The sequence below is a fragment of the Pelobates fuscus genome, chromosome 9 (assembly GCF_036172605.1).
Source record: "Pelobates fuscus isolate aPelFus1 chromosome 9, aPelFus1.pri, whole genome shotgun sequence".
NCBI lineage: Eukaryota > Metazoa > Chordata > Amphibia > Anura > Pelobatidae > Pelobates > Pelobates fuscus.
This window is the reverse complement of record NC_086325.1, coordinates 18,026,416-18,170,594: the sequence shown is the minus strand read 5'-3', so window position 1 is coordinate 18,170,594 and position 144,179 is coordinate 18,026,416. Positions and strand designations below refer to the sequence as shown.

Below are 144,179 nucleotides of genomic sequence, written 5' to 3'. Positions count from 1 at the left end.
GCAATAAATATTATTTAACATGGCATTGAAAAACAATAAAAAAAATATATATATACAGAACCGACATTTAAGTCTTACATGCTGTTTTGTCAGATTGATTTTGTTTTAATATCACTATATTGTTCCTTTATTAATCATGACTTCATATAATTTTTTTTTTAATTATTTAAAGATACTCCTCTGTAATGTCCATATAAACAAAATACATCTTAAATTTACACTGATCACAGTCCCAGACTTGAGTTCGTTGTTTCACTCTCTGGATATTAGTCTTTGAAACAATATATTAACAAGTCTTTAGTGTCCATTTGACGTAAAACGAAATCTGCAAGTTCTTAATCAACCTCTTCAATGGTGGGACCTGAGCTGCTGCCCTGTCTGGCCTGAGCTCCACAGCTGGATCCTGGCATTCCGCTTGGCATGCCACCCTGGTACAGTTTGGCTATAATGGGCTGACACACCTTCTCCAGCTCCTTCTGCTGATGGGTATATTCCTCTTTCTCTGCAAGCTGGTTGCTCTCCAGCCAGGAGATGATCTGCTGACACTTCTCAGAGATGGTCTTCTTGTCGTCCTCACTAAGTTTGCCCTTCATGTTCTCATCCTCCACCATACTCTTAATGTTGTAGACGTAGGACTCCAGGGAGTTCTTGGCAGAGATCTTCTCCCTTTGGGCATCATCATCAGCCTTGTACTTCTCAGCATCCTGAACCATCTTCTCAATATCTTCTTTGCTGAGGCGGCCTTTGTCATTGGTGATAGTGATTTTATTCTGTTTGCCAGAGCTCTTGTCCACGGCCGACACATTGAGAATTCCGTTGGCATCGATATCAAAGGTGACCTCAATTTGTGGCACTCCACGAGGAGCGGGTGGGATGCCACCTAACTCAAACTTGCCCAAGAGATTATTGTCTTTGGTCATAGCCCTCTCTCCTTCATACACTTGAATGAGCACTCCAGGCTGGTTGTCAGAATATGTGGTGAAGGTCTGAGTCTGCTTGGTAGGGATGGTTGTATTGCGTTTGATGAGGACAGTCATGACCCCTCCAGCTGTCTCCAAGCCCAGGGAGAGAGGGGCCACGTCAAGTAGAAGCAAGTCCTGCACGTTTTCTGACTTGTCTCCCATCAGGATGGCAGCCTGGACAGCAGCTCCATAGGCTACGGCTTCATCTGGATTAATGCTTTTGTTCAGATCCCGTCCATTAAAGAAGTCTTGCAGCAGTTTTTGAACTTTTGGGATACGAGTGGAGCCTCCCACTAGGACAATTTCATGGATCTGAGATTTGTCAAGCTTGGCGTCTCTCAGGGCCTTTTCTACAGGCTCTAGGGTTCCCCTGAACAGGTCTGAGCAAAGTTCCTCAAAGCGGGCCCTAGTGACGGAGGTGTAGAAGTCAGTGCCCTCATACAGAGAATCTATTTCAATGCTTGCCTGGGTGCTGGAGGACAGCGTACGCTTGGCTCGCTCACACGCCGTTCTCAGTCTCCTCAATGCTCTTTTGTTCTGGGTGATGTCCTTCTTGTGCTTGCGTTTGAATTCCTCCACAAAGTGGTTAACCATGCGATTGTCAAAGTCCTCTCCACCCAGATGAGTGTCACCAGCTGTGGCTTTTACTTCAAATATACCATCGTCAATGGTGAGGATGGAAACATCAAAGGTGCCACCACCCAAATCAAAGATCAGGACATTTCTTTCACCACGGGCTCCCTTGTCCAGGCCATAGGCGATAGCAGCAGCTGTAGGCTCATTGATGATTCTCAGTAAATTCAGTCCAGCAATAACACCAGCATCTTTGGTAGCCTGGCGCTGGGAGTCATTGAAGTAGGCTGGCACAGTGATGACAGCATTGGTAACTGGATGTCCCAGATAGGCTTCAGCTGTCTCCTTCATCTTCAGCAGCACCATGGAGGAGATCTCCTCAGGGAAGAAGGTTTTCTCCTCGCCTTTGTGCTCCACCTTCACCTTGGGCTTTCCCCCATCGCTCACCACCTGGAAGGGCCAGTGCTTCATGTCTGATTGTACGACGGGTTCATTGAACTTTCTGCCAATCAGTCTCTTGGCATCAAAGACCGTATTCTGGGGGTTCAGCGCCACCTGGTTCTTGGCAGCATCTCCCATCAGTCTCTCGGTGTCAGTAAAAGCCACATAGCTGGGGGTGGTGCGGTTTCCCTGGTCGTTAGCGATGATTTCCACCTTGCCATGCTGGAAAACACCCACACAGGAGTAGGTGGTACCCAGGTCAATGCCAATAGCAACTCCTTTAGCAGCCATGTTCTCTCCCCGCTGTATATTGAGTGTGAGCTCTGGAGGTTCTCTCACTGGGTCAGATAGTTGTACAGTGCTGGCTGTCTCTCAGGAATGCTCAGTATCTGCTCTCTCTCTCTCTCTCTCTCAGTGCTGGCTGTCTATCTCAGTGCTGGCTGTCTCTCTCAGTGCTGGCTGTCTCTCTCAGTGCTGGCTGTCTCTCTCAGTGCTGGCTGTCTCTCGCAGTGCTGCTCAGTCTCTGCTCTCACTTGCTCTCAGGTAACTGCTCTGCTTGCTGAAAGCATCCTCTATATATACTGCTCAGGGCTGGAGCCAGAGAACTTGTCAGCCAATCACAGCGCGGTCCTCACCAAGCTACCAGGGATTGCCTAGCAACCTTCCCGAACTTTCCCGAGTCTTCACTGCTGTTTCAGCCAATGAGCATCCAGCTCAGTCCAGGAACATTCGCGAGAGTTCCATCCTCCCTCTCCGCCATCCAATCAGCGACTCCGGAGTGACCGTGACGTCGGCGGCCAGGAGAAACTGCTGGAACCATCTCGGTGAAGGATTGAACCAGCCGAGAGGCCAGCCAATGAGCGCAGAGCTGGGCGGGAGTGGGCGGGGCTATTAACAACCCTGGCCCAGAGCGTGCTGGAAGTTTCTCCGGAGTGGAATCTGGCGGCCGCGGCTCACAGAGGGTTTACCCGGCACACAGAGGGTTAATTTATACTATAGCGAGGGAGAGATTAATGAGCTCACTGACACACATAGGGTTAATTTATACTATAATGAGGGAGAGATTAATGAGCTCCCTGGCACACAGAGGGTTTATTTTATACTATAATGAGGGAGAGATTAATGAGCTCACTGGCACACAGAGGGTTAATTTATACTATAAGGAGGGAGAAATTAATAAGATCCCTGGCACACAGAGGGTTAATTTATACTATAATGAGGGAGAGATTAATGAGCTCACTGGCACACAGAGGGTTAATTTATACTATAATGAGGGAGAGATTAATGAGCTCACTGGCACACAGAGGGTTAATTTATTCTATAATGAGGGAGAGATTAATGATCTCACTGGCACACAGAGGGTTATTTTATACTATAATGAGGGAGAGATTAATGAGCTCACTGGCACACAGAGGGTTAATTTATACTAGAATGAGAGAGAGATTAATGAGCTCACTGGCACACAGAGGGTTAATTTATTCTATAATGAGGGAGAGATTAATGAGCTCACTGGCACACAGGATTAATTTATACTAGAATGAGGGAGAGATTAATGAGCTCACTGGCACACAGAGGGTTAATTTATACTAGAATGAGGGAGAGATTAATGAGCTCACTGGCACACAGAGGGTTAATTTATTCTATAATGAGGGAGAGATTAATGAGCTCACTGACACACCGAGGGTTAATTTATTCTATAATGAGGGAGAGATTAATGAGCTCACTGGCACACAGAGGGTTAATTTATACTAGAATGAGGGAGAGATTAATGAGCTCACTGGCACACAGGGTTAATTCATACTAGAATGAGGGAGAGATTAATGAGCTCACTGGCACACAGAGGGTTAATTTATACTATAATGAGGGAGAGATTAATGAGCTCACTGGCACACGGAGGGTTAATTTATACTATAATGAGGGAGAGATTAATGAGCTCACTGGCACACAGAGGGTTAATTTATACTATAATGAGGGAGAGATTAATGAGCTCACTGGCACACAGAGGGTTAATTTATACTATAATGAGGGAGAGATTAATGAGCTCACTGGCACACAGAGGGTTAATTTATACTAGAATGAGGGAGAGATTAATGAGCTCACTGGCACACAGAGGGTTAATTTATACTAGAATGAGGGAGAGATTAATGAGCTCACTGGCACACAGGATTAATTTATACTATAATGAGGGAGAGATTAATGAGCTCACTGGCACACAGAGGGTTAATTTATACTAGAATGAGGGAGAGATTAATGAGCTCACTGGCACACAGAGGGTTAATTTATTCTATAATGAGGGAGAGATTAATGAGCTCACTGGCACACAGAGGGTTAATTTATACTAGAATGAGGGAGAGATTAATGAGCTCACTGGCACACAGGATTAATTTATACTATAATGAGGGAGAGATTAATGAGCTCACTGGCACACAGAGGGTTAATTTATACTAGAATGAGGGAGAGATTAATGAGCTCACTGGCACACAGAGGGTTAATTTATTCTATAATGAGGGAGAGATTAATGAGCTCACTGGCACACAGAGGGTTAATTTATTCTATAATGAGGGAGAGATTAATGAGCTCACTGGCACACAGAGGGTTAATTTATACTAGAATGAGGGAGAGATTAATGAGCTCACTGGCACACAGAGGGTTAATTTATACTAGAATGAGAGAGAGATTAATGAGCTCACTGGCACACAGAGGGTTAATTTATTCTATAATGAGGGAGAGATTAATGAGCTCACTGGCACACAGGATTAATTTATACTAGAATGAGGGAGAGATTAATGAGCTCACTGGCACACAGAGGGTTAATTTATACTAGAATGAGGGAGAGATTAATGAGCTCACTGGCACACAGAGGGTTAATTTATTCTATAATGAGGGAGAGATTAATGAGCTCACTGACACACCGAGGGTTAATTTATTCTATAATGAGGGAGAGATTAATGAGCTCACTGGCACACAGAGGGTTAATTCATACTAGAATGAGGGAGAGATTAATGAGCTCACTGGCACACAGAGGGTTAATTTATACTAGAATGAGGGAGAGATTAATGAGCTCACTGGCACACAGGGTTAATTTATACTAGAATGAGGGAGAGATTAATGAGCTCACTGGCACACAGAGGGTTAATTTATACTATAATGAGGGAGAGATTAATGAGCTCACTGGCACACGGAGGGTTAATTTATACTATAATGAGGGAGAGATTAATGAGCTCACTGGCACACAGAGGGTTAATTTATACTATAATGAGGGAGAGATTAATGAGCTCACTGGCACACAGAGGGTTAATTTATACTATAATGAGGGAGAGATTAATGAGCTCACTGGCACACAGAGGGTTAATTTATACTATAATGAGGGAGAGATTAATGAGCTCACTGGCACACAGAGGGTTAATTTATACTAGAATGAGGGAGAGATTAATGAGCTCACTGGCACACAGAGGGTTAATTTATTCTATAATGAGGGAGAGATTAATGAGCTCACTGGCACACAGAGGGTTAATTTATACTAGAATGAGGGAGAGATTAATGAGCTCACTGGCACACAGGATTAATTTATACTATAATGAGGGAGAGATTAATGAGCTCACTGGCACACAGAGGGTTAATTTATACTAGAATGAGGGAGAGATTAATGAGCTCACTGGCACACAGAGGGTTAATTTATTCTATAATGAGGGAGAGATTAATGAGCTCACTGGCACACAGAGGGTTAATTTATTCTATAATGAGGGAGAGATTAATGAGCTCACTGGCACACAGAGGGTTAATTTATACTAGAATGAGGGAGAGATTAATGAGCTCACTGGCACACAGAGGGTTAATTTATACTAGAATGAGAGAGAGATTAATGAGCTCACTGGCACACAGAGGGTTAATTTATTCTATAATGAGGGAGAGATTAATGAGCTCACTGGCACACAGGATTAATTTATACTAGAATGAGGGAGAGATTAATGAGCTCACTGGCACACAGAGGGTTAATTTATACTAGAATGAGGGAGAGATTAATGAGCTCACTGGCACACAGAGGGTTAATTTATTCTATAATGAGGGAGAGATTAATGAGCTCACTGACACACCGAGGGTTAATTTATTCTATAATGAGGGAGAGATTAATGAGCTCACTGGCACACAGAGGGTTAATTCATACTAGAATGAGGGAGAGATTAATGAGCTCACTGGCACACAGAGGGTTAATTTATACTAGAATGAGGGAGAGATTAATGAGCTCACTGGCACACAGGGTTAATTTATACTAGAATGAGGGAGAGATTAATGAGCTCACTGGCACACAGAGGGTTAATTTATACTATAATGAGGGAGAGATTAATGAGCTCACTGGCACACGGAGGGTTAATTTATACTATAATGAGGGAGAGATTAATGAGCTCACTGGCACACAGAGGGTTAATTTATACTATAATGAGGGAGAGATTAATGAGCTCACTGGCACACAGAGGGTTAATTTATACTATAATGAGGGAGAGATTAATGAGCTCACTGGCACACAGAGGGTTAATTTATACTATAATGAGGGAGAGATTAATGAGCTCACTGGCACACAGAGGGTTAATTTATACTAGAATGAGGGAGAGATTAATGAGCTCACTGGCACACAGGATTAATTTATACTAGAATGAGGGAGAGATTAATGAGCTCACTGGCACACAGGGTTAATTTATACTAGAATGAGGGAGAGATTAATGAGCTCACTGGCACACAGAGGGTTAATTTATACTATAATGAGGGAGAGATTAATGAGCTCACTGGCACACGGAGGGTTAATTTATACTATAATGAGGGAGAGATTAATGAGCTCACTGGCACACAGAGGGTTAATTTATACTATAATGAGGGAGAGATTAATGAGCTCACTGGCACACAGAGGGTTAATTTATTCTATAATGAGGGAGAGATTAATGAGCTCACTGACACACCGAGGGTTAATTTATTCTATAATGAGGGAGAGATTAATGAGCTCACTGGCACACAGAGGTTTAATTCATACTAGAATGAGGGAGAGATTAATTATCTCACTGCCACACAGAGGGTTCATTTATACTAGAATGAGGGAGAGATTAATGATCTCACTGGCACACAGAGGGTTAATTTATATTATAATGAGTGAGAGATTAATGAGCTCACTGGCACACGGAGGGTTAATTTATACTTTAATGAGGGAGAGATTAATGAGCTCACTGGCACACGGAGGGTTAATTTATACTATAACGAGGGAGAGATTAATGATCTCACTGGCATACAGAGGGTTAATTTATACTATAACGAGGGAGAGATTAATGATCTCAATGGCAAACGGAGGGTTAATTTATACTATAACGAGGGAGAGATTAATGAGCTCACTGGCACACAGAGGGTTAATTTATACTATAATGAGGGAGAGATTAATGATCGGGTTAATTTATACTATAATAAGGGAGAGATTAATGAGCTCACTGGCACGCAGAGGGTTAATTTATACTATAATGAGGGAGAGATTAATGAGCTCCCTGGCACGCAGGGGGTTAATTTATACTATGAGGGAGAGATTAATGAGCTCACTGGCACACAGAGGGTTAATTTATACTATAATGAGGGAGAGATTAATGAGCTCACTGGCACACAGAGAGTTAATTTATACTCTAATGAGGGAGAGATTAATGAGCTCACTGGCACACAGGGGTAATTTATACTATAATGAGGGAGAGATTAATGATCTCACTGGCACACAGAGGGTTTATTTTATACTATAATGAGGGAGAGATTAATGAGCTCACTGGCACACAGAGGGTTAATCTATACTAATCTCTCCCTCGTTATAGTATAAATTAACCCTCTGTGTGCCAGTGAGATCATTAATCTCTCCCTCGTTATAGTATAAATTAACCGTCTGTGTGCCAGTGAGCTCATTAATCTCTCCCTCGTTATAGTATAAATTAACCCTCTGTGTGCCAGTGAGCTCATTAATCTCTCCCTCGTTATAGTATAAATTAACCCTCTGTGTGCCAGTGAGCTCATTAATCTCTCCCTCATTATAGTATAAATTAACCCTCTGTGTGCCAGTGAGATCATTCATCTCTCTCTCATTATAGTATAAATTAACCCTCTGTGTGCCAGTGAGCTCATTCATCTCTCCCTCATTATAGTATAAATTAACCCCCAGCGTGCCAGGGAGCTCATTAATCTCTCCCTCATTATAGTATAAATTAACCCTCTGTGTGCCAGTGAGATCATTAATCTCTCCCTCATTATAGTATAAATAAACCCTCTGTGTGCCAGTGAGATCATTAATCTCTCCCTCATTATAGTATAAATTAACCCTCTGTGTGCCAGGGAGCTCATTAATCTCTCCCTCATTATAGTATAAATTAACCCTCTGTGTGCCAGTGAGCTCATTAATATCTCCCTCATTATCGTATAAATTAACCCTCTGTGTGCCAGTGAGCTCATTAATCTCTCCCTCATTATAGTACAAATTAACCCTCTGTGTGCCAGTGAGCTCATTAATCTCTCCCTCATTATAGTATAAATTAACCCTCTGTGTGCCAGGGAGCTCATTAATCTCTCCCTCATTATAGTATAAATTAACCCTCTGTGTGCCAGTGAGATCATTAATCTCGCCCTCATTATAGTATAAATTAACCCTCTGTGTGCCAGGGAGCTCATTAATCTCTCCCTCATTATAGTATAAATTAACCCTCTGTGTGCCAGTGAGCTCATTAATCTCGCTCATTATAGTATAAATTAACCCTCTGTGTGCCAGGGAGCTCATTAATCTCTCCCTCATTATAGTATAAATTAACCCTCTGTGTGCCAGTGAGATCATTAATCTCTCCCTCATTATAGTATAAATTAACCCTATGTGTGTCAGTGAGCTCATTAATCTCTCCCTCATTATAGTATAAATTAACCCTCTGTGTGCCAGGGAGCTCATTAATCTCTCCCTCATTATAGTATAAATTAACCCTCTGTGTGCCAGTGAGATCATTAATCTCGCCCTCATTATAGTATAAATTAACCCTCTGTGTGCCAGGGAGCTCATTAATCTCTCCCTCATTATAGTATAAATTAACCCTCTGTGTGCCAGTGAGCTCATTAATCTCGCTCATTATAGTATAAATTAACCCTCTGTGTGCCAGGGAGCTCATTAATCTCTCCCTCATTATAGTATAAATTAACCCTCTGTGTGTCAGTGAGATCATTAATCTCTCCCTCGCTATAGTATAAATTAACCCTCTGTGTGCCGGGTAAACCCTCTGTGAGCCGCGGCCGCCAGATTCCACTCCGGAGAAACTTCCAGCACGCTCTGGGCCAGGGTTGTTAATAGCCCCGCCCACTCCGCCCAGCTCTGCGCTCATTGGCTGGCCTCTCGGCTGGTTCAATCCTTCACCGAGATGGTTCCAGCAGTTTCTCCTGGCCGCCGACGTCACGGTCACTCCGGAGTCGCTGATTGGATGGCGGAGAGGGAGGATGGAACTCTCGCGAATGTTCCTGGACTGAGCTGGATGCTCATTGGCTGAAACAGCAGTGAAGACTCGGGAAAGTTCGGGAAGGTTGCTAGGCAATCCCTGGTAGCTTGGTGAGGACCGCGCTGTGATTGGCTGACAAGTTCTCTGGCTCCAGCCCTGAGCAGTATATATAGAGGATGCTTTCAGCAAGCAGAGCAGTTACCTGAGAGCAAGTGAGAGCAGAGACTGAGCAGCACTGAGAGAGACAGCCAGCACTGAGAGAGACAGCCAGCACTGAGATAGACAGCCAGCACTGAAACAGCCAGCACTGAGATAGACAGCCAGCACTGAGAGAGAGAGAGAGAGAGAGAGAGAGAGCAGATACTGAGAGAGACAGCCAGCACTGAGAGAGAGCAGATACTGAGCATCACTGACAGACAGGACTGAGAGAGAGACAGCCAGCACTGAGAGAAAGCCAGCCAGCACCGAGACCAACAGAGCTTGCACTCTATACACAGCAGAGAGAGAGAGAGCATGGCTGCTAAAGGAGTTGCTATTGGCATTGACCTGGGTACCACCTACTCCTGTGTGGGAGTTTTCCAGCATGGCAAGGTGGAAATCATCGCTAACGACCAGGGAAACCGCACCACCCCCAGCTATGTGGCTTTTACTGACACCGAGAGACTGATGGGAGATGCTGCCAAGAACCAGGTGGCGCTGAACCCCCAGAATACGGTCTTTGATGCCAAGAGACTGATTGGCAGAAAGTTCAATGAACCCGTCGTACAATCAGACATGAAGCACTGGCCCTTCCAGGTGGTGAGCGATGGGGGAAAGCCCAAGGTGAAGGTGGAGCACAAAGGCGAGGAGAAAACCTTCTTCCCTGAGGAGATCTCCTCCATGGTGCTGCTGAAGATGAAGGAGACAGCTGAAGCCTATCTGGGACATCCAGTTACCAATGCTGTCATCACTGTGCCAGCCTACTTCAATGACTCCCAGCGCCAGGCTACCAAAGATGCTGGTGTTATTGCTGGACTGAATGTACTGAGAATCATCAATGAGCCTACAGCTGCTGCTATCGCCTATGGCCTGGACAAGGGAGCCCGTGGTGAAAGAAATGTCCTGATCTTTGATTTGGGTGGTGGCACCTTTGATGTTTCCATCCTCACCATTGACGATGGTATATTTGAAGTAAAAGCCACAGCTGGTGACACTCATCTGGGTGGAGAGGACTTTGACAATCGCATGGTTAACCACTTTGTGGAGGAATTCAAACGCAAGCACAAGAAGGACATCACCCAGAACAAAAGAGCATTGAGGAGACTGAGAACGGCGTGTGAGCGAGCCAAGCGTACGCTGTCCTCCAGCACCCAGGCAAGCATTGAAATAGATTCTCTGTATGAGGGCACTGACTTCTACACCTCCGTCACTAGGGCCCGCTTTGAGGAACTTTGCTCAGACCTGTTCAGGGGAACCCTAGAGCCTGTAGAAAAGGCCCTGAGAGACGCCAAGCTTGACAAATCTCAGATCCATGAAATTGTCCTAGTGGGAGGCTCCACTCGTATCCCAAAAGTTCAAAAACTGCTGCAAGACTTCTTTAATGGACGGGATCTGAACAAAAGCATTAATCCAGATGAAGCCGTAGCCTATGGAGCTGCTGTCCAGGCTGCCATCCTGATGGGAGACAAGTCAGAAAACGTGCAGGACTTGCTTCTACTTGACGTGGCCCCTCTCTCCCTGGGCTTGGAGACAGCTGGAGGGGTCATGACTGTCCTCATCAAACGCAATACAACCATCCCTACCAAGCAGACTCAGACCTTCACCACATATTCTGACAACCAGCCTGGAGTGCTCATTCAAGTGTATGAAGGAGAGAGGGCTATGACCAAAGACAATAATCTCTTGGGCAAGTTTGAGTTAGGTGGCATCCCACCCGCTCCTCGTGGAGTGCCACAAATTGAGGTCACCTTTGATATCGATGCCAACGGAATTCTCAATGTGTCGGCCGTGGACAAGAGCTCTGGCAAACAGAATAAAATCACTATCACCAATGACAAAGGCCGCCTCAGCAAAGAAGATATTGAGAAGATGGTTCAGGATGCTGAAAAGTACAAGGCTGACGATGATGCCCAAAGGGAGAAGATCTCTGCCAAGAACTCCCTGGAGTCCTACGTCTACAACATTAAGAGTATGGTGGAGGATGAGAACATGAAGGGCAAACTCAGTGAAGACGACAAGAAGACCATCTCTGATAAGTGTCAGCAGATCATCTCCTGGCTGGAGAGCAACCAGCTTGCAGAGAAAGAGGAATATACCCATCAGCAGAAGGAGCTGGAGAAGGTGTGTCAGCCCATTATAGCCAAACTGTACCAGGGTGGCATGCCAAGCGGAATGCCAGGATCCAGCTGTGGAGCTCAGGCCAGACAGGGCAGCAGCTCAGGTCCCACCATTGAAGAGGTTGATTAAGAACTTGCAGATTTAGTTTTACGTCAAATGGACACTAAAGACTTGTTAATATATTGTTTCAAAGACTGTAATATCCAGAGAGTGAAACAACGAACTCAAGTCTGGGACTGTGATCAGTGTAAATTTAAGATGTATTTTGTTTATATGGACATTACAGAGGAGTATCTTTAAATAATTAAAAAAAAAATTATATGAAGTCATGATTAATAAAGGAACAATATAGTGATATTAAAACAAAATCAATCTGACAAAACAGCATGTAAGACTTAAATGTCGGTTCTGTATATATATATTTTTTTTATTGTTTTTCAATGCCATGTTAAATAATATTTATTGCACTAGAAGTTTATTTTTTAATAATAAAGTTAATTAAACTTTTAAATCCGTGTCTCTTTCATTTAAACATTATTTTTCCTTGTGTTGTACTTTCAGCTTGGGTGATACAGTTTCTCTATTGGTAGCTCACTATTTAAAGATGAATCCGATTAATTTAAATATATAGGATTACTTAGTTAAATGTGAGTATTCTCGAGTTCAATGTTAAGTTCACATTTTAGGTCAAAGTAATCAATCTAAAAAACATTTCATTTGGATAATTTTCCCAGTTTGGCTATTTTGACTTTAAATGTCACATTCTCTTCAAATTCGAGGCAATTCACATTTTATTGAATAACTACACATATGGGATCATCATAATTTTGGAAAAAATGACATTACACAGAGCTGTAATCAGGAGCATAACAAGGTTCCACTGTTCCTGGGTACTACAATATAAAAAGGCCCCTTTTGTCCATTGGCGTGTCCAGGATTCAGATTTAGGAAGGGCACATGGTGGGCCAGAGACAAAAGTAGGGGGCAATTATAAAATGTGTAGATATATAAACACACATATTTAGATATATACATACACACACTTGGAAATCATTTATACATTGTAAATCAAAATCAGATTTCTTTATTTCCAGCAAACTCAGTAAAATCCGTAAATTTCATTCGGAGAAACATTATAAATCCGGGCTTTATATTCTTGGATTACTGAAATGTAGTGACAAAGCAGCCTGAGCAATATGGCCATTCTCTCAGCAAGGGCCTCTTGCTGTCTGAATTTTGCATGCCAGTTAAGATACCCCAAGGGGCATTTCTCCAACCAGCTAACAGCCATAGGGGCAGCATCAGTGGCAGATCCAGAGCCTGATCTCTGGAGGGGCACTTGTAGATTATTTAAAGAAATAATCCATGCACCATAACCACTACAGCTCTGTAGTCAAACTGTTTAAGAACTGCTTGACAAATTACCTGGGGTCTGCTGGGATATGGGCCTGTAGTAGGGCATAGGAGCAGTGATGTGTGTGGGGGGTGCAGTGTGGGTGTGTGGGGCAATTTGTGTATGGGGGGGCAGTGTGTGAATGTGTATGGTGTGTGTGAGGGCTGTGTGTATGGGGGGGCAGTGTGTATGTGGGGGAAGTGTGTGTAGGGGGGACAGTTTGTGAATGTGTGGTGAGGAGGGTAGGAAGGCTTTTTTATAATGTGTGTTTTTTTTTAAATTTAATAAAAATAAATATACATTAAACCCCCCTCCCTTCTTACCTTTACTGAGAGAGGAGGGGGGACATTTTTTTGATCCCTGGTGGTCCGTGGGGAATCCCTGGTGGTCGCAGTGGTGAGAGTGAACTCTAGCCCGTAGCTCCAGGGCTAGAGTTCACTCTCGCGAGATCCGGAGCGTTGTCGTGGTAACCACGGCAACGCTCCGTGTTTGCGAGAGAAGCACCCGGCGGAGCTGCATGCTGAGCTCCTGGGTCATCTCTCACTCACTCCCCCGCCAGCTGCCAGCACGGTGCCTGCGGACTGGGAACGGAGATTTCTGACCTCCCATCCGGTCCGTGAAGGCACATTGCAGGGCTGGCACTTGCATATTGCCAGTCCTGCATTAGCTGGCGGTGGGGGGGGGGGGGGGGGGGGCTACTGGAGTGGTTTTAGTGGCCATTTGAGAATGTTTTGACAACTTACCTGGGGTCTGCTGAAGCCGGTCACCTACTCTGCAGTCCAGAAGCTACAGCACTGAGCTAAGTTTGTGGGTGCAGGACTTACCTCAGTGGCTTCAAGTGCTCGGCTGATACCCGTAGCCAACCTGCAGCTCCTGTATGGAAGGGTTAGCTTAGGGTAGCTGCCAGAAGCCCCTTGCAGGATGTCAGCTTACCAACGGATCCCAGGTAAGTTGGGAATGGTTTGACTACTTACACTGTGAGTGAGCTAGGCCGCTCAAAGGACCATAACCACAAAAGCTCACTGTAGTGTGTATTGTGCCTTAAGGTTTTAAAGTTGTTTTCACTAAATTAGGCAAGCTGTAACTATCACTAAGTTGGGGAATGTCCAAATCGGCTCTTTATTACGTATTTCGGTGTTTGGCTCATTAGACTTTGCTGTTTAGTGAATAAGCCCCTTAATTCTTCTTTCTGCCGTCATCAATGGGTTGGACAACTTGAGGAGTGACTTTTTAGAGCAGTGAGTTTATGGTCAAAATAGCAGCATTTTAAAACCAAAATTTTCACTTCTGCTGTTGTGGAGATTTTTTCCAACTTCTGGAAAACCTTTACTAAACTTTGCAAGTTGGTTTTCCAATGCATCGCACATTTCTTTGTTTATTGTGGCACACAGTAAACGTGTTATACAATGGTACAGTTGTGAAATTTTGAGTAAGAGCGACAATGCAGCAGCACGAAAGTCTGCAAGGAGGTGTAGAGTGCACAGACCTACGGTAGCGTACTGTGTAGACAAAGTCCCTATAAGAATAAACTATCCACTTTTATAAAACAATTAGATAAGGTGAATGCCTGGAGTTACTTACTAGGCTTTATATTGATTTGACCCCGGGAAAGCAATTGCATTGTGCCCCCCTCAACCCCATAATTTTAGTGTTTTAATAAATGGGTGTGTTTGTATGCAATGTTAGTGTTTGCATTCAGGGATGTGTTTGGATGTAGTGTTGTCTTTTAAATGAAGATGTACAGTTCTGTGTAGTATTGTTATTGAGTGAAGAGGTGTGTTTGTATATAATTTGGGAGTTTGAATTCAGTGTCTTTGTATGTAATGTTTGTGTTTGCATGGGTGTGTTTGCATGTTGTGTTTGATTGCTGGGATGTATGCACATTAACACGCAGATACACACATAATCACACTGATGAATGCACACACCTTGACACACAGATACATATACCGACACAAAGACACTGGTATATACACACATACCTAGCACATACACACACTCAGATACACGCGTACAAACTCTAGCACATCCACACACAGAGATACTCACTGACACAGATACGTATACAGGTATACATGCAGGGGTGTATCTGTGTGCAGTGTTGGAATGCTGAGATGTATACATTGCCACATACACACAGATGCGTACTTACCCAAACACTGAGATACACAGAGGAACACAGGTACTCACGCAGTGGTGTATTTGTGTGCAGTGGTGTTGTTGGAATGCAGGGGTATATTTGTGTGCAGTATTGGCATTATAATGTCGTGATGTATGTATTGCCACATGCATAGATACACACTGACACAAATACACACACACACACACACACAAGTACAGGTACAAAGACATACAGGTACACATACATACTGACACACAAGTACACAGACACAGGTATACATTTACACAGATACACATAAACACTGACACACTGGTACACATACAGCCTGACACTGACAAACACAAGGCCAGATACACATAAAGTCATATACACACACTGACAAAAACTCTGCCAGATACACACTGCCACACACACATAAACACACACTACCAGACACACACATTACCAGACACACACACAAGCACACACACACAGTCAGGTACACACACTGAAACACACACACAGTCAGATACACACACTGACACAGACCCAGATACACAACATATATAAGAATCAATCTTCATATTAGAGCCACCCTTCTGTCTCCTTACCTTATGGGTACAGAAGGGTGGCTTCCCTGGGGTCCAGTGGGAGCTGGATGGCCAAGGCTGATGGGAGTCTGAGGAACCAGGCTTTCTCAGTCCCTCTCCTCCACTTCCTCCTTTTCTGTGTGTGCCTCCTACTCCACAGCCACAGCTAGGGGCCCGGTCCGGAGCACTATTAAAGGGCTGGGACCCCTGATTACCTCAGGTGTGGCTGCCCACCGGGACATTTCTCAGGATCCCGGTGGGTTTGTCAGTATCCTGTTTGTGGGCAGGGGGCCCAGTTACTTCTGGGGGGGGCCCAAGGTAGCTGCCCTGTTTGCTCCTCATTAAAGACAGCCCTGTGGCTAAGGATTAGTAGCGAAACTGGGATTAAAACAGGCTAGATATGCAGGATATTAATAACATTGACATCCCCCTCTATCTCAGCGCAATATAAAGCAACGACATAACGAGATACAGAGATAAAATAAAAACAAGAACAATGCGGTCTGTACTGATTATAAGCCAATAAATGTGGAAAACATTAACTATCATGCAGGAGACAGTCAGGCTGGTCATTAGGTGACTTCCAACAGTGGACCCAAGATAATAAGTCCCCCATCAGCCGATGCCCCGACTCAGGGGCAGAAAGAGGTAGGTGAGCAGCACTTTGAGACAGGGGCCAAGTAGAGCACACCCCCAGCCCATTATGAGGGCCTGCATCACTCATCCACGAACTCGGGGGCTCGTTGGTGAGTCCAATTTCTTCCTTGTTGGGAAACGGCAAAAGCTTCTGGTGGACTGTAGCCGCCAGAGGTGCTGGTTCTTCCGCGTTGGTGGTCGAATCGGCGGTAGTGTATCCCATCTGGCCTTCAGCCCAGGTAGGCCCAAGTTGGGAGACTCTGGTGCTTGCAAGGAAGTTGCGCCCAGAGGGGCCCCTCACCTCCCTCACACTCCAAATGCCACTCTTGCTTTTTTATGATTCCATATAAATTTATTGAATACTTTTTGAAATTCCATTAAGATTTTCTTATCTATGGTAAAGGGAATTGATCTGAATATAAAGGATAGGTTTGGTAAGATGTAATATTTAATTATATTTATTCTTCCTATCCATGAAAACGTGATCCTTGCATATTTGTTTTCCTAACGCTATAGTGTTCCTTTAATTAGCTAGTGTAGCTGTTATGGAATTATTAAAAAACCTGTATTAAATTTCTGATTAACTCCATCTAACTACATTATATGACAGATTTCCCTAACAACATTTAGAATATTAGAATGAGAATGTATTTTCTAGAAGGATATGACTAACACCGGAATCATCAAGTTCCTGTAACATGTAACAAAGTATACCATAGTTAGCTCATGAGAAACTGCTCTAATGAAATGTCCATTCTCTAAAAAGCCTTGAACCTGACCTCGAATATAACATCACTAACTACTCAAAATGGCGCCTAAAGCCCCCCTCCCATCGAGTAAAGCCTCGTGCTAAGCAAGATGGCGCCTGAACCATCGTGTCCACACCCGTGTCGCAAGAGGACACTTAGCCAGCCACTTAGTACTTGAGCCAATGAATAATATTGATGGGTGGACATTGACATAACCACTTAACACTTAACCCAATTAATGATGTTTATTTGTTGTTATCTTGATATTCAATGATGATGTAATATTGCTCTTATAAGGGTCTGCGAGCCCGCTTTTTAACCAGATGCCATTACATTTTCTCGAAGTTCTTTTAACCTGAACTCCGTGTGTCAGTGTGAATTTACTTCTGCGTATACGCAATTTAATCATCTCAGATTTGGACAGGAACAGATAGACATTCAAACATATTTGTTTGCTTAAAACAATCTATATCAATTTGGCGCCCATACGTGGGGCATCGGGTTATGGCCTTTGGCCGGTAAGCCGTCCTATGAAGACGCTGGACGGAGGAATCCTGGGGGAAGGAAAGGAGACTGATCACCTCCCAGTACACGGTAGAGACTACTGCAGAGCCTAGCCGGTATGTTCCAGCCCCTTTGATTGACCCGTCCCAGTGTCTGTGACTGCTACCGGGAGGACATCAAAGACAGGTAATATCTTGCCCGGTGCCTTATTGTTACCCACTTGTTTACCTGCATTTTTGCCTATCTGTTGCCTGGGTGTGTTTATTGGTCTGTTTCTAGCTTAAGTGCCCGGGTGGAGTGTTTGTCTGTTGGCCCCTTTTGGGATAAAGGGGGGTGGACCTGTGGGTGTTTGCCTGGGGGTCCTTTGTTGCCTGTTTACCCCTTTTAGGAGCCACGTGGCTGCGGCTGTAGGGAAAAAGGGGGGTGGACCTGTGGAAGTTTTCCTGGGGGTCTTCTTTTGCCTGTTTACCTCTTTTAGGTGCTGGGTAGCTGCAGCAGTAAGGAAAAAGAGGTGGGGGGAGTCTGTGGAAGGGTGTAGACTCATTGCTTCCTGGGGATTCCCCATGGTGTCACTTTGATAGCCTAGCTAGCCTCATTGTGTATATTGCTCTGCTTGCAGAGAGGTGGTATCCTCCAGCCTCGAGCGCTGAGGCTGGTGGCATTCCAATTTTATTTGTGGTGCGTGGATTCGGGCAGGCATTGCTGTCTCCATCACCACGTGGTAGTGAGACTTACGGGTGGGTCCGTAGGGGCGCTACGAGAGTGAGGGAAGTGGTGGTCACGTTTATCGGACTGCTGTAACGGGGGAGGCATACGGATCTCGGGCCGGTGTCAGCTGTTTTCCGTGGCCGCTGGTAGTGAGACTTGAGGAAGTCGTTCTCCGAGGGGGACACTACGAGGTTGAGGGAGGTGGGTCTTGGCCACATGAGTAAAGGAAAGGGATTACTGTTGAATTTATTTAAACTGTGATGCATGCACTGTATTTCAATTGAATTGTTGTCTTAATTGGGAGTCATTCAAACTCCTGTGTCTGTCTCTACTTTCACTTTTTACTTTTACTCTACTTCCTGTGTTATTTACACTTTCCCCTCCTATTTCTCTTGTGAGAGAAGTGATTGGTCACACACTTCTCACCTCGCTCCAATCCGTGGCTACCTCGGGTAGGCGGAATAAGTGACTAGTCTACGTTTTGGGAAGACGCACGTAGGGACCCACCCCTCACGTGGCAGTCGAGCATTGTAGACCCTCTGTTTCTCTATTTTCCTCTATATCTGGGACGCCTTTTATAGGGGGAATGGGTCAGGGGTTAGATAAGCCCAGTAAGGGCTGGTTAGCGTGTGATCTAGTTGAAGACAGAGAGGGTGAAGAGATGGTTAAAGGAGTTGAAAGAATTGCTAAGGTGTGTAGGATTGCTGTACCTTCATGTGGTAGATTACAGCCAGAAAGCTGGCGTAGATTACTGACAGAGAAGAAAGGCAAGCTTACAGATAATGGGTTGCTTCGTACTGCAGAAGCCTGGTACAGAGTAGCAAGGGCTATTCAGCAGGAAGGTTGGGTTGAGGAAGAAATTGATCACAAAGGTTTGAAACTGTATGTATATCACAATAATTATGTTGCTGGGGCATTCCCTCAGCCAGCGCCCCAAAATGGCGCCCAGGGGATGTCCATTCCTAAGGTCCAGTCAGCAATGAGTGACATTCAGCTGACCATGCTCCCCACCCCAACCCTCCCATCACCCATCCCGTCATTACCCCTGTTTGCCCGGTCCTGAATTCTGATGGATCTTTATTTTCCCCCCCATCATCCCTATCATTCCCATCATCCTCATCCATCCCTGCACTATCTTCTCTGTCTAATCCAGCTGTTTCTTCCGTCATTCCTTCCCTACGCTCTCTCTCCGTCAATAATCCTACCCTCCCACCTACATCCACCCAGTCCACTAACCACTCCTCACTCGCTATTACCAATCCTACTACACCCGCTCCGGTCCCTCCTACTTCTCCTGCCTCTGCTAATCTCTCTCCGTCTTCTCTTCTGCCTACTCCTCCCGCAGCCCAAGTTCCCGCCTCCTCACCTTCACTTCCCTACCCCGGATATCCCGCCTCCTTCCTAATCCCTGCCCAACTATCCCACCCTCCCCAGGTTCCGCCTTAACCCCTGCCCAGATGGCCTGGCCATACCCCTTCCCCTACCCCATGGCCCTGCCCTATCCAAACAATCCCTACTTCCTTTCCCTAGCCACACCCCAGGCCCCGTTCACGCCTATCCCGGTACAGTCTACCCCGGATGTGCCCACATCCAACATGGCCGCCACTACCTCCCTTGACCCTAACGCAGCTTCCTTCCACGCCTCCAATATGGCGGCCCCCAGTAACCCAGCACCCCTAATGCCGGTACTTCCCGGTGATTACTCACCCCGGGCTCATGACCCACTGGCCACCCCAGCATCCGGGATTCCCGCATATCCCCCGGTCCTGACACCTCAAGCGGCCCCACTCCCCAGAGGAGTCCAGGTCACATACGAAGATGAGTATGATGAGGCCGGCTCTCATGGTTACCAGGGCTCACCGGATGCCATGGGGCCTCTGCCTCGCTGTTCCCTCGATGATCCTTTCGGACATATGGGCCGGGGGGATCATGCTCCTCCTAAATATGTTTCTTTTAATCCCACTCAGGCTAGTGCTTTGATGAAATCACTCCCTGACCCAGAAAAGCAGCCAATGCCTTTTTACCGAGGGATAGTGCAAATTCAAAAGACTTATTCCGCCGCATGGCGAGATTTACTAAGCATTTGTGCCATTAAAGCCGGAGATGCATACTGGCCCAGCATAGCCCACCACCTCAGCACAGATTTGCTAACAACTGACATTGATTACCCTTCCGGAGTAGCATTCTGCAACCAGTTAAAGGAATGGGCTAAGGATAAACTTGCAGATCAGGCTGCTGGCCTTACTGATATTGTACAAGAAAAAGGATAATCAGTGGAAAGGTTCCATGCAAGACTGTTTCAAGTGTTTACAGATTTGGGTTTTGATCTTACTAATAAGATTCATTCTCAAATGCTGTCTGGTTCATTTGTCCTAGGCATCAAAGACTCCATACGCAAGGGAATCATTGCTGCACGTCCTGAATTCAGAGTTGTTCCTCTGGATACATTACTCCAAGTTGCTAGGGGACTGGAATCTGCTCAGACAAGAAAAACCCAATTCAGCTCCTCTTTTTTTTTTTTTTTTTTTTTTTTTTTGTCAATCTTTCTTTTATTAAGGCATGTGCAATAGGGTACAGAACAAAAAGAGGGGAAATGCAATAGTGATATACAGATAAGGGTTAAGACAGCGTTAATTACATTTCCTGCTGAACAATGCCTAATTTTTTATTTTTTATGTTGGTTAACGAGATCGGGTTCATGTTAGGTTACACAAGTAAGTTTAGCGGGCGAATCATAAGCAAAACACTAGACCTTAAAAATAATCATGCAACATGTTGAGCCAGAGTTAGATCAGGCACAGTGGAAGTAAATGAGCTTTTAGTGCTTTGACAGGCTGCTCATATACGAAAGTGTGAGTAGGGCATTATAGAGCGATACAGTATGCTTGTGAGTGCCCTGCAGGATGAAATTAGATAAATACCAATATCAAATAATCAGTGCCCTGACTACAGGCTGGCAAGGTTTATACTGGAAAAAAGCAGCATTGAGACAATAATGGGGAAAAGCATATCGACAGGGGGAAACAGAACAATAAATGAAAGTGAATGTAAGGAGTATAATCTGAGCTCAGCTGCAGTTATCATAGTCCTCTCTGCTGCAAACCTTCACCCGATGCCACTGACATGCTGGAACGGAAAGTCCATTCTTTGGCCAGGTAGGATAACGCTGGTGCGCGCTGGCGGACTGTCCAGGGCCGCCGCTGTGTGGGTACGGGAAGTGGTGATCCTCCAGCCCCAGGCTGGTGAGTAGGCCGGCATCACTGTGCCACAAACCCGGTGGATTCTAGAGTCCGAGTTTCCTCCTCTTGTGGGAGTGCTGGGGGGTCTGGCGTTTTTATATCGCTGTGACCGCAGCTGCTGTGGGGGATGCTTTCGGGCTGTAGCCCTGGTGGCCTTCAGCCCAGGCGGGCTATTTGGGGTAGGAGTACTTGGCTGTGCTGTTGTTGTGCCCGAGGACATCCTCCCTGCTCCCCGCGGCTTGTGCCCCAACTCACCGGCGTGTGTCTTGGTTTGTGGCTGAGTGCCGGGCGTGCGGGTCAGTAAAACCCTCAGGTAGTGATGTTGGCGTGTGCGGCTTGCAGGTCTCCGCTGATTTTTCCGCTGGAGTACAGTTTGCAGTGTGCTCTGTGTTCGTCGGTGGTAAGCTTTTTGCTTATTCCGAGGGTGTTTGGGTTTCCGTGGCTGGCCCAGTTTGTTCGCCCTCGGGGGGTGTTGGGGGCCCCTCGGCAGGGCGCGCATAATGGTGATGGCGGGCCCAGCCTTGTGTGTGTCGCTTGGTGCTCTTTGCAGTCGATGGGGTTCCCTGCGGTGAGGTCTGTCCCCATAAGGTGCGCTTCCCCGTTGTGCTTGCTTGTGCTGGGCTGCTTTAAGTTCTAGCTTTTGCCAAAATCTCTGGAGCAGGTCGTCCAGACGCTGCTCCAGTGTTTTTTGCTGCTCTGCCTTCACTATCTCACAACCATCCGCCGCCATCTTGAGTTTTGTGGCTTGTCCTTGTGTGCTGCGGCAGTGGGGAGAAATAGGTGAGTCAGGCTGCTTTCTTGAGACCGGGATAACCCCCGCCGGTCGTGGGGGGGGGGGAAGTATTTCGCTGCGGTCCCTGGTACCGTCAATGCCCCAGGGAGCGGCCGTCTCCCTGCGGCTCAGTTCCAAGTAGGCCGCAAGCCTCGTTTCATCAGGTTGGCAATGCAGGGGTTCATGAGGGGCACCAATCGATTCGGTAGCCCCCCCAGAGTAGAGGTATCGCTTTGGCTTGGTCGTGGGTCGTTGTGTTCCGGCGTTATACCCCATTATCCGTCTCCAGACGTGGGAGCTCTGGTCAGACACGTCTGGGCTGCTTGCCTGCTTGGCTCCGCCCCAATTCAGCTCCTCTTATGGTGTCCCGTCCTGGCACTGTCCCCAAAGCAATTAGACCCGAGGATGGATTCTGCTTCAATTGCAAAGCAAAAGGACACTTCAAAAATGAGTGCCCGGAACCCAAGAAGGTGATCAAACCTCCTGCCCCCAAGGCCCCAAAAACAGTTCCAATTATTGAGGAGCCAGATGATTAGGAAATTGGCAAGCCTGTGTCATTAACCCCTGTCATGGCAGTGTCTTCAGGGGATCAAGGGGGGCCACTTGCCACTGTGACCCTACCCATTGAAGGACAACCTACTACGTTTCTTGTTGACACAGGTGCAGCCCGAAGTGTTCTACGAGAACAAGACCTGCCAGACCCTTCATTTCTGTCAAAAATTGATGTTTCCTGTGTAGGAGTGGATGGCCTACCAAGACAAAGTCCATTAACAACTCCATTACGAGTTGGCAACTACCCCAACTTGCTTGCTCGTTTTGTGGTGTCCTCCACATGCCCCATTAACCTGTTAGGCGCTGATGTTCTTTCACGCCTGCAGGCATCTATCATATTCACTCCAGATGGACAAGTAGAATTATTTACCCCTCTATCTGTTTCTGACACCTCAGCCTTGTGCTCCATGCCTCTGATGCTCCATTTGGAAGAACCCCATGGAGATGCAAAGGAACTGAGGTCCAATTTCCCTGATTCACTAAAGACAAAAGTTCCTGCAAACCTGTGGTCCTCAGGCCCAGAGGACATAGGTCACCTAAAAGTTCCACCTGTGGTGGTAAAGCTCATTCCAGGAGCAAAGTTACCAAGGAAATCACAATACCCTTTGAAACCAGCACAAGCTGCGGCTATCTCAATTCAAATCAAAGCACTCTTGGAGAAGGGTGCTCTTGTTAAATGTGAATCAAAATGCAACACCCCATTGTTTCCTGTGAAGAAAAAGACTCCAAAAGGAGAACCAGAGAAGTACAGAATGGTCCAGGATCTTCGTGCAGTGAATGAAGCAACAGTCCTGGACACTCCTATTGTGCCAAACCCACACACTCTACTCTCTGGAGTCCCACCTTCTGCAAAATACTTCACAGTTATTGATCTGGCCAATGCCTTCTTCAGTGTACCCCTGGATCCTATTTGTCAATACCTGTTTGCCTTCACACATGAAAAGCAACAGTATACATGGACTGTTATGCCCCAAGGGGCACAAAATTCTCCAAGTCAATTTGCAAAGGCCATGTGTCCTATTCTTGATCCATCGCAATCTGACCATCCAGAGGTGGTCCTGCTCCAGTATGTGGATGATTTGCTGCTCTGTGGTGATGACATTCCCACGACTGAAGAATGCTCAATTAATCTCCTTTGCTATCTAGCAGAACAAGGATGTAAAGCTTCACTTCTCAAACTTCAGTTCTGTCAACCTACTGTTATCTTCCTTGGCCACTGCCTATCTCAAGGAACAAGACATCTCACCCATGACAGAGTCAAAGCAGTACTGGATATTCCACCCCCAAGGACATCAAAGTCTCTACATGCCTTTTTAGGCCTCATTTCCTACTGCCGAGCATGGATCCCAGAAGCCTCTCTACTCATGCAACCACTCTATGATGCCCTCAAGTCAGACCCTTTCTGCTTGACCATGGAAGCCCATGACAATTTCTGCACTTTAAAACGTGCTATTGCATCTGCTCCTGCTCTTGGCCTACCAGACTATACCAAACCCTTCAAGTTATTTGTCTCTGAAAGACAAGGCCATGCTACAGGTGTTCTTACCCAAGCACATGCATCTAGAGGAAGACAAAGGCCTGTTGGATTTTTCTCCTGCCAACTGGATCTTGTGGCCAGAGGAACCCCCTCTTGCCTTCGGGCCGTTTTTGCAGCCAAATAACTAATTGAAAGAACTGCAGACCTGGTCCTTGGCCACCCTCTAGTTGTTTTGGCCCCCCATGACATTTCTGCCATCATCAACCAAGTACAACTCAAGCATGTCTCTCCTGCCAGACACCTCCATCTTCAATGTCATCTCCTTTTACCTGACAACATCACCATACAAAGATGTCAGGTTCTCAATCCGTCCACCCTTCTTCCACTACCTGAGGGGGGTATCTACTATGGGTTTATCATGGATGAAACCTATGTTTTCCTTCTTGCTGGTACCATCAAGAAGATGCATCCCAAGTTATCATTCTATGACGGACAAACTCCTCTCTGCGATGGAGCTGGATATGCCTTCTGTACCATGTGGTACAAGCCAAACATCACCCCTGAACCTTGCTATGAAGATGAGCTCTATCATCAGGTAGAAGTGAAACTCACTTCACAAGACTTCTACTGTGACTCTGAAGGCAACAGCATGGTCTTGATCCACCTACCTTCAGAACTCAAATACTTGTATCGTCATTGGGACATTGCCATTCCACATGTCCCTGTCACTAAGTTAAAAACAAGATCATGGAATGATCTTGGGCCCATGGCAAAATTATGGGCCACCATGAATGAATCACAGCTACAGGAAATTGGCGTTGTCAAATACCCAGCAACTGACCATCTGGAAGCATGGCCACGTCACAGTAAATGACTATGACCCAGAAACACCTCATGACTGTTTTGAACAGATGAAAATGGAGACAATACATCTACAAACCGTACATGAGGATCCACTAGTAGATCCTGATCTTACTCTGTTTGTGGACGATTCAAGGTATGCTGATGAAGAAGGAAAATATCACACAGGATATGCCGTAACCACAACAGATGAAATTATCAAGTCATCATCTTTGCCACCAACAATGTCTGCACAAGAAGCCGAATTGCAAGCCCTGACTTCAGCGTGCAAGATCTCTGAAGGAAAGCGTGCTAACATCTACACAGATTCAAGATATGCACTGGGTGTGGCACATGACTTCAGATTAATTTGGAAAACAAGAGGATTTCTTACCACTGCCGGTACGCCAGTCAAACACAGTTCTGCAATCAAAGAGCTAATGGATGCCCTCCTACTCCCAGAAGAAGTGGCCATTTTGAAAGTAAAGGCACATGGGAAATTGGATACAGATGAAGCAAAGGGCAACCATTTGGTTGATCAGGCTGCTAAGCAAGCAGCAAGGAAATTGCAGGAAGTGGATGGAGTGTCCGGACACGAGGAAGTTCCTATTTTTACCTTGCAGACTCTTCCTACTGACCTAAGAATCCTACGGGAACAGCAAGCTACAACTGCCCCTGAAGAAATACAGAAATGGAAAAAGAAAGGAGCAGTCCTAAAAGATGGAATATACTACAACAACTTTAGATTCTGCCTCCCTAAGAATTTATATCCAGCAGTTGTCCAATGGGCACATGGACCTGCGCATCTGTCAAAAGACTTAATAGCTGCCCTCATACAGAAGTATTATGAAGCACCTGGAATTACAACACTGATCAACAACTTCTGCAAGGCCTGTGTCATTTGCGCAAAATGCAACCCAGGAAAACCAACCAAAGTGCCCTTGAAACACCTGGCTAAGCCTACGTACCCGTTCCAGCGAATTCAGATTGACCACATACAAATGCCAAAAAGTGGTCCCTATGAGTATGCACTAGTAATAGTGGATATGTTTTCAGGCTGGCCAGAAGCCTATCCAGTAACCAACATCACTGCCAAAACAACAGCAAGACGTCTACTCACAGAAATTGTATGTAGATTTGGACTACCAGAAGTTATTGAAAGTGACCAGGGCCCAGCTTTTACAGCAACAGTGACTAAAGAAATTTGGACTGCTCTGGGAGTGACCCTAGCTTTTCACACCCCTTACCACCCACAAAGTAGTGGCAAAGTGGAACGCATGAATGGCACCCTAAAAGCTAGAATGTTAAAAATGTCACAAGAAACAAAGATGCCCTGGCCAGAAAGCTTGTCAATAGCTCTATTCAGCGTCAGACACACACCTAGAGGGAAGCATTCACTATCCCCAAATGAGATTCTATTTGGGACTGCACCTAGGCTAGGTTGTTATTACCCCCAACTGCTACAGCTTCAAACTGATGTTTTGGTAGATTATGTAACTGAACTTGCAAGTGCTTTGAACAAAATACATGCCCAAGTTTTCTCTTCAATTCCAGATCCCGATTTTGATACGGGTACCCATAACCTGCTTCCTGGAGATTGGGTTCTGGTCAAGAGATTTGTGTGGAAACACACCCTGGAACCAAGATTTGACGGACCATTACAAGTTCTCCTGATCACTACAACCTCCGTCAAGTTGGCCGGCAGGCCACATTGGATCCACGCTTCCCATTGCAAGAAGACTCCTGCCCCAGAGGAAGCAGATACCGCACAACCATGTACCTCTGGTACATTATCTCCTTAATTAGCCTAATTAAGGCCCAACAAGTAGCCATTACTAAAGATGCCAGTGGGTATACCTTCTGGTACAATTCCTCATGTACCCGTGTGGCTACATACACTTTTGACTATTGTGACATTGTAGACTGTCCATTCCCTACGTCACAAATTCAAACCATCTATAGAGATATACCCCATGTAAAAGACCCCTATGTTTGTGTAGTTGACAAACAATGGGGGCATGACTGTAACCATTGGGGGGCTGCAGGGTGGAATGCTGGGCCTGCCTGGGGTTACAAACCCAAAAGTGCCTTATCTAAGGTAGATGACCATGGTAGGTCCCTCCTCCAAAGAATGACTTTAAGGAAGCCTGGAGGAGGTACACCCATGAAATTGATCCTAAACATAGAGCATCCCAGCCCAACGGATGCAGACCAGTATGTAATGGGAATGTATTGGAAGAAAGGTTCCTATAACAAATTGGGGCACTTCTACCTGAAAGATATGTGCCACTCTCCAGAGTGGCAAGGGGCTACCCACATGGTCTCAAATCCATTAAAACCACATATCCAGTCCTTTAAAGACATGATGGCCATTGCTAACCCCACTTTTGAAGATACTATGGCCGCTGAAACAGGTTTTAATGATGTTAATTTATGGTTAGAATGGATGAAATATAATGCCAACAAACATAACAGAACCGCATGCTATGTGTGTGGTGGTGCCCGACCCCATCTCGGCACCGTACCTTTGACTTTGCCATTAGATATAGAAGAATGCATCCTAAGCCTTTTTGCCTACCACTACAACTTTAACAGGTCCCTCTGCAAAGCATGGACAGTAGAATACCCTCTCCTAACCAAGGATGTCAAACCCCCAGATGGTATTACGATTTATAAGGGAAACTACACCTGCTATGCCAATTATGATGGAATTGGTAAGTTCTTGGGTAACTTCTCTAAAGGATATTGTGCCACATACAGAACTGTCCCTATGTACCTGTTACAATTCCATACTAGGTCATTAGGGGATATTTACTGGTTGTGTGTGGATTTACAGCTAAGATCCAGAATGGACAAGGAATGGTGGGGGGAGTGTACTCTGGCTAAAGCCATCATGCCCATACATATTATCTCTGACACACACCCTGACATACATGAGTCCATACACACACCAGCCAAGTTTAAGCGTGAAGCCCCAGTAAGAGGCAGTTTTGACCCCCACATTTACATTGATGCCATTGGGGTGCCTAGGGGGGTGCCTAATGAATTTAAAGCAAGAGATGAGGTTGCTGCGGGGTTTGAATCACTTTTTACCATAGTTACTGCAAACAAGAATTTAAATTGGATCAATTACATTTATTATAATCAACAACGCTTTGTCAACTACACCGGAGATGCCCTCCAGGGCTTGGCCGAACAGTTGCAGGCCACATCCCAGATGACTTTCCAGAACAGAATGGCCTTAGACATGATGCTAGCTGAGAAGGGGGGCGTATGTAAAATATTGCCCGACACCATGACCTGTTGTACATACATCCCAGAAAACACAGGTCCTAATGGTAAGGTCACCATGGCCATAGAGAAATTAAATAAGCTCTCTGAAGAGTTAAAAAGGAACTCTGGGGTGAAAGATCCCTGGGAAAGGTGGTTTGGTTGGATGACAGGGTGGCAAAAAGCTTTAATTCACATTGGTATGGCATTACTAATTTTTCTTTTTATTCTCGCTCTTCTCGTTTGTTGTGTCCTCCCCTGTTTGAGAAAATTCCTACAGAAGACTGCAGACCAAGCGGCACCAACTTTTGCACATCTGACAGTTGATGACCAAGATTTCCAAGATTTCAACTCACCCTGTTTACCGCTGCAAACTATCCCTTTTACTGATAAAGTGCAAGAGTTTTAGGTAGGGAACCAGCTTAGGGACAGCGTCCGTCTCTATGGAATTGACTGCCGTGTGGAGATGTGGGGGACAAGCCACCGCGGGATACCAGCGGAGTGAAGAAAGTTCCTGACCGTATTGACGGATGTGCTGCAGCCTATTAGGGACAGGAAGGGACAGAATTGCACTTTGCAATAACACCTAGCTAGCGGTCACAGGGTTTCTGTGCCTTTGGGCTAACACGTCTTCTGATATTAACAAATAAAGTTTATCTTTTTAGCGTCTAACATTTCATAGGGGGGACTGTTATGGAATTATGAAAAAACCTGTATTAAATTTCTTTTAACTCCATCTAACTACATTATATGACAGATTTCCCTAACAACATTTAGAATATTAGAATGAGAATGTATTTTCTAGAAGGATATGACTAACATCGGAATCATCAAGTTCCTGTAACATGTAACAAAGTATACCATAGTTATCTCATGAGAAACTGCTCTAATGAAATGTCCATTCTCTAAAAAGCCTTGAACCTGACCTCGAATATAACATCACTAACTACTCAAAATGGTGCCTAAAGCCCCCCTCCCATCGAGTAAAGCCTCGTGCTAAGCAAGATGGCGCCTGAACCATCGTGTCCACACCCGTGTCCAAGATGACGCCACCTCTCGGTGGGAGGACACTTAGCCAGCCACTTAGTACTTGAGCCAATTAATAATATTGATGGGTGGACATTGACATAACCACTTAACGCTTAACCCAATTAATGATGTTTATTTGTTGTTATCTTGATATTCAATGATGATGTATGCGAGCCCGCTTTTTAACCAGATGCCATTAAATTTTCTCGAAGTTCTTTTAACCTGAACTCCGTGTGTCAGTGTGAATTTACTTCTGCGTATACGCAATTTAATCATCTCAGATTTGGACAGGAACAGATAGACATTCAAACATATTTGTTTGCTTAAAACAATCTATATCATAGCCACAGGGCAGTATACACGGTACAGACTGGAGCTCACAGTCTGGCCTAACACTCTGACAGCTGCAAACCAATGATCTAGGTAAACTAAACTAATTTGGTACTATACCTATATGAGGGAAGAGTGAAAATACCTATACTGATCACTTGTGCCTTCGAGGGCACCCCAGTCTACACTCCTCCCCTCCTGAAATAAAGTGGCCCTTCCCTCATATATAGCGGCCCTTCCTTCATATAGGTATAGTCAGGGCTGCCATCAGAGATTTTGGGGCCCCTGACACAGCTCAAGGTCTGGGCCCCCCGGTGCCTGCACCCGAGTCCGCCCAAAGTGCTGCCACCCCCCGAGTCCGCCAACAGGGATGCAGTGTCTGTACTGATTTTGGTGTGTGTATAGTGGATGTAGAATGTGTGTTTGTGTAATGTATGAGGTGTATATTAGATGCAGAGTGTGTGTTTGTGTAGTGGATGTAGTGTGTGTTTTTAGTGAAAGCAGAGTGTGTATATGTGTTTGTGTAGTGGATGTAGTGTTTGTGTGTATTAAATGTGATGTGTATAGTGAATGCAGAGTGTGTGTGTGTAGTGAATGCAGAGTGTGTGTAGTGGATGTAGTGTTTAGTGAATACAGTGTGTGAATGCAGAGTGTGTCTTTGTGTAGTCGATGTAGTGTGTGTATAGTGACTACATAGTGTGTGTTTGTGTAAGTATTTAATGTGTGTATAGTGACTGCAGACTGTGTGTTTGTGTAGTGGATGTAGTGTGTGTAGTGACTGCAAAGTGTGTGTGTGTGTTTGTGTAAGTACTGCAGAGTGTGTGTTTGTGTTAGGAAATAGTATGTGTAGTGACTGCAGAGTGTGTGTTTGTGTAAGGATGTAGTGTGTGTAGTGACTGCAGAGTGTGTGTTTGTGTAGTGGATGTAGTGTGTGTAGTGACTGCAGAGTGTGTGTTTGTGTAGTGACTCCTGAGTGTGTGTTTGTGTAAGGATGTTGTGTGTGTAGTAACTGCAGAGTGTATGTTTGTGTAAGGATATAGTGTGTGTAAATTTTAGTGAATAGTGTGTGTAAATTTTAGTGAATAGTGTGTGTATATTTTAGTGTATAGTGTGTGTAAATGTTAGTGAATAGTGTGTGTAAATGTTAGTGTATAGTGTGTGTAAATGTTAGTGAATAGTGTGTGTAAATGTTAGTGTATAGTGTGTGTAAATGTTAGTGCATAGTGTGTGTAAATGTTAGTGTATAGTGTGTGTAAATGTATGGGGCTGCAAAATGTGTGTGGGGGGGGAGCCTACAGGTTTTTTTTCCCATCCATTAATAGTAATGATTTATGCCCCCCTCCCTGTATCTCACCTGTGGCCATGGAGGAGGGAGATCACAGTGACTGGAGCCCTGGAGCCAGAGGTCCTCCTGAGGCATGGTGCAGCCCCCACTACCTGTATTCTGCAGGGGGCCCAGCACACTTGAAATATACTGCCCAGCTACTCTGCTCTGTAGAAGTCTCGCAAGCCGTGCGGAGCGTTGCCATGGCAACGCTCTGACGATCGCGTCGCTCGCGAGACTTCAATAGAGCAGAGTAGCTGGGCAGTATATTTCAAGTGTGCTGGGCCCCCTGCAGAATACAGGTAGTGGGGGACCCGCAGTGCACACATATATAGCGTTAATCGCTATATATGTGTGCACATAGCTAATGTGGGGCCCGGGACACCCTGAGCAGTCCGGGCCCCCCAGGACCGCCGGGCCCATGACAACCGTTATGGTTGTCATGCCCTGATGGCGGCCCTAGGTATAGTACCAAATTAGTTTAGTTTACCTAGATCATTGGTTTGCAGCTGTCAGAGAGTTAGGCCAGACTGTGAGCTCCAGTCTGTACCGTGTATACTGCCCTGTGGCTACTCTAGCTAATTAACCCCATAACGCCGTTATGGCGTTCTATGCCGTCCCCATTATAATGGCATTTAAAGTCGTTGCGGGGGCATAGAACACCATAACGGTTTCTACCCCAGGAGCTCCGCAGTACTTACCTCCACCGCGATCCGCTTTGGGAGGACTGCCTGACACGCACCCCAGGCAGCCCTCCCCTGGCAAATCAGGCCCCCGGGGGCCATGTGATACACTTAGAATAAAGTTACATATATATATTTTGTATATATATATATATATATATATATATATATATATATATAGAAAAAAAAGGAAAAAGCCTTGCACTCCTACTTACAATTTAAATGACCCGGTGCTCGATTGCACTATTCAATATATATACAGGATAATCAGCACTCCCAGGCTTTGTAGAAAAACAAACTTCTATTTATTCCGAAATGTCAACGTTTCAGTTCCTCTAGGGAACTTTCATCAGGACAGCAAGCGTATAATTACAATAATAAATAAATAAAATAAATTTAAATATGTTTTTAAAAATGAAAATAAATTATATATACATATGTAATTTCATTCTAACTGTATTTTGTTATTAATATATATATTGGTAACAAAATACACTTACAATGACATTCTATATATATCTATCTATCTCTATATAAAATACAAATAACTGCAAATATATATATATATATACAGATAAATATATAATTACATAAATTATTGCATATGTTTACATGTAGAATTTAAATACATATATATATATGTATACATATTACAATTCTATATATTTAAGTAATCTTTTATATTCAAGTGTGTACTGCCCACGTCTGTGAATTGTACTACCATAAAGAGGGTATGTGGTAAAATGTTACAATTAAAATACAATTTTAAAAATATGACGGTATGTGAATAAAAATGCAATAATGATCAATTGATCTATTTATTTATTTATTTATTTCTGTCTTAACCTTTCACAACCAAAGTAATGGAAATAATTGCAGTACTGTGATAAATACTGAATGAAAATGTGCATGGTAAATATTACTGGCACAAAATAGTGCGTATAGCGAACACATTGCCGTGTTTTCGGAATGTGAGTTCAGTGTGTATTATATATATATATATTATTATTATTATATTTGTGCAGTTATGAAATTGTCAGCAGCTCTCAATCTGATTTATAAACAACTACTAGGGTTAAATGCAAAAGAAATTAGCACACGTTTTTTAACATTTAGTATAACAAACAAGATAATAATATAATTTATCTTGAGTGTTTTTTTTGTGCTAAGATAAGATTTATTTTTCACGTTATTAGTATGTATGTCTTTCGTAGTGTCTTCCCAGATACCAGTGTGGCAATCAGGGCAGTAGGTTAGAGATATGGAAGGCTGCAGAGATTCTTAAACGTGTTAGTGGTCTTGGCCAATATGATGAAGGTAAAAGTGCCCTTTAATTTAGCAGGTACAACCTGTAGGGTTCTTATTTCTATCCCTTCCTACAGCCATTCCTGCTCTTCCCAAAACTCTCCCTTCCTCAGTATCTCAATCACCTCTGTTTTCCTGTTTGTTATGTCTCCGTCCACCCACCTCATTGCTATCCTGCGTCTGTGTCTTTCTCCCATTGGTCTCTGTACCAGATGAGACAATTCTGTTCACACAGACACCCAGCTACCCCTCCCATGTAACGCTTCATTCATAAAGCTGGCCGTGCGCAGTGCCTGTAACACACAAACGCAACTCAACGAGATTCCGACAGAGAGACATGGGACTGGGAAAGGAGACGGAAAAGGCAGACACAACAACCTGACAGAGCCAGAGGGAGAGGACGTTAGAGAAGGGAAAACAACCTTAATGAAGATACAGAGTGTAACTGACTGAGGGAGATTAGAACACATCGATATATAAATTTACACAGGCAGCCTTATTACCTGTGCAAAGCTCTCCACTCATATTTTAATATTATCATATCTGTGTGTGTCTTGTGTCTACAGAGAGACGTTGCATGCATACAACTGTACAACTACTCTGTTGCACGGCATGCTGTACATTATAGCCAAAATAACTGAATGTGCACACACTGTGAATTGCTTGTGTTAATAATCTGCAACTGTGTGTAGTGGCTTGTGTGTGTCTCTTTGTCAGTGTGCTATTGTTTGCATTGCACTGCTGTATTTGTATGTGCTCTCGTGTGTGCATATGAGTATATGGTTAATGTTTGCTGTGTGTAGATGACATATAGTGTGTATAAAAGTGCGTAATTGTCTCTACTTAGAATTTGTGAAGTTGTGACATGGGTAGTGTATTTGTTTTATAATTTTGTCTGTGAGACCCTATGAGTGTCATTTAGTAATATCTGTGCCTTGCTGTAGTTGTGATATTGTGTTTGTTACACTATAATATAGTTGAGTGGTGTTATGTTGCTGTGGGTTTGGTGTGTTAGACTGTTAATCTATATTCAGAGGCTCTGTGTTGTCTTATACGAATCATGCTAGCCTAGAATGACTTTATGTTGGTAACATTTCATTGCGTGACTGCTTTGTGTTAAGATTTCATTGTGTTTTGTTTTGTCTTTGTATATTATTGTGTGACTTTGCTGTGTTAATATTTTCTTATGTGGCTGTGCAGCACTGAGATGCCATTGTGTGACCGTACATTTTGCTAATGTAGGCTTATGTGGTTGTGTTTGTTAATATACAACTTTTTGTTTGTTTTATAGTTTTACTGTTAGTGAGCATATCTTTGTGTGTTTTGTTGTGCTCGTGTATGGTTTTATTGTGTTAGAATATTGAGGGTTTTTTTGTGCTAAGATATAATTGTGGACTTCTTGTCTTGTTTGGTGGTGCTATTATTACACATTGTGTTCCTTTGGTTGTATTAGCATATTTTTGTGTTGTGCTGTTGTGTTAGTTTTGTGTCTCCGAGTGCAGTGGGGTCAGGATGGGAGCAGTCTTACAGCATCTCCTGATACTTCTAGTAGTGTTGTCAGGTAAGTTTGTGTTTTTTTTACCAGTCTTTATATAGGGATGTGGTGAATCTGCCTTTCCTTTCTCCCAACCTATCAACCATTTCCTGGTACACAGGCACTGATATTGTTTCCATGGATACGCAACATTTAAAAGGAAACGCATTTAATGAAACAAATATATGATATTTTTCTTTTTTAATTGATACGCATGTCATAGAAAATGTGATAATTAGTCATAGGTTTGCCTTATATTTAACCCAATGTGCAAAATGACACATGTTGATTAAATGATATCGTGAGGAATAGACAGTGTAACGTGAGAGGATACGTCTCAGTGCCAGCTATATATAGACATGCTGTAACACTGCGCCGTATAACGCCACGCCTATATATGTATAGCCTATGCCACTGTACATGTATTAGATATGGGTATTTACTTGCCCGGATACCCAGATGTGATTTAGATATCTCAGAGACATGTATGTCCACATAGTAACAGTTACTAAAATTTATGTTGTGCGTATATGTGTCAGATATTGTGTAATGGAGATTGGAATTGTAACACTGACATCAGCGTTAATTTCGTCGACTAACAATATTAGTAAAATTTCAGTCGACTAAAATTTTTGAGATTTAGTTGACTAAAACTAGACTACAACTAAAATGGCTTTTTAGTCAAAAGACTATGACTAAAGCTAAATAGAAATTTGCCGCCAATATTAACACTGCACAGAGGGACTGTGGAAGGGGCAAAAGAGACAGACCAGGGCTCGGGAAAGTGACACCTAGAGGGGCTAGGAGGACACAACGAAACACAGCGGGGCTATGGAAGGGGCAAAAGAGACAGACCAGGGCTCGGGAAAGTGACACCTAGAGGGGCTAGGAGGACACAACGAAACATAGCTGGGCTATGGAAGGGGCAAAAGAGACAGACCAGGGCTCGGGAAAGTGACACCTAGAGGGGCTAGGAGGACACAACGAAACATAGCGGGGCTATGGAAGGGGCAAAAGAGACAGAGAGAGGTTGTGTTGACTAAAATCTACTGGAGATTCAGTCGACTAAAACTAGACTAAACCTAATACAATTTAAATAACTAAAATGCGACTAAAACTAAAATGGCTTTTTAGTCAAAAGACTGTGACTAAACCTAAATTGGAATTTGCCGCCACAATTAACACTGACTGACACCTACATACATGCTATTCAAAGTGCATTCTGTTACAGTAAAGGGGAAATGTCCATCAAGGTTAAACTGCATCCTGAAGAGGAGATTACCCTGTGCATCGTTTGAGAGCAAAACCTGTGGCCCTTGTATGCCCCAATATGTGGAAGATCAATCGGGGAACTGTGAGCTAAAGCAAGGTATATTTTTTGTATATTCAATTATCATATTAGTAGGTAGAATGTACATAATGTACGCACATCACGAGGGTTCATTCTGAATGTAAAATGTTCAGAGAAGGTCTCATGGTGAGTGTAGGGCAAAGAGTGTGCATAGTGTTGTCGATATGTAAAGTGTTTATCAGAAAAAGGTCTTGTGGTCATCACAGAAGGCGAAGGATAGACAGAAGGCGTTGTGGTCATTATGGAGGGCGATGAATAGAGAGAATACCATCTGGTCGTTATCCATTTTATGAATTAATTAACGTAATTTGAGATGATGTTTGCTCTTTTTCCAATTTGTAAAATTCTTAGAACAGTCAAAGTTCGTTGGCCCTGAGGAAATGATTGACTTTTTTAACAAAATGGCGATTTCCGGATCAAAGGTGACCAGAGGTCAGCACGTCAATCAAAACGGCACAGGTACATGGAGATAAATGTGTGTATGCCTGTGATTACATACCCTGACAAAGACAATTAAACACACACTGATTACTACTGGGAGGGAGAATTGTATTATATATTACAGATATATTCATTCTAGACCTGGGCTCGCTGGAATGGCGACCCTGAAAGTGTAATGTAACAATATTGTGATATTTTACCATAACATTTGAGTAGGTGGAAGTTGGTAGACAGGAGTCCAGGAGCTCAGAAAAAGAACACTGTCTAATGGAAGAGTGGCAGAGGGGTTCAATTAATTATAGAGAGCCGTATGTAGGGGACTTTGGGATAACTGCACAATGTATATTATTATTTTCATTTATATAGCGCCAGACTATTCCACAGCGATTTACAATGTTATATATGGGGACATGTAACAATAAGTGAGACAATTACAGAATGTTACAGGAACAATAGGTTGATTAGGACTCTGCTCAAATGAGCTTACAGTCTAGAGGAGTTGGGGTATAAAGACACAATAGGAAGGGCATTGAAAGGGATAGCAACTAAGCAACACGGTGTGAAAGTTGCAGAACTGGAGGTGAGAGTTCCAAAGGAAATGAGCGGCCCATAAGAAGTCTTACAAGCGCGAGTTAGCATTAAGGGTGCAAGCAGCGGACAGGAGGTGGCCAGAGCAGAGAGACCGAGAAGGGCTGTAACTACGAATTAGTGAAGAAGTGCAATACGAGCTTTAGTTATTAAGAGCTTTACAAAATGTAACAGGGGCTAAAATTGTTTAGGATTAGTATTTTTGACTCCTTTAAGATACAGAAAACCAATGTAACAAACGACAGAGGGGCAAGGTGTGAGAGGATCAACAGGAGAGGAAAATCAGCCTAGTGGAAGCATTCATTACAGACTGTAACAAGTACCATCAACTGGCCGGGAGAGTGAAAGAGGAGGATCAGTATTATAACGAGGAAAAAGAAAAAGATCAGTTTTAGAAAGAATACGTTTCTGAAAACGGGAGGACATCCAATCAGAGTTGGAAGAAAAAGGCAAGTGGTGACACGTTCTAAGAGAGTGCGGGAGAAATCACGGGAGGAGACACATAGTTGTGTGTCATCGGCGTACAGACGGTAGCGGAATCCAAAGGAGTTTATAAGTTTGCCAAGAGAGGCAGTGTAAACAGAAAGCAAAAGGGGACCAAGAACAGAGGCATGGGGAACTCCAGCCGAGACAAGACGAGCGGTGGAGGTATAATTAGAAAAGGCGGCACAATGAATGTTGGGAGAGACAGGATGTGAACCATGAGAGGACACTGTCAAAGAGACTGAGGGATTGAAGAGTTTGAAGGAGAGAATTATCAACAGTTTCAAATGCAGCAGAGAGGTCTAAAATAATTTTTATGGAGTCTTTTGATTTAGCCATGATTAGATCATTTGGAACTTTAATCAGAGCAGTCTCAGTAGAATGGAGAGAGCCGGAATTGAAAAAGCTAGCCAGACGGGTAATGACAAGTCATTCCAGAAGCTTTGAGGCGAAAAGGAGCAGGGATATGTGACGATAGTTGGTAAGGGAAGATGGCATTATTGAAGAGGACCATGCACAATACCAGAAGAAAGAGAGCAGTTGAAGATATGCTTTAAGTCGCAATACTGGGCAGAGAGATCTGATAAGGTGAGATGGGGCATGATCAAGCGGACAAGTGGTGGGATGACAGGAAAGTGAAGCACAGCCACCTCCTGTTCAGTAGCCGATGAGAAAACCTGAAGGGTAGGAAAGGCATGGCACAAGTGCAGTTGAGAGAGAGAGAGGTGCAAAGGGCGGTGAATTCCTTCCTTAACTGGTTAATCTTGTCAGTAAAATAGCTTTCAAAGCTATCGGCTGAAATTTTACTATGGGGGTGGTGGCCACAGCAGGGCGAACAAGAGAGTTGAAGGTATCAAAGAGACTCCTGCGATTGTAGGAGTATAAACTAATGAGAGAGGAAAAGTATGATTGCTTAGCAAGGGTAACAGCTGTGCTGTACGAACACAAGATGAATTTATAATGGCGGATGAGTTCATTATTACATGTTATAAACAGGCTTATAGTGGACATAATTGCATAATTATTAAAGCATACAGAAAGGAGAATAGAGACTGGCAGCAAAATGAAGGAACTATAATTCTTGTAATGCTTTTATTCTGCAATCAGCCGCCTACCTCTCTAAGGCTGGATCCTCCTATATCAGTGATGGCTAATCTGATTTACAAAGGTTAGCTATCATTGTCCTATATAACAAGAATCATTTTAAACAAACTATACAGTGCTTAAGGTCAATATTTGATCTGTAATTGGAGAATTAGCTCTGTTGATGATCACAGCAGTCTGCTATAAAATACTACCTGGGCAGTTACTGTTTTATAAACGTATCAGCAGAACACTAATCTAATGCCATGGATACAGACACAAAGAATGAACTGCAGTGACGTTCTATATCATTCAATTACATTTTACTTACAGGCCAGAGGAGGAGCAGAGCTTTATTGCCAATGATATAGCTGAATTGGAAAAAAACCCTTCAAATCCATTAGGAATGTTGTTTGACATCTATCTCAGTGTATAGACTATTAGTGCTTCAGGAAAATATGAATTTCAAATAGTGAGTGTGTGATCGTAGTTATTTTCTCCTCCCTCCTTCTCTCAATAGATAGACACATGCATATAGTACACACAACACATAGATATTTATACCGTAAATAGTGAGCAGTGATGGACTAATAATGAAACTATAAAATTTAGAGCAATTTAGCAAAGTTTAGCTGTGATCTGCTATCTCCTCATGTATTGGAGCTACAAATATATTTATTTTTTTCCTAACGATAATGCGCCTTAGGCTGCTGTCAGGACCATATAATAAATGTTAATGTGTCTAATAGATGCTGCCATAATTTTGCTTTTTTTTTAAGTCTTTTGTTTTTGTATTAGATTCTCCTGCAGGTAGCACCAAAACTGAAACCACATCCCAGTCACCCACTGCTTCTACTCCACACCTTCCTCAGCTTCTCAATGAATCCACCAGGACAGAACCCATGTCACAGTCCTCGTTAACAGCAAATGAGTGGAAAATGAGTTCATTGAGGAAGTCTGACTTTAACCAGACCATCTCCCTAGGTAATTACCCACAACACATCACACCTACCCATAGTTCATTTAATTCCCCAATGCTTTACTCTTTAATTTATTACTAGTTTATGGTTACTTCATACAGTGACATCAATTTCTCAACGGGATTGAATTCATTACAGGTGGGAAAAAAAGTGAAAATCCCTGTTTTACTGTCTAGCATTTTAAAGGATAGGCATTTTAACTCTGCTAATGTCTACATCTTTGTAATTTGCAACATAATGTCATATGTCCGTGGTTTATCTTTAAATATATGTCACAGGGTTGTGGCTTAAATGACCCTTATTGGCCACAGTCACATGTATTCTAGTGATGCAGGTATTTCACAGGCCCAATCAGATGCTTCCTCCATATGAAGGTTTCTCCTCATGGGTGGGGCTAACAGAAATAAACCAAACTGAAGGTTCTCTTCCTGGGTGTGGTTAACAAAAATGGAACAACATAAAGGCTCTCCTCCTCGGTGGGGCTAAAAGAAACGGACCAAATTGGAAAGTGGCCTATGGATGGTTCACTATTAGAATAGTATCATAATACTACATACAAGCCAAATCATGTTGATTGGTGCAGATATGTCCACTCTTCCATCGCACATCTTAAATATATTCATGCAATAATTGGAATAATATATTTAGAATGCCCCTTTCTACTAGAATAACCTATTCCACTTAAAGCACAAAACTTATCATCTATATAAATATCACATCAATGTATGATGTTCTCTCCTTTTTATTTTAAAGCTCTGATAGTGATCTGCAGTCTAACAGCATTTTCGGGTGTCTTGGTGGCGGCTCTATGCTGGTATCGGTGAGTGTCCTGTGGATCTTATTAATGTTCCTCATTTATTATCTAGGTCAGTGTTTGTGAGTCTGTGAATAATCCATACATGGATACTGATCTCAATTAGTAATAATAATAATATTGGTCATGGGTGCTGGACTGATTATGGACATTATGGATCACAGCAGAATATCGTAGTCTTTCTCTGATCTAGTCTTTCCTGGGGGTGGGGGGACAGATAAAGACGCACATGGTCTCTGAGTGATGGAAATATGTGGGAGATGGCAACAGTATCAAAAAGTAGATCGCACACTTAAAGATTAAATTAAATTAAATATTTGGATGTTTTGCCAGTAAATATTGCAGTGGGTATAAGAGAAGACAAGATCATTGTGAATTGCTTGGAGAAAGACTCACTAATTGACTACATTAGTAGCCCATTTGACCAAATAAGGGCATCTACACATCTTTAACTAAATGCAATGAGCATTTAATTTCACTCTAATGGCATTCTGATAGAGTTATTTATTAAAGTGAGAATTCAACGTGAAGAGGAGTCATTATGGTCCTGAGTCAAAGCTGGTTCTTGTACCATGGTTGTCTAGTGTACTATATTTGCAGTGACAATCAACCTGCAGATAGTAAATAGTATTCTAGGTTGACAAATGACTCAAATCCATGGAGTTCAACCTTTGAAACATATTTTTTTTTTTGTGGTAAATTTGTTTTTATTGTTGTTTTAACAGCATCTGTTTGTTACATATTTTCGTATTAGGAACAGTGTGGGACACGCAGGTCCCGTATTAAACATGCATAAAATGTTATTAGGCAATTGTGTGACGTATCTATGTGGGCACGCAGGCCGGGAGCATCTGAGGACTCGCAAGTCCTATCTCTTATACTTGTATTCTCCTGTTGTCTGGATTCTTCACATTATATTTTTGGTTCAACGAGAAATAACATGAATAAACAATTCTAGTAACGTGTTGTTCTAGCTTTCAAGAATGGTTGGAATGAGTGGTGTTAGATCCTAGTTGTCAGGGTACCTGAAGTCTCTACCTCTGAGAGAGGTAGAGACTTAGTCGTTTATCCGTCTAGACGAGCCGTTTCCTCCGTTCCTCGCGGTCCATCCAGTCACTTAAACGCTGGCCGCGAGGGATCCGCTTCCTTTTCTAACATGACGCTCGGTACGTGACGTCATGACGCCAATCCCGAGTGACCTGTCACTCAATTGTCCGATATCAAATCAGGACTCGTCGGAGGCGTGTCTACTCTCCGGAGTCAGGGTATTTAAGCTTGCTTCTCTCATCAGCTCATTGCCCTGTCGTGGTTCTAGCTTGTCTAGTCACTCAGTGCTCTTGTATTCTAGTATTCTCTTTGGTTCTGACCCGGCTTGTTGTACTACTCTGCTTATCTCTGTTATCCCTTTGATCCGGCTTGTCTCTCGCTTACCTGTCTTCTCGTTCCCTCGACCTCGGCTTGTCTCTGACCATTCTCTATTATTTTCTGTACGTTAGTCCGGCCATTCTAAGGTCCGGTATACGTACCTTTCTACTGTTTGTACTCTGCGTGTTGGATCCCTGTCCCGATCCTGACATTACGACAGGGCCAATGGATCCTGCAGGTACAAACAGTCAGCTTGGTTCTTCCGATCCCAGGTTTGACGCCATGGAACACAGGATGGATCAGATGGCACTAGCACTACAGGCGCTATTGTCTCGTGCTAGTAGTCCACCAGAGGAGACACGTACTCCTTCGATTTCTCCTGTAAGTTCAGGTCTAGAGGTAGCCACTGTAGGTGCTTCTTCCCGTATTACCCCACCAGTACGTTATGGCGGTTCCCCTGAGAAGTGTCGTGGCTTTTTGAACCAGATCAGCATCCATTTCGAATTACAACCCCGCTCCTATCCTACAGATAGAGCGAAGGTTGGATTTATTATTACGCTACTCATTGAGAAAGCTCTGAGATGGGCCAATCCTTTATGGGAGAATGATAACCCGTTAGTCTATAATTATAATGCCTTTGTAGCTGCTTTTAGAAGAACTTTTGACCCTCCTGGTAGAAAGGTCAATGCAGCTAGATTACTGTTGCGCCTTAGACAGGAGAATCGAACACTTGTGGATTATGCACTAGAGTTCAGGTCCTTGGCGGCAGAAGTTAAGTGGAACGAACAGGCTTATATAGATGTATTTTTGAATGGGTTATCAGATGTAATCCTTGACGAGGTCGCTACTAGAGAGCTCCCTGAGAATTTGGAGGATTTAATTTCCTTTATCTCTCGCATTGATGAACGCTTAAGAGAGAGGCAGAACACTCGAGATAGGACCCGTAGACCCTCCTTTAAACTAGCTCCTGCATTTCAAAATTCTGAGATCGAAACCTTACGTTTTCCAGAGCCTATGCAGATAGGTAATACTCACCTCACAGAGGAGGAGAGACAGTACAGGAGAAGGGAGGGTTTATGTATGTACTGTGGAGTCAGAGGTCACTTACGCCTAAATTGTCCTAATCGTTCGGGAAACGCTCGCACCTAAGTTTCTCTAGAGGACAGGCCTTGGGTGTATCTATTTTGTCCTCTATTCACAATTATAAAGATCACAGGCTTTTGTTACCCGTTTCTTTGACTTGGGAGAAGGGAGTATTAAAAACCATGGCTTTGATCGATTCTGGAGCTGCTGAGAGCTTTATCGACCAAGTTTTTGTTACCAAGCATGCTATCCCATCCCAGTTAAGGGAGACACCCCTGGCCGTTGAGGCCATAGATGGTAGACCTTTACTTGAGCCTGTTATTTTCCGTGAGACCATACCTGTTAATTTAACTGTTGGTATCTTACATGAGGAAGACCTATCTCTATTGATTATTTCCTCTCCTTCTATTCCCATAGTCCTGGGGTACTCCTGGTTAAAGAGACATAACCCTATCATTGATTGGGAGTTAGGGGAGATAGTCTCATGGGGTCAGAATTGTCAAGAGAAATGTTTGCGGAGGGTCTCGCCTCTTTGCCTAGCTAACACCTCGGCTAATTCCTCCAACCCTACAGAGACACAAATACCGCCTCAGTACCTGGATTTAAAGGCAGTATTTGATAAAAAGAGAGCCGATACCTTACCTCCACACAGGTCCTTTGATTGCAAGATTAACCTACTCCCTGGTACCATGCCTCCCAGGGGTCATGTATATCCGTTATCTACTAAAGAGAACTCAGTTCTAGAGGAGTATATTCACGAGAATTTAGACAAGGGATTCATTAGGAGATCCTCCTCTCCTGCCGGGGCTGGATTTTTTTTTGTTAAAAAGAAGGATGGTACACTAAGACCTTGTATTGATTATCGAGGTTTGAACAAGATAACCATTAGGAATGCTTATCCCATCCCTTTGATTACCGAACTCTTTGATCGTTTAAAGGGTTCTAAAATTTTCACCAAGTTAGATCTCAGAGGGGCATATAACTTGGTGAGAATCCAGCAGGGACACGAGTGGATGACGGCGTTCAATACTCGATATGGTCACTATGAATATACAGTAATGCCTTTTGGGTTATGTAATGCACCGGCTGTATTCCAGGATCTGATAAATGAGGTTCTTAGGGAATTTCAGCATGATTGTGTTATTGTATACCTGGATGACATACTCATACATTCTAGAGAGATTGAGACTCACCACAAACAAGTCAGAAGGGTTTTGCACAAACTTCTTCAACATGGCCTGTACTGCAAGTTGGAGAAATGTAGCTTCGATCAATCCCAAGTAAACTTCCTTGGTTATGTGATCTCTGGGGAGGGATTTAAGATGGACCCGGATAAACTCCAGTCCATTCTAGATTGGCCTTTACCCAAGGGTCTCAAGGCCGTTCAGAGATTTATTGGATTCTCCAATTATTATAGGCGCTTTATTAAGGGATATTCTTCTATTATTGCGCCTATCACCAATATGACCAAACAGGGGGCTGATACTAAGAATTGGTCTACGGAAGCTCTCCTTGCTTTCAAAACTCTCAAGGAGCTTTTTGCTTCCGCTCCAATTTTAGTTCACCCTGATACTACTCTACCTTTCCTACTTGAGGTAGACGCCTCAGAGACTGGTATAGGTGCTATCCTATCTCAAAGGTTAGGTGTGGATAAACCGTTACATCCATGTGGATTTTTTTCTAAAAAATTATCTGGTGCTGAGAGCAGATATGACATTGGTGACAGAGAACTACTAGCTGTTATCAAGGCTTTAAAAGAATGGAGACATTTATTGGAAGGGACATTACATCCTGTTACTATTTTAACGGACCACAAGAACTTGTCCTATATTGGAGAGGCCAAGCGATTGTCTTCCAGGCAAGCTCGTTGGTCGTTATTCCTCACCCATTTCAATTACGTTCTCACTTATAGGCCTGGTTCGAAGAATTCTAAAGCCGATGCCCTATCTCGCCAATATGAACCTTCTGCTTCATCTGAACCGGTTCTGTCCTCTATTGCAGTGCTCCCCAACCTTTTTATCGCCGCGGACCGGTAAACATTTGATAATTTTTCCGTGGCCCGCTTGTTTTGATTTAATAAGACAAAAAAAAAAAACAGTCACATATATTAAAAAAACACGCAGACACATACATAGTCAGAAAATCACAAACACAGTCACATAAAGACATAGACTCAAAATTGTGTGTATGTGTGTGTGAGCGGTGCAGTGTGTATGTGAGGGTGGCAGTGTGTGTGAGTTGCAGTGTGTGTGTGTTTGGGGCGGTGTGTGTATGGGGGCAGTGTTTGCGGGGCAGTGTGTGTAGTGTGTGTATGGGGCAGTGTTTGGGGGCAGTGTGTGTAGTGTGTGTATGGGGCAGTGTTTGTGGGGCAGTGTGTGTAGTGTGTGTATGGGGGCAGTGTTTGCGGGGCAGTGTGTGTAGTGTGTGTATGGGGCAGTGTTTGTGGGGCAGTGTGTGTAGTGTGTGTATGGGGCAGTGTTTGTGGGGCTGGGTGTGTAGTGTGTGTATGGGGGCAGTGTGTGTAGTGTGTGTATGGGGGCAGTGTGTGTAGTGTGTGTATGGGGCAGTGTTTGTGGGGCAGTGTGTGTAGTGTGTGTATGGGGGCAGTGTTTGCGGGGCAGTGTGTGTAGTGTGTGTATGGGGCAGTGTTTGTGGGGCAGTGTGTGTAGTGTGTGTATGGGGCAGCGTTTGTGGGGCTGGGTGTGTAGTGTGTGTATGGGGGCAGTGTGTGTAGTGTGTGTATGGGGGCAGTGTGTGTAGTGTGTGTATGGGGCAGTGTTTGTGGGGCTGTGTGTGTATGGGGCAGTGTTTGTGGGGCAGTGTGTGTAGTGTGTGTATGGGGGCAGTGTTTGCGGGGCAGTGTGTGTAGTGTGTGTATGGGGCAGTGTTTGTGGGGCAGTGTGTGTAGTGTGTGTATGGGGCAGCGTTTGTGGGGCTGGGTGTGTAGTGTGTGTATGGGGGCAGTGTGTGTAGTGTGTGTATGGGGGCAGTGTGTGTAGTGTGTGTATGGGGCAGTGTTTGTGGGGCTGTGTGTGTATGGGGCAGTGTTTGTGGGGCAGTGTGTGTAGTGTGTGTATGGGGCAGTGTTTGTGGGGCTGTGTGTGTAGTGTGTGTATGGGGCAGTGTTTGTGGGGCAGTGTGTGTAGTGTGTGTATGGGGCAGTGTTTGGGGGCAGTGTGTGTAGTGTGTGTATGGGGGCAGTGTGTGTAGTGTGTGTATGGGGCAGTGTTTGTGGGGCTGTCTCTGTAGTGTGTGTATGGGGCAGTGTTTGTGGGGCAGTGTGTGTAGGGCTGTGTGTGTAGTGTGTGTATGGGGTAGTGTGTGTATGGGGCAGTGTTTGTGGGGCAGTGTGTGTAGGGCTGTGTGTGTAGTGTGTGTGTGGGGCAGTGTTTGTGGGGCAGTGTGTGTAGGGCTGTGTGTGTAGTGTGTGTATGGGGCAGTGTGTGTAGTGTGTGTATGGGGCAGTGTTTGTGGGGCAGTGTGTGTAGGGCTGTGTGTGTAGTGTGTGTATGGGGCAGTGTGTGTAGTGTGTGTATGGGGCAGTGTTTGTGGGGCAGTGTGTGTAGGGCTGTGTGTGTAGTGTGTGTATGGGGCAGTGTGTGTATGGGGGCAGTGTGTGTATGGGGAGTAAGGAGGGTAGGGAGGCTTTTTTTTATTTATTTAATTAAAAATAATATATTGATGTCCCCCCTCCCTTCTTACCTTTACTGGGAGGAGGGGGGACATTTCTTAGTCCCTGGTGGTCCAGTGGTGGTGAGATGAACTCTAGCCCAGTTACAGGGCTAGAGTTCACTCTCGCGAGATTTGGAGCGTTGCCGTGGTTACCGCGGCAACGCTCCAAATCTCGCGAGAGGAGGACCCGGAGGAGCTGCAGGTAAGAGCTCCTGGGTCCTCTCTCTCTCCCCTGCCGGCTGCCAGCACCGTGCCTGCGGACCGGGGAGGGAGATCTCTGATCTCCCCTCCGGTCCGCAGGCACATTGCAGGGCTGGCACTTGGGCAATGCCAGCCCTGCATTAGCCGGCAGGCTCGCACACCCCTGGGCGGCCCGGTACCGTTTGATCCACGGACCGGTACCGGTCCGCGGCCCGGGGGTTGGGGAACACTGCTCTATTGTACCTAAATGCAATATAATTGCTAACACAAGTCTCAAAATCCATTCTCCGTTGCTTGCCCAGATCATGAAGTCACAACATCTGGCACCTGGACAGACTCCTGAGGGAAGAAACTTTGTTCCTCCTGAACTCCAACTGGAGCTCTTACAGTGTTTCCACGAAAGTAAGGTGGCTGGTCATCCTGGCATTCGCAAGACATATTTCCTGATCTCCAAGGATTTCTGGTGGCCTTCCTTACGAAAGGATATTAAGGAGTTCATCGGAGCTTGTGAGATTTGTACCAAGACTAAACAGCCTCATACATCTCCATGTGGTCTATTACACCCCTTGGACATTCCAGAGAAACCATGGTCCTGTTTGGCCATGGACTTTATTGTGGATTTACCTGCTTCCAAGAGACAGACTGTTATTCTCACGGTGGTTGATAGATTCACTAAGATGGCTCATTTTGTGCCGTTACCTAAACTCCCGACTTCTCCTGAATTGGCGGAGATTTTCGCGAGAGAGGTTTTTCGCTTACATGGGATACCTTCTGAAATTGTTTCTGATAGAGGTTCTCAATTTGTCTCACGATTCTGGAGATCCTTCTGTTCTCAATTAGGTATCAAATTGAACTTTTCCTCTGCCTATCACCCCCAGTCTAACGGAGCTGCTGAACGTACCAATCAAAAGATTGAACAATATCTGCGCTGCTTTGTTTCCGAACACCAGGACGAAGTGGTCGGTTTGATTCCTTGGGCGGAGTTCGCACACAATAATCTCGTTTGTGATTCTACTCGTTCTAGCCCCTTCTTCATGAACTATGGCTTTCATCCTTCCATTTTTCCTTCGGTCTCTTCTTCCCAAGGAGTACCGTCGGTTGATGATCATGTCGCCAATCTGAAGAAGTTGTGGGATCAGACTCGTCAAATTCTCCTGCATAATTCTATGTTGTTCAAAAAACACGCTGATAAGCACAGAAGGGCGGCTCCAGTTTTTGTCCCTGGGGATAGAGTATGGCTGAGTACTAAGAACAAAGTTCCCTCTATGAAGTTTGCTCCTCGTTACATAGGTCCTTACAGGGTTCTGACTCGTATCAACCCGGTTGCGTATCGCCTAGCTCTGCCATCTGCCTTACGCATCCCCAACTCCTTTCATGTGTCTTTGCTGAAACCGCTAATTTGCAACAGATTTTCCTCTCCGGTTTCCTCACCTCGTTCAGTTCAGGTGGAGGGTCAGGAGGAATACGAGGTCAACTCCATTATCGATTCCCGAGTCTCCCAGGGGAAGCTACAATATCTAGTCAACTGGAAGGGACATGGTCCTGAGGAGAGGAGTTGGGTACCTCAGGAGGATGTTCATGCCCCTCGCCTCCGCAGGGCGTTTCACTCCCGCTTTCCTTCTCGTCCCGGTTCCTTCCGCCCGGTGGGCGTATCTGAGAGGGGGGGTACTGTCAGGGTACCTGAAGTCTCTACCTCTGAGAGAGGTAGAGACTTAGTCGTTTATCCGTCTAGATGAGCCGTTTCCTCCGTTCCTCGCGGTCCATCCAGTCACTTAAACGCTGGCCGCGAGGGATCCGCTTCCTTTTCTAACATGACGCTCGGTACGTGACGTCATGACGCCAATCCCGAGTGACCTGTCACTCAATTGTCCGATATCAAATCAGGACTCGTCGGAGGCGTGTCTACTCTCCGGAGTCAGGGTATTTAAGCTTGCTTCTCTCATCAGCTCATTGCCCTGTCGTGGTTCTAGCTTGTCTAGTCACTCAGTGCTCTTGTATTCTAGTATTCTCTTTGGTTCTGACCCGGCTTGTTGTACTACTCTGCTTATCTCTGTTATCCCTTTGATCCGGCTTGTCTCTCGCTTACCTGTCTTCTCGTTCCCTCGACCTCGGCTTGTCTCTGACCATTCTCTATTATTCTCTGTACGTTAGTCCGGCCATTCTAAGGTCCGGTATACGTACCTTTCTACTGTTTGTACTCTGCGTGTTGGATCCCTGTCCCGATCCTGACACTAGTGTGTGTTGGACTCTTAGGTCCATCCTAGTTGTGTAGGCCTCCCCCCCACCCCTCCTGTATCTTGTGTCATAGCCTCAGGCAAATTATACGACTGAGGTGTCTGTGTGTGCGGTGTGAGTTCCTTTGAAAGGAGAGTGATCCTTGTTACGTATGTGATCGAGGCTCTGGGATCGTGATTTACACACGATGAGTGGTGAGTGGATGTTTGAATCGGCTATGTTAGCCTGGGTTCCTTGTTAGGTCTGTGTGTTGTCGTGTCGTTGTTCGTCGGGTTCGGGAGGTTGGCATGATTCCATTTATTGGCTGTTTTGAGTCTCGTGTGGAGAGTATCCATCTCTTGTTATGTGTTGGAAACATATTTTAATGCAGTTGCTCCAAAAGATAGATCCTTCATATCAATAAATGTTCTTTTCCTCTCGCCTCGTTTAGATTACAGAAGGAGGTACATCTGACACAGAAGATGGCATATTCAGCATACAAGGGCACTAGGCAGCCCCCTTGCCAAAGGGTGAGCGTGAATAAGTACTATTTTCTATACTAACATAACAGTGCTGAAAAATTAATCACTTCGAATACCATCTTTTTCTCTTGTCTATCCCCTTTTTGCCTTGCAATCATCCAGTCTGCTAATGAGAATTCACATTTTATGTGGCAATATCACGATGTGAGGAAGCAGCGCCAAGCACAGAGCGGGTGAGTGAGACTGGCACCTTAAAGACTGCTGTAGTGTTTCAGATAAAGATCTCTGTGGCTGATGAAGTGTGTGATACCTGCAGAATATTATGCTGTAGACTGACTGCTACCTCTGAGATGAGTTTAATATTTTATAGAAAGCTTGTTCCTTTAAACATTCCACTTGTATGGTATGTTTATATGGCTGTAGATACAGCAGAATACTGGCAGATGTCTATTAGAAACACGGCCCTATTGTTAATTATAATAATTATTATTATTACTGTATTACTATTGTAAAGTAATCTTTTGTACTGTGTTTAAAATTTATAGTTGAAAACTGTATCTGTACTTGAATGAAATTTTTTTTAAAAAAAAAGGAAAATAAAGATTTATATATTTAAAAAAAAAAAAAAATAAACATTCCACTTGGTTGATCTTGCAGATGGAATAAAATGCTGTCTGAGATTTGACCCACGTTTCTTTTTTCTAGATCAGGGACGAAACCTCGCCAGCAGCTCTCCACAGACTCTGAGGCAGATATTGAGGAATTCACCATGTACGAGTGTCCAGGCCTAGCTCCGGTATGTCTCTACTGAATGAATTCTAGATCAAGATTTCCGAACAGGGCCCTGTAGAACCCACAACAGTTCTGTTTTTGTATGTTGATATCCCTATTGCTACAGAATAGAGAAATCACAAACTGCTGGATTGATGGGAACTTTTGCTCTAAATCATGTTTTTTTTAAGGATTATTTTTCTAGAGATCCATTGTTTGCTGCATGTGGCTAAATTCTCACCAGACATCAGACTTGGTTTTACACCTGATTCCCAAGGAATGTACGAATCAAACACAACTTAGAAACATGTTTATTAAGGAATTTTTATCTTAGAATCACTGAATGCTTTAGATATGTGATGGGTGAATTGGTTGTTCTCTGCTGCACACCACAAGTTTACTAAAGTTACCCGAGATGTTGTGGAACTTCCCATGAAAGTTGCAGTTTTACCACAATGGGGGCTGCATGTTGACTATCTCTCACTCCCATCATTATAAGGGATTTGACACAGAATTGCAGCAGTCCCAGGCGGGACCTGATGAAGTTTGATACTCTAGATACTGCAGTATTTTCTCCACAATTATCCTTGAGTAACCAGAAATTGTCAGCCTTGCATGACTGTAACTGTAGATCAGTACAGAGCAAACCCTAAAAGAAGGCAGGCTATTGAATTAACATAGGAGTACTAAATGCTCTCTCCCATTTTATCCCGCAGGCAGGAGAGATGGAGGTTCACAATCCCCTCTTTGATCCGTTACCAGCCAAGCAATGATGGGGAGTTTGTCGTGAAATCCTGCAGAATGTTATGATTCTAGACATATATATATATATATTTATCTGTATGTGTTGCTGCTCCGAATTGTGTGCATTAAATTTTGAAATTTAGGCACCTCTTCTCCTTTATATAAAATTTCTACTTAACATTAATTTACTGTGGAGTAAGTTACAGCTCTATCATACCATCAGAATACTAATGCACACACTAGAAATGGCTATAGCTTGGAAAGCACTACATAGTTGTACAAATCTTTTCCCATCTAGATTCCAAAAGTATTTAAATAAATCTGTTTTCGTTTACTAGAGAAGACAAGTTATCCTTATGCTTTAGCAGGTCCTTAAAGCACAGGCTTCTAGTTCTATGACAACCACACTTACCTGCCCCCATTCTTTGGATGAGTATTGGTCAACTCTTGCCATCATTGTATGATAGATAAACACCACGTTTACAGACGTATAGAGATCTGCAGCCTTTCTAAAATTGGATTCATGAACAATGTGTCAGTTTAGAACTTGTCTGGGTAGAAGTACCATTGATACCTGTGTGTAGACTGTCTTAAAATATGACAGTGACAAATTAGTCCTTTATTATGTTGGAAAAACACCAAGGCAGCAGCAGCAGATAATAGCAAATCGGATGGGCAATTTAGGACAAGTTAGGGATGTAAACAATACAGCAGATGCGTTTTTAGCATTACTTTTACATATTCATCATTTTATTTACTGTTTAGTTACCATGCCACAGACAATTTACAGTTACTGATAGATGAGTCAGTTCTCTAGATTCCAAGCACACGGTTAGTGGTTTGTGTATGCTAGAATGACCCATAGCATTGTACAACGCTACGGAATTTGCTGGCGCTATACAAATAATAAAATAATAGCACATTATTTAGTCATCACCACAACCGCACACAAAACCACATTCTTCATACAACGAAATGGTAGGCAATTGAATGTATATAGTTCTTGACATTTATTGCAAATATCATAAAGAAGGATACAAAATTACATAAAGGATATTGTTTTGTTCGAGAATTTACCTCATGTTATTCTCACAAAAACAGGACTTAAAGGGACACTATAGTCACCAGAACAACTACAACTTACAACTTATTGCATTCGTTCTGGTGAGTAGAATCATTACCTTCAGGCTTTTTGCTGTAAACACTGTCTTTTCAGAGAAAATGCAGTGTTTACATTACAGCCTAGTGATAACTTCACTGGCCACTCCTCAGACGGCTGTTAGAGATCCTTCCTGGGTCATGGCTGCCTAAAATCCATCCAAACATTCAGCATCTCCTCCCTCAGCATCTCCTCCCTCTCAACTTTCCTCATTGAGATTCATTGATTCAATTCATCTCTATGAGGAGATGCTGATCGGCCAGGGCTGTGTTTGAATCATGCTGGCTCTGCCCCTGATCTGCCTCCTTGTCAATCTCAGTCATTCCTATGTGGAAGCATTGTGATTGGATCAGGCCACCACGTCTGATGATGTCACTAGACTGCTTGTTTTTTTGAGGTAAACAGCATGCAGATCTACAGCTTCAGGCTTGAATACTGTAAGATTTTGCTATATTTATGGAGGCATGAGGGGCCCGGGGGGGCTAGATGGTGGTTTTAACACTATAGGGTCAGGAATACATGTTTGTGTTCCTGACCCTATAGTGATATTTTAAAGAAAACATATGAAAGAATGCTTAATGACATAATGGTAGGATATCAGAAAAACTTGTTTTTAAGGAATATTTAATTGAAATTCCACTGCAGTAAAATAGATAATATAAAGTAGGGACTACTTAGTTTTATGTATTTTTCCTCCATTTGCCAAAAAGGCAGAGCCTTCTCTGTCACGCTCTGGGGAAAAAGGTTCTGTTTACGGAGGTTCAGCGGATCGTCCATAAGCCCATGTTGTATTCTTGCAAGCGCAAGAGTACAGCACTACTGGGAGCTCTTGGTAGATAAAATTCCAGGAGGTGATGAGGATCCCATGGAAGAAGATAGTACTTGCCTGCAAGAAACAGCTTCTGGTAAGTAAAACCTTAATTCCCCTGTACCCTGCACTGCAAAGTCACTATCGGGAGTTTTTGCTAAATATGTAAAGATATTTTTAAGAGACAATGTGTGATAAACTCCCCTTTTCAAGTGAGTTTGCTATGAGTTCCTGGAGGAGCCTGCTTGCCAGCTTCCTGCCCACAGACTATGGACCCTGTAAAATGTGATGTTAAAGTCTCTGTTCGTGTATTTGGACTATATGGTTCAGGAACTGAACAGCCACACGAACCGGAGACCAGCCTGGAGCTTGTTAAGCCTAATTGCTACTTTGTAGCAATTTCCACCTGTGTTGTAAGCGTTCGTCTGGGTGGCCGCAATTCCTATGGACGACCACAAGGTGGCGGCCATCTTGTTTGCATGAACGCAGGCAGCGGTGTTTGGTCGTTGAGTTCATGGAACTATTTTTGGATACTGAAACTCCGAACACCACTGGACTTCCATGATCACCTGCGTTCAGTTCTACAACCCTTAGAAAGACAGTGTTCGGTGGAAACATTCCCATGAACAAGCTCCAGGGTAAGATTATTGACTATGTTCGGTAGTTTGTTTGTTTGTAAACTACCGAACTAGACCGACCGCAAGCTCTGATCCTCTGGAACGGTTTTGGGCATGGGACCATGCGTGCGGTCAGTTAAATTATGACTTCCAAGTGAAGTTTGGATATGTTGGTCACCTAGATCAGGGCTATCAGGGGATGTAACATTTGTGGAGGGAGTATTTTTAAGGTACTTTCGGGGTGTTAGGGAAATGTGTGTTTTTTGTGCTTGGAGATAATTGAGTTTAATATAGTGCTTGACTCAATGATCTCCCAGGCACAGGGAAGGGATTGTCTTGTTTTGTACGGGAGTGTCCTGGACCTGAGAGCCAATGTAATTGTGTGTATGTTATTACTGTAGTCTACTCTCAGGTCCAGGGGGCAGTGCCCCTTGCATGGGGACCTGCATATAAGGCCAGTTGTGGCTGCCATTAAAGGTATTCCAAGAACTAGGTGTCGTCTGGTTACTGGGAGGGGGAATGGGCTAATCACTGTTCCAGCATGGAGGATTTAGCGGGGAAAGTCCTTGTAAGGACTGGAGCTCCCGGGACTGAGTATCACCCAGTACCTGGGGGTGTCTAGAGCGATTTCCACATTCGGCTCCAGGATGGAGCGGTTTCAGGACCCGAGTCAAGCCACGACTACTGTGGGCAGACGTCCCCTGTTCCAGCTAGGAAGTGTTCCTTGGTGGAGGTACCCAGCAAGGGGTACAGGGAGCTCTGTTCACAATGTGTGTGTTTTTTTGTTTTAAATTGTGTATTATACTTCTAAAAAAGACCAGCACTTAAATTCTTGGAAACATCTCCATTAACACAGGTGGCTGTAGCAGTGGGGCGTATTCACTAAACTACAAACACAGCACTTTGTTAAAAATCAGGATTACAAAATAGGAGTTGGGACAAAAAAAAAATATATACATATATATAAAATACTGATCTCGAAAATGACCTCAACTCTGCCATACAGTTTAGCTATATTTGCTTCAATTTTGTAGTTTGGAATTTATTGAACATGCCACGTCTTGATTAACAACACACATAAAAGGGAGTCAACATGACACATATTTTCACCCACAATTGCTAGAGGTTTTTATGTGCAAGCCTTTAGACAGGGTATGTCTTTTTCGGCAGAGGCAGTAACAAATCTTCTCCAAGCCAAATTAAGCACACAGTTAACTTAACTGACAGGGGACGAAGAGGTTTAAAACTCAGCATCGTGTTGTATTTTGTAAATTATATTTTTCTTTAACCACAATTAGTCTCCATCTTGTTTAGTGCACCTGCACCATTTATTTGTATAGTGTACCTACTAATATGTCATGGACTAATGTTATTTGGGGCAGTTTAGCAGCTTGTGGATATAAAAATTAAAGACACCACACAAAAGAACCAACACCCCAGGGTAATCATTTGCCATTTCAAATCAAATCTTGGCAAGACAAGTGTGTAAGCAAAGTGCTTAAAGCAATAAGTTACAATAAGTAACAGGAGACTGCAAATGCAAAACACAGAGAGGAACATTATTTGGCTTTTAATATTGTGATATGTAGGGCGCGTTCTTAATTTGTTAGAGGAGCACTTCAAGCGCCAGAGCGTGCCAGGAGTGCCATGGCACTCCCTCATTGTAAGGAGTCAAAGTTTTTGAATGGTTTTATTACCTCGTCTTCACTACTAATGCCAGAGAGCCAAAAGGTTTCTAGGCAGAAAACTCAGTGAGCTCTTCTGAGCTGAGCTTTGCAGGGCTTAGCTGGTTGGCTGATGCTCTCTGCCAATCATGTAAATTTGGCAATCAGGGATTAGCAAATTAGAGCTCTCCAGCATTAGTATTTTAGGCAGGGAATGTTTCCCAGCAGACCCATCCAACAGTATGACTCCTTCAAACGGGGAGGATATGGTGCTAAGAGCGGTCCTCTAAATGTAATAAAAATTTGATTTTATTTAGAAAAGTGTAATCCTCCTGTTACAGTTTTCTGTCACATATACTTCGGGTGAGCAGCTAAAAGGTTCTGGGATCACACGTGAGCAAACGCTTCAGGTAAATGAAGGTTCGAATTGAAGAACACATTGAACCAGTAAATTCATTAAAATGCATAGATGATGTAGTTTAAAAGCTATCCATTAGAATGGCCATTTACACACATATAAAGCTGTGCTAGAAACCCAAATACCTTTTAATATGTCACAGGTTCATGTCAGTCAACTATATGAGCAAGTTGAGTAGCATTTTTAAAGCAAGAGAACATGAGGTACAGGTTTAAGTTATAACAGCCACAATGTGGTCTAGCGTATAAACTTTTATTTGATTGCTTTTAATAGAATAGATGGTATGAAATTTAAAAAAAAAAACCTTGTCTCCAACTTGACCCATAAAATAATATTCATAATTTGTTTCCCCCCCACATTTATCCAGCAGCCCAAGGCAGTACTAGACATATAGAATGACGGCGTTATTGTAGTTGTGATGAGGTCTGGACTCCAAGAATAGCTTAACAGATTAAATAATGAAGTAATTAGTGTGCAGAAGCTGATCAATGCCCACAGTGCTTGTCCATGACCTCTATACTTTAAAGCCTAATAAGGCATTAAATGGTGCACAAAACTGTTGGGCCAGGAAGGTGCACTTAGCATTTAGATGAGTTTCTATCTTCTACTGCCGCTGAAATGTTACATGTTCATGGATTATGAGAGAGAGAGAAGGAAGATAGATAAAAAGAGGGAGCATTTAACTTTGGCCTACTCATAATCCTGGGCCAGATGTGGTAGGCCAATGGGTCAAGTTTGTAGAGCCCCAAGTTAGAAGATATAAGAGATGAAAGAAGAATGAAGTGTCTTCTTGTAACGGGTCTGATCAGGGTCACGTACAACCACAGTGGAAGTCTGTATCTTGCAGAGAGGTCAGGCTGCGGCCGATGCAGACGACATGATACCAGGAGTCACATTGGTCACACTGCACCCAGCTAACTGTGTCCTCCTGGGGGAGGCAGCATGAGCGCCAAGCACAAGGCTCTGCACTGGACACAGTCTGAGCCACCACTAGAGGAGGGGCAGGATTCTTCCTGGGTCGACCACGAGGTTTCCTGAAAGAAAGAATCAGAAGGGGATCTGCTACGAATGCAAAGAAAAGTGGAGAAAAAATACAAAAAACACAGAACATGATATTTCAGAGAAGGGGAATTTTTGTTTTTGTGGTTTGGTTAGAGAGACAACAGAGCAGTTTAAACCCATGCAACATGGTTCACTATAAATTTGAAATGTGTCTGTTGTGTTATATGATGGCTTCTTGTAATAACAGAACTGCACACACACACAAAAAAAAAAATAAATTATAGTATGCTCCGTTTATTTGATTAAAAGGACATAGTTAATAGCTATAAAGTTTATTGGAATTACTTTTTGGATTGATCCCTGTGCATTGTAGGTATCAATTTACATATCAATATGCTTAAACGTGTAATTAAATTTTGTATAAGTATTGATTTAATACATCTGCTGACCAATTCATTAGCACAATGTGAAGCCTAAAAATGTATTAATCAGCTGAAGGTGACCTCATTATTTACAGATTAAAAGGTAAATAATGACAGGTTTTCTGTAATTTCAAAGAGGTTAAAAATATATGGTGGGAAATGTTTAATGAAAGTTAGACTGTTTGGTTTCATATACTGCTGTAGAGGAAGCTAGTGGGTCAATCCGACTTCTCATCAACTGGGAGGAAGGTGCAATGAGGTTTCATTAGTTTGGGATGAAATGTAGGTGCAGAGAAGCTGACTGAAGCATTGCAAAAAAACGGTCATGATACCCGTTTGGCACCATCGAACCTTTCATCTTCACAGGGCGCGAGGGCCGAATGCACCGTTCAGCAACGTGGCCTACCTTCCTATAGAGATGTGGAGGCTATGTAAACTTATTTACCCTCTTCACGCCATCGAACTGCTCCTCTTCTCACTTTGCACAGGCCAAATGCACCACTCAACCTAACTTCTCAGAAAAATTTGGACGCTGCACACTTCAACGGCTGGTCACATATACAATTTGCGAAACATTACATCCATTCCTCTCTTGTCCACATCAACTAGAAGACCCAGCGACGTTTTGGAGTTGCAGAGCTGACATGAACTAACCAAAAGTTAAGTAAGCCTTTATAATTCTTGTTTGTTTAGGCCCTTATTCAGTGCCCCATCATGGTTTCTACCTAGGACCCATATAGTTTGTTCTGCAAGTCTCTCTTGTATTTTTTATATTGATCTTGGCTTGTTTATGGAGTTTGTGTACATCTGAAATCCTGACTGCTTGTTTATTATATATATATTTTTTTAAATTTATTTCTATAATACTGACCGTGGCTATTTCTGAATTTGTCTCTTTCTATATACAACGTTAAGTCAGGCCACTCTAAATCCCGGTGATAAGTTATTATTAATCCTCAATCTGTGGGCTCAATTGAGAAATGTCAAAAAGTTGGGCACATTATTGCCGTAAAACAAAATATAAAGAATGTATGAGGGACTACACAGAAAAAAAATAATATGATGGGTACACCAGTGATCGCTAACTTTGATGCTGATGAGGATTATGAATTACATTTCCTATGATGCGCAGACACAGTAAGTAGTTAAATCGCTAACAATGTATTCACAGAACCAGGAGATAGGAGAATCAAGCTACAAATAGCAGAAATATTTTTCCAATTCAGCTATTTTGGCCGAAGTTGGCAACGTGTGATCACACCATCAATAATCTCACCTGCCGGTCTCCCTCTGCTGATTCATCTCTTCCTCCTTTCGCCTCCCTCTTTTCCTTTTCCTCGTCTCAGTCATTTCTTCCTCTGCCTGTCTGGTTGCTTCCTTGTCACCATCCCCCTCTTCCTCCAGTTCACACAATACTTTGTGCTGTGATTTTCTGCGGCTACTTCTCCTTTCTAGACCTGTGCGGGATGGTAGGGGGAGATTTGGGGTGGTAGGTTTTGTAACTTCAACGACTCCCCCTATCAATCCACCACTGTGCATCCTCTCACGCTTCATTTTGCTAATGCTACCAATGGAGTTAAGGATGACCGTAGCTCCTGTTGTATAATGGGGAGTACTTCCTCTCCCTCCGCCAAGTCGTTGAGTGCCCAGTACAGGTGTGAAGCCTGGGAATGTGGTTCGTGCACGTGGGGCAGTGATGGCAGAAAAGTCCAGGGGTCGCACACGGACACGTTGAAAAAGGAAAAAAGTATCTTGGCTGGTTGAGAGCGACGAAGAGGAGGAGGGCTTCTCTTGAAAGTGAAGAAGGTCTCCATCTGACAGTTCCAACCTTTGACCACGTAAAACATGAACATCATTGATATAAATGCCTAATGGAAAGAAACAGATAGTTAACATACTGATAGAGGACGAGTGATGGACAGGAAAGAAAATACAACAAAGAGCTAAATAGTAGACCTGTGCACAATTTAGTTTCAGCGGTGTTGAACAAAAAATAATTTTAATCTACCCCTGAACTAAATCAATCCATTAGCAATTACCTGTAGGATCTTACAAGACACGACAGGTAACTCCCAAATGTATAGATTTGTTTGTCCTTAGATTAACAAGAATTCAAGTTGTGCGATACAGCTAAAACAGATTTGTGCATAAGTTCACTAAAGAGAGAATGTGATGGATGAACTGACCTGTTAATATACTCTAATTGAAATGATAATTTGGTCAATTGACCAAAAAAAAAATAATTAAAAAAAGTGTTAGATCTACTGATGAGTGGAGAAATACACAGAAAGAGGGCATCACAAAAAGAATGAATAACAGAGAGCACACGGGAGGACACATAGATAAAGGATCAATGAGAACCGAAAAAAATAATCACCATAATTAGTGCAACTTTCCAGTTTGACCTTCCAGTCTCCAGTGGGCTCCCTCTCCGCGTGGATTTCTGCATGGATCTGTGGTTTTCCAGGCAGCGGGATGTCACACAGGTCAGGTCGAGCCCCCAGCTTGTAGACGCAGCGGTGTGAGTCTGGGAGGAAGGTGTACAGATCCTGGGAGGGTGTGCCATGTGGACTGGGAGACAAGGGCACTCCGGAATTCGAGCCCATGCGCAGGAGCTGAAAACAGGGCTGGACCTGCGACAGCGCAACCTCTGTCCCTACCATGGCAGCACAAAGCCAACTATAGGGGGCTTACCAACCACAGTGACCTCTGACCTGTCCAACCGCAGTGACCTGGCCCAACCACGGTGACCTCTGACCTGCCCAGCCGCAGTGACCACTAACCTGCCCAACTGCAGTGACCTGGCCCAACCACGGTGACCTCTGACCTGCCCAGCCGCAGTGACCTCTAACCTGCCCAACTGCAGTGACCTGGCCCAACCACGGTGACCTCTGACCTGCCCAGCCGCAGTGACCTCTAACCTGCCCAACTGCAGTGACCTGGCCCAACCACAGTGACCTCTGACCTGTCCAACCGCAGTGACCTGGCCCAACCACGGTGACCTCTGACCTGCCCAGCCGCAGTGACCTCTAACCTGCCCAACCGCGGTGACCTGGCCCAACCACGGTGACCTCTGACCTGCCCAACCGCGGTGACCTCTGACCTGGCCCAACCACGGTGACCTCTGACCTGGCCCAACCACGGTGACCTCTGACTTGACCCCCTCAAACCAGCCCCCCCTCACAATGACAGATACAGAGCCAGACTCAGTGTCCCCCCCCCCCCAGTACAGTAACCCTGCAGTGACCCCTGACCCTGGAGTGACCCCTAGTGTTAACCCTTTCAGCACAGGTGAGCAGTGGGCGTGTCTCCCAGGACTGCTGACGTCACTATCCTTATAACACCCCCCTCCCCCCTCTCGGGCAGTCTGGCCGGCGGCCCTGGTTCTCCCCCTACGCCCTGGCGGTGGTGGGTCCCGCGGAGAGCCCTGCGCTGGGGGTGATCGGGCGGAGGGGGGGCAGGCTGCGGGCTGACACCTGAGAGCGCTCGCGCCGGGCTGGCGGCGGGAAACCAGGAGGAAGGAAGCGCGCCTTTGAAACTTGGCGCGTATTCGACGTCGGGTACCGCCCACAACGCCCACCTCGCGCCGGACACGCCCACCGCCCCGCGCGACAATGGGGATCACCAGCAGCGGTCGGGCGGAGAGCCACGCCCATCGAAAGCTCTGATTGGACGGCCGAGCGTGGCCCCGCCTCTGCCACCCGGCGGCCAGAAAAGCGACGATGTTCTATTTCATTGGTTGAGGCTAACTCTCTAGCCACGCCCCCCGCTGCATCCTATTGGTCGGCCTAGCAATGCCGGTAACTGACAGGAATCAACAAGCTTTATTGAGAACGCGCGGGGCTGACAGTGAGCAGGCGCGGGGAGTCCTCGGTTGCCAAGGGTGATGAGTGGATGCTCAGTGAGTGAGAGAGAGAGGGAGAGACCTGCTGCGGGATCCCAGTGAGTGCCGGACGGTAAGATACTCAGAGATACTCAGATATCGGAAATCCGTATATTCACTAACTGGATGGCTGCACACTGCCTCAAACTCACCCTGAACAAAACTGACCGAACCCGACCGAACCAAAACTGACCGAACCAAAACTGACCGAACCCGACTGAAACTGACCGAACCTGAACAAAACTGACCGAACCGAAACTGACCGAACCTGAACAAAACTGACCGAAACTGACAGAATCTGACCGAACCTGAACAAAACTGACCGAACCTGGCAGAACCCGACCGAACCTGAACAAAACTGACCGAACCCGACCGAACCAAAACTGACCGAACCCGACTGAAACTGACCGAACCTGAACAAAACTGACCGAACCGAAACTGACCGAACCTGAACAAAACTGACCGAACCTGAACAAAACTGACCGAAACTGACCGAAACTGACAGAAACTGACCGAAACTGACCGAAACTGACAGAACCTGACCGAAACTGACAGAACCTGACCGAAACTGACAGAACCTGACCGAAACTGACAGAACCTGACAGAACCTGAACAAAACTGACCGAACCTGGCAGAACCCGACCGAACCTGAACAAAACTGACCGAACCTGGAATTCTTGTCCCACCCCCCGGTGTTGTTAATCCTGTGTCTGTCTCACTCCAAGTCAACGGTGCTACCATCAGCTCCACCACGCAGGCTCGCTGCCTAGGTGTTCTCTTTGACTCCGACCTCTCCTTCAAGCCTCATGTTCAATCTATCGCCAAATCCTGTCATTTCCATCTCAAAAACATTGCGCGCATCCGCCCCTACTTAACGCCAGATGCGACTAAGGTGTTGGTTCATTCCACTGTCCTTTCTCGCCTTGACTACTGTAATCCGCTTCTCAGTGGTCTTACGTGCTCCCAACTTGCGCCGTTACAGTCCATAATGAATGTGGCGGTGAGGCTCTTCCTGTCCGCCCGCACCTCCCATGCCTCACCCTTCTGTCAGTCCCTACATTGGCTTCCTATAAAATATAGAGCTCAGTTTAAAATTCTGGTTCTTGCTTTCAAATCTCTACATAATGCTGCTCCCACCTATCTATCCTCCCTTATACACAAGTATGTCCCGTCTAGGCCCTTACGATCTGCTGAAGACTTATGTCTATCTTCTGTCCGTACTCCCACCTCTGATGCTCGCCTTCAAGATTTCTCGAGGGCTGCACCGTTCCTGTGGAACTCGCTTCCCTCCTCCGTTAGATGCTCACCCAGTCTCCACTCCTTCAAAAAATCGTTAAAAACCCACTTCTTCATAAAAGCGTATCAGTTAAACTGTTAATAGCTCAAGACTGATTACTCTTCTGCAACTGTCACTAGCCTAATACTATCCTTACCTTTTTGTGTCATTTTACCCCACTCCCTCTAGCATTGAGCAGGGCCCTTAGCCCCTCTGTTCCTGTGTGTCTAACTTGTCTAACTACATGTCCGTTCATCCACCCATTGTAAAGCGCTGCGGAATTTGACGGTGCTATATAAATAATAACATAATAATAACACGCCAATAGAGATCAATACAGCAGGAAATCCACATTATATAAATTAATAGAGAGCCAGTCAGAAACTATTATAACATTAATCACAAATTATACCGAAAGGAACAGCAACCAATGGGAGGTGACAGATTCCATATGAGAACACTGAGCGGCCAATGGGAGGTGACTGGGTGACAGATTCCATATTAGAACACTGAGCAGTCAATGGGAGGTGACTGGATGACAGATTCCATATTAGAACACTGAGCAGCCAATGAGAGGTGACTGGGTGACATATTCCATATTAGAACAATGGGAGGTGACTGGATGACATATTCCATATTAGAACACTGAGCGGCCAATGGGAGGTGACTGGGTGACATATTCCATATTAGAACACTGAGCGGCCAATGGGAGTTGACTGGATGACAGATTCCATATTAGAACACTGAGCGGCCAATGAGAGGTGACAGATTCCATATTAGAACACTGAGCGGCCAATGGGAGGTGACTGGATGACAGATTCCATATTAGAACACTGAGCGGTCAATGGGAGGTGACTGGGTGACAGATTCCATATTAGAACACTGAGTGGTCAGTGGGAGGTGACTGGATGACAGATTCCATATTCGAACACTGAGCGGCCAATGGGAGGTGACTGGATAACAGATTCCATATTAGAACACTGAGCGGCCAATGGGAGATGGAACACTTGAGATTCCATATTAGAGCAACAAGCATCTAATTGGAAGATTGCTGCAGAATTTGGAAACTAGACACTGGGGAACCAGTTCTGAAATAGAACTACAAGCAGCCGTGCTGAAGTGCTGTAGGGTTTTGAAGTGTTTCTTTTACAAATACAAATTCTGAGATATCTTACTTTTGCCATGGTACAGCTCTGGCTCCTGACAATAATTAACACTGAAAATGATTTTTTTTTTTTGTCCTAGTAATGTTAATCATTTGTCTTATTTTTCTGAATTTAATAAATGGTAAAATCATAACAAATCTCTAACATAGGTGGTTAACTAGATGCATTCAGAGGGATCTTAGAATAAGAAGTTAAGAAAGTTGAATAAATATTACCAACAATTACATCAGTAAAGGAGGAGACTATATTTAAAAGAAGAAAAACTACCACAACAAGAGGACATAGTCTTAAATTAGAGGGACAAAGGTTTAAAAATAATATCAGGAAGTATTACTTTACTGAGAGGGTAGTGGATGCATGGAATAGCCTTCCAGCTGAAGTGGTAGAGGTTAACACAGTAAAGGAGTTTAAGCATGCGTGGGATAGGCATAAGGCTATCCTAACTATAAGATAAGGCCAGGGACTAATGAAAGTATTTAGAAAACTGGGCAGACTAGATGGGCCAAAAGGTTCTTATCTGCCGTCACATTCTATGTTTCTATAAGGGGGAAAATGTGCAAAAATTCTGAAAGAGGAATAAAACATGGCTAAAACAGATTATTTTGGAATTTTACAGAAAAGATAAAAAAATAAAGTCCTCAAGGTAAAGCAACACTTTTATGTAAGAAAATAATGCGTTTTCACACATCTGTCACAACTGTGAAAGACAGAAGGATTTATTGCATCTTATTCCCTCATGTTGTGTTTGATAACATACCATGATTGCCTGTATTCTTCGTAAAATGCATACATTTTAATTATTTGCAGATTTTTGGCTAGATATGGAGAAGAAAACTTTAGACATTCCACCTGTGTATTCGCCAAGCATGGGAAGAGGTTAGTAAACCTTAAGTTGTCATCGCTTCCTGCCTTATCTTATACTGTGGAGATTTGATAAAGTTTTATAAGCCTGAATACTTTTGCTCTAGTGAATAAAACTTCTTCATCTCACGTGGGGGCACTCTATCTAACCACTACAGCTCTGTGTAGTCGTTCTGTTTCCTAGAGTCTCTGGGTGCCATCCTCCTGATTGTATGCAAACTATTTAGACACTGTGCCTCTCCATTGCATCATGAAATCTGTCCTTCCACTGTTAAAGGACCACTCTAGTGCCAGGAAAGCATACTCGTTTTCCTGGCACTAGAGTGCCCTGAGGGTGCCCCCACCCTCAGGGACCCCCTCCTGCCCGGCTCTGGAAAGGGGAAAAGGGGTAAAACTTACCTTTTTCCAGCGCTGGGCGGGGAGCTCTCCTCCTCCTCTCCGCCTCCGTTCCTCCCCGTCGGCTGAATGCGCACGCGCGGCAAGAGCTGCGCGCGCATTCAGCCGGTCACATAGGAAAGCATTCATAATGCTTTCCTATGGACGCTTGCGTGCTCTCACTGTGATTTTCACAGTGAGAATCACGCAAGCGCCTCTAGCGGCTGTCAGTGAGACAGCCACTAGAGGAAATAGGGGAAGGCTTAACTAATTGATAAACATAGTTTCTCTGAAACTGCTATGTTTATAAAACAATTAGTTAACCCTAGCTGGACCTGGCACCCAGACCACTTCATTAAGCTGAAGTGGTCTGGGTGCCTAGAGTGGTCCTTTAATGATAATACAGAATCTACCCTTTGTCATTATTGTCAGTTTGTCCAATCTAGATGGCAGTGATTAGCTGCTAGTTCTGAGGGAAAGACCCCTTTTTTAAGACAGCCAGATAATTAACCATGGAATTGCACCCAGAGTGGAGAGTCTTATGCAGTACATTGCATGTAGGTTCCATGATTTAACGTGTGCTTCTGTCCCTTGAGAATATGCTTTTCAGAAAAATAACATGTTACATTCTGTCTGGGAGCTCTCACTCACATACTGATTCACAGAGACATTTTTTTTTTAAATCATTATAGATGTTACATATAATGAACATCTGAAGAGCTCTCCCATTCTCATACAGGAATCAGGCATATTTCTTTTCCTGGTGCCCCCCACCCTGGTGCCAGCTTTCAGTGATTTAGCTAAAAAGGTCCATATATGTGTAGTAGTAATGCCTCAGGAATGCATGGCAATTTATTAAGTGCCCCAGATGCTGTTCTTCTTAACACCTTTTACCTCAGAGTAACTGAGAATGGACAGAATATTCTGCCATTTTAGCTAAGCATTATCAGTTAGCAGCACAGTCAAAGCAATATAAATCTGCCTTGCCCCTAACCACCAAGGGCACAAACAAGGGCAGTGATATTTCATTACAAACTGCCCGTTGTTTGCTGACATTTGGTCTACCCTACTGAGGCCTAACTGATTACAAGGGACAGTTAGTAAGAAATCAGCCAATGTATAAAGAGGATGTGCAGGAGCAGGGGTGGAGTAATGGAAGGAGCTCTGATTTCCTGGTGGAATGGCGATTTCTGCTTTGCTCAATGATGAATTCTCTTCCTCTCCTTTTCAGGTCACAGTGGATTAATGCCACCTTCCCACTTCGAGACCCCTCGAAGGTTTCCTGCTCCCCCTCCATCTGTGAGCATTCCTCCACCATCTTGTCATCCTACAGTTTATGAACCCTGGGAAGATCTGGCAGAGCAGTTATCACAGCTTAGGAAAGAGAACGAGGAGTTGAAGAAGAGATGGGTGAGGGGAGAAAGCACAAGAGCCAGGTACCTGTAGCATTTTAACCAGAGTAAACAGTCTTTCTCCTCCAGGACTGATTGCTTATTGATGCAAATCACAAAGAGAATCACCTTGGTCACCACCCCCAGAGAGGCGCCTCAACACTACCTGTGGACACGACAACGTCACCCACAAGTGTAGCGCCAAACTCACTAATGATATGAAATCCTCATATCATATTGTACAAAGTCCAAGTTTCCCCCCAGTTTTCCCTACTCACACCACTCCTGCTTCCACCATCCTAAATTGCGCTACAGTAGAAGGCGCACTCCTATGGTTACACGTTAAAACAAGAGATCACACGTACAGACACCATGGCCCAAACTAAACTCATGTCTCTGAATGTTCGGGGTCTGAACTCCCCCATGAAGCGAACGATGTTAGCACAAGAAATAGATGGGCAGGGAGCTGACTTAGTCTTCCTACAGGAAACCCATTACAGGGGAGAGTTTAAGCCAAAACTCAGATCAAAACGTATTCAATTGTCATTCTATAGCAATTGTGTTAAGCGGAAATCCAGGGGGGTGGCGATTCTGATTACATCCAATGCTGCCCACACCGAGATCAGCGTCAAAACTGACCCAAGGGGTAGGTTTGTGTTTGTTAAGGGGGTGTACAATGGAGTACTTACAACACTGGCGAGTGTATACACCCCAAACTCAGACCAAATACCCTTTATACGCTCTTGCCTAGCCAAGTTGGAAGGTTTTGCCAAGGGAGTTGTAATTGCAGCGGGAGACTGGAACATGGTGTTAGACCACTCAATTGACAGTTCATCAAAGGAGTCAAAAGAAAAAACGATTATAAATAGGATGGCGCAAATGAGAGAAGGATCTTAGTACATGCAGCAACCAACAAAAACAAATCCTGGTAAAACGATTTGAACATAAAATAACTTACAGTGGTGATGGTGAGCACCACCATCACCACTGTAAGTTATTTTAAGTTCATCAAAGGCCACAGACCCCCGACGCCGCCAACGGGCATTATTCTCTAATGTGCTCCACACCCATCAATTAATGGACTGCTGGCGTCTATTACACCCTCAAGAGAGAGATTACTCGTATTACTCCCAAGTAGCGAATAGCTATTCCAGAATAGACATGTTTCTCCTTAGTCATAGACACCTTCCCCTACTAAGTGAAGCATCCATTGGGAACATCACGTGGTCAGACCATGCCCCAGTGTTTTTATCTATCACCCTTCAGAGAGACACCAAATATGCTGAGCGCATCGATCACTATTATTCCCAAGCCCGGCAAAGCCCCCACGCAGTGTGGAAGCTACAGACCCATCTCATTAATAAACCTGGATCTAAAATTAATGGCGAAGATGATCGCCAACCGGCCTAAACCTTTATTACCGGGACTAATCCACCCTGACCAGGCCGGCTTTGTGTCTGGACACGAAGTCAGGGACAATACCACAAAAATTTTAAACGTCATACATGGGGCGACAGTAAAGGGCACACCAACACTGCTCATGGCAATAGACGCGGAAAAGGCCTTCGACAGGGTGGATTGGTCTTATCTATTCACGGTCCTGGAGGTCCTGGGGACCGGTCCGAGACTGAGGAATTGGATACAAACCTTATACAGGGGACCATCCGCCAATGTCAGGGTCAACGGCCATTTATCCACACCCTTTCAGATAAATAACGGTACGCGCCAAGGATGCCCCCTCTCACCCCTCCTATTTGTCCTAGCTATGGAACCCTTCCTAACGGCTATCAGAAATAACACTAGCATACGGGTGTACCGGTACCCTGGGGGAGAGACGGAGGTCGCAGCATTTGCAGACGACGTCCTCTTCACGATCAATGATCCAATCAAAACCCTCCCACAGATACAAACAGAGATGGGACTCTTCGGGGCCCTCTCTAATTTTGAGATAAATGCCGACAAGTGCGAAATCCTGGTGATTTCAGTACGCCCGACCCTACAAGCACTCATACAGCCTACGCACACTTTCCCATGGACTCGGACCGGACTGACCTACCTGGGAGTCAAACTAACCACACCGCCCAAGGGCCTATACAAACTCAACTACCCTCCCCTCCTAAACAGCATCAAACAGGACCTCCACAAGTGGGATCTCCCCCACTTCTCCCTAATTGGTCGGATTAACATCTTGAAAATGATGGTCCTACCGAAAACACTTTACCTGTTCCAGGCTCTGCCAATTCCCCTCCCTAGGGACTTTTTCAGACAAATGCGGACCCTATTCATAAACTACACCTGGGGAAACAAATCGGCCAGAATAGCCTACTCCACACTGACATCCACCATAGACAGAGGAGGCTTGGGTCTTCCCCACATATACAAATATTACGTAGCGGTATTACTCACCCGCATAAAGGAATGGACAAACACAAGTAGGAAAAAATCATGGTATGACTTAGAACAGAGCTTTGTGCAGGCCCCTCTCCATACATTACCATGGAAAACTTGTCAACTCAAGGAACTCTCCCCAACTCACCATCCACTCACACAATGTCCTAACAACATGGAGACGATACAAAAACACATGGGGCCTATCCCCGGGACTCTCAAAATTTTTCCCCCTGGCAGGCAACCCAGACTTCCAACGGGGAAAGGGTAGCCCCATCCTAGTAAGACTTACGGGATCGCCGAACCCAGATATCACTGAGGTACTGGAAGCCGGTAATCCACCCACATTAAAGGCTCTTCCCAGGCGAAATAGACAGGATACACTCCTCGATATTATGGGCAGAACACATTTAAGAACTTTTTAACTAGGTCGGTCATCCCCTTCTGGCGTCCAAGGGATAGCACTCCCTTTGAAAACCTGTGTAGCCCAGAGGATGCTCCAAAACGCCCCCTGTCAAAAATATACAGCTGAAGAAGAGCATACACCACTTTCATTCCAACAGAAATGGATGAGAGACCTCCACATACACATGTCGGACAGGGACTGGACAGACATTATGAAAACAGGGGTCAAAACCCCTGTTAGTGTGGACCGTAAAGAGACTTTCTACAAAAGAGTCACTAGATGGTACAGGACCCCAGCTATACTCCACACATTCTGGCCTTCAGTCAGTGACACATGCTGGAGATGCTCTGAGGGTTTGGGAGACATGGAACACATCTGGTGGAGCTGCCCAGGCATAAAATCATACTGGCAGGTTATACTAGATGATGTAGCGGACATTCTCGCACTGCGACCCCGCCTAATCCCATCTCAGGTTTTACTAGGCTGGCCCCGCTCCTTCAAGGAGCCCCACAAACAGCAACTCCTACACACACTACTTGGGGAAGCCAACGCTCTCGTGCCGACACACTGGCGGCGACCCAGCGTGCCATCTAGGGAACAATGGATACGACGGGTTGAATGTACGAGAGAAATGGAAGAATTACTCTGGTCAATATTAGGGAGACGGAATAAATACCTTAAAACATGGGGGCCCTGGATTGAGTTCTGGAATCGCCCCCCAGGGATGATCTTAACTTCCCCCCCCCCCCTAGCCAAGGGACCGATCACCCCTACGTAGACCAGGACTGTTACAAAATAATACCATAGAAGAACCCACAAGAACTGAATCAAGCGCAACCAGGCAGAACAAATACCCCCTCCCACCATTCCCTTGTTACCTCTCCACCCCCCCAGGTTTACCCCACTACAGGTCATAACCGCCATAGTAATACATCTCCTAACTGGAAAAAGGCTACGCTGTTGGCACCTTCCTCGCTAGCACTATATCCGATACGCCAGAACCTCACAAAACAGGCCGCTCACGCAGCCAGATTAAATGAAAGGAAAAATTTATGGTATTCAACTATGTGCAATTGTGTTACAATACCCTACTATGTTACACCTGAATGTTCCCTCTTCTCTTTTGTATCCCATAACCTTTGTGTTTCTGAAAATAAAGAAAAATTTATATTAAAAAAAAAATCACAAAGAGAATATGCTAGATGGCGATACTTGTGTTCAACATCCCAGGCCATGGAAATTGGGGCTTTGTCCTGTGTACACAGGAATTTGTTATGGATATGTCTTTTATTAAATATGAGGCATCTAAAACCATGTTACTTTAGGGTCTAGCAAAACCTCCTACTAGGATTGAGGCTTCTGTCTTTCAAATGCATGAAAAAATGTGATCCGTGCTTGATGCTGTCTGACAGGAGTGAAGAGACTTCTAAGACTCTAGGATCCTCTGCACTCACAACTGAGAGCACCATCTCCCTTTAAAACCATAAATAATTCCAGCTTCAAGAATGGTTATCTGTTCTAAAGAAGTAAAGGGCACATTAAGCACCCATATTGCATTAGTTCTTTTATTTGACTTGAACACAGATATTTGGAAGTCTCAGATCTGTGTAAGTTCCCTATGGGGTGGGAGATACCATGGTATTGGGAAGCAGTGGATGAAAAGCGATCACCATCTCTAGCTATGTCTATGGACTCTGCACACACATAACTCTGGTCTTTGACTAGGACACAGCCTGCAGACACTCCTTGCCTATCTACTACCAGTTCAAATTGTCTAATGCTTTATTGACAATGTAGGAATTGGCAGACTGTTTACTGGTTATTAAAATTGGGAATAACAGGAGACACAAATCCTGTGTTTTGTATGATTGTTATCTTTAGATAATCAGGGCACCTTCAGTATGGTCAGCATATCCTTTACCAATTGCTATGTAGGAATTACACACATATTGGCATTGGTGTTCTGGCTTTCTATGGCATGCTGTCTGTTCTTATACATTCAGTGATGGGTGACATGTTATCACTAGTTTTTTTGTTTATTGGTAAAGAGGAATAAACCTCTATAATTGCTTATAGGGAGATAAATATATATTATCAGCAACTGAGGCCAGCTATTCTTAAAGGGAACTTTCTAAAACAGGTCACTGGACCGTCACCAACCGCAGGCAGAGTCGCAGGCCTTGGAAATCATTTCCCAACAAATGCAGGAGATCCGTCAGCTAGAGCTGGCAGTGTCAGATATTCACGAGAAAGAAGAGAAACTGGTAAAGCTAACTCAGGAAGTCCAGGAGCTGAAGCAGGCTTTGAGAGAGAGCAAGGAAGCAGAGGAGAGGAGAAGGCTGGCAGAAGACCTAGCTACAAGGAAGCACCAGGAGGAGGTATGTGGTAGAGCTGCCACTTACAAGATGTGTCTGTTATGTACATAAGCCACTGAGTGACTGTCACTTTCTGCACTGTTTTGTGGTTCTGTATGTGGAATAGAGACCAGCACAGCCACTTTCAGAGACTTGGGTCAAAAACCCAGTATATAGTATGATGCTCTTTCACCCGATGGTGGAATTGTATACGTTTCATTGTGTGCATGTTGTGGTGCATTGATTTAAAAGAAAATATCTTAGCCTTGTGAATTAACTAAGAATGCTTGTAGTAAATATATACATTGTATTTTAGTTGGAATGTTTATATTGAACAGCAAGATAGCCCGTGGTGTGCCTCTGTTTTATAATGTCACTGGAAACAGTTGAAAGGCTTTTAAAGGTATATTATTTGATTCTATATTGTGGAAAAAATCACCAGGGATGATCTGGCCACAGAATATTTTATTGTGAATTCAAGTCCAAATATCACTGTATATGTATCACTTCCTTTGGCAGCTCTGATTTTGTACTCTTTCAGCTTTCAGTAATGTCAGAGAACCACAAGATGGAGTCATCAACCCTAAAGCGCCAAGAACAGATGTTGGCGCTGGAACTAAAAGAGTCACACCAGAAGCAGGAACAGGAAGTGACATGCCTGAGACGGGACTTACAAACTGCCACTCAAGAGAGAGAGTGCCTGGCAGAGCAGCTAAGGTATACGATACAAGTGGAATCAGAATAACACTGCCATCCAATACATAGTGGAGATAATGAGCTTGTTTTAACTGGGAATGGGCAGGTGTAATGTTGTGCAAAGGTAAAAATCTAAACATAAAAATGTTGATTAGGTGCTTATGCAATATACCATGCTGATTAGTGGAAGTTGACAAATGTACCTCGTCTGTTATAAAAAAAAAACACAAAGTGTTTGAACTTTGTGGCAACAGTTCTGGCACTTGACACTGATATCACCAATATTCCTGAGATCCAAAACTATTTATTATCTTTTGAAAATAAAGACCTATTCAGGACTATCTGCCATTCCTTGCTCCACAGTCGCTGTCACCTGCAGCTAGAATCCCAGAATGCCTTGGTGCAGCAACTTAGAACGTACATCGGGGAACTGGTTCCAGATAACAGACGGTTGGAGGAACAGAAGAGAGAGAGGGCGGAGCTTCGGAACACTATACAGGTGAGGGAATTCTTCATATATTTTTTCTATATTGTGTTTTAGAAACTGGTGATTGTTGTAGAAGGTGGATGTATGAATTTTTGCTTCCCCCTTCGGTGTCCACTTCTTACCTCACTGCCAGTTAGTCCTTGGAATCTCAGGAGACAGCAGAGAGCTGGGGGTATAAGGAAGGGGCACCAGAGAAATTAGACAGTTTTACAGAAGTTTTTAAAATGTGAATGGAATGCATATAGTTAAAGTGAAATATTGTAATTTAGTATTTTAATGAATTACATTTTAACCTATATTTACATACGATTGTATGTATTTATGTTCCTTTTCAGATTCTGGAGAAGGAGAGAGAGACTTTGCAGACCTCAGTTTCTCTCCTGCACACCCGCTTGTCGTCCCTCACAAACATCCTGTCCCTACAGGAAACAGAGCTATGTAAAAAGGTAAATCCAAGTTATCCCTGGTTACTGAATACATGTTCTTAGACAAAGAGGGTATTGATCACTTATAAAAAATGCTTAACTAATGAGTAAAGTTTGGTTATCAAAATTCTTATTAATACATAATTGTTGTTAATGGTAATATTCTTATTATTTTACATGCATTATTTGATACAGATAAGCTCTGTAACATATAACAGATATGATACAGTGATACAAGCAAAGACATAACTAACCTCTAAACCAGAGCCGTCCAAATGGTAGACCACCAATCCAGTGACATTAAATTATTAGATTTGTACTGCTTGTCCTGACCTGAAATCTAAAATGGTAATTTATTCTTTTAAAGGAAGAGATCATTAAAATACAGTGGGGAATGATGTCTTCTGGATGTTGGATAATTTGGTATAAATATGGTAACATGAATCTCTTTAGGAAATCCATGGAGATAGAGAGAAGACCCAGCTTTTGTTGTCACGGTGGAGGGAGAAGGTTTTCTCTCTGATGGTGCAGATGAAATCGGAGGATATCAACAGGACTAATGACCGAGAAAAGATCAGGGAGAAGGTGAGTCAGGAAGTATGATTGGCAACAGGGGTGGACTGATTAGAGATGATTGGAACAAGAGAAAAGAGGATGTTGGAGGTAGAGGAGAAGAGGGAATGCTGGCGGGTGAGAACGAGATTAGAATTCAATAATATTTGGTGGAAACAGAGCCTGGCTCCTTGCACAATTGCTTATATTTTATGAAGCTGCAAGCCTGCTTCTTTTTTGCTATATGTGTAATTTCTCACACAGTGACCGGCTCTGATATTGTCTTAGCTGTGCCCATACATGTTCGGACAGCTCAGGTGAATAGTGTGCACATCTCTCATTTACAAAACAATAAATGTGGGGCTGGCAAACTGCTAGCAATAATACATTTGGATGCTATCATCTAGTGAATGAAACCGCTGCTGGGGCTCCACAACATTTTCACAAATCTCTGCTGGATCAGTCCCCATAGACCAGAATGAGAGGCTTCTGATGTACAGAGCCACTTCCTGTGATCTGTGCAGAAACCACTGCTGTTGCTGCTTGTCTTGTGGATTAACATGAGCTTCTTTCTTTAATGCTTTTTTTTTTTATATCATACAATAACCTTGAGCACTTCTAGGGAGAAGGAAAAAAAAAAAAAAGAATAGGAAAGGGTCAGGAGAATGAAAAATTAATATGTTGATATCCAAGATTGATAGGGGAACTAGCAGAAAGAGAGAAGAAATGGAATGGGAACCAAAGATAAGGATGCGAACAGTAGAAAGGAAGTAATGAGGAAAGATACAATGGGACAGGATCTAATGAAGAGCAAGTACAGAGGGGATTGTGACAGAATGTAAGGAAAAGGCAAATGGAAAGCAGACAAGAAAAAAGGAAGAGAATGCAAGGCAAGCCCGTGCAAAAACTCATTTTAAGCCATTCGTCCAAATAAAATGCCTAAATGTTATGAATGAACCAAATTTCGTAATCCATTCATTCAACATGAAGCCATTTTATTTGGACAAAGGCCTTTTTACAATGAATTTTTGCACATGTCTAACACAAAGCTGATGAAGTGTGTAGTGAATAGTGCTGTAATTCATGTGGTAAAGGTTGCATTGTTATTTGTGTGTCCCTCTATTTTGTCTTATCTCAGTATTTTCCTCCCTGCGTCAGATCTCCTTGTTGGAAAATTCCTTGGAAGAGAGTAATCAGCAGCAGATCCTTTTATCTCACTCCTTGCAAGACCGAACAGCTGAACTAGAAATGGAGCGTTTTCATAGCAAGGTGACAATCATCAGAACACACAGAACCACAATGCCTCCCACCCCATTAATGTGGAACTCTGTGATGTGTAGGAGTGTATGATCTGTAATATAAAGCTTGACCACTTGAGGTCACTGTAATGTCTTCAACAATAATACACATGGTCCTCATTAAAGAAACATTCTGTGTGTGTGTGTATATATATATATATAATAAACAATACACAATACACAAGATCCAGCGCACTCTCCTATCTACTAAACAGCAACTTCAATGTTGACAGATTTTATTAGTTTTTAAAAGGTTTTTTTTTAAAAACACCTTATCTAGGCAAAAAATAATGGGGATTTAGTTACATTATATGATCATACATTGCATAAGCCTGCCACAACGTCAATGTACCCCATCTTTGGCAGGTTCTACTCTCCCAGTCTAATGTCGGCTCTTATGAGATTAACCCACTTACTTGGGGAAAAAATTCCATCTGAGGCTCTCTGCAGTACAAGACTAAATAGGGACCTGAGATAAGGCACCTGTGACCGGGAGGGGTGCAAAACCAAGGAGTTGGCTAGACTCCGAAATATATATATATGGAACATGGGGGGGGGTTGGACTCCCCTGAACATGCTTAAATGGGGTGCTGCTGGGGGCCATATTATACAATAAACAATACATATATATAAAATAAATGAAAAAAAAGCCCAAAGCATACATTTTAGTTTTTTTAGACTTTTTTTTTCATCTCTTTGGGGTGTATTTGGTCTGTGCTGGACATTGTCTGATCAGAGGCTTCTCAATGAGACTAGCCATACACTTAAAGCTTAGTGACAAGTGTATAAATACCGTGCACCAAAATGGGCTCATCCCTCCTGCTTTAAGTGATACTGAGTGAGTCAGGATATCTAACTGGCCATTTGATTGACAGCCAGAAAGGTGTGACAAAGGTGTTTTATAAAAGCGATGATTTCTCTTGAAATCAACAATTTTAGAAAATAAGCCTGCAGGGGCAATCAATGTACCGGTAATTCTTTAGTGAAATAACCCGAAACCTCTTACTTTCACTAGTTACGTTGTGACTATAAAGCTATCTCAAATTTATTAGAAAGTTTAATTAAAACTGTTTAGCATATAGGTCATTAAAATGACCTAATACAATATTAGAAACCTGTAGAATTCCTTTATCTAATCATTCAGAGGTTTTTTTTTCAATCTATTGAATTAACCAAACGTCTGAAAGGTTTAACGCAGGAAGAAACACAGCCGTAAGAACTGACTGCGTCACTCGCTGCACAGCACTGAGCATGCTGAAAACAGACATTGTCACTAGTCATACTCCAAATCAATGGCTAGCAAGGCAAAAAGAGTCACACAATGACACTGCTTCTCCTTCAAAAACAATTTCTTCTCATTTTATATACAACCCTCTACCTCCCTAATGCTTGGCTTATGCCTTTGTGACAAAATCAGCACTTAAAGGCTGTCTTTTAAAATCAGTCATGGCTTCTATGGCTGGATTAGGCAGGGGGCACCAAACTGAACAAATGAATGAATTGATTAGTTCAGGTTGTCATTTGGATTTTTTCATTTAATGGATGTGCTGTTTCTTCTTCAAGCCATTATTTTTAGGTTGGTTTTTTTTGGGGGGGGGGGGGGGTTTGTAATGTCTTAGACATGCGATTAGGCATTTTAAAGTCAAAAAAATATTTTAGTCTATTTATGACTTTGTGCCGTGTAACATATTGTTTTCGATTGTAAACCGAAGTGAAAATGGAGGCAGAAAAAAATTATCTGACTCCGCAATAGCCACAGCTAGGCTATTTTACCATAAATGGGCTATTTTACCATAAATGGGCTATTTTACCATAAAAGTTCGTTTTCAGCCATGCTGCTCTTCCATTATTATTGTTCTATTAACCCAGAGCTTTTTTTCTCTAGTCTCTGCAGGCTGAACTATCTGCAACACAAGCTAATTCTGACGTTCTGCGAATCAGAGGGGACAAAGCAGATCAGGTAGTTCTGCAGCTGAAAGCAATGATTGACAGGTATGATTACCATTTTGCTTATTAAATGATCGAAACGGTTTGAGAATGGGGAAAATTGGGCTAAACCATGAAAGAAAGGGAGAAACTGTCAATGTGATTTCCGTTCATTGTTATTTCCATCATTAATTTAACTTAGACTTGTTTTTTGATCATTGCTTATTGTATAATATAGAATGTAATACAATCTAAACCTACTTTTAAATCTTCCTGTTATCAGGCTGCTCGTGGCTGTGTGTCTCTGATGGCCTAAAGTCTGTCACTGTCACTATGTCCTCTTGCTGCATTCTGATCCCTAGCTGGCCTGTGCTTAGTGCCTCCGTCAGGCTGGCTCATATCACAATCTAATAGCTCTGCCCACGTGTAGAATGACTCTATAATACTGCTAAATACTTACTTAGAGCAGAGTTGTGTGAAAGACTGTACTGTGACAATTTCCATTTGCTATTCTGGTAGGTTTAATGTGTTAAACATTGTTTTTAAAAATCGAGGTAACTTTCTTTTCTTTTTTTGTTTTTGTTTTTCTTCTGTTAGGTTCGTTGAAGTGATGGCAGCTCAGGAGGGGTTGCTAAAAATGTCTCTTTCAAGACTGGTGACTTTGGGGCAGAGGGTTTCATTTGCTGCTAAGAGAGTGGACGCTACACAGGGTGAGATAATTACATGTGTATATGTGTTTCCCTTATTACACTCCTTTTCTAAAACAAAGATTAAAATTAATTGATAATAGCAAATGATAAGCACACATCTTAATGTAATGACCACGAAGGATAGTGCATTCCAGGGTACAGAAATAAGCCAGGGAGGTGCCTTAAAAACAACACAGAGTTTATTCACTAGACTACGAATTGCAGATAATTTGCAAAGGACTTTCACATTTTTGAAGTGTGGAGTTTTATTTTTCTTCAATTCTACAACTTATTTTTCCAGCTTCCCTGCTTGGTACTAGTCCGTTCTTCACAATTACCAGTATGAATAAATCCCAAATTGAAGCTTATCGTTAGTGCATCTTTAACATAGAACCAAGCCTGTAGTCATTTTTATTTTTCGATTCTTCCCTGAAAGTTTGTAGTCAAACACGTTTCATTAGTATAGTATTATTAATATTTATAAAGCTCCCGCTTGTTTCACAGTGGTGTTCAATGAGTGGATGGACATATAAGCAAACTGTGTGAGATGAGTTTAACTTATTGAAACGTGGTGCTGGGTTGCTGATCAAAGAGTTTACAATTTACATAAATAAAGTATATGATGTGCAATGTGTCTGTTGTTTTCTAGTAGTAAGTATATCAATCTCCATCCCAGGTCTCGTAGCTCAGAAACTCGCCCTGAGGAAGCTGGCACAGGAACGAGATGTAAAAGCCAAAGATGCAGCCACTGAAAGTGACATGTGAGTTGCCTATAATCACATCATGGGGAATCAGTAAGTAGGAGCACACAGTAAACAGAAATTCAACTTGAATTTCAAATTTAAGGCCAAAGTAGCTTACCTGGGGCCACGTAGCTAAATTGGATCATTTTTCTAGTTTGGCTATTTCAACCTTGAATTTAAATTTCTCTTTGTGTTCCCACTTTAGTAAATAACCCGGACAGATATTGTAGTAATACGAGAGAGTGCAACAAAGACACTACGAGCAGTCTCTGAGTAGATGTTTACATTATAAACCAGAAGCAGTCTAGAGAAGGTAACAAAAATACCAAATTGCAGTCTTCCATCCTCAAACTCCATATCATGTCCCTTTTTATCAGAATCTCTCTTTTTATAGTTTTTTTTTCCCCATACTTTATTTAATCTGTTAGTGGTTAAATCACAGTCATTGAGTGAACACAAAGAGGAAGTGGATAATGCTAAATCAGCTGCTGCACTCTGGAAAAAGAATAGCTTTAGATCACAGAGAAGCTAAATGGAGCAATAAATAGATACTCTGCATGGTAACAGTGAGCCAAATACCCAGGATTCCATGGTGTAATACTTACAGGCCATTGGTATGTAGGATATGCATGTAATGAAGCTAACTGAAACTCACAGACTAGAGGTTATTAACTGTGTGCTAACGTATAGCTCCACTAATAGTAATGTCAAAGGACACTACTAGGAGACTGCTAAGGGAACAAATATGGGATTTAGACTAATTAATTATCATGTTATTTTCTGCAGCTCATGTGGGAATTGCAAATTTGGGCTAACAAAGTAGAGCTGGTAAAATCTCTGCTTTGTTGTGTTTTTCCATTTTATGATATTTTGACCTAAGATTTTAAATCCGCTGCTCAAATCTTTTCATTTCCATGCTATTAGAGTATAGGTTCATGCGGCCTTTGGATTTAATCACACTGGGAACTGTGCAGAATTTAAAAGTAAATTGTGAATTCTGTACAAAAGTGCTGAGGAACAATTATGCAATTTCCTTGATAATTCTGCACAATTACCAGGTTAGTGAAAAAATCTGATTATATTTATGTCTTTCTTTGTTAGATGTCGTCCCTCCTATGAGGACCTGCAACTGGAGGTGAAGTTTTTACATGATGAAAGAGACCGTCTGAGTTTAGAACTAAAACGCAGTGCTCTGCTGATCGAGGGGAAAGTGAAAGAGACTAGAGAAAGAGGTAAGGGGCGAGCCAACCCAAAGAATACAGGTTGAAGTCTGTCCCTCTGTCTGCAGGCGGTACACCAACCCAGTAAGTAAAATAGTTCCCTACAGGAAGACAATGTGAGAAAGATGGCAGCTATGTGGTGCCAAGTCCCCTGTATGGTGACACACAGTAAGTGTTGGGATTCTCTGCCAAATGTTGTCAGATAAAAAAGCATCTTCGTTGGTCTGCTACCGTGTTTAGAGTAAATCGTATTGTTGCCCATAAAGAAGCCTCAGTAAGGTGTATCGTTCTGTTTGTCACGCTGGCCATCTTTCTGATGTTTTGGAAGGTCATGTTGGTTTAGCGTTTTTTTTTTTTTTCTTAGTGGCGGCAGAATTAGCAGAATGGCAGCACACTGCATCCAATTTACGTCAGTCTCTCCGTGAGGCAGAGCAGATAGAACACGAGCTGAAAGAGAAAATGAAAGAGACCGAGACGAGACTTCAGGAGACCTGTGAGATTGAGGCCCAGCTCCGGGAACAATTGCATGGACAAAAGACAGCGTATGAGACAGGTACAGGAGCCCTCTATGAACCTGCAGTGGAGGAGGTACTTTTCTAGGCCTGGGATTTATGCAGAGATATTCTAGGGGAGCGACAAATCTGGGTACCAGTGTTGTGAGTAATTTTAAGTGCACTCTTTGACCTTGCTGTGTGAATGGTGATAGCATTGACTGAATGTCTTCCCTCTCAGAAATGCAACGTAAAGTGAGTGAGGCGGAAGAGAAAATGACACAGCAGCTGGCTCAGATGGAGAAGCATCTACACGAGGCGAGAAGAGAGCACACGAAAGCAGGTAAACTCACTAGAAGACATTATAGAAAAGGGTCGCTGAAACAAGTGTAAGACAATTATGTAAATCTATGTTACGCAAAATAATGAACCACATCTCTCTGCACAGGAACCTTTGATTTGGTCTCTGGTTTACATTTCATTTGTTTTGCAGAGTTTCTCACATTAATACAGAAAGTTTTAGAAAGCACTGATTTCTCGTTGTTTTTATTACTTTGCTGCATTTTGTTTGTTTATTTAATAAGCAAACCGTGTCCCCGTAGTGGTTGCTCTCCGTCAGTCAGAACGTCAGATGCAGAGAGAGAAAGCTCGGACCCAGGAGACTTTGCACACAATGGAAGAAGCTGCACGTCTGCGGGAAGAACAGCTGAGTCGGCAGCTACGGGAAGCAGAAAGGGACAAAAACCTAATGATTGTATGCTTGTCATTTCTATATAGAGTGTTTTAGGTCAGAGCAGGCATGGGGGGACCGACGACTGAAAAAATTAACTCCATGTATATACTGTCTCTGACCATCCCTATAGGCCACGTTGAGACAAGAGGGCTTATTAACCACATACCAGAAGAACAGGTCGTCTGCTATTCCGTCTATAAGGAATGAAAAGGAACAATCAGGAACAGATTCTCAGACTCCAGGACCCAGGCCAGGTCCTTCTTCCAGAGGTCGGTATTTTTATTTTGCTAACCTATTAAATATTATTAAATCTACAAATCATGAATGTCTGTGTACGTCAATTGTGATCCATGCTACCAAGGAGACCCATCTGAATGAACATTGTATATAGCATAGGTTTCAATAAAGGCCAGAAGTTAGTCACTGGCATAGATCACCCATGGTGGCAATACATGACCTTTGTGTTTTTTTTATGCCTTTTTTTTTTTTTCTCACTAAATTGAGTGTCCTGAGATGTTGCTCCAAAACGATTTATAATGAATTGTAAAATCCGCCATCTGCCTATCTCTTTAACTAGAATCCATTTCAGCAATGCTGGCCAATCTTCAGAGTCTTGGAGATACACTACTGACTGAGGAAGAGGAGGAAGATGATGAGGAACATGTTAATCCACAGACAAAATAAAGGCCAGTTTTAACATCCACTTAGTGGAGTAGTTGCCACAGTCAGGCAAAAGGAGGCACAAGTCAAGGTCCCCACACAGGACAAAACCTTTGAAGAGTGCCTTAATGCTTGGAGGAGTGTTTAGACAAAGCCTGGCACTTTTCAGTGACTCAGTACGCATATAGCTTGGCATTTCACCTGAAGCTATGCCGGGCTGGCAAAGCATGCCTGTATCAGGACATGCTAAAGATTCATGAATTTCCAGTTTGCATAAACTATCACATTTGAGGATCACAAAACGTGAAAAATAACTTTTGCTTCTTGTGTTGGCATTTGAAAAACATTCTCCTGTGCCTGACTCTTAGCTGGACACCTCCCAGCCATGCCATTGCTGAGTAAGGAATCCCTGTTTGCACATGAATTCAGTACAGAACTTGTAATAGATGTGAGAATCTTGAGCAGATCGGATCCTCCATCTGTTGCTAGACTGAGATTGTAACGGAGGTGTGGTACTAGCATGTATCTGTAAGTACATAAGGTTTCTAAATGTCTTAAGTAATGTCACATGGAATTTACCAGAACTACAAATGTGTTTATTTTATATGCAAAATAAATTATTCACAAACTTCTACGTAAACATTAACCTATATAGTGGAGTGATCGATTGCAGTTAAAACTATTTCTCCCGTCAACATTACAAACCATTTAAAGGGACTCTCCAGTGCCAGGAAAACAAACCGGTTTCCTGGCACTGCAGGTCCCCTCTCCCTCCCACCCCCACCCAATGTTGCTGAAGGGGTTAAAACCTCTTCAGTGACTTATATAAATATAGATTTCAGCGCTAAGTAGATAATCCCCTTAGAATTAAAAAAGGTGCATTTGTATGCAGAAATAGGAAAGTCATAAAAAAAGTGTCCAAAATATATAGTTCTGTAACAAAGTCCTGAAAAAAAGGAAGTCCAAATAACGTTGTGATTTGTAGGGGCTCAGAGAAATGTAGAAATACCTTTGGAAAAAAAGAGACAGAAAAAGATATAGCGTGATTCTGTATCAAAATTTATAATTTTTTTTTATTATTAAATTTTGATACAGAATCACGCTATGTATCTTTTTTTCAAAGGTATTTCTACATTTCTCTGAGCCCCTACAAATCACAACGTTATTTGGACTTCCTTTTTTTCAGGACTTTGTTACAGAACTATATATTTTGGACACTTTTTTAATAGGACTTTCCTATTTCTGCATACAAATGCACCTTTTTTAATTCTAAGGGGATTATCTACTTAGCGCTGAAATCTATATTTATATTTGTCTTTTGGAATTGGGAAAATTATTTTTTGTTTTAGCAGCTATTACTGTCTGAGTACCTGAGGTACCATATTTACTGTATTATCTGTACTATATATCGACTTTTTACGTAGGTCTTTTATTTTCAACTTGCGCTCTCTTTTTAACTTTCTCTTCAGTGACTTAGCTGTGTCCTGCGCCAATGTCCCTCAGCGCAGGTTCAGGGTGGGATACCTAATGCGCCGGCGGCAGTGGGATACCTAATGCGCATGTGCGGCCTTAGACCTCCCATAGGAAAGCATTGAAAAATGCTTTCAATTCTTTCTTATTTTGGATTTCAGTGACGCTGGAGGTCCTCACATAGCACGAGGACGTCCAGCGACGCTATAGCAGACGAAATGTGTGCTATAAACTCGGAAGTGCCCTCTAGTGGCTGTCTGGTAGTAGACAGCCACTAGAGGAGGAGTTTACCCTGCAATGTAATTATTGCAGTTTATGAAAACTGCAATAATTACACTTGCAGGGTTAAGGGTAGGGGAAGTTGGCACCCAGACCACTCCAATGGGCAGAAGTGGTCTGGAGTGTCCCTTTAACTACATATCTGCTAACTTAAAATGTATTTGCCTGATGACTTAAAAAGACAGCTACGAATTATATATTTTAGGTTAAAAAAAAAAAAGTTTGAAGGATTGTGGTTTTACAGAATATTATTTAGAACCAATCACCCAAGATTAAAATGGAAAAATTTCCTGGGATTTCCAGTTTTTTTTAGTGAGCTCTGTTCAGTTAAGGCAGGAGCTTCTCTTTCTGTTTAGTGGATTATGGGAAAGATTATTCTACATTACCTCCCCACAGCTGCTTACTGACCATTCTATTCATAAAACTGGCAAATAATATACAAATACCTGGATGGACAGGATAGTGTAACTCACAACTTATCAGAGGGGCCAAACGTTTTGGCAATGCTCCAGGTTTTGTTCAGCACACCATAACCACTACAGTAAGCTGTAATATACTGTTAAAGTGACCCTTTAATGTAAACACGTGCTGGCATGTTCTTGAGCTCAGGTATAGTTTGAATTTTACAAATTCACAGGTTGTGGATGAAAGGTCCAATATATATTTTCTTGTGCGACAAACATTTGATCTAACCAATATGAGATACAAATGTAGTAATTTTAACACAGATTAAGTATTTTAAGTCCACGTATTAATGACAATATAATAGGAACATTTCTAAGGCTTTCACCATGGAAACTAATATAATGTATCTACCGTGTGCTTCTCCAATCACACTTTGACCCAGATCGGCTCCTGAATTCAGCTAAGCAGCTCTATATGTGGAATGGACAACTGAACAGCTGTAATTGGCCGTATTGTAGCAAGATACTGGTCAGTTCACTGCCACTTCCTGTGTAAACCCTTTGTTTTTTTTATTTTACAGCTCATTGATGTCAGAGTGGGTCAGGGCAGCTTCCTTGCTAATCCTGTATTGTGTGATCTGTGTATAAAAGCATGAGGTGCTTACTGAAGGTCTTGGATACTTGGCTAGCACAACCTAGCATTAATCTGAAAATAACACATTAGTAAAACCATTTCTTCAAGGGTTTATAGAATGTCTAAACCTTCATCTGTCACAGGGTTTTCTCTGTCTGTTTAAACACGTTCTTGGTTGAAACACGCTCACACACTAAATAGAAATGTGTGCAAAATGCAGGCAAAAATAGTTTAAGGTTTTTTCCCCTCCCAAATCTCGTATATTAGTCAACTTTAGCATATATTTTAATTTGCTAAAACTAAAACCCTCACTACAATGTGAATTTAAAATTTCAGGCCAAAACAGTCAAACTGAAAACATTGCTCCCTGCAAGTCGCCTATTTTAGCCTAACATTTAAATTCAGAATTTGAATTCTTGACAATTAACTCAATGCCAAAAAGTCCTAAGGCGTTATTCACGAATGTTCCAGTCAAGATTCTGACAAATGTCGAAAGAAATGAATGACAAACATGACAAAACAAAAATACTGCGTTTATTATATACACAAAAGGGCCCCGGTCTATGTACAGATCTACGGTACGTTGTTTCACACGGAATAATGATTGGTATGATCTCTCAAATCGATAAAGTATCTCCACGGCAAATCACTCTAAGCTGGGTTTTAAAAAGTAATGCACAAGAGAAACAAACAAACAAAAATAGGTTTGGCTTAGTAATTCTTTAAAACGTGCCATTTCTGATCATTTTCTTTCTCTCTTTAATTATCTGGTGTTGTTGCAATGAGATACTACAAAAATAACCCAAAACATTATGGATGAATACAGGCACCAGTGTGAATATCTTGGATTTGATTTGGGATTTAACCATGACTGGCGGCATTCTGAGGCCGTTATTTACTTGATTCATGCCCTGCAGATATCACATCTTAATATATGTCTGCATTAGCTAGTAGGGCTGTTAGTACCAGATCTTGCCTATCAATAGACTGTCACGCTCATTGATGCTACATTTTAATTCTACTTCCTGCATGAAGAGAGCAAGAAATGCCACAAATTTCATTTTAATAGGTTTAAAAACCACAAACTCCCAAATCAGGGAGTCAGCAGATTTCATATTATATATATTTTATTTTTAATGGACACATTGTGTCTCCTACGTTCCATCTTGGCGTTGTCACTGATATATAAATGTAATGTATTTAGAATTGATCTCTGTTAATTTGATACATAGGGCTGGTAGAGCAGTGCCTAAGCTCCGGTTTTCACTTTGATGACATCACTGAGTGTTTGGGGGGGTTTCTTTAATTCATTTTGAGGAACCTACAGATTGGAAAGCTAATCTGTGCAGCTTCAACACCTTGTAAGGACAGGATTATTCAATAAACTACAACATTTTGCAAATGACAAAAAGGCCACCATGAGATTATAGTGTAGAATTTTTCCAGATCAGCTATTTCTGACGCAAGTTTTCCATTTGGATTTAACTGGGAAAAAATATTCTCACACACTAAACCGATAACCCAAACATAATATGTAGAGCTTGAAATTCACAATATGATCTGGCCTGATGTGAGAGACCACTCAGATGCATCACAAAGGCATCAATACTTTTTGGACATCCCTTGATAAAGTGAAATATACGATTTATTAAAACACAACATATTACACGTGCATAATATCTTGTGTTTTTTGCCTATTTGATAAGTTTCCTCGTAACAGCATGTCTCATAAATGCCAAAGTCTTAGTTACATATACATTTTACATTCAGTGACATTAGGTGACGAATAACGGATTTGTTTTTACATTGAGTTACAATATTTCCCTGTCAGCTGTAGGTGCACGCGTGTTTTTGTTATAATATTGCTGCAAACATCAGTTTCTTCTCCAAAATTTTATAGAATGTTGTGATTATTTCATTGGCTTGAAATGGAGGATAAATGGCAGGGGACATTTCAAATAGATGGCAAACACAGCCAAGGTTGGAGAATTTTCTCTTTTTGCTATTCGGACCTGATCTTTGCAATTCCCCACAGCTCCATTTAGTAAATAAGCCCCTATATATATTAGAGAGGTGTGCAGGTCTGTGTTCTGGTTGGGACTGCCAAATTCTATCATTTTTTTAGATAATCTCAAGGAATGTTATCAGCATAAAAATTCTACAGGAACTCATCCTAAATGAATATTAAGATGGCTCCCAGCTGATAACTACTGGATAAATGCAACTGTAGGCATTGCTGTAATAATTCTATTCAAATTACAGCAGCGTTTAACAAAAATGGCAAACACGCAATGCATAAAAAGCAAATTAAGCCCAACTTTTTGTTGTACATTTTGCCTATAATGCCAATGACTAAGTCCTAAAGATTAATACGTGTATAACAAAAAAAAAAAAGTAATGAAAACACTTCAGCGTCTTCGTTTAGCTGGTGTGGGAGCTGCATCCTTGGTGCTGTCATTCAATAAGTAAGCTGCTGGATTGGCTTCCTGCTGAAGAATGCCGCTCAGAATGAACTCTGCAGATGTTATGGGAACAGATGATGGAACCCCCCTCCATCGGGTGGCATCTTCCTGACACGATACAATCACACATTTCTCCTGGAAAGGAGGAAAGAGATATAGTCGGCCTGTGCTGTGCTTTCTGCTAGGAGCAAGGAATTTTTGTTTTTGCTATTTGGCTCTTACCTTGTAGGTTCGGGGCAATTTGGGGAGAAAAGTTGCTCCACTGCAGCGGATAATATCCTTCATGTGTTCTGGATCTGGTTTCACATTAGCTGTGACATGAATCTCATAGCCCTGTAAGGAAATAAATAGTGATTTACACAGTAAGAATGTTCACTTCCCTAAACCCAGCCACCTACAAACTCTTTTTTGTTGTTGTTTTAATCATCTTTATTTAATAATTTTTGTTTTGTACAGTCAGCCAATATATTGGATGATATTCGTTAAACATATCAAAAACATTTGTGGATTTTGGTTTTAGTTTACATCATATTCAAATCACAAATGTATTGTCCTATTATAAAAAAATATCGTAAAAAAAATACATCATAAAGCGTAATTTGACTGACTTACTAAAAAAATAAATACATCTTTCACACATTCATTCATACTTTCAGACAGAGATAGATCCATCCCAGCTAGTTATCATCAGTCAGGAGTAAAAAAGAAAAAAAAACATAGTAATTGTGCATATTGTTACTTCAGTATGGGCCGGGATTTAGTAGGCGGGGAAGCCATATTATTTAGGGTAGACATCATTGAGTCTTGAATTGTTTTCCATTGATATTGATAACTATCTATGATCGTTCCTTTAAGCAAAATAAGTATTATAATCCTATCCGATAAGACATCTTAATGAAGCACAACTAATGATCGTCCAGGACTATATCAATGTTTCTACACATAGAAGGGGTAGATAATAGTAAAACAAACCCGCGGTTCCCATTCATCTTGACATTAGGTCATAAAAATTTAATAGAATTACCCGTATTTTCACCACCTTTAGATCATTACATTACTGTTACAGTTAACAAATAGTAGGGGGCTACCCATTTTCATTCATAGATTGATATCACTTTGTTTAACCACAGTTTGTAAATACCTTTTTTAAGAGTTGAGCTCGATATGTTATTGGTAAGATTATTTTCCATCAAGAGTTGGTATTTAATTTGATTAATAAGATGTGTTTTTTGGAAGGGAATAGATGATTTCCAGTTTCTGGCAATTATAATTTTGGCAGCCACAAAACAATGAGATGCTATGCATGTAATTCTTTGTGTGTCCAAATTCCAATTATAATGTAAAATCGCTACAGCTGGATTTTGTTCCAATCTTTTATGAGACAACTCATACAAAACATCGTAGGTCCATGACCATAATATCTTTACAATCGGACATTCCCACCAAGTATGTATATATGTCCCAACAAACGACCCACATCTCCAACATATATTCTGTAAATGTGGATACATCTTTGATAGTCCAGATGGAGTATAATACCATTTATATATTAATTTAAAATGGCATTCTACCAAATTTATACCGTGTATTTATTTTGTTAAGTGAGAAATAGATGAGCACCATTGTTTTTCTGATATTGATATGTCTAATTCTTTTTCCCAGTAATCTATGATCTTTATAGGTATCTGACCTATTTCTTTTAACAGGACATTCGCCAATGATGTGACTTTTTTCTTAGATCTATTACAAAATATGATTTCCAATTGATTAGAAATTGTAGATATATTATCAATAATAGAGGAGTGTAAGTAATGTTTAATCCTTAAATACGTAAAGATTTCTCTAGATGGTAATTTATAGGTATCTACGATCTGTTGAAATGATATCAATCTATTGTCAATCATAATATCAAATAGTATCTATACCGTGTTCAAACCAAATATTCAAGGATAAATCAGTTACATTCTGCTCAATTACCGCTATAGAACAAGTCTTTGGTATCTTGTTTACATAACCCAACAGTTTTTTGATTTCTTGCCAGATGTTTAAAGATTGGCTAAGTATATATGATTCAATCTGCGTAAAAAAATGAGATTTACCCAGTAGTTCCTTCCACATCAAGAGTTCCAATTTATTGGGCATCACAACCTGTGACTCCAAGGTTCATCTAATAATTGTGGATCTTGAAGATAGAATATATGTCTTATCATATTTGCATAATAAGTAATAAGTAATAATAATATTAGGAAAATTTACCACCTACAAACTCTAACCTCCCCCCCCTTCCAATTCTAACTGTGTACTGTACAAGTCGTGTCAGTGTGATAGAGACAGTTCAGAAACACCATTGAGATAACAATTAAAGTGTATATTAAGCAGGGATTTATAATTATGAGAAAACAGACACAGAAGAGAGGGCATTGTTTACAATATACGCTGCCTAGCCAATAAAAAAGTCGCCACCTGGATTTAACGTTTGGTGAAATCAAATTGTAGAAAAACAACAGTAAAACTCAGGGCTATGTTCAATAGTGAAAGTAAGAGCATTTCTACACGCACAATGCAAAGGGAACTCAAGGGATTGGGACTGAACAGCTGTGTAGCCTTAAGAAAACCACTAATCAGTGAGGCTAATCGGGGGGAAAAAGTCTTCCATTTGCTAGGGAGCATATAGATTGCACTCTGAACAATGGAAGACGGTCATGTGGTCTTATAAGTCCAGATTTACCCTGTTCCAGAGGGATGGACGCATCAGGGTAAGAAGAGCGGGAGATGAAGTGATGCACCCATCATGCCTAGTGCCTACTGTACAAGCCTGTGGGGGCAGTGCTATGATCTGGGGTTGCTGCAGTTTGTCAGGTCTAGGTTTAGCAACATTATGTGCACAAAGAATTAGGGCAGATGACTACCTGAATATACTGAATGACAAAGTTATTCCATCATTGGATTTTTTTTTCCCCCGATGGCACGGGCATATTCTAAGATGACAATGCCAGGATTCATCGGGCTCAAATTGTGAAAGAGTAGTTCAGGGAGCATGAGAGATCATTTTCACACATGGATTGGCCACCACAGAGTCCAGACCTTAACCCCATTGAGAATCTTTGGGATGTGCTGGAGAAGGCTTTGCGCAGTGGTCCGACTCTCCCATCATCAATACAAGATCTTGGTATGCAACACTGGGCGGAAATAAATCTTGTGACATTGCCGGAGCTTATCGAAACAATGTCACAGCGAACGCGTGCCGTAATCAAAGCTGAAGGCGGTCCAATGAAATATTAAAATAATTGAAGTGTGTGACCTTTTTTTTTGGGCCAGACATTTTCCATTAATCTAAATTAATTCTAACCTTGCAGACATCCATTCAATCCTGGCATTACAAACGTACGTCATATCTCTCTGTGTATGACACACAATGAGAAAACTTACCTCGAATAATGCTTTCCGCTTTGCTTTCTGCAGCGATTTAGATAAAACAAAGTTGAAATTTTTCTCCTGCTCTTTATCATTCACCAAAAATCCATCTGGCGAAAGAAAGCACCCACTCTTCTTACACTACAGAGAAGTAAACAGCAGAAATGTATCATATAAAACCAGAAAGTGACCACAGCAATATAACAAAGACAGAAAGCAACCCCTCCTCATACACGGCATGGGGAAAAACAAAGTAAAAAAAAAGACGGTGCAAGAGGTAACGAGTGCATCGTTGAAAAATGAAGCATCAGTAAACAGCAGTGCAGGGAAGTACGTTAATGACGGAGCAGATTGAAAATACTAATTTAGCACTAAGATGCACCTTTTCGATCCAGTCCAAAGTGATGATAGGAATTCCCCTAGCCAGAGCACAGAGGAATTTAACAGTTCGCCTAACGCGGTCCGTTACCAAGTGTGTACAATCAAACACAGAGTCTGCAATGTCTCCGCCCAGACTCCGGATTGTTTCCTCCCCGTCGGAGTCTACAACACCTGTAAACAGGACCTGAGATGGAGATAGTGAAAGCAAAAGATTAAAATATTGAGAGTATGGGGGAAACGATAAAATTGGTGCTACTATCATCGATACTATTGGTGCTACAAGTGTGAATCACTCACCACACAGAATAAAGTGCATAAAAAAGTAAAGTAGTGAGAGCACTCAATACATGCAGTTAAAAACTATATTACCAGTATCGTCCTGGATAAATAGCTAAAACAATAAAAGAGAAAAAAGGACATAGGGTAATATTGTCATAAATTATAAAATGACCATATGTAACTGGTTGCACTCACATGTTTCTGAGTCACTTATGCAAGCTGACTCAGACTAAGGGCTTTGGTTAGAGATTAAACCTTTTATGCTGGACACCTTGTATTGATATGAAGAATGTAGATGAGTTGTCTCTGGATGTAAAATTCCAAATATTCCAGGATACAGGATCAAATTAAAATTATGTATTTGATATAAACTCAAAAACATATAAAACGACACGTTTCGGCAGGAAAGCCTTACTCAAGTGGTATTCCACACTCTTTTATTGTTTTAGCTATTTATCCAGGACGATACTGGTAATAAAGTTTTTAACTGCATGTTTTGAGTGCTCTCACTACTTTACTTTTTTAAAGCAAAAGATTAGTTGACCTCGGGAACCCAATATGCAGCAGACCAAAGCAACCATTGCATGGTGTAACAACCAAATAAGGCAGTAAGTGTAAATTAACAAGAAATACGGGAAAGATGTATATAGTAAAATGGAATTAAATTTTTTTTTAAAAAAAGAGGATACAGGACATCTTAGGAACAGTACACAGGAAACACAGGAAACTGAATACAAATTGGTGAGTTAGAAGTAGATAAAATGTGGTAAGTTAGTGAAGACCGTGTGCAGTGATACTCTGAAAGGCAGACCTTGGGAGCAGCTAGGTGGTGAGAGATATAAGGGCTGGAAGATCCTGCTACGGCTGTGGAGCGATTGGTGCGTCTTGGGGTCTGGACCTCGGCCGGGCTGTTTAACACTGCACTTGGCTTTTGACGGCTCCTTCCAGCAGGGGATGGGAGAGGAGTTAACACTTCCTGACACAAGAGATTAATGGGGAAATATGAAAATCACATGCAGGAAGTTGCTTACCTGGTGTAACAAATTATTATGAAACATCATGCCATTCAGCAGCCAAATTGTGCTTTGGGAATGCCCCATCCATACACGGAACATTTTGCTTCTCGGTTTATCCTCTCTCTAAGCTATCCTAGAATTGTTCATTATGTTAAAGTAAAATTGAAACAGGCGGCTGCTTTCCCAACATGTAATACCATTATATGCCAATTTATATACTTTGGAGTGCAGAGTTTTGGAACCACGTTTTGAATTCTTCACTATGTTAAAGAAATGCCATAAAAGTAGCCAACTAAGCTGCACTCATATAGATCACTCAAAAATCACAGGTAGGCACTTCAAAACAGGTATAGATAGGGGGCGGAGCCTGCTACTAGACCCGAGCGGACGCCATTTCGCTAAGCTCCCAACTTTGAAAACTAAATCCAAGCTAATCAAAGTACCCAAAACCCATCCAGCCTTGCCACTCACCACACGGGCATCGGTACAAAGCACCGCACCACCTGATGCCTTTCTTTCAGCCGCAACGGCTGCAGAAGAGGAGACGGAAAAACGGGGCCTACCAAACACCAGCGATCCCCGGCCTCGCGGAATTCCTGTGCGGGCACCCGACAGAGCTCAGGGACGAACATTACCTGTGGGACCAATCCATCGTCCCAGCTCACACACCAGCCATGGGGCGACGCTCTCAAAAACCACAAGGTACGCCTGGGGACAGGGATATAGGGGCCATGCTACAACGGCCTACTAACTCCAAGCCAGCAGCCTCAGCAGACAGGCCGGAATCCTACCCAGGCACCCAATACAGCTAAACAGAGCCCCAATCTGCCTGGCCCGTCTCAGACACGACAGACAGAACAGGCGACCCATATGAAACCATCAGACCTTACCCCCTCTGAGCTCACCATAACGCCACCACATGCAAGGCCCCAAACCCAAGCAAACCAGGGCCCTGATCCTCAGGAGCACACACAGGCACTGCAGCAGATGAGTGCACACACCAATATACTGCACAGACCTGACTCCCCAGGGCCTACACCGGAGCCACGGGCACCACCACCGGAGTCCACAGATGACTCAGCCCCAACCACCAAACGAGACCTTAAGATCCTCCTAACAGAGATCCACAAACTTTTAGCAGCTGACTCAGCCATCCTTAAGACTGAACTACATACAGTCACAGAAAGGGTGAGAAACACGGAGGAGGAAGTAGTGAAAGTCCACTCTCATATGAACCGAATGGATGACACCATCAAACAGCTACAGCAACAACATACCTACCTGGCAATTAAAATGTCAACCATTGAAGACCGGCAGCGCCGCTCCCATATTAAGATCCGGGGCATACCTATGACGATAACTGCCGACGAACTGCCGCACTATGTCAGGCGCCTGCTGGCTACCGTGCTGCCACAGTCACTCGCAAAGAAGATCTCAATTGACGGAGTATATCGCTTACCTAGCGCCCCTCACCTAAAAACCCCACCGGCCAGAGATGTCATCCTTAGATGCGTCACTATACAAGACAAACTACACATAATGGCGGGGCTGAAAGGCAAGACTCCACTACCATTTGAGAACTCCTCATTAACATTCTTTCAAGACCTATCTAAAGCCACCCTCTTATGGCGCAAAACCTATGGACCGCTCACCACACAACTTCGTTCAGCAAATATAGCCTACAGGTGGGGCGCAAACGGAACTTTGGAGATCACACACAGAGGAACAACACATGTTCTAACCTCAGTGGAGGAAGCGTCACCCCTCCTAGATATCCTGGGACTGTCTAACCCCACGAACAGTCCTCGGATGACGACCCGGACCCCTGAGCGCCCTACCCAGTTTGACCCGGGACAAGGCGGATTACAACAACCTGTACCATGAAGAACAAGAAACGACACCATGAACACTACCAACATAATAGTGGCACACCTTCCATGCTGTGACCATAATGTGTACTTTATGTTTTAGTTGGATACCCATCAATATTTTTCTGTTCACTTTTACGACACCACAACACTCAGCACAATCAGTACACAAACACTTGGCGTCCGGAACCCAACACCCCCCCCCCCCCTCCCCCCTCCCCCCCCCGCTGCCCCCTTGGTCAGGGGTACTTAATCGATACAAACACGCCACCTGCGGCAGATCCCCCCCCACTCAGCACAACATGAAGAACTAGTTAATTGAACACGGATTCTCTGCAACATAGACACCATAAGCATGCCAACACACTAACGCTCACTCAGAGCTCTATTAGCAGCAAACCCATAAACCGCAGGTTATAGCACTGATACCAAACATAAGGCTTCACCCTAAATACAAGGGTATACGAAACATATTGACTCATCTAGACAGCGTATCATTTAATGTTTAATATGTTGATGTTATCTCTGAATGTTAATGCTTGACCCAAAATTGGTGCGAAACTCAAAAGGAATTGTATCTCAGTTATATATTTTAGGCACTAACGTGCACACCTGTATGTAAAACTATAATATGCACCAAAAACGAAAAATAAAGAATTAAAAAAAAAAAAAAAAAAAACAGGTATAGATAGTGATAGTAAGATCATGCTCACTTACCTTTCCTCTTACACTTCCTTTCTCTGTGTCTTCTTCCTCTGCTGCTGCCAACAATCGTCTAGGCCGGCCTCTTTTCTCTTTTGGATGTGGCGATGTCTTACCCTCTTCACTTTTTTCAAGCTGAGTCCCTTCTTCAGACTTCTTCCTCTTTATCTCCACCTCTCCATCCTTTTGTCCTTGTCCTCTCTTTCTTGTCAGAAGTGGTGTGGTAGCTTGTGGGGATTCGTTGAGGCCCATAGTTGAGGTCCGTGTGCGTCTTGGCGTGTCTCCCTTTAAATTGTCCTCCTGCTTTTTTTCTTCCTTCATAGTACTAATCCCGGTTACTTCTTCCTCAGATGCAATTTTCTCTTTAATATCACTATCTCCATCAGGAGACACTTTTCGCCTTGTTCTCGATGTTGGCTTTCTATACTTGCCTTTAACTTCAGACTCTGTATGCGCTGCCTCATTCGTTCTACTTTTGGGATCCTCTCCTGAATTTTTTACTCCCCTTCGATGAGCTAGTTTACCAGCTAAATCATCTTGCTCTGCAACATTTTCCACGGTCCCGGATTTCTCCTCCTCTAAGTTTTTTCTACCTCTTAAAGAGGTTCGTTTTTTTGGTGCATGTTCTACTTCAGATTTCTCAACTTCTTCTCCTGTGGAATTCTTCCTTGCTCTTCTAGTGACCGGTTGTCTGCCTGAAACAACATTCTCCACCTCTGAAGCTTCCTTTCTTGAGGCAGTTTTTTCTATTTCTGCTTTTTTTAGCTTTTCAATGCTCTCTTCATTTGATTGTCTGTCTTCCAAATTCTTCCTGGTCCTTCTTGATCTTTGAAGTGGGTCATCCCTCTCAGTTTGTTCAAGTACTGACCCTTCTTTTTCAGTTTTTTCCTTGTCCTCCTCCTCTTTTGAATTCCTTTTTGTCCTCCTGGAAACTGGTCGGCTATCTGGATCGTTCTGTGAGTTTCCTTTGTTTGTCTCTTCCTCTGTTGAATTTTTTCTTGTCCTTCTGGAGTATGGCCTACCAACTAGTACTTTTTGTGGTTTTCCTGTGTCTTCCTTTTGTTCATGTGCTCCCTCCCTGGTGGGATTTGTTCTTGTACTCCTGCAGACTGGCCTTACTGGCTCTTCCTCTGATTTCCCTGTATCTTCTTTTTGTTCATATGTTCCTTCCCCTGCTGAATTCTTTCTTGTCCTTCTGGAGATTCGTTTACTGACTGGTTCTTCCTCTGATTTTCCTGTGTCTTCCTTTTGGTTACTTGTTCCCTCTCCTGCTGAACTCTGTCTTGTTCTCCTGGAGAGTGGTCTATTGACCGTTTTTTCCTCCACATGTTCTTTGTCTTCTGTAAGTTCTCCTGATTTCTCGCCTGTTGAACTCTGTCTTGTTCTCCTGGAGAGTGGTCTATTGACTGGTTCTTCCTCCACTTGTTCTTTGTCTTCCCCAAGTTCTTTTGATTCCTCGCCTGTTGATTTCTTTCTTGTTCTCCTGGAGGGTGGTTTACGGACTGTTGTTTCCTGTGATCTTTCCATATCTTCCTTTTGTTCACTTCTTTCCTCTCCTGTTGAACTCTTTCTTGTTCTTCTGGAGAGTGGTCTATTGACCGTTTTTTCCTCCACGTGTTCTTTGTCTTCTGTAAGTTCTCCTGATTTCTCGCCTGTTGAGCTCGGTCTTGTTCTCCTGGAGAGTGGTCTATTGACTGGTTCTTCCTCCACTTGTTCTTTGTCTTCCCAAAGTTCTCTTGATTCCTCGCCTGTTGATTTCTTTCTTGTTCTCCTGGAGGGTGGTTTACTGACTGTTGTTTCCTGTGATATTTCCATGTCTTCCTTTTGTTCACTTCTTTCCTCTCCTGTTGAACTCTTTCTTGTTCTTCTGGAGAGTGGTCTATTGACTGTTTTTTCCTCCACGTGTTCTTTGTCTTCTGTAAGTTCTCCTGATTTCTCACCGGAATTCTTTCTTGTTCTCTTGGAGGGTGGTTTACTGACTGTTTGTTCCATGTCTTCCTTTTGTTCACTTCTTTCCTCTCCTGTTGAATTCTTTCTTGTTCTCCTGGAAAATGGTCTACTGACTGGGTCCTCCTCAGACTTTCCTTGGTCTTCCATTTGCTCATTTGTTACCTCCACCATTGGATTCTTTCTTGTCCTCCTGGAGGCTGGTCTACCAACTGGTTGTTCCTCTAATTTTCCTTTGTCTTTCTGTTGTTCACATGTTTCCTCCTCTGCTGACTTTTTTCTTGTCCTTCTGGAAACTGGTCTGCTCACTGGTTCTTCAACCACTTTGCTAGTTATTGGCTTATGTTCATTTGCTTCCACTTCTTCCCTAGTATTCTTAATCTTCTTGGTGGACAGTAATTTCCCAGTTGCCTTCAAGGTCTCTCCTGCAGCCTCTTCCTCAATTCTACATGAAGCTTTGAATTTTTCTCTTCCTGGTACTTTGTCTGTGATTACTTCTTCAGACTTTCTTTCCTGCTCAGTTGTAGTATCAACTGAAGCTTCACCTTCTTTCTCCAGTTCTACAGACACAGTATTCCCAGCATGTGACTTTTGTGTTCTCTTCTTTTCAGAATGACTGCTCTCAACTCTGTCAGAGACTGCAACCGTCTCATCTTTTTCCTCTGGCTCTATAATTTGCTCAGCTTTAATAACCTCCTCTGAAGCAGTTTTTTTACTGACCACACCATCTTTATGCAACTTGAAGTCTGTCTCCAGCCTCTGGACTGTGGCACAAACACCATCCCTACTGTCAGAACCACTGGATTGATTCATGCTATTCTCCGACAAATCGGCTTCATTTTTTTCATTTGCAAAAAAATCATTTTCCTTCTTATTGTTTACAGAACACCTTGGTGACTCTTCAGGTGTAAAACTAGTAGAAGGATGCTCCACGTTGGCAAGTTCTTGACTTTCCACCTCATCTTTGTTTTCTTTTTTTGCTGCTGTTTTTTCCCTTTCATCCTCCTTATCTTGTGATGTCGAAGGCTTAACATCGACATCGATCTTGTTACGACTTTCATTCACAGTTGATGTGTTATCCTCTTTCTTTTCAGTAGTTTGGCTCTTAGTATCTCCTGCTTCCATTATCTCTGCTACACTTTTCCTTTCTTCCTCAAACTCATCTGTAATGGTCTTTTCATTTACAATACCACCAAAAGATTGTTGTAAATCTCTGGCCTCCTGCTCAGTTGACACAAATGACGGGGAAAGATGTAGTGCAATAGATTCTTCTGTATGTTCTTCAACCTTTTCCACCACTGTCTGCAAAAACAGAATATTCAGAAGTCATGCTGGAATACAATTGCATACCACCTTCTTTGGAACCTTGGGCATCATTATCCCTAGATTCCAAAGAATGTGAATCAGTACAAGCAACCAGTGGATGCACATCTCACAAGTCACCCTTACCTCTGCACTATTGGAACTTTCTTCCTCTTCCTTATTTTCATGCATTTGTGACTCAGCTGAAATATAAATGGAATAAAATGAACGTCATTGAAACAGAAAAAAAATAACATCACTGACCAAATGTGCCAATAATGTTAAGATTATCTAGGAGTGTGACCACTCTCCTATCCCAAGGATGTTTGCCTACAATGAAATAAAGTTCTGAGGCTCCTTTTATTTACATATACATCACATAAATTTAGTGAAAAGTGAAACGTATAATTAAAAAACAAAGAAACAAACAAAAAAAAACATAAGAGGTGTCCACGATACATACAATTCCTGTGAACCATTGCCGTGAGGACACTTATCTTTGGCACCCCAGCTGGTGCTCAATAACCCTAAAACTCAATTCCTTACGAACACAGAACTCACCTTCAATGAAAATCCCATGCGTTTTATCAGACATGGTATCTTCCATGGTGGAAGGCACACCAAGGCTGCAAGGCTGTGTGTCATCTCCTGTGGTTGGTCCACTTAGGCCATCAGTAGGAACGTTGAGACTGCTAGGATGAGATGCACTGCTTTCAGGTAGATGCACATTGTACTCTGTAGTTTGGACATGCAAGCTAAAAGCCTGCGTTGCATCCCCATCAGAGTTAAGCCCATCCAAGGTATAAGGTTGTGTGGCCTCTTCAGCCACATCAATTTCATCTCTGCCTTTTGTGTCATCTTTCAGGTGTGTAACCTTTTCCCATACGCCAACAGGCATCACATTTTTCGGGGGTGCTGTGGTAACTATTTCATGAGTCGATAGGGCTGCCAAATACTGAGAGACAGGTTGCGTGTCGTCTTGCGAGATTTCTTTGGGAATCTCTTGAGTGACTCTAGGGGTCTCCGTGCTCTCAGACTCTGTCTCAGTGGTCTCTTGGATAGGCTCTCTATCAGGTGTATCAGTTTCACAGAAATAAGGCTGAGTCTCTGCCACAACATTCTCATCCACCTCTTCTTCAGATGTATTAACTGTGGGAAAGAAAAGGAGTTCAGTTAATACCCTCGATATGCAAAGAGAGAAGAAAAGACTACAAAGGTACTTCTAATCTCTTGCTTATGCTGGTAATGGAAGTATTAAATATTCTCAGCTTGAATAACTATTCCATTTATCTAGATTAATCTCAATGAAATGATCTGGGTATAGTGGCTCTGTTTTTCTATTATTTTGGAGATACATTTCAGGGTTAAAACACGCCTCTAGTGGGCGTCATCCTGACAGCCTTTAGGTGGTGCCACCGCTTCCATAACTAAGTCTGACTTGGTTTTTGACGTCTCTGATGTTTCTCATAGGAAGCAATGGATTCAATACTTCTCTATGAGAAGCATTTGATTGGATAAAAAGTAGTCATGCTTAATGGCGATAACAGAGGCAGATCGTGCTGCTGCAACGACAGTGGAGACTAAAGGCAAGTAAAGAATGTTAGGTTACATTTTTATAAAGAAAAGGGGGGACAGAGGTCACTATGGCAGGAACACTATAGTCCCGAAAAAAAGATTATTTGGGGGACTATAGCTCTCCATGCTAAGCTCCTGCATTATATGTTGATCCATAATGCAAAAAAATAAATAAATATACATCGCTTTTTTATGGACTAAAATATACAACATGCTAAGAAAACCGCTAGAAAGGTTGGAGAATTTACTTTATAAATATATTTTTGCCTTCGTGGTTGGTTAGTTTCTTCTTAACAAGGTTTGCGTCTGGTTTGAACTAGGAATTTGGCAGTAGTCTTTCCATAATAAATTGCCTTCCATGCTCCTCAAACTATTATGCCGTATGCAATGAGCAATATTGTGATTGGAAAACTTAAATAATATGGCTGACTGAAGGGGGAGGAGTTCTAAAGTTGTTGCAAACAGATTAGATGGGGAAAGCTCTAAATGTGGAGCAATCACCAATGAAAACGAATGTAATATTTCTGCTGCTTCCATTGGTTTCTCCGGGTTTTGCAACTTTAAAAAAAAAAAAAAAAAATGTTTTATTATAAATCTACTTAAATGTGCAGACATACACAATGTGGCAAAAATACTCACAGCGCACAGGTGAGATCTGGGGGCTTCTAACAGGATCTGCAGGACCTGTTTATAAAAAAAGCAGTAAAAAATTAAACATCAGTAAAAACTATTAGTAACACAACATTTAAAAAAAAAAAAAAAAAATCATCTCATGCCACAAGCAAGTGGTGATCATAAGAAAGCAGTGGTTGAGCCATGAATCTATTTTTGGTGAAATAATCCCAACTAGTACACTATTGGCATTATCTTTGAGACCTTTGTCCCATTTGTTTTACAATTGGAAGCTGTCCCTATTTGTGTGTCTGAAAATGACTACCTTGTGGCAGTCTTACTTAGTCTTAACCCTTGGGTCAGCGGTCTTCTTCTGAAGTAGTCAGGAGATGAAAACTTCCACCAAGAGGAGGGAATGCATAACCAGAGAAAGATAAGTATCCCTATTACAGTAGATATGGCAGGCTCTAATAAAGTAAGGATTTGGGGTGGTGGTTGGATGCATTTTTAGAGAGTAACGGAATAACGGCAGAGAGCCAATGCTCTTGGAGATTACTGCTAGAACGTAAAATTGTAAAGTATTTGAGGTCTTTCTTAGACTGTATAATGTCCTTCAACAAAAATAAATTAAACCAATAGTGTCAATTCCTAAATTGGTTTTACCGGCCAGTTGTACTTGTCAGATATTTTTCAACCTTTGCCATAACAGACCTGACAGTGTTGTGTGGGTTTAGCAACGCTTACGTTTAAATGGATCTGGTTCGACCCAGGTGGAACTGATAAAGGCTTGTGTAGGCTCTTCTGCGTAGTTAACATCATCATCATCATCTGGAAAGAGAGGAAAAAAAACATCATATGTGAGAAACTTGTTTGTGGGATTGTAACAGAGGCGAGATTGTAGATATGTATATATATAAAAAAATATAACCATAAACGGTACCTGGAAATTCTAAGCATTTTTCTTCTGGTTCTAGGTAACACTGGGTTTCACACATGTAGTAATCTGTACCTGCAATGTATTTATTTTAATGTAATTTCTAAATTGTTCACTGTCAGTAGAAGTAAAATGGATAACACGTACCTTCAGGTTCTGGTTTATTGTCTTTTGTTGCAATGGTCAAGTCTACACTGGCTGGTGCATCTTCCTCTTTCTGTTCTTCACCCACCATACTAGTCTCTGTAGCCTGGCACGATCCAGCCGTGTCCTTCTCTGTGCCTATTTTGAGGCCTCTCTCAGGCTCTTCGTGAGCACCACCACCGCAACTTTGGTCACCTTTGGATCTGAATGCTTGGGATACTGTGTTGTCATCTTTTATATCTGTATCCATGTGTAATTCAGCAGTTCCACTGCCCACCTCATCTGTTTTTTTGTCTTTTTCCAGGTTGATAGCTGGGCTGGTGTTCTGATTAAGAACATCTGTATTACTTGGCTCTCGATCAGTTTCTGAAGGAAAGTTCTTGCCATGGTATTTGGCTTGGACTCCAAGTTCCACACTCTTCTCATCATCAGTAATAGAGGATTTAGTCAACTGATCTTCATCAGATTCCTCTACGTCTGTATCACTATCCATGTGGAATCCAAGCACTGCTTCTTTTTCAACATTTGTCTTGGAGCTTTCTCCAGCATCTACAGTAATCTGCACAGGAGAGGTAGTCTTTTCTGTCTTCTCTGTATCAGACTTCTTCACATCCATGGAGTCATCCTCTATATCTGTATCACTGTCAAGGTTGAACTCAACATGTTGCTTCTTTGTATCCACCTTCAAAATGTCATCATTCCCTTCAACATCAGTATCACTGTGCTCACTGGTTTCTGCTTTTTTGTCTTTCATATCATCTTCTACATTCTTGTTGCTCTCTGCATCTGTATCTTTGTCACTGTTAATTCCTGTAGTCTTTCTCAACTTTGTACCAGCACTGACAGATGTGCTTTCGTCTTGTTCTTCAACATCTGTATCACTGTCGCTAATGATTCCTGTGGTCTTCCTTATCTTTTTACCATCACTGACAGATGTGCGATCGTCTTCTTCAACATCTGTATCACTGATGACTCCTGTGGTCTTCCTCATCTTTTTACCATCACTGACAGATGTGCGGTCGTCTTCAACATCTGTATCACTGTCACTGATGACTCCTGTGGTCTTCCTCATCTTTTTACCATCACTGACAGATGTGCGGTCGTCTTCAACATCTGTATCACTGTCACTGATGACTCCTGTGGTCTTCATCTTTTTACCATCACTGACAGATGTGCGGTCGTCTTCAACATCTGTATCACTGTCACTGATGATTCCTGTGGTCTTCCTCATCTTTATACAAGCACTGACAGATATGCTGTCTTCTTTCTCAACATCTGTATCAATGTCACTCGGGATTACGCTGGTCTCGCGCTCTTTAACACCTGCACCGACAGATGTGTGGTCTTTTTTAGCATCTGTTTTACTCTCCAAATTAAGCGTGGACTCCACAGAATTCTTTGAGGCACGGTCATTGTCTTCTACAGTGCTTGTGCTTTGCTTAACTTCTAGAGTCTTCTCTGATGGGAGATTTGTTGCTGAAGATGCAGCATTGTCATCAACATCTGTATCGCTATGCAAGTCAAATCCTGGTTTTGTGTTCACATCTACAGACAAATCATCTGCCTGCTCCTCATCATCCGAGTCACTGTGTAGAACAATCCCTGCAGACTTCCTGTTTTCGTTTTCCTTATCTGAAGTTGTGACGTCATCATTAATATCCACATTGCTTTTTAATGTAATTCCAGATGTTTCTCTCTGGTTTTCCACCGGATGCAAAGCCTCATCAATTTCAGCTTTATCACTGTTCATGTTTGTACCTGATGGTCCTGTACCCTTTTCATAACCTGCACCTTCATGTCCAAAAGCTGGGTTGCCAATAATTGGGGCAGAGTCTGGTCCATGTTCTCTCCGAGTACTGTCTTTGATGTAAGAAGCATCATCTTTGGTCTTCACAGTCAAAGAATCTCCAACGTATTTTTCACCATCAAATAGTTTCATGTGAACGCCAGCTGGAGCAGACATGCTGGTTTTGTCTTCACTCGATGGCCCAGGATCTGTAGCTAGTGAAGTCTTCTTTTCGGTTAGAGCTGGAGAGGTGACAAAGCTCTGAGTCGAGGGGACAAATGACTCTCTCCTCGTGGGTGTCTCATGAATACTTGCATCACTGTCACTGTGAAGATTGAGTGCAGGAAATCGACATGGAGAGATAGAGGTGTCATTTTCCTCATCACTAAAGAAAAAAACAAAAAAAAATTTTTTTTTTTTAACTACAAAGCCCTTCATAAGTATATGGATAGTGCTAGTGTAGCTATTGTGCAGATAGTGCTAGTGTTAAAGGGTTATCAGGTAGAGCAAGTTACAATTAATAATAAATAAATTAAACTGAACATTTCTCTTAGTCTGCTATAACAACAACTTGCCCATTTTGGTCTAAATTCAATAAATCTGGTTTTCAAATCACCTGAGTTCACAGCTTAGTAGATACGCCTCAGTGTGCTATAATCAACACAATTCAACGTTGCATAAGATTTTGTGTGAATCAGAATTACCTCTCAGGAACAAAGGTGTCTGTAGTGGGAGACAGGAAAGTCCCAGTTGTTGATGCCTTGTTATCATTCTGGAATGGGCCAAATCCTGAAATAAAGGAAGCTCTTTAGGCTGGCAATCTGTGACCACACTAACTGTACATCGAACCACCCTTACAAAATGTAGAGTTGTCCCAGCTTATGTGTAAGATTCTCACAGTTCTATCTAATAAGGTTTACTTTTTCCATCTCACCTTAAAGTAGAAGTGATTTAATTTAGTTTACTCTATAAAAGTAGTTTACTGTATTGATAAAACCATAACTAAAAAGATAGGAACTGTTAGCCGAATGTGAGCCATCTATAGACCATTAGAATCAAAATACAAGACGTTTCAGAATCAGAACCGACACAATTACCATACCAACCCCACGACACCCCCACCAATCTCATCCCACAGTAAAACCGGTTTGTCCTACCTTTCCTTTCTTCACTTAACCCACTCCTGTTCTCCTCTTCATTCTCCTCTTCATCCCCAGAATCTCTTGCCAATATTGCCCCTCGCCCCATCCTGCGTATAGCCGCTCCTGGGGTCTTTTCAATTACCAGGGTAGCCTGTGTTCCGGGCACCAAAAGAGAATCGTCTTCAGTTTCATCAAGTACCGCTTGCTGTTCAGCTTTCTGTATCTTCTCTAATTCTTTGTTTATGCTATACCGGCAAGCCACGTCCGCAAAGAGCACAAAGTCACCGTGGGATAAGGCATAGCGTACATTAGGAGAGAGGGGAGCCTTCCCTCGACGGGTTTTATTCATACTACCACAGTCACAGATGGTGTGACAATCTGCCCGGACCTCTAAAATTGCATGTTTCTTGGATACAGACTGCGCAGGGAGGGTTATATCACAACTGGCGTGGCGACCAATAATATTCTGCCCGGGGTAAATGGCATAGTCTGGAAATAAAAAAATATATATAAAACACACAAGAAGTAAAACTGGAATGCATTAAACAAAAAGGTAAGATTGCATAAAATAACATTATCAATGTAGGAAGAAGTGCGTCTCTGATAACATAAAAAGGTCAAAGAATCGAGTGCTTTAAAGTTGCGAGTGAGCTGAATTATGTTACAATCAAATCATAGAAGATTTTTTTCCTTAAATGAGAAACACGGGATTAATCTGTGTACATTTCAGAGACTATCACTGGTATCAGCCCACTGGATAAAGAGCGCTGGAGAAGCAAAGAACGTGCAGCGGTCATCAAGATTACCGACATGCCACCGAGGAAACATGTGGAGGAGGTCTGATAAAAGGGAGATGCAAATAATTATTTGAAAAAGTCAGAGAGAAACAAAGAATGCTGTGTAGATTAACCACAGGCTGATACAAAGAGCTGGATCACGAGAATCACAAACAGAGGACTAGAGATAGAGAAAGACGTTGGATGATAAGATCAGTAAGAACAGAATAACACATAACAGGTGTTACACTACTTACTACTGCACTAACTCCCCCCCCCGCCTAGCAGTCCGCGTCCTGAACTCCCCCCCCGCCTAGCAGTCCGCGTCCTGAACTCCCCCCCCGCCTAGCAGTCCGCGTCCTGAACTCCCCCCCCGCCTAGCAGTCCGCGTCCTGAACTCCCCCCCCCGCCTAGCAGTCCGCGTCCTGAACTCCCCCCCCCGCCTAGCAGTCCGCGTCCTGAACTCCCCCCCCGCCTAGCAGTCCGCGTCCTGAACTCCCCCCCCGCCTAGCAGTCCGCGTCCTGAACTCCCCCCCCGCCTAGCAGTCCGCGTCCTGAACTCCCCCCCCGCCTAGCAGTCCGCGTCCTGAACTCCCCCCCCGCCTAGCAGTCCGCGTCCTGAACTCCCCCCCCGCCTAGCAGTCCGCGTCCTGAACTCCCCCCCCGCCTAGCAGTCCGCGTCCTGAACTCCCCCCCCGCCTAGCAGTCCGCGTCCTGAACTCCCCCCCCGCCTAGCAGTCCGCGTCCTGAACTCCCCCCCCGCCTAGCAGTCCGCGTCCTGAACTCCCCCCCCGCCTAGCAGTCCGCGTCCTGAACTCCCCCCCCGCCTAGCAGTCCGCGTCCTGAACTCCCCCCCCGCCTAGCAGTCCGCGTCCTGAACTCCCCCCCCCCCCCCCGCCTAGCAGTCCGCGTCCTGAACTCCCCCCCCCCCCCCCGCCTAGCAGTCCGCGTCCTGAACTCCCCCCCCCCCCCGCCTAGCAGTCCGCGTCCTGAACTCCCCCCCCCCGCCTAGCAGTCCGCGTCCTGAACTCCCCCCCCCCGCCTAGCAGTCCGCGTCCTGAACTCCCCCCCCCCCCCCGCCTAGCAGTCCGCGTCCTGAACTCCCCCCCCCCCCGCCTAGCAGTCCGCGTCCTGAACTCCCCCCCCCCCCCGCCTAGCAGTCCGCGTCCTGAACTCCCCCCCCCCCCGCCTAGCAGTCCGCGTCCTGAACTCCCCCCCCCGCCTAGCAGTCCGCGTCCTGAACTCCCCCCCCCCCGCCTAGCAGTCCGCGTCCTGAACTCCCCCCCCCCCCCGCCTAGCAGGCCACGTCCTGAGCTCCCCCCCTCCTAGCAGGCCACGTCCTGAGCTCCCCCCCTCCTAGCAGGCCACGTCCTGAGCTCCCCCCCCTCCTAGCAGGCCACCTCCTGAGCCCCGCCCCTCCCCCCTGCCTAGTGTGAGCCACGTCCTGAGCTCTCCCCTGTGCCTGAACAAATCAATCTGTCTAAGATTTATTCGTTGAATAAGACTGAATGGGAAAATTCTGTCCAGATCGATTCAATGCATTTGATTCACGCATACTAGCGGAAATGCATTTATGTCTACTCTGTTCATCTTTCTATTAGAGTCCCATCATTTGCAGCAATGGCTCCTTTCCTCGAAGCTTCTGCTGTACGGTCTTTGTATTTAATATGCATTGTTCCCATACAAGAAACGATGTACTATTTATGGCAGTGAGGACAAACTGTGTGGATCTTGTCTAGGATCCCCGTATTCATGTTCCTGTTCTCTTGTTCATGCTAGGTTTCAATCCCAGGTACCCTTCTTTTTTGGTTCCTGCAAAGATACATCACTTTCATGTCCTCTTGTTTGATGGGCCTTAGCCTTGGCTCGCCAATACCTAATATACCCACATGAGGAATTGCCAACAAATAGCCCACCACAGCTGATGTAGAAGTGAAGGTTGGCAAAACATCTAGGGAGTTATTGTTCCGCAACAGCTGGGGTGGCTACCTACGGGTCACTGCTAACCTTCAGGGTTCACAATGTAACCTTCTAAGATCCTAATCAATGATGGAAGGAGCTTTGTCCTGTACCTGGGTCCTGCTACAAGACTACTTACGTCAGGTCCACAAGACTGGAGGTAACTTAAATAACTAAAAATGACATCATGTCGATCTGCAGTCTTTATGGCCCACGCAGCAGCTGCATGGTTATCACACACTGATAGCACAGGTAGGTTAATCATTAATTCATGTACAATAGCAACTGTGCAAAACAGGACATATTCCTCATATCAACAGGAAGGCCAGAGATGTTTACCACTGCAGCAGGCTAGAGAAACGTGTCTTAACCCTTTAAGGGAAGGTGCTTTAAGTGCTGCAAAGTATTTATGAAAAGAGAAATGTTGGCATTACTGCTATGTTCTCCCTTCACACATTGTTCTTTTCAAAGTAAGGACGAGATTTATCAAGGCAAAAACAGGGGTTATTCTGGGGCAAAGAGCTAAAGGAGAGAGAGACACTGTCTCAACATTTTGCATTATGCACCATGATATACCTGATTAATTATCCCCTTAGATATTGTAAAGATTACTACTTAATTAGCAGTGGATTTTTCTTAAATAAATATAAAACAAAAAAATATACCGGTATATTATTTTTTTGCCTGCAATCTTAAACAAAGTTAATGAAGAAGATAATAAAATATACTCCAAGTTGAATTTGCACGCCTCATATTTCAACTCATTTATTGCTCTTATTTTATGGAGTACATTTTAGAAGTGTTTAGGAAGATCATCCATTCTTTTTGATCTAATTTTCATTCACATATTGCAAAGAGAGCATCATGGTTTATATGCTACAACTTTTATAAAACGAATACTCAATTTGGCGTTTATTTTGTGTAAATAATAGCAACAAAAGTAGATTATTTGGAATATATTGTGGCATAATACCTGCATACTGCAGCTACAACAATTTGTGATTCTTTGGATCAACGGAAAAGAAACAAAAAGTGGAGCAGTATTGTTTAAAATTATGGAAATTGAAATACCCGTACATGCTTACAAAATCAAGCGAGTTGCAACAAAATAGAGAAAATATAAAAATAACACCGCTGTGTGTTTATATGAATATACTATTTGTCTCCATATATACCATGGTGATGGGACTCGGTAGGAATGAGTATAGGGGTCACACTCACCTTGTGCCGGTCCATATGTTCCCTGGAACATGTGCAAGTTGGCCACAGGTTTCTCCCTGTCCAAGCCGACATCTTCCTCGTCATCATCGGATATCAGTCGCTGAGTCTGATCCATTCTGAGAAATATATACTTAAATTACAATATAGTTTTGTCACTCAGAGGTTAAAGAGTTGAACACTATGAAAATAAATTATTCTGCAAGCCACAATAACCAAAGCAGAAGGATCCGTCCCCTCAGCTGTTTTACCAGGCCAGCTATGGTTATCGTACACTGTTCTTTCCTTTCGAGTTTTTAAATATTCTATTTTTTCTGTACTGGTGTGTGATATGCAATTCATGGTTTGGTGCAGATAACACAACGTGACATTAGCGCAGGGTTTTTGGCATATTATAGGACTCATACAGGGAGTGCAGAATTATTAGGCAAGTTGTATTTTTGAGGATTAATTTTATTATTGAACAACAACCATGTTCTCAATGAACCCAAAAAACTCATTAATATCAAAGCTGAATATTTTTGGAAGTAGTTTTTAGTTTTTTTTAGTTATAGCTATTTTAGGGGGATATCTGTGTGTGCAGGTGACTATTACTGTGCATAATTATTAGGCAACTTAACAAAAAACAAATATATACCTATTTCAATTATTTATTTTTACCAGTGAAACCAATATAACATCTCAACATTCACAAATATACATTTCTGACATTCAAAAACATAACAAAAACAAATCAGTGACCAATATAGCCACCTTTCTTTGCAAGGACACTCAAAAGCCTGCCATCCATGGATTCTGTCAGTGTTTTGATCTGTTCACCATCAACATTGCGTGCAGCAGCAACCACAGCCTCCCAGACACTATTCAGAGAGGTGTACTGTTTTCCCTCCTTGTAAATCTCACATTTGATGATGGACCACAGGTTCTCAATGGGGTTCAGATCAGGTGAACAAGGAGGCCATGTCATTAGATTTTCTTCTTTTATACCCTTTCTTGCCAGCCACGCTGTGGAGTACTTGGACGCGTGTGATGGAGCATTGTCCTGCATGAAAATCATGTTTTTCTTGAAGGATGCAGACTTCTTCCTGTACCACTGCTTGAAGAAGGTGTCTTCCAGAAACTGGCAGTAGGACTGGGAGTTGAGCTTGACTCCATCCTCAACCCGAAAAGGCCCCACAAGCTCATCTTTGATGATACCAGCCCAAACCAGTACTCCACCTCCACCTTGCTGGTGTCTGAGTCGGACTGGAGCTCTCTGCCCTTTACCAATCCAGCCACGGGCCCATCCATCTGGCCCATCAAGACTCACTCTCATTTCATCAGTCCATAAAACCTTAGAAAAATCAGTCGAGATATTTCTTGGCCCAGTCTTGACGTTTCAGCTTGTGTGTCTTGTTCAGTGGTGGTCGTCTTTCAGCCTTTCTTACCTTGGCCATGTCTCTGAGTATTGCACACCTTGTGCTTTTGGGCACTCCAGTGATGTTGCAGCTCTGAAATATGGCCAAACTGGTGGCAAGTGGCATCTTGGCAGCTGCACGCTTGACTTTTCTCAGTTCATGGGCAGTTATTTTGCGCCTTGGTTTCTCCACACGCTTCTTGCGACCCTGTTGACTATTTTGAATGAAACGCTTGATTGTTCGATGATCACGCTTCAGAAGCTTTGCAATTTTAAGAGTGCTGCATCCCTCTGCAAGATATCTCACTATTTTTGACTTTTCTGAGCCTGTCAAGTCCTTCTTTTGACCCATTTTTCCAAAGGAAAGGAAGTTGCCTAATAATTATGCACACCTGATATAGGGTGTTGATGTCATTAGACCACACCCCTTCTCATTACAGAGATGCACATCACCTAATATGCTTAATTGGTAGTAGGCTTTCGAGCCTATACAGCTTGGAGTAAGACAACATGCATAAAGAGGATGATGTGGTCAAAATACTCATTTGCCTAATAATTCTGCACTCCCTGTACATTGTAGATGTACACTGTACATTTTATCTTCTAGTTTTAAAACAAACTGCAAATGTCATTCACAAATATCTTCCTAAAATCTGTTTAGCAAAAAGCAATAGTGCTCTCATATCCTAAAATCTGGTCATTTTTGGCTAAATGCTGGACAATGGATTTCGGACACTCTGACCTAGAAGGTGCTGTAAACTTTAGTTCGGACAACTGCACTTCATATTAATATATTCATTTTTAAGAGATGTTATGGAAACCCTATATATATATATATAAATAGAATCACACCCCAGCTTTGTATCTTATTATTAAGATTTACATATCGCCATACATGGATACAAGGATTTCCATAAGTAATACCAGGCTCCCATGAGAGCCAGGACAATATATACTCAGAATACCACCTACACCAGGGGAGTACAGGAAAGAACTCCTTGTTACAGAACTACAACTCCCAGCATGCTTTGCCATAGTTGTGGCTGGTGAAGCACCATGGGAGTTGTAGCAGTTAGTACATAGCGCAGTGTGAGCCAGCCAGACCCACCATAGAGCTACAACTCCCAGCATGCTTTGCCATAGTTGTGACTGGATAAGCACCATGGGAGTTTTAGTTCTGATTAGTCCCAGCAGTTAGTACATAGCACAGTGTACCAGCTAGACCCGCTATAGAACTACAACTCCCAGCATGCTTTTCCCTAGTTGTGTCTGGTGAAGCACCATGGGAGTTGTAGTTATGTTTAGTCCCAGTTAGTACACACCGCAGTGTGAGCCAGCCAGACCCGCTATAGAACTACAACTCCGAGCATGCTTTGCCATAGTTGTGTCTGGTGAAGCATCGTGGGAGTTGTAGTTCTGTTTAGTCCCAGTTAGTACACAGTGCAGTGTGAGCCAGCCAGACCCACTATAGAACTACAACTCCCTGCATGCTTTGCCATAGTTGTGTCTGGTGAAGCATCATGGGAGTTGTAGTTCTGTTTAGTCCCAGTTCGTACATAGCACAGTGTGAGCCAGCCAGACCCGCTATAGAACTACAACTCCCAGCATGCTTTGCCATAGTTGTGTCTGGTGAAGCACCATGGGAGTTGTAGTTCTGTTTAGTCCCAGTTAGTACACAGCGCAGTGTGAGCCAGCCAGACCCGCTATAGAACTACAACTCCCAGCATGCTTTGCCATAGTTGTGTCTGGTGAAGCATCATGGGAGTTGTAGTTCTGTTTAGTCCCAGTTCGTACATAGCGCAGTGTGAGCCAGCCAGACCCGCTATAGAACTACAACTCCCAGCATGCTTTGCCATAGTTGTGTCTGGTGAAGCATCATGGGAGTTGTAGTTCTGTTTAGTCCCAGTTAGTACACAGCACAGTGTGAGTCAGCCAGACCCGCTATAGAACTACAACCCCCAGCATGCTTTGCCATAGTTGTGTCTGGTGAAGCACCATGGGAGTTGTAGTTCTGTTTAGTCCCAGTTAGTACAGAGCGCAGTGTGAACCAGCCAGACCCGCTATAGAACTACAACTCCCAACATGCTTTGCCATAGTTGTGTCTGGTGAAGCACCACGGGAGTTGTAGTTCTGTTTAGTCCCAGTTAGTACATAGCGCAGTGTGAGCCAGCCAGACGCGCTATAGAACTACAACTCCCAGCATGATTTGCCATAGTTGTGTCTGGTGAAGCATCATGGGAGTTGTAGTTCTGTTTAGTCCCAGTTCGTACATAGCGCAGTGTGAGCCAGCCAGACCCGCTATAGAACTACAACTCCCATCATGCTTTGCCATAGTTGTGTCTGGTGAAGCATCATGGGAGTTGTAGTTCTGTTTAGTCCCAGTTAATACAGAGCGCAGTGTGAACCAGCCAGACCCGCTATAGAACTACAACTCCCAGGATGCTTTGCCATAGTTGTGTCTGGTGAAGCATCATGGGAGTTGTAGTTCTGTTTAGTCTCAGTTAGTACAGAGCGCAGTGTGAACCAGCCAGACCCGCTATAGAACTACAACTCCCAGCATGCTTTGCCATAGTTGTGTCTGGTGAAGCACCATGGGAGTTGTAGTTCTGTTTAGTCCCAGTTAGTACACAGCGCAGTGTGAGCCAGCACGACCCGCTATAGAACTACAACTCCCAGCATGCTTTGCCATAGTTGTGTCTGGTGAAGCACCATGGGAGTTGTAGTTCTGTTTAGTCCCAGTTAGTACATAGCGCAGTGTGAGCCAGCCAGACCCGCTATAGAACTACAACTCCCAGCATGCTTTGCCATAGTTGTGTCTGGTGAAGCACCATGGGAGTTGTAGTTCTGTTTAGTCCCAGTTAGTACATAGCGCAGTGTGAGCCAGCCAGACCCGCTATAGAACTACAACTCCCAGCATGCTTTGCCATAGTTGTGTCTGGTGAAGCACCATGGGAGTTGTAGTTCTGTTTAGTCCCAGTTAGTACATAGCGCAGTGTGAGCCAACCAGACCCGCTATAGAGCCCCATGGCAGTGCCCCGGGCAGCATGCCCCACTTAGCATGTGATTCCCACATGTTACATGCTATATACATACATGCGCTATATGTAAACAGTCTCAGTACATACACTCCTAACCTCACCCTCACTTCCTGTCTGTCCCGCGGCTGCAATAGTAAGCCACGCCTCCTCCCCGCCCCCTTCTCCATCAGCTTTGCTTTGGATTGGTCCCAGCGGCCTGCCACTCATGTGATGACGTCCGCGCTGATTGGCTCCTCTTTGCACGGCCTCAGCCAGCGAAGAAGGTCCCGGGGAGGAGCCAGGTTTGTGACGTTTCTCGGGGATGTGGGCGGAGCTTGGCTGCCTTTGGGATTCTGATTGGCCGTTCCGTTTAGACGTACTGAGTAGCTAAAGAGGAACCTGAGCCTGTCACTCAGCCGCCGGATGGATCTTCCCGCCAATACCTGGAAGCACAGAGGGGGCGGGTGTCACCATGGCAACCACTGGAGGCGGGAAAACAGCTAAGGCCTTCAAGGCCACATGGCCCAGCTCCCAAGTCTGCCTGCTGGTGATGGGGGGTGCAGTGAGCAGGCTGGCTGCTGGGGGCTGGGTACAGTTAGTGTCAGGGATATTGAGAGGTTTTGTCTGATGTTATGGTTCAGATTATAATTATTATTATTATTATTGGTATTTATACAGCATAACATAGAAACATAGAATGTGACGGCAGATAAGAACCATTCAGCCCATCTAGTCTGCCCAGTTTTCTAAATACTTTCATTAGTCCCTGGCCTTATCTTATAGTTAGGATAGCCTTATGCCTATCCCACGCATGCTTAAACTCCTTTACTGTGTTAACCTCTACCACTTCAGCTGGAAGGCTATTCCATGCATCCACTACCCTCTCAGTAAAGTAATACTTCCTGATATTATTTTTAACCCCTTAAGGACCAAACTTCTGGAATAAAAGGGAATCATGACATGTCACACATGCCATGTGTCCTTAAGGGGTTAAACCTTTGTCCCTCTAATTTTAGACTGTCCTCTTGTTGTGGTAGTTTTTCTTCTTTTAAATATAGTCTCCTCCTTTACTGTGTTGATTCCCTTTATGTATTTACATGTTTCTATCATATCCCCCGTCTCGTCTTTCCTCCAAGCTATACATGTTAAGATCCTTTAACCTTTCCTGGTAAGTTTTATCCTGCAATCCATGAACCAGTTTAGTAGCCCTTCTCTGAACTCTCTCTAAGGTATCAATATCCTTCTGAAGATACGGTCTCCAGTACTGCGTACAATACTCCAAGTGAGGTCTCACCAGTGTTCTGTACAATGGCATGAGCACTTCCCTCTTTCTACTGCTAATACCTCTCCCTATACAACCAAGCATTCTGCTAGCATTTCCTGCTGCTCTATTACATTGTCTGCCTACCTTTAAGTCATCAGAAATAATCACCCCTAAATCCCTTTCCTCAGATGTTGAGGTTATTATTATTATAATTATATTTATAGAGCACCGTCAAATTCCGCAGCGCTTTACAATGGGTGGATGAACGGACATGTAGTTGTAACCAGACAAGATGGACACACAGGAACAGATGAGTTGAGGGCCCTGCTGAATGAGCTTACATGCTAGAGGGAGTGGGGTAAAATTACACAAAAAGGTAAGGATAGTATTAGACTAGTGACAGTTGCAGAAGAGGAATCAATCAGGAGCTATTAACAGTTTAATTGATACGCTTTTATGAAGAAGTGGTTTTTTAACGATTTTTTGAAGGAGTGGAGACTGGGTGAGCATCTAATGGAGGAGGGAAGCGAGTTCCACAGGAACGGTGCAGCTCTCGAGAAATCTTGAAGGCGAGCATCAGAGGTGGGAGTACGGACAGAAGATAGACGTAAGTCTTCAGCAGATCGTAAGGGCCTAGACGGGACATACTTGTGTATAAGGGGGGATAGATAGGTGGGAGCAGCATTATGTAGAGATTTGAAAGCAAGAACCAGAATTTTAAACTGAGCTCTATATTTTATAGGAAGCCAATGTAGGGACTGACAGAAGGGTGAGGCATGGGAGGTGCGGGCGGACAGGAAGATGAGCCTCGCCGCCGCATTCATTATGGACTGTAACGGCACAAGTTGGGAGCACGTAAGACAGAAGCGGATTACAGTAGTCAAGGCGAGAAAGGACAGTGGAATGGACCAAAACCTTAGTCGCATCTGGCGTTAAGTAGGGGCGGATGCGCGCAATGTTTTTGAGATGGAAATGACAGGATTTGGCGATAGATTATACATGAGGCTTGAAGGAGAGGTCGGAGTCAAAGAGAACACCTAGGCAGCGAGCCTGAGTGGTGGAGCTGATGGTAGCACCATTGACTTGGAGGGAGACAGACACAGGAGTAACAACACTTGAGGGAGGAAAGACCAGAATTTCAGTTTTGGTCAAGTTTAGTTTAAGGAAGTGGGCAGCCATCCAGTTAGAAACAGCAGAGAGGCAGTCAGAGACACTAGTCAAGAGGGACGGGGAAAGATCAGGAGAGGACAGGTAGATTTGCGTGTCATCCGCATAGAAATTATATTGGAAGCCAAAGGAGCTAAGGAGTTTACCAAGGGAGGCAGAATAGATGGAGAACAGTAGGGGGCCAAGGACTGAACCTTGGGGGACACCAACAGAGAGGAGTTGGGGAGAAGAAGCAGAGCCAGAGAAAGAAACACTGAAAGAGCGCTGGGAGAGGGAGGAGGAGCACCAGGAGAGAGCAATATCTTGTAGACCGATATTGGGGAGGATGAGAAGAAGCTGTTGATGATCAACAGTGTCAAAAGCCGCAGTCAGGTCAAGGAGAATTAGGATAGAGTAGTGACCACGAGATTTTGCAGCGAGTAGATCATTGGATACTTTGGTCAGTGCCGTTTCCACAGAGTGCTTAGCGCGGAAACCAGACTGAAGCGGGTCTAGTAGAGAGTCGGACTCGAGGAAGTCTGTCAATCTCGCATACACAATTCTTTCAAGGATCTTGGATGCAAAAGGCAGTAGCGAGATAGGACGATAGTTGGATGGGGAGTTAGGGTCAAGATTAGGACTCTATCAAATATTCTGTACTCTGCCCTTGGGTTTTTACGTCCAAGATGCATTATCTTGCACTTATCCACATTAAATGTCAGTTGCCACAACTCTGACCATTTTTCTAGTTTACCTAAATCATTAGCCATTTGGCTTATCTCTCCTGGAACATCAACACTGTTACATATCTTAGTATCATCAGCAAAAAGCCATACCTTACCATCAAGACCTTCTGAAATATCACTAATAAAAATATTAAAGAGAATGGGTCCAAGTACAGATCCCTGAGTTACCCCACTGGTGACAAGACCAAGCTTCGAATATACTCCATTGACTATAATCCTCTGTTACCTGTCACTCAAGCACTGCCTTACCCATTCAACAATATTGGAATCCAAACTTAAAGATTGCAGCGCTGTACAATATTATAATTTAAGGGAGAATTTACCCATTACATATTGTGACAGGAACTGTAGATTAATGAGCATCCTGCCTGAAAGAGCTCACAATCCAGAGTGGGAGGGGTATATAAACACAATAGTGAGGGCAGTGACAGAAACCAAGTGCATACCTCCCAAGTGTCCCTATTTATGAGGGACAGTCCCTATTTTGGCCCAAATCCCTCTGTCCTTCTTTTCTATCCTAAAGTCCCTCTTTTCTAGAAGCTCCATATTGTTGGTGTGTCTGAGTGTATAACAGAGCTCCTAATAGTGACAGAACTACAAAGGTAATGAGTGCAATTGGACCCTCTGTGTACCAGATTTCAGGGGGCCCAGGAGATGGTTGGATGGTCACCGTAGGGCTCCTTGAGGCAACAGCTGTGTGGTAAGGCTAGGTAGGTACATGCTTACCTGTATGGGGGGTACTTGGCACAAGTATAATGTCCGGGGGGGGGGGGGGAGTGGAGCTGAGCATGGATGGCGATCACCCTGCTCTGCTCCCTTGTGCGCCCTGGGAGATGACTGGCATAAACTCTTTAGTGGAAAAAACACTGAGGATAAATGGAATATCTTCATATAAATATTAGAAACGTACACTTCTCAGTATGTGCCTTTGGGAAATAAATATAAAAGAAACAAATTGAAAATAAATCAACATATTAAAAATAATAAAAGGGTATTTCAATCAGACAAATTGGGAGCATCCTATATAAGATATAAATAAGCAAAAAGGCATATACAGTGGCTAAACTAGAAAATGAGAAAGTGATAGCCAAAGAGAGCAAAAACAACCCCTAAGTGCAACTAAAGAAAGTTAATGTAAATAAAGCTTTGGATCTGAAGGTATTCATACATGAGTTCTTAAGCAGTGAATTGGGGAAATAAGCTAACTACTATATTTAATCTTTCAGGCATTGTATCGGAAAGTTGGAGGAAGGCAGATGTAGTTCTTGTATTCAAAAAGGAATAATTTGCCTGAAAATTATAGACCTGTGAGCTTAACATCTGTGGCTTGGAAAATATATGAAGGGATAATATTCAGGAATTCATTGTGAAGAACATTATTAGCAATATTACTTCGAAGAAGTAAGTAAAAGTATAGATCAGGGTTGCAGTGGATGTGATTTGGATTTTTCCAAGGCATTTAATACGGTTCCACACAAAAGGTAAGTGTTTAAACTTAAAGAAATTGGTGTAAATGAAAATTCTTGTTCTTGGATAGAATTTTGGCTTAATGATAAGAGGGCAGGGAGTTGTCATTAATGGTACATTTTCTGATTTTTCTAAAAATCTATTCATAAACCAATAAGGATGTGGAAGTATCTGCCTGTAATTGCAAAAACATAATATTGAAGGATATCATTTTGTGGTGTAATAACTTCTTAATCCAAGGGGAGATCTGACTGCTATTCTGGGGTCAAGAAACATTATTTTCCTAGTTGTTGCAAAATTGGAGAGCACTTCACACTGTTTTGTTTTTCTGCCTTCTTTCAGATCAATACCGTGTTTCTCTGAAAATAAGACCGGTCTTATATTAATTTTAGTCACAAAAAACACACTAGGGCTTATTTATTTACGGTACCGGTATGTACATTGAATCCACCCCCTCTAATTAATCCACCCCTCCTTTAATAAATCCACCCCCTCTAATTAATCCACTTCCCTTTAATTAATCCACCCCCTCTAATTAATCCACCCCCTCTAATTAATCCACCCCCTCTAATTAATCAACCCCCCTTTAATTATTCCACCCCCCTCTAATTAATCCACCCCTCCTCTAATTAATCCACCTCCCCTTTAATTATTCCACCCCCCTCTAATTAATCCACCCCTCCTCTAATTAATCCACCCCCCTTTAATTAATCCACCCCCTCTAATTAATCCACCCCCTCTAATTAATCCACCCCCCTCTAATTAATCCACCCCCTTTAATAAATCCACCCCCTCTAATTAATCCACCCCCTTTAATAAATCCACCCCCTCTAATTAATCCACCCCCTTTAATTAATCCACCCCCTCTAATTAATCCACCCCCTTTAATTAATCCACCCCCTTTAATTAATCCACCCCCTCTAATTAATCCACCCCCCTCTAATTAATCCACCCCCTTTAATAAATCCACCCCCCTCTAATTAATCCACCCCCCTTTAATTAATCCACACCCTTTAATTAATCCACCCCCCCCTTTAATAAATCCACCCCCCTTTAATAAATCCACCCCCCTGTAATTAATTCACCGCCCCCTTTAATTAATTCACCGCCCCCTTTAATTAATTCACCACCCCCTTTAATTAATTCAGTCCCAGACATAAAATATCTACTCACATTTCAAAGATGCCTTCCTTGCCCGCCGAGTCCGACCACTGGGTGCCTCACCGCCCGGAAATGGATCCTTCCGCTGAAGATCCGTGAAGGCAGACTGACGGTGCTGCGCGCGTCGTCATCACGTTGCGCAATGCCGCGGCCCGCAACGCTCCTCCCCCTCCTCATAGAAGAAGGAAGTCCCGCCGGGCCGCAAAGGTGCAATGCCTAGGTCTTATTTTCGGGGTAGGGCTTATATTGCAGCCCACCCCGAAAATTCAGCTAGGGCTTATTTTCGGGGTAGGGTGTATTTTCGGGGAAACACGGTAGCAAAAACAGATGTGAAAAAGGCTGAACTTTATTAATGTATGTCTCTTTTCAGCTATGCAACTATATCACTCTCACCAAACCAACATAGTCACACTCATTTATAAAAGTGATGATTTCTCTTCAAAACAATACTTTTATGATGCACCTCAGAAGGCTCTGTGCCAAAACAGGCAAAATAACTGATTTTTGGTGGAAAATTGGGCACTTACCTACGCTGCACATCGAAGACACCACGATGGGCAGGAAAAACAAGAAGCCAAGGGCGGACAAGACTCCTGCTAGCCATGATATTGGCGAACTACTGCGGAACTCTCAGAAAGCCGCATGGGAGAAAATGGTGCTGGGGGAAGAAGGATTCTCAGACTCCTCCGAGGACGACTATACTGACATGGGAGAGGGACCTTCCCTGAACAGACCCACAGGGCGCATCACCAAACCACCTCCGTCTGGCGATCCGATTACTGCAGACCTCCTAAAGAGCATGTTCGCCAAACAAAGGCAGAACTTAGCCATGGATCTAGCCTGCTTTAAGGACGCCATAGCGGGTGCAACCACGAGGCTCGACCTCCTTGAGACTGCAGCTAGTACTCAGGACAACCGACTAACCACCTTAGAGCAACGGGTCACAGACTTCCAAAAGCAGCAACTCAGCACCGCTGAGAAAGTGGAAGCCCTAGAGGATTATAGAAGGAAACATAATCTTAAAATCAGAGGGGTACCGGACGCCGTCGGTTTATCCAACCTCCCACACTACCTTAGACGCCTCATGGCTACACTGCTGCAGCCCAAACAGGTCAAAAATATAAAACTGGACGGACTGTTCCGGTTGCCGAAACCCGCAGCAGCACCACCCACGGCCACTGCGGATCTTATAGTGCGGTTCCAGTTCCTTCAAGACAAGGCCACTTTGCTGGCAGCAGCCCGGGGGAAAACGCAGCTGATCTTTGAGGATTCCCACATCTCCCTGTTCCCAGACCTAACGAGGAACACTCTCTCATGGCGCAAATCACTACAACCCCAGCTGCAACAATTGCGCATCAAGAACATCCCCTACCGCTGGGGGGGATCAAGGCTACTCACGGTAACTTACCAAGGGACTACTCACCGGGCAAGGAGCCCACAAGAACTAAACTCTCTTTTCGGCCAACTCGGCCTCTCAGCCGCTCCGACAGAAACTCCGACTAACCTGTCTCGCCTGGACCCCTCCACGGTAGTGGAATTCATCCCGAGACCACAACAGCGACAACAACCATCGGATAAGGATGTTGGACTGACCTAAGATGAAACAGACGCCTGTCCATAATAGAGGACTGCCACACTTTCCACCACCGCAACCAGTATAATCGAATACGTTTCTAATGATAAGTTATTTTGTTTACCTTATGTTTGCCCGTTAATTTTAATTTTATATATTTCTTGTGTCATACAACCCAGTACTATCTGAGTGGGAGGATAAACACCCCCACTTGTAGCTTCTATTGATCTCATATGATCCAGATATCAGGGACATAGACTCGCAAACCTTGCGGTCCCACGCCCGAGATGTCCCGCCTTAGGCTGGCTCCACTTTGACTTTTTACCTTGGGTTTGCTGGGTGCAAGCAATGTACTCTGGGTATACCCCAAAGTAAATGTTTTGAAATTTTTTTTTTTTTCCCAGGTAATTGCCCATGTGCTGCCTTGCTTAAATTTTTCTCTACTAATGAACATTTGTTACTCAGACGAACATTTTTAATGAGCGAGTACTCTAATAAAACAGTTGTTGCATGCACACCCTAGTGAAATGCACTCTGAACGCTTAGGATAACAACCCTTCACCCGCTGTGTCAGTACCTCATGTTCTATCATTCCGAGGTAACCTCCCAGCACACCCAACTCAAACTCCAGCCCTGATCTATAAGTAGCATCTAATCGGTTTCCTGCAATTATTTATAGCGCAGTATACTAATTAACAATACCGTTCAGGATGTAAGCCAATTAGCCATAGCTGCTGATGGGTGCAGATCTTTTACTCAGGGGGTGGAGGGATTTGATGCCACAATACACATGTGGTTTATTTACTAAATTGGGAATTGTGGAAACCGACTAGGGAATTGCAAACTACGAACAAATATAGCTAATTTTCCTGTCCGTAGTTTTGGAGGATGATTTGTCATTTCCCCTCAATTCCTTCTTACTGAATAAACCCACCATAATTAGGCAGATCCACATGGGGCGATTTATATATATTCAGTAATAAGATCTGTTAATCCATGTGTTGCTGTGCTGCTGGTGAGGTAGCGCAGCAGATGGTTATCCTGAAAAGCAGCATTGCCAGGCTTTCCTCCCTCGTGCCCCATGATTGTGTACTTGTTCATCAGGTACCAAGCAGTATTGTAATCGTGGTACACAGCGCATTCTCGCAGGGATACTGACAAAACCTGGACCATTGGAGTGCTTCGGTCACAGGGTTCGTTGTAATATATCCAGAAACTCTCAATGGTATATTTTTTCTCATAATTCACAGCTTGCCATATTATATATAATATAATATTATATGCCTCTTTTTTTTAACACGCACGTGTTTTTAAAAGTGTTATTGCATATGGATATGGTATCACACTGTGCAATATGGAGTAATGACAATACACAATACTAAATTAAGTATTTAAGAGCAGCAGTGGCGTGTATATTGCAGTAATATACCATCGCGCTGCCATCAAGCATACTCAAGTCCCCCAACCCTTCCCCCACCTATTAGGAGTTAGCAACAAGCTGACTCTGTGGAACTTGCATGCTACATTTTCCCAGTGACGAGGAGGAGTTCTGTTGCCGTGGTGACTTTCCCTCCTCCACCTGCTCTCTGCACTGGAGCAAAAGAGGGGGAGGGAGTCTGTGAGTGTAAGTGACTGTGTGTGTGTGCTTGTGAGTGGTTTTTTTAGAGAGAAGTAGTATTCTTTTATGTCAAATTTTTTCAAATAGGACAGGACAGTGCTTTTCATTGTCATAACTCAACTTCGATTCTATGTGTCGTTTTGCTAAAAAATGAGAAAGGGGGGGCAGATCCGACCATCCGACCGGCAGACTGGCACCAGCACGACCTAAAGAGCCGGTACATGCCGTTTTTCCTGCAACCCGGGCTGCAACGGCGGAAAAAAAGGCTTGCGGCCTACCACCTACCCCAGGGCCTCAACCTCGAGGAGTGGCAGCACCCGTTCCAGTTCCTGGACGCTCAGACAAAGTCAGCCACAACCATCACGCCGGGGTACTTGCCTGAAATGGGAAGGAGATCACAAAGACCCCCACAGGGGACGCCAGGAGACTCCAGGGACATCGGCTCCATGCTTCAGAAGCAGGCCCAAAGTAAGATGGCGACGCCAGAAGCAGGTACAGCCACCAACACTCCCCAAAGTCCCACACAGGAGGAAACACAGCCTCAACTTGAACAACAGAGCTGTGCACAATTAGCTCCACCTTACCCTGACCTCTCCAACTTAGCCACCAAGGAAGACATTAGGGCACTACTAGCGGATTTCAGACAGACCTGGACAGCAGATATAGCTGTGCTACAGACAGATCTGCAGATGGTGACAGACAGAGTCCGCGCCACAGAAGACGACATCATAGACGTAAAACAAACGGTGTCCACTATGGGCGAATCGCTCCAAGAAGTGCAGAAAGCCCAACAAACACTTTCCCTACAACTTACTATGCTAGATGACCGCTCCAGACAAAACAACCTGAAGATCAGGGGGGTGCCCGAGACCATCTCAAAGGAGGAATTGCCCCACTATCTGAGGCGCCTGGTGACTTCACTAGTAACACCAACACAAGCCAAAAAAGTAACAATCGACAATATATTCCGCCTACCCAAATCATCCAGGGCCCCATCGCAGGCTGTCAGCGACATCCTTATCCACTGCACATCCGCCCAAGACAAGCGGACACTCCTAGCGGCACTACGAGACCGCACGCCCTACCAGTTCGAGGGCTCAGACCTGTCATTTTATCAAGATTTATCACGACACACCCTACAGTGGAGGCGCACAATGACCCCAGTGACAAGCCGACTTAGAAATGCCGGAATAATGTACCAATGGGCGTCACCAAGACTACTCAGAGTGCTCCACAACGGGAACACACACACCTTATCTTCGACAGAAGAAGCCCCAGCTCTCTTCAGGACACTGGGACTAGCCGCACCGCCTGACGACCCAGCAAACACCCACACTTGGGACCCGGCGACGGTAGTCCCCTTCACCCCGAGACGCAGACAGGAACCACGGAATGGGACCTGAAAGACTGCCAGACAAGGCCCACACAAACAACCAAAGGCCGCACCCGCACTACCTTAGCCCCAACACTTCTGTTAAGAGTTAATACTTCTGTTCGAACTGCCTACCTAGGCCAGCCCCATACCAGGGTGGTCATGTTTTACCCCTCCCCCCCGCCTCCCCCATGGTTAGGGGAACAACACAAGCCTACCTACTCGCACTCAGCCACATAGGCCCCCAACGAGCCATGCACCTGTTCTCCAGCCACCACAGTCATACAATGCTGGTACATTTTTGTTTCATAAACTATACCAAGCCCATAGGCAGTGCTGTACTCTACTCTACTCTACGGTACCATACACTGTGCCACTAAACTACCCTTAAGTATGGCTCACTACACACAAACCACACTCCTGTAACCTTAAGAGCGACCAGCTCTTGTTATAGTTCGCTCAACAAGTAATGCCACACACATAACGCCCACACGACCGATAGCCCCTTACAGTATAACAAAAGGATGGGCTGATAAGCTACGATCCGGCCACACTTATATAAAAAAAAAAAAAAAACGTGCATTGCTTCTCATGTTACTTAAAAGCTATCACCCACTTGAAGATCCACTTGTGATTAACTACTGTTCTGTTAGTACGCTAAACCTGTTAATAAAATTGTAGACAGTTAAAAAAATATAAAAGGAGGCAGACACTCATAGGAGAGGTTGTGTTATGTTAGCATGCTCCCAAACTGTATGAAAAATGTACATCCCCTTCATTCTATTCTGTATCCCATTTAACATGTGCCTCAATAAAAGAAAGATTGACAAAAAAAAAAAAAAAATGAGAAAGGGACATTGAGAAAGGGAGGACCTCTAAATGCTTGTCGTTCCAAAATTACAAGATACTAAATAATTTCATCAGTTATTTTACATCTCCTCATATGTAAAACTACAGAATTCAAAGAGGGTGTACTTTATTTTTCGTGTGTGTGTGTGTAGATATATATTTGACTTGTGAATTTGTTTCTAAACAAATTAAAGTCCATCATTCTACAGTGAGAAAGATTATTCAAAAGTGGAAAACATTCAATATAGTTGCCAATCTTCCCAGGAGTGGATGTTCCAGCAAATTCACCCCAAGGTCAGACTGCAATGCTCAGGCCTCAGTTAGCAAGTTAGATGTTAAAGTTCATGACAGTGCAATTAGAAAAAGACAGAACATGTATGGTTTTTTTGGAAGGGTTGCTGGAGAAAGCCTCTTCTCTAAAAAGAACATGGCAACACAGCTTAGGTTTGCAAAGTTGCATCTGAACAAACCACAAGACTTCTGGAACAATGTCCTTTGGATAGACAAAACCAAAGTAGAGATGTTTGGCCAGAATGCAGAGCATCGAGTTTCGCGAAAACCAAACTTAGCATATCAGCACAAACACCTCATACCAACTGTCAAGCATGGTGGTGGAGGGTTGATGACTTGGGCTTGTTTTGCAGCCACAAGACCAGGGAAGCTTGCAGTCGTTGAGTCGACCATCAACTCCTCTGTATACAAAAGTATTCTAGAGTCAAATGCGTGGCCACCTGTCCGACAGCTAAAGCTTAGCCAACATTGGGTGAAGGACACCAGCAAATCTACAACAGAATGGCTGAAAAAAATAAAATAATGAAGGCGTTGCAGTGACCTAGTCAAAGTCCAGACTTCAAACTGTTTGAAATGCTGTGGCAGGACCTTAATAGAGCTGTACACTGAAGCAACATTGCAAAGAAGAATGGCCCCAAATTCCTCCAACGCTGTGAGAGACTGTTTTACAAGCTATTGACATAAGGTGTACTTAGTTTTTCAGACATAGCTTCTCCATTTTGGCTTTACTTTTGTTAAATAAATCATGACACAGTGTAATATGTCATGTCTTGTCGTTGATCTAAGGTTGTATTTACACAATTTTAAGACCTGCTAATGAACAAATGATTATTATGTCCTGATATGTAAAACCACAGAATTCAAATAGGGTGTACTTTCTTTTTACCATGACTGTGTGTGTGTATACATATATATATATATATATTAGACTTGTGAATTTATTTTCCAAACCAAATTGTAATTTCTCTGAATTTAGGCGAATTGGCTGGTTATGCGAATTCCGTAACTCCACATCGCCATAAGGACATATGACCGAACAAACAATATGTGCAATGGACAAGCATGTTCACTTGATTTGGAGATCTGTCTGTGGTGCCAAAAAAAAGAGATGATTACAGGGGACAGCCACTAAATGATGATTTTATTCATCGATCATGAGAAAAAATATCAATATAGGGGGGAAAAAAGGAGGAGCAGTAAAACAAAATCTAGATTGATATATTTATACATCATATATTTACAGGCGATACTCGAAAAATATTGTGCAAAAAGTTCATTTATTTCAGTAATGCAACGTCAAAGGGGAAACTTATTATATGAGATAGACGCATTACATGCAAAGCAAGATAGTTCAAGCCGTGATTTGTCATAAGTGCGATAATTATGGCTTACAGCTCATGAAAAGCCCAAATCCACAATCCCAGTAAATTAGAATATTGTGAAAAGGTGCAATATTCTAGGCTCACAGTGTCCTACTCTAATCAGCTAAGTAAGCCATAACACCTGCAAAGGGTTTCTGAGCCTTTAAATTGTCTCTGTCTGGTCCAGTAGGAATCACAATCATTGGGAAGACTGCTGACCTGACAGTTGTGCAGAAAACCATCATTGACACCCTCCATAAGGAGGGAAAGCCTCAAAAGGTAATTGCGAAGGAAGTTGGATGTTCCCAAAGTGCTGTATAAAAGCACATTAATAGAAAGTTATGGGGAAGGGAAAAGTGTGGAAGAAAAAGGTGCACAAGCAGCAGGGATGACCGCAGCCTGGAGATGATTGTCAGGAAAAGGCCATTCAAAAGTGTTGGGGACTTTCACAAGGAGTGGACTGAAGTCAGTGCATCAAGAGCCACCACACACAGACGGATCCTGGACATGGGCTTCAGATGTCGTATTCCTCTTGTCAAGCCGCTCCTGAACAACTTACCTGGGCTAAAGAAAAACAGACCTGGTCTGTTGCTCAGTGGTCCAAAGTCCTCTTTTCTGATGAGAGCAACTTTTGCATCTCATTTAGAAACCAAGGACCCCTAGTCTGGAGGAAGAATGGAGAGGCACACACTGCAAGATGCTTGAAGACCAGTGTGAAGTTTCCACAGTCTGTGTTGATTAATGTGTTGTCATCTGCTGGTGTTGGTCCACTGTGCTTCATTAAGTCCAGGGTCAACGCAGCCGTCTACCAGGAGATTATGGAGCACTTCATGCTTCCTTCCGCAGACAAGCTTTATGGGGATGCTGACTTCATTTTCCAAAAGCACCAAAGCCTGGTTCAATGACCGTGGGATTACTGTGCTTAATTGGCCAGCAAACTCGCCTGACCTGAACCCCATAGAGAATCTATGGGGTTTTGCCAAAGGAAAGATGAGAGACATGAGACCGAACAATGCATAAGAGCTGAAGGCCGCTATTGAAGCATCCTGGTCTTCCATAACACCTCAGCAGTGCCACAGACTGATAGCTTCCTTGTCACGCCGCATTGAGGCAGTAATTGCTGCAAGAGAGGCCCAAACCAAGTACTGAGTCCATATGCATGCTTATACTTTTCAGAGGTCCGATATTGTTCTATGTACACTCCTTGTTTTATTGATTGCATGTAATATTCTAATTTACTGAGATTGTGTATTTGGGGTTTTCATGAGCTGTAAGCCATAATCATCGCACTTATGACAAATCACGGCTTGAATGTAATGCGTCTATCTCCTATATCAGTTTCCCCTTTTATGTTGCTTTACTGAAATAAATGAACTTTTGCACGATATTCTAATTTTTTAAGTATCACCCGTAATACATATATTTTTATCAATATATATAATTTAATTTTTTGCTGCCACTCCCCCTTTTCCCTATATTGGTTACTTTTTCTCACTTAACCAGATTTCGGTAACATTTATATTATGGATATATTTGGCAGTACGCTAATTCGCCCATTTTTAAGGCCCTTTTTAGTCTGTCTATTTTATTCTATTTATTTCCAGAATATTTTGCATGGACAACATATTTTAAGAGCTGAAACACCACATGGACGACTTTCGAACTACCCAAACTGAATTTCACTTACAGACGAAGTGATTCTGACTTACCACATTTTTCTGATGTGCACAAATCTTTTACATATTACAGAGGATATATTACCCAGAAGGTTCTATTTAGGTTACCTTTTAAACAGCCATAGAAAAAGAGAGGGGGTAAAAGTACCATAACTACTACCCCAATGCAAGTAGTCAAACCGTCTTGCAAACGGTCAGGCCTTTGTACCTGAAGGCCCCCGGGAGCAGGACATTTCCTCCAATGAGAGCTGCAAGCTCCTGCTTGCAACTTTCATTGGAGGAAATGTCCTGCCCCTCGCATGCAGGCCAGATTATTGACTGAGAGCATCTGCTGATCACATTCAGCAGATAACATCTGGCTTCTATCTAGGAGGTGACGCTAGGTAAGTTGACTACATACAGTGGTAGAGGCTGGATAGTCCTGAAATCATAACCACTATAGTCTGCTGTAGTGGTTATGGTGCTTGGAGTGTTTAAAATTTTTTAGAGTTAGAGAGAATATCTTCCCAGCATGCCATTGCATGTTTGGCCTCCAGAGTGAGTTCGGTCAATAGGTTATATTCTATTGTCATGAACCCTTCTTTGGGAACAACAGAGAATTTAAATCACTAGGTCTTCCAAATACCTGTGAGACCAGTCATTCTACGTTCTGCAATTTCTCGCAGTTTTACAGCATGGGTTTAGTGTATTTCATAGACTCAGATAAGCAGTGTAAACATTCTGAAAATGCAGAAGCTGTACATTTTGTGATTACTATACTTTCTGGTAATTTCCCCCATAACAGGACACCGGAGAAACAGCATACGATGGTAGGACTCAGGACCAGTGATGTATTCTGGTTTTGTGCTGCATTAGGCATGACAAAACTCAGGCACCCCCTCATCCCCTTCTAAATTTTACTTCCTGTTAAAAACCAACACGCTCTTTTCCTAACAGACACACGTCTTCACTGATGCATACACTGACATAAACTCACCGACAGATACACAGTCATTGTCACACACACTGTTTAACCAACACACACTTTCACTGAAACATACTCACTGACAGGCAGACACGCATACTCACATTCACCGGCAGACACACTAACTGACACACGCATTCACTGACATACACATTCACACACACTCGCTGACAAACACACATACACACTCACTGACATACAGATATAAACTCTGTGTCAGAGACACACATCTGCTAACAGACACACATTGCCTGACAGATACACATTCTCAGCGACAGACACGCATACACACACTGACAGACATACACATTCATTAACAGACATACACACTCTCACTAACAGACATACTAACACTCACCAATAGACACAATCATTATCAGACACACACTAACACTGGAAATTATAGACCTGTGAGCTCAAAGGACCACTCTAGGCACCCAGACCACTTCAGCTTAATGAAGTGGTCTGGGTGCCAGGTCCAGCTAGGTTTAACCCTTTTTTATATAAACATAGCAGTTTCAGAGAAACTGCTATGTTTATATAAGGGTTAAGCCAGCCTCTAAATCCTCTAGTGGCTGTCTCACTGACAGCCGCTAGAGGCGCTTGCGTGATTCTCACTGTGAAAATCACAGTGAGAGCACGCAAGCGTCCATAGGAAAGCATTGTAAATGCTTTCCTATGCGACCGGCTGAATGCGCGCGCAGCTCTTGCCGCGCATGCGCATTCAGCCGAAAGGGAGGATAGGAGGAGGAGAGCTCCCCGCCCGGCGCTGGAATAAAGGTAAGTTTTAACCCTTTCTTCTCCTCCGAGAATGTTTTCCTGGCACTATAGTGGTCCTTTAACTTCTGTGGCTGGAAAAGTATTTGAAATGCTATTAAGGGATAATATTTATATATATCAAGAATTCCTTGAGAAGAACATGGTTATCAGCAAAAATCAGCATGGTTTTATGAAGCATAGGTCATGTCAAACTAACTTGATATCATTCTACGAAGAAGTAAGTAAAAGTATAGATCAAACTCCCAGACCTTATCCCAGACAGAACCCCGACGAGTCTGGAGAGATTCCGCTACTTCCAAATAAAGACGTACTACACCTCACATGGCGGAAGATGCCTGTTCCACAGGAGCATGACGGAGTTCGAAGACCTCTGCAGGGCCCGCTCGCGCCTGAGCAGGGGTGTATCCACACTATACGCGATGCTCCAAAGGGCAGCCCGCCCGGAACCGGCAAGGTACATGGCGCGATGGGAGGACGCCACGTGAGTCACGCTCACTGAACAACAGTGGACGAAAATCCATATACTCACACATCAAAGCTCAATGAGCTCAAAACACCAGGAGCTCAACTACAAATTGCTGACTGGCTGGTACAGAACCCCAGAACGGCTACACCGGATGAACCCAGACGCCACCGACTTATGCTGGAGATGTGAGGAGGCAGTCGGGACAGACCTACACATTTGGTGGTCCTGTAGAAAAATAACCCAATACTGGACCCAAGTCCACACACAGATCAAGATAATTCTGGACATCGACCTCCAGCTACACCCTCTCCAGATGCTCCTCCATCACACGGAGATGCCCGTATCGAAATATAAAAAAATCGCTTACGAAACATCTGCTGAACGCAGCCAAACTGCTCATCCCAGCCAGATGGCGTACCGCGCAGGTTCCTGACCTTCAACAGTGGATGGACATGGTAGAAGAGATCCATGGGATGGAAACACTCACAGCATCTCTAAGGGGAACCACAGAGCGATGCCTACAGACGTGGACGCCGTGGATAGACTTCATCTCCCGAAGAGGGACCTAGAGCCCCAGCTCTGCGCTCTGGCAGTATGGAACACTGGGACCATCGGTACTACTGTCAGCGAAGCCAGCTCAGACGCTAGCGGTAAACGATAGGGTCTTGCATAAGGCTAAGACTCTCCGATATATGTAGATACGTTTGATGTACTGTCGCACACACGCTACTCTAGGACACAATGCAGATCAGCAGTAAAATATAGATTGTCCAGCACTGTGTTGCATGCTCCCAGACATGGGAAACCTAGATAGCGCTCTAGTCCACTGACATACTCCCGCCCTCCTGCTCCCTCACCTGCCCTGGCCCCCATTTACCTACCACTGGATCGGACCCCCAACTGGCAGTCACCACACCCGACCTGTTGTGATCTACATTTCTATATAGCAGACTGATTTTAGTAAGACCGCCATAGACTACTTGAGTTTCCCTAACTTGCTTTCTGGCCAATACAGCTGTTTAGTTCTGGTAACACTGGCCATAACTTAGCGAACTGTTAATGACAACATGTCTTTCCACTTTGACGTAAACGTTGATACTGTACATAGGACGTGAAGTTTAAATAGTATTTGTTTACCCATGTACTATGGTTTTGCTACAATATCCTTGTTCAAATGTCATGTAACTTTTTGCAACGATGACAAATAAACAGAAATTAATAAAAAAAAAAAAAAAAAGTATAGATCAGGGTGTTGCAGTGGATGTGATCTATTTGGATTTTGCTGGGGCATTTGATACAGTTCCACACAATAGATTAGTGTTCAAACTCAAATCAGTCTAGATACAAGTACACCTACAACACATGCTAGCTCACTGGCATCATTAAAAGGAGCCATGCCTGTAATCAAAATAAGTGTTTCCACCAAATACCACTAAAATAGGATATTTTTAAATGTATGTTTTATTTGGTGGAACTGTCTACTCCTTTAACCCCTTAAGGACATGTGTGACATGTCATGATTCCCTTTTATTCCAGAAGTTTGGTCCTTAAGGGGTTAAAAGCATTTAAAACCATGACTTTATTTGTATTTTTACCCCACCCTACCTTCGAGATGACTTCATGGTTGTAAAATGAAACATTACATACCTCTCCTAGTGATGACTGACATGACCCTTGATCTTTTACCTTTCATATATTTCCAAGCTTATTCTTCACATTGTTTGTATCTTTACTACATACCTCCGCGGCAGCAGCATTAACCCTTTATGGAGACAGCTTCAGAAATAGAAGGCAATCATGATGGAAAATGTCCGTCATGTGTCCTCAAAGTAAACATTTCAAACATTATTATTATTGTTGGTATTTTATAGCGCCAACTTATTCCGCAGCGCTTTATAATGTTATACAAAATGGGAAATTTGGCAAATCAGTTAGACAATTACAAAGTGATACAGGAGCAATAGGTGATGAGGACCCTGCTCCAAAGAGCTTACATTACTGTTTTGTGTTTATTTTCAGTCTGTGTAATTTTGGAGCGTGAAGTGTTAGGATTTTTTATACCTCAGGAAAACTCATGTTTTCAAGATTATTTTCTTGTTACACACAGAGTTATTTACTAATAAGAATTCAAATTTAAAGTCAAAATAGTCAAACTAGACAAATTCATTGTCAGCCATGGTTTAAAGGGTTACTCCCATCACCATAATCATTTAAGTAATTTTAAGTGGGCATGGTGGTAGGATCCTGGATGTAAAGTGGACAGCCAGAGTTACACTTGTGTGCCAGGAGCTAGTTACACTGTTCTGGGCTTCTTGATGTCAATTCTGTGCATCTTTTATGTCTGTCATCTGCATGCTAGCAACATGTAACAATCTGCTGGTGGGGTGGAGTGCACAGTGGGAGGGAGACTGCTTCCTCACACATCCCTCCGTTGCTTTATTTATTGTTTTTTTTATCATTAGAAATCCCAACCTCCTTCGGTAGCTCAGATTGCGCCCATGCACTCTTTAGCCGTTGAAACTGACCAACACAGGCTTCTCTAGGAGGAGCGAAATCAGCATTGGGTTTTGTATTCCAAGTAAGTTTTGCTCATTGCCAGAGACCCACATTGTCAATGTTTTTCCCCTTATGACATTACAGAAATTTTATATTATATGATTTTTTAAAATTTTACTTTTGTGAACTTAAAAATTCATATTACAATATAAAAAAACAAGCTCAGTAATTGTAACAGTAATAAATGTTTGCAGGATATTGGATGAGCTTGTGAAGCATCAGAAAAACCTAATTCATAAATAGAGGGCTGCCATCAGGAAGTTACCCACAGTACTCTCGGAAGGGGCCTATGAGCCATGCGGTCTAGTTGGGGAGGATAATATTTTAGTCCCATTTGTCACCAGATCACTTCCTAACAGTGCACAGGAAGCTGACTGGCAACTTGGTTCAGCCATCCCTCCCCAGTAGACCCCAGGGAAGCCACCCTCTTACTGCAGATACATATGGAATCAGGGTTGTGGCTTTTTTTTTTTTAATCTATATTTTGGTGTGTGTATGGTTGTATGTGAGTGTAAGTGAATCTAGGAATGCATCTCTATGTGTTCCACTGTGAATATATATCTGTATGTATTTGCAAGTGTACATATACATGTGTCTGGAAGTATGGGGGGATGCGGCTGTGTATTGCTTTAAGGTGCTACAATATTTATGGTGGCAATCCAGCATTGCCAATCATTCAGAACACTGAAGGTTTTTGTACTTTTGTATCAAGGTGCACAAATGTTAAAATTACCAGGAAAAAGATGCTTGTTTTGAGCACTATATAATTGGATGTTGTGTGGTATAATAATAACAAAGTATTTAACCAGAAAGGAATATTATCTGTTTTCCAAGTACTTTTGTCCAACATGGATGTTACTATTACCCAATTTAAAGGAATTCATTTTATCTACCTCGGAAGGATGAAGTCAACCCTGCTGGGAATTGAAGCTGCAAAATATTCTACAAATGTTGCATTAGCCCACTGAGCTATCTCACCAGCCCTTATTGCATAAATAAATGCATTTATAATATATGTTTTCTTCTGACCCAATGCTTGTCATTATGGGTCATCCCATTGTACAGCGCTACGGAATCTGATGGCGCTATATAAATAATAAAATAATCCTATGCATTTATTTATTTTTAGCCCTCCCTATGTTCAAATAGTGAATGGAAAACCACATTGCAAACTTTAGATTAAAATAGCCAAATTCTGACTAGCCGGGTAGGACATATCAGCCACCTTGACCTTAACTATTGCAGTTATACACAGTTCAGGGTCTATTGAATAAACTTCACAGAGTCCTTTCTCAACCAGAGATCTGATTTATTCTGTTAGCATGGACCTCCATCCTCATGTATTATCACGCTGTTTGGAAACCATTTTCCATTGAATTACATTTTCTTACCACCAAGTTGTTTAGCCTAGTGTGTGCTAGTCTGTGAGACAAATAGCATTTTTTTTTTTTTTTACCCTGTTACAAAATTAAAGAAGTTAAACCGTTTTTGAGTGTGCACTTTTAGTTTTCACCACTCCAAGGGTTTTGTACGGACAGATTTTAAAATGTTGCTTACTTTTATGTATTTAGAATATATTATAATCGGTGCCTTAATTGGCGTGGATCATTGCTTATTTTGCTTTTAAAGTAAAAAAGGTTCTAATTTATTAAATATCTTGGATATACATCCCAGACATGAATATCATGTGACGCCCACAGACTACTAGGTTAGAAATAAATCACATGTGAATTAATAAATACATAAAGGGAGTTAAGGAGACTATATTTAAAAGAAAAAATATCCCTGAGAAGCAGGGACTAAGAGAGTGTGTCCAAAAAATATCCAATGAAAGGGGGTAACCCTATATATAGAGATTGAACAAGAAACAAAGAAAATGGATCCAACAACCAAAAAGGTTGCTAAACTGTTAAAAACCTAAAGTTTATTGACACCTCTATGACACTGACAAAAATAATAATAAATAAACCCAAGTAACAAAGATGGGGGTAAATTATAAAGGCTTGAATAGTGGGGAAGGGAGAACCAAAATGCATATGAGGGTAGAGAGACAGGAGGGAGTAAAAATATGACTCCTACAGTATCATAGGCAGAGTCTAATAGAAGGCCTAAATGTACTAGGAATAGTCCTCCCTGGACTATACTTAATCCAAGATAATGTCTTTAACCTAAATAATGTAGGGGGATAAGTATAGAGTCTGAAAACCCTATATAAACACCGCAAGAGGATAGGCAGGATAGGTAGTAATAGGTGCTAATAGTCAGCTGTCAGGAAGCAAGTCCCTATATTGCTAAGATATTCAAAAGTGCTGAAACTAAACACTGCTAATCCTCTATATAGCTAGGATAATAGTAGAGCAGGTAGCATCCCTTCCTAAATAATAAAAGAGAATGTGCAGGAAACCCCCATTTTGAAAAGAAAAATACCAAACACCCTAAGTGTTAAAATAAATGGTGATGTGATTTAAAAAAATCATAATAGCGAGCCTAGCGCGTTTCAGCGCTTAAACTAGCGCCTTTCTCAAAGGCCATCATTGAGGGAACTGACCTAAGCCTGTCTTTATACCTCCAGTGTTGAAGAGAAAAGCCAATCCGATCGAAAATGGGCGGCGTTTCCACTGCACGTCCCATCCCGATCGGATTGGAGGAGCCGGCGGTCAATCATCAAGTAACCAGCCAATCATGTGCCGATATTGCTGGGCATGTTTATACAGTAGTTTAGTGCCTTGCAAGTGTATAAACAAAACGATCTAAGTCCTTAATTATTAAGCAAATAAACAGGACTTGTGTATACCTAAATAATAATAGTACACATTCAGTAAACAAATAGAGAGTGCTGATTAGTGGTAGTTCACTTTATAATGTCCCTAGAAAGCTATAGAATAAAACAGCCTGAAACATAGGCTGTTTATAAATAATAATAAACATGATGAATATATATGGACATAAAAATGTCGAAAATCTAGCACCCAATGATACAAATCACCTAGTAGTATATCACACTAGTTGCCTAGTAATCAACATTAGATGTCTATACTATATATTTAAGTTATATTGTCTGTAGACAGGGACATAGTGTAAACGGAAATCTAGATATAATATCTAGTTTCTCTATCGTGAAGAAGAGATTATTTTTGGTAGGTATAAGACTGGTAGGATGTTTTCCTCAATGATTAGTGTCAAAAAATGTGATTATTAAGTAATATATGAGGGTAGTAACACGTTAAACAAGTACATACTCATAAAAGTTAGGATTCAATAAGAGGGGTAAACGTAAAGCCTTCATTAAGGCCTTTTGGGGATAAGGTGTCAAGTTTGTGAATCCAGAAGCATTCTCCTCTTTTTAGGATCAAATCAAGATCACCACCCCTTTTACCCATTTGTACCTTTTCAATGCCAGCAAACGTAAAGCATTTGGGTGAGTCACTATGATGTAGTTTAGTGTGTCTAGCAACAGGGGTGTCTCGGTCAGATGTAGTTGAATGGACATGTTCCATCATGCGTCTTTTTTCAGTTAACTCTGATATATCCAAACCGTGGATCCTGAACCTTTTTGGTTGTTGGATCCATTTTCTTTATATTTAAAAGAAGAAAAACTACCACAGCAAGATGACAGTCTTAAATTAGAGGGGCAAAGGTTTAAAAATAATATCCGGAAGTATTACTTTACTGAGAGGGTAGTGGATGCATGGAATAGCCTTCCAGCTGAAGTGGTAGAGGTTAACACAGTAAAGGAGTTTAAGCATGCGTGGGATAGGCATAAAGCTATCCTAACTATAAGATAAGGCCAGAGACTAATGAAAGTATTTAGAAAATTGGGCAGACTAGATGGGCCGAATGGTTCTTATCTGCCTTCACATTCTATGTTTCTAATTACATTGTGAGTTCAACAGTAAGTCACTCTTTGAATGGCAACAGGACATTGATATTATATTGCGAGAGACTCAAACTGAATGACACCTTTGTAGTTTGGAAGCTCCTGTGAGTGGGGAACTAATAATTCTGGTTTATGTTCAGCTTAACAAGTCACAATTTATTTAATTTTCTCTTCCCATTGTGCAGTCTAAGCAACTTACCAAATATGTTGGTGCAATATAAATAATGGTATCCCTCCCCTCCCCCCCCCCCCCCAAATAACAAATAATAGGTTTGTCACACAGCAAGCAAAATTTTAAAAAAAAAGTTTTATTTTTTTTTTCGTCACAGGCTCGTCATTTTTCAATATGAAAAAGCAACAGTAAAAATAAAAAATAATTCTGGCATGGGTACAGCAAGAGAAGAAAGAATGAAAAGAAATTATAGAGAGAGAGAGAAAGAAACAAAAAACCATGAAACATCCACGTTCCATTTTGTGAAAGTCTTCTTCCCCACAACCCCCTTTAAAATTAGAATGTATCCATATTTATTTATATCAATCTATTTCCAACAGCGTAGATGATTCTGACCATTTCCCATGATGCTTAGTCTCACTTTAGGTTGATGGACTATCAGGGGATGTGTAGTTCACAGACATCATAGGCTTGCCCTCATAGCTTTAAATCATAGGCGTACTCCCTTCTTTCAGCTGTTGGAACAATCGTGCATCCTGTTTTTGATCAGCAATCTCATCTGTTTGGAAATAAAGAGCTGCTCAAAGCATGTTCAAATTGCTCAAAGCATGACAAATGTTTGTCAATGAGGCCCAATATCTTAAAGCCAACCAAGGATGGTGCAAAAATAGAGCCATTGTATCTAATCTAGCTCAGGGCTAGTGGAGAGGCAGTGACAGGTAGAAGAGTAGTAGAATCCACCACAGAGGGGATCCACAGTAATAACTTAAGGAAATGGATAGGAAACACAGACATTACCACCAAACACTTTAACAAGGCCTAGAATAGCACAGAACACGACAGGAGGCTACCAGACTCTCCTACAATCTGAGGGCTTTACTCGAGAATTGGAATTTGACCCATTCGCGACTGTAGAGACCAGCACTCAGTCACAGAAGAGGTGAGAACATTGTGGGAAAAATAGGCAATGATGGAAAAAAACACCCACAATGTTTGGCGAATCCTTATCTAAGTACAGAAGCCAAATGAGGCTTACTTGCTGCATGTTAAGGCCAAAGACCTACCTTCAACCCTTAAAGGGACACTCCACTGTTCAAATTGACAGCCAGGATGTGTAGCAAGATTAAGATATAAAATGCCAATTTCTATTGAAATATGCACTTTTTGTAAAATGAAAAAAAAGAAGACACACTCTTCACACAGAAAGCACTCCAGCAAGCAAAAGTGCTTTACGAGTCTGGAGTGTCCCTCTAAGCCAGAATCATAGCCCACTAGAGTCAGGGCCTACCCCCATTGACCAACACAATATTTCTGGAGCATGAATGATAAAGAAGAGAAATAGAAACAGAAGAGCAAAAACAGGAAGAAATGGAAAAAAGATGGAGTAAAAAAAAATGCTAATCTTCGGTTCGGACTTTTCTCAGCCTGAGAATGAAGGAGGAAAGATGGAGAAGAAGAGAGATGTTGGTATTGGAGATAATCTAAGCCTCCTCTTCAGCCTCCTCATTGAAATCTTCCTCTTCCTCAGCTGTAGCATCTTGATACTGCTGGTACTCGGAGACAAGATCATTCATGTTGCTCTCTGCTTCAGTAAATTCCATCTCGTCCATACCTTCTCCTGTGTACCAATGCAGGAAAGCCTTGCGGCGGAACATAGCTGTGAACTGCTCTGAGATACGCTTGAACAGCTCCTGGATGGCAGTGCTGTTGCCAATGAATGTAACCGCCATCTTAAGGCCTCTTGGTGGGATGTCGCACACAGCTGTCTTGACATTGTTGGGGATCCATTCTACGAAGTAGCTGCTGTTTTTGTTCTGCACATTCAGCATCTGCTCATCCACCTCCTTCATGGACATACGTCCTCGGAATACAGCTGCTACTGTCAGGTAACGGCCATGGCGTGGATCACATGCGGCCATCATGTTCTTAGCATCAAACACTTGCTGAGTGAGCTCTGGCACAGTCAGTGCACGGTATTGTTGGCTGCCTCGGCTGGTCAGAGGAGCAAATCCGGGCATGAAGAAGTGAAGACGTGGGAAGGGGACCATATTGACTGCAAGCTTGCGGAGATCAGCATTGAGTTGACCAGGGAAACGTAAGCAGGTGGTGACACCACTCATGGTGGCGCTGACCAGGTGGTTGAGGTCTCCATATGTAGGTGTTGTCAACTTAAGGGTACGGAAGCAGATGTCATAGAGGGCTTCATTGTCAATGCAGTAGGTTTCATCTGTATTCTCAACCAGTTGATGCACTGAGAGAGTGGCATTGTATGGTTCTACCACTGTGTCAGATACTTTGGGTGAGGGCACTACACTGAATGTGTTCATGATTCGGTCGGGGTACTCCTCACGGATCTTGCTGATGAGAAGTGTTCCCATTCCAGAACCCGTACCACCACCTAGGGAGTGAGTGAGCTGGAAGCCCTGCAGACAATCACAGCTTTCTGCCTCTTTTCTCACTACATCTAGAACAGAGTCTACCAACTCTGCTCCCTCGGTGTAATGGCCTTTGGCCCAGTTGTTACCAGCACCACTTTGACCTAAAAAAGGCAAAAGAAATATTAAGGTAAAATAAAAAAGTGAAACACCTTATATTCGAACGCACATTAAACGGAACACATAGTATTAGAAAATTAAAACCCTTTTCCTAACACTGTAATGCCCTAATATCCTAGTACCACTCCCACCTGCATTAAAACATTTCCAGCGCTAAAACTCACTCGGTGCTGCTGCCCGCATCATCTCGCACAACATCATCGTGGAGGCGTTGCTTCCACAATTTATGTCTAACCCAATGCTCCTCGTAGTTCCTTAGGGATGAGGTGCATGTGCACGGCAAGTGTCACGTGCATCCAATCAAATGCTTCAAATTGGAAGGAAATGAATTCAATGCTTTTCTACGAGCTGCATTTGGTCATAATGACAGCGTTTTAGTTCACATGACAGATTTTTAAGGAGACAGCCACTAGAGATGCATTTAACTTTGCAATGTAAGCATTGTGATTTCTAGAGAATGGCAGTGTTTTACATTGCAAGACACAGGCCCACTGCACTAAACCCACTTTGAGATGCATTTAGCAGTCCTTTGAAGAAGTGAAATGTTCATGTGGACACGTTAAAAAAAAAACCCCACAAATGACAACATTGGAACACAATCTGAAATGCAGACGTTAAGACTTTCCTTACCAAAGACAAAGTTGTCGGGCCTGAAGATCTGTCCGAAGGGACCAGAGCGGACAGAGTCCATTGTACCGGGCTCCAGATCTACCAGGATGGCACGGGGGACGTACTTACCACCTGTGGACAGCAGAGGGTGTAATTAAAGAGAGAAGATTTAACTTTTAAAATAAGATTAGTATCTATTTTTTTTCCCTCCTCTTCACAGGGGAACGAGAAACTATCCCATTAAGAAAAACACGTACAATATAGTAGAATGTGCTAAGAACAGCGTGGCGTCTGATATCAGAGAATGACAAGAGGATACAGACTGTAAAGAAATCATTGAAGGAGAAGGATGCTAATTAAACTCTAAAGAGGAATTATCCTTTGAAGTCTGAGCTGATCTTGAAAGCACAGATTACGACTCCATACAGCTAAGCAACTTACCAAATTTTCATCTCCTACCTCTGTATACACACAGTAAGCTTACAGTTGTGGGTGTTGTATTGAGTATGCCTGGACCTACATAATTATAGGAACCCATTGCCCAGTGGATCATTTCCCCAGCAGGCTTGGAAATGGTGTCTTTATATTACCTGTGGCCTCGTTGTAGTAGACACTGATCCTGTCCAACTGGAGGTCACTGTCCCCATGGTAAGTCCCTGTTGGGTCAATTCCATGTTCATCGCTGATCACTTCCCAAAACTAAAAGCAAGAATTAAAACAAACTTTAAACAATGTACTTTTACCTAAACAATGCACAATATATAAGATATATATATACACATACATATATTATACATACACACATTGTATCATCATGTTATCTGTTTTTCTCTTGTGATTTAAGAAAACAGGAAGTTATAACCACTTCTCCCTCAGTTCACACATCTGCCAATCTTACCCTGCCTCAAAGGAAATTATGGTAAACCCGTTTCATGGACAAAGAGTTCTAGCCCAATTTTCTAGAGTCTCATCAGGATGCATTTTGACCCCTTTGATCTGTTCAGTCTATACATGTGAAATGCATCCTGATCACTGGTTTTCATTCACATGACACTCCTTGTGACGGGCTGCGAGTCTGGGTCGAGACTTTTAAAGCATCTCACACTTTTTAACGAGCTTTATATCTCGCTCTAGATCTGGAATGCACCTGGCTATATTTTGACTCTGGAAAAAATTGGGAATTGGGGGCACTTCTGGAACATGCATCTCTCAGCAGTGGTGCTTCTGCAAAAATGTATACAAAACTACAGATTAAGTAACAGCCACACACAAAAATAGTTTTAGAAGGTTAGGTGATTTTAAGTAGCCGAGAACGATTTAAAACTGTATTTTTGTGTGCGCGCAGTTCCTTAATCTGTATTTTGTATCATTTGACTCTAGAACTGCATACCTGACACTCCCTGGAAGCGGATTTATATCTGGCTCTAGATCCTCCTCTTACGCTCAGTAAACAGTTTTATATCTGCATCCCACTCCACTGCATATAGCCTGTTGTGTTCTAGATCGGAGGTTGGATTCCCACATTGTACCCATTCCTATCTAAGAATATATATCACCGCCTCTACCTCCCTGTAACTCTTCCTAAGGGTCTACATTGCATTGTATCTCGCACATGGTCATATAATGATTTTGATGTGCACTGCACTTCACGCTTGGTAATCTGCTCTTAAAGGAATACGCCAATGGAATGTGTTTAAAACAATTTATTAGATGTACCTTTATTGCTTGCATTTGTTGATTGACTATATCTAAAAGCAGTTTGCAAAAGCTGCAGTTCTCTTATCTGCAGACTTTACAAACCCTCGCCTTCTAACCCCGCCCAGATTTTCTGCAGCTGTCCAATCACAGCTCAATTAGAAATCTTTGCAAGGCAGGTGCTCTGGGTAGTTGCTGCCTCATGAGTTTAAAATTCATTCAGATAACCATGAAGTAAAAGGATGTGTTGCCTGATTGACAGCAAAGGGGGTGTAACAAGGTACATTTATAAAAGTGTAAATTTCTATAGAAATCTGCACTTTTTGTTAAATGAAAAGGAAAACAAAAAGGACACTTTAGGTGTTTGGAGTGTTCTATTAACTGCAGTCGATTTTGATCAGGGTTTGTTCTCCTCCTCTTAGTGTTTAAATTGGCAAACAAGACTTGTACCCATCGCCATCGTGTTTAATACATTCCAGGCTGCTTCTTCTGACTTGACCAGCTGATCATTTTATTACGGACAGTCCAACCCTATATATTCTACTCTGGAATATCTGTGCATTTAAACAACTAGACCACACCCATGCTTCTTATTCTAGACACACTGTGCACTATAATGTGTGCAAAAACTGCAACTATGCCGCTTACTCTGGTTCTGCTGTGTATTCTAATGCCTACAGAACATTGGTTTTGATTCTGGATCACTAATGCACTCTGCTTTCTAGAAAAGATCTCTCTATGATATTGCTTCATGCTCTTATTCTGGATCTACAGTCTAGATGTAAAATGCTCCTTCTTGTAATCTTTGATTCTGGATCTTCGATGTTCATTCTTGTAATCTTTGATTCTGGATCGGCGATGTTCATTCTTGTAATCTTTGATTCTGGATCTTCGATGTTCATTCTTGTAATCTTTAATTCTGGATCGGCGATGTTCATTCTTGTAATCTTTGATTCTGGATATGCAATGCTTCTTTCTTCCTGTAATCGACTAGGATTCTGGATTTGCATGGCTTCTTTTTCCCTGCAGTCTGTTCTATTCCTCTTTCTCTGGCCCAGGATTTGTAATACATTCTTTTTCCTTTCATTCCCCCACCCCCTCTCCACATCAGCAGAGGAAGTCATAGAACAATAAACCCTCTCAAATGCAGTGTGGAGGCGAGAGGGGAAAGTGACACAAAGGACCTTCCCCCAAATTAAATCACCAGAAGACCAGTGATCTCACTCCTAAAATGTTTCCTTAGATCAGAACAACAGCCTCATCATTTAATACAAAAAAATATAAATAAAAGCTATAGATGTGTGTTTTTTTATTCTGCTTCATTGGTGCATTGCAGATACATTTGTATCTACACACAAATACCATGTACTGTGGATCAATCCACATACACAGTGTGACATCTAAACCCCGGGGTGTGGTAGTACAGCTGCACCAAATCCCCAGGAATGGACAGACTGAGCTACTCAAGCTCAAGACTCATATCCGCTAGCTCGCAGCCACAATGTCAGCACAGTTAGAAAATGGGCAGGTCCCAGCTCGAGTCAGACTTGGCGTGGCTAACAGGCGGACTAAATAAATGTCTGGGTAAATATTTATGAGCATTCTGGATTTTTATTCAGCATTACATTTCTATATTTAACATCAAAATTTCCTGGACATTTACCGTACTTCATTTTGTGTTTTATACTTAGTGTGTAAAAATAAAATTCATGTTAAAAAAAATAAATAAAAAGGCTACTTCTTTTCTTTGTACCACTAGTGAACAAAACAAAAACATTTGAATTAAAAAACATTTTTTTAATTTAAAAATGTATTTCTAAAATAAAGATGTGCATGCATTCAAAAAATATATATTTATTGTGTGTGTGTGTGTGCAAACCAGAATCATTTTTCGTGTGGATATGTAGAATATAAATACATTCTAAATATCAACGTACATGTGGATTTTCTATGCGTGTGCAAATCTTTTCTTGTACATGTTTATGCACACACAGTACAGCACCCTCTCTAATCTGTACTGTAAGAGCATTACTGCCCAGCTCTGCTGCACTGCAGATATTGCCTACGTCACCAGCAATTTCCAGTAATATTTAGGGGCAAATTCTCACTCTAGAGTCTTACAGACCTCCTGTTGGGCAGTAAAGGATTAGCAAAATTAGGATTGCCTTTTTTTTTTTTTCTTCTCTAAAAGTCGACTCCCTCTACATTTTTGAAGCTTCCTGCCATGAAAGCAGAACAAAGGCAACGTTTTAAAAAGAGGGAGGGGGACTGAAGGGGGAGAGAGTTGGCGCCATAGCAAGCTCTTCTTGGTTTACTTGACAAGAAAAGGGGGAAAAAAGAAAACTAGTATACTAACAATTTTAACCCTAAAATACACACTTTTCTAACCAAATTCTAATATACACAGATTACTAGGTGGATTTTTAAAAAATATTTTCTAAAAATAAATTTATTTATTTTTTTTATATATTTTGTATGGTTTTTCGGTATAATTTAGTGAATTTGCAATTAAAGATACACTATGCAAATTTTTTTTATCTACTATGCAACTTCCTGCAAATCTATATACTGGATGACCCTCCCCCCCCACCAATAATTATTTGTTGTATTTTAGCAATAAATTAAAAATAACATTACAAACATTATAACATTGCATCTATTGATTGGAAAATTATTGATTGGATGGAATCCATTTTAAAAATCTTCGAAAAAGGGGGTTTCCTGCCCCCTCCCCCCCTTCTACTCTCTGTCAGCAGTAAAAAATATATTAATATTAATCTAAAAATGCCTATAAACTGCCCATTCCATTTTTGGATTCATTTTTCTTTTTAGTTTTTCATAAATGTGACTCGTTACGTTTTAATGTTATTCAACAAAGCTTTAGTAGAAATTGCTACTGGATAGAAAATAAATAAAAAATAAATACAAATGTACATTTATATTATATATTAAGAATTCTTAAATGTTTTAATAACATGTATATATCTAGAAGTCAGATTTGTGAAAGAGACACAGCTCATTCCCAGAGGGGAAATTTTTCTAGCAGTAGTCTTCCCCCACGCCATTACAGTCTAAAATAATCCATGCCTTACCGCCATTACAGTTTAAATCTACACATCTGGCAGAAAACACTACTTCAGCAAATTATTAAAACAATCAAAACTGTATTTAGTCAAATAACCAGGAAAATAGAAAAAAATAAGGTATTAACAATGTATCATTTTTACATTTTCTTATCAAACTAATAAACCGTGTATGCATATGCTATATACATAATTTAGCATCAAGAAATAATATAGAAAGCAAATTAAGTAGAGGATGCATAGTTTTTTTTAAAAAATTATTATTTTTTGATAAATAATTCGATTTTAAGACCCCACCTCCCCAAATTGATGAGCTAGTCAAAAATGGCACATTTTTTCAGTAGAACACACTGTGTGGAAACTTGATGGTTAGAAATACAATAAGAATGAATTACACTGCCACAAAATTTTCTATAAAAATATATTTTAGTGCTGGTTTCCTTCTTAAAATACTGTTGATTAACCTGATACTGATGATTAAGATTTTTTTTTATGTTTTGTTTATTTACTGAATGGAGGGGTAGAATCTACAGATTTGTTTTAATACATATAAAAAATAGCAATTGCAGGGAGGTTGTATCTTACAGATAACGGTATTTAAAGAATAAAATGCCAGGTGGAATGATTGACAAGGGGTGGTTTCTGGCAGATAACGGATCATTAGGTAGTGATGTCCTCCCAGTTTGGGGGTGATAATATTTCAGGGTTCACACAGCCCTATAAGGTGCCCCATGATGGAAATCCTGGCTCCTCACCTTGGCTCCGATCTGGTTGCCACACTGGCCAGCCTGGATGTGTACAATCTCCCTCATGGTTCTCGCGTGATGGGTGGTCTTGGAATGGAACGTTGGAAGCTGCGACGTTCTAGGATGGAACGTCCGAGACAATGGCGAGAGCTGCTGGGCAGGCAGCCGGGTACTAAGGGAAAGGGGCGTGGTCACCCTGCATGGGCGGGGTAGGGTGGGGGGGCATAAGGGGGCCCACTGCAAT

At 42.9% G+C, this 144,179-nt stretch overlaps 7 protein-coding genes across 25 annotated transcripts; 3 read left to right on the top strand and 4 right to left on the bottom strand.

Moving 5' to 3' along the window:
• Positions 1-308: 308 nt before the first annotated feature.
• On the bottom strand, positions 309-2,314 carry LOC134572421 (heat shock 70 kDa protein). Its single transcript, XM_063431376.1, has one exon. The coding sequence runs from the start codon at positions 2,265-2,267 to the stop codon at positions 336-338; it is 1,932 nt and encodes a 643-aa protein (XP_063287446.1). The 5' UTR covers positions 2,268-2,314; the 3' UTR covers positions 309-335.
• A 7,656-nt stretch (positions 2,315-9,970) lies between these two features.
• On the top strand, positions 9,971-11,902 carry LOC134572419 (heat shock 70 kDa protein-like). Its single transcript, XM_063431371.1, has one exon. The coding sequence runs from the start codon at positions 9,971-9,973 to the stop codon at positions 11,900-11,902; it is 1,932 nt and encodes a 643-aa protein (XP_063287441.1).
• Positions 11,903-33,507: 21,605 nt separating this feature from the next.
• Positions 33,508-51,223, top strand: LOC134573476 (neural proliferation differentiation and control protein 1-like). Of its 5 annotated transcripts, XM_063433243.1 has the most exons (10): positions 33,508-33,820; positions 34,729-34,836; positions 36,041-36,178; positions 36,512-36,619; positions 39,554-39,739; positions 40,489-40,555; positions 49,536-49,614; positions 49,729-49,799; positions 50,272-50,362; positions 51,054-51,223. In XM_063433243.1, exons 2-10 carry the CDS (start codon positions 34,788-34,790, stop codon positions 51,108-51,110), a joined length of 846 nt encoding a protein of 281 aa, XP_063289313.1. In that variant the 5' UTR covers positions 33,508-33,820; positions 34,729-34,787; the 3' UTR covers positions 51,111-51,223. The 5 variants fall into 5 exon arrangements, with proteins under 5 accessions (XP_063289313.1, XP_063289316.1, XP_063289314.1 ...); XM_063433246.1 differs by lacking the exon at positions 34,729-34,836 and having other exon boundaries at positions 33,512-33,716; XM_063433244.1 differs by lacking the exon at positions 34,729-34,836 and having other exon boundaries at positions 33,512-33,820.
• Positions 51,224-55,695: 4,472 nt separating this feature from the next.
• On the bottom strand, positions 55,696-60,346 carry TCF19 (transcription factor 19). Of its 12 annotated transcripts, none has more exons than XM_063431366.1 (5): positions 60,155-60,345; positions 60,024-60,085; positions 59,549-59,929; positions 58,448-59,039; positions 55,696-56,781 (listed from the first exon to the last, which is right to left on the bottom strand). In XM_063431366.1, the coding sequence occupies exons 3-5, from the start codon at positions 59,832-59,834 to the stop codon at positions 56,559-56,561; spliced, it is 1,101 nt and encodes a 366-aa protein (XP_063287436.1). In that variant the 5' UTR covers positions 59,835-59,929; positions 60,024-60,085; positions 60,155-60,345; the 3' UTR covers positions 55,696-56,558. The 12 variants fall into 12 exon arrangements, with proteins under 12 accessions (XP_063287436.1, XP_063287437.1, XP_063287430.1 ...); XM_063431367.1 differs by adding an exon at positions 60,111-60,136 and having other exon boundaries at positions 59,549-60,067; positions 60,224-60,345; XM_063431360.1 differs by having other exon boundaries at positions 59,549-59,922; positions 60,017-60,346.
• Positions 60,347-61,036: 690 nt separating this feature from the next.
• On the top strand, positions 61,037-81,821 carry CCHCR1 (coiled-coil alpha-helical rod protein 1). Of its 2 annotated transcripts, XM_063431354.1 has the most exons (18): positions 61,037-61,127; positions 64,304-64,372; positions 65,964-66,168; positions 71,058-71,295; positions 71,813-71,988; positions 72,331-72,466; positions 72,790-72,900; positions 73,333-73,464; positions 74,590-74,700; positions 76,615-76,721; positions 77,253-77,365; positions 78,021-78,105; positions 79,189-79,319; positions 79,672-79,860; positions 80,040-80,141; positions 80,401-80,552; positions 80,662-80,800; positions 81,109-81,821. In XM_063431354.1, the coding sequence occupies exons 2-18, from the start codon at positions 64,318-64,320 to the stop codon at positions 81,213-81,215; spliced, it is 2,289 nt and encodes a 762-aa protein (XP_063287424.1). In that variant the 5' UTR covers positions 61,037-61,127; positions 64,304-64,317; the 3' UTR covers positions 81,216-81,821. The 2 variants fall into 2 exon arrangements, with proteins under 2 accessions (XP_063287424.1, XP_063287425.1); XM_063431355.1 differs by lacking the exons at positions 80,401-80,552; positions 81,109-81,821 and having other exon boundaries at positions 80,662-80,794.
• A 2,669-nt stretch (positions 81,822-84,490) lies between these two features.
• MDC1 (mediator of DNA damage checkpoint 1) lies at positions 84,491-112,093 on the bottom strand. 3 transcript variants are annotated; one of them, XM_063431374.1, is made up of 17 exons: positions 112,031-112,093; positions 107,499-107,614; positions 103,558-104,031; positions 103,105-103,189; positions 100,618-102,785; positions 100,477-100,545; positions 100,281-100,364; positions 99,564-99,608; positions 97,911-98,498; positions 97,497-97,552; positions 96,110-97,349; positions 94,116-96,028; positions 91,326-91,490; positions 90,237-90,419; positions 89,870-89,995; positions 86,663-86,773; positions 84,491-86,575 (listed from the first exon to the last, which is right to left on the bottom strand). In XM_063431374.1, exons 2-17 carry the CDS (start codon positions 107,611-107,613, stop codon positions 86,387-86,389), a joined length of 7,611 nt encoding a protein of 2,536 aa, XP_063287444.1. In that variant the 5' UTR covers position 107,614; positions 112,031-112,093; the 3' UTR covers positions 84,491-86,386. The 3 variants fall into 3 exon arrangements, with proteins under 3 accessions (XP_063287444.1, XP_063287445.1, XP_063287442.1); XM_063431375.1 differs by having other exon boundaries at positions 94,116-97,349; positions 100,618-101,586; positions 101,821-102,785; XM_063431372.1 differs by having other exon boundaries at positions 94,116-97,349.
• A 23,271-nt stretch (positions 112,094-135,364) lies between these two features.
• On the bottom strand, positions 135,365-144,103 carry TUBB (tubulin beta class I). The gene is made up of 4 exons (XM_063431351.1): positions 143,945-144,103; positions 139,002-139,110; positions 138,433-138,543; positions 135,365-137,786 (listed from the first exon to the last, which is right to left on the bottom strand). The coding sequence occupies exons 1-4, from the start codon at positions 143,999-144,001 to the stop codon at positions 136,729-136,731; spliced, it is 1,335 nt and encodes a 444-aa protein (XP_063287421.1). The 5' UTR covers positions 144,002-144,103; the 3' UTR covers positions 135,365-136,728.
• Between the last annotated feature and the right edge of the window lie 76 nt (positions 144,104-144,179).

Bases quoted from the DNA above. Each gene is read 5' to 3' on its own strand.
- TCF19 (XM_063431360.1), bottom strand. From the start codon at position 59,834: ATGGTAGGGACAGAGGTTGCGCTGTCGCAGGTCCAGCCCTGTTTTCAG. The intron at 59,040-59,548 runs GTGATTATTTTT...TCTTTCCATTAG, and splicing joins GGAAAGTTGCACTAATTATG to GCATTTATATCAATGATGTT. The intron at 56,782-58,447 runs GTGAGATTATTG...TCTTTCTTTCAG, and splicing joins CAGCAGAGGGAGACCGGCAG to GAAACCTCGTGGTCGACCCA.
- TUBB (XM_063431351.1), bottom strand. From the start codon at position 144,001: ATGAGGGAGATTGTACACATCCAGGCTGGCCAGTGTGGCAACCAGATC. The intron at 138,544-139,001 runs GTAATATAAAGA...TGCTGTCCACAG, and splicing joins CTACTACAACGAGGCCACAG to GTGGTAAGTACGTCCCCCGT. The intron at 137,787-138,432 runs GTAAGGAAAGTC...TGCCTTTTTTAG, and splicing joins GCCCGACAACTTTGTCTTTG to GTCAAAGTGGTGCTGGTAAC.
- LOC134572421 (XM_063431376.1), bottom strand. From the start codon at position 2,267: ATGGCTGCTAAAGGAGTTGCTATTGGCATTGACCTGGGTACCACCTAC.
- LOC134572419 (XM_063431371.1), top strand. From the start codon at position 9,971: ATGGCTGCTAAAGGAGTTGCTATTGGCATTGACCTGGGTACCACCTAC.
- CCHCR1 (XM_063431354.1), top strand. From the start codon at position 64,318: ATGGAGAAGAAAACTTTAGACATTCCACCTGTGTATTCGCCAAGCATG. The intron at 79,320-79,671 runs GTAAGGGGCGAG...TTTTTTTCTTAG, and splicing joins GAAAGAGACTAGAGAAAGAG to TGGCGGCAGAATTAGCAGAA. The intron at 80,142-80,400 runs GTAAACTCACTA...GTGTCCCCGTAG, and splicing joins AAGAGAGCACACGAAAGCAG to TGGTTGCTCTCCGTCAGTCA.
- LOC134573476 (XM_063433241.1), top strand. From the start codon at position 35,207: ATGTATAGCCTATGCCACTGTACATGTATTAGATATGGGTATTTACTT. The intron at 49,615-49,728 runs GTGAGCGTGAAT...GCAATCATCCAG, and splicing joins GGCAGCCCCCTTGCCAAAGG to TCTGCTAATGAGAATTCACA. The intron at 49,800-50,271 runs GTGAGTGAGACT...TCTTTTTTCTAG, and splicing joins CAGCGCCAAGCACAGAGCGG to ATCAGGGACGAAACCTCGCC.
- MDC1 (XM_063431372.1), bottom strand. From the start codon at position 107,613: ATGGATCAGACTCAGCGACTGATATCCGATGATGACGAGGAAGATGTC. The intron at 99,609-100,280 runs GTAAGCGTTGCT...TTTTATAAACAG, and splicing joins CGAACCAGATCCATTTAAAC to GTCCTGCAGATCCTGTTAGA. The intron at 90,420-91,325 runs GTCTGCCTTTCA...TCTCCATCTCAG, and splicing joins ACCACCTAGCTGCTCCCAAG to GTCCTGTTTACAGGTGTTGT.